A 144,179-nucleotide genomic window follows, 5' to 3' on the forward strand; every position below is an offset into this window, starting at 1 on the left:
TGTATGACTAGACCTAAAAGAAAAACACATGACTGAATTTGGTTCTCATTTTTCAAACTAGACATGTCTGTCTTTTCCCCAATACCTTCACTTACTACATACTTGAACAAAACCATACATCTTGGGAGTGAATTGTTAGGCAATATTATAAGAATTTCCATGGTTTCTGTAAGTGGATGTTCTAAATATGGAACAAATAGTTCTTTGCTTTATAGAGAGAAAAAGTCAAAACAACTGCAACTCCATAATGCTGCACTATTACAATCACTTTTAAAAGACTGCAATTTCCTGTATCACGCTATCTGAAATACTTCAAGAATTTAGAATAAGAAGCAACTCCATCATGATACCTCTGTGCAATAACTGCAGTGAGATACAGGCTTGAATAGTAACCACTAAGTTAACCTCAAGACAGTTCAGATGTGAGCTATATATAATTGAAGCCAGTGCTGCAGAAAGACTTCCTTTATATCTCTTCCTGTATTTTTTTTTTCCCAGAGTTGGGAAGCATATCCTCCCTTCAGAACAGTCCTTTACAAACACTATGCCTGAACAGCGCCAAAATGATCCGTCCTCTACCTATAGTTTCAGTACAACACTAGCAGAAATCACAGGTACAAGGTCAAAAATTCTTGTACTCCATCTCTTTTTCTGTATAAATAACAGTTTTGGAAATAACCCTGGATTGAAAGTAACTGAAAGATCTAGTTTGAAACTAGAATTGCAACTGCTCAACCCAGTTGCTTAAATGTGGCTTTAACATCTGCCCCCAGATGACAGAGTTTCTCCTGAATGAAATTAAGGCTCCTATGGTTCAAATGCCCTAGCAGTGTGGCAGGTGCCAGAACGCATGCACTCAGGGGACTGACGATAGTACAAACACAGATGATCTACAGCAGCCGGTCTAGAGGTCTGTAACACTGCACAAGAGCAAGGAAGAACCATTATGCAGTCCCTAGGCTACTGAGGTACACCAGTGGTTCTGAAGTGATTCTGAAGTGGTTCAAAATGGTTCTCTGACTTTTAATTTGACCTCAGCTGCTTCCACTCTAAGACACAGAGCCTGATGGGAATTTTTGAAGTTTATTTCTCCTGACATCTGGAAAAATACTGGTCATGGTTCATTTTTATCTAACAAATTAATTCTGCAATAAAGGTGCTATAATCCAGCAGCAGGCCAATGTTGAAGTGTCTGTTTTTTCTGCAGCACTTAAGTAATGCTTGTTAGGGAATTAAAAAAAAAAATGCTGATGTGTGAAGACAGAGAATTCTGGGTAATTCTCAGCAGCTCCTGATCTTACTGCTGAATAAAACTATTTCTGTTTGAACACTTCCAGTACCTAATGTAAAACTGGAATGAGAGACCAGATGACTTCAGTACTGAGCTGTGCAAAAATGTTTAAAATTTTATCTGCGCTCACAAAAACAGATGGCTTCCTAAAAACATTTTTGTTCCCTTTATTTTGCAGATGTTATTTTTAAAAAGGATGATATTCATAGAATGCCTTGATTATTATGTTGGCAAGTTTATATTACTCCCTGTAAGCAGATAAACATATTATCTTTCTGTAGGGATCTACACATGTCTGCTCACCCAGAACACATACTGGAGAAAAATATCTGCAACACAATATATGACATAATTTAAGGTGTACAACAGCATGTAACATTAAAAGGAAATACTGTTGTGTGCAGAATACAGGAGTTAGCTCTGCAACATAAGAAACAGAATAACCTGTGTGCATTACACCATTGCAGAACGTGGAATTTCAACTGGCAAGATGGGGCTTTAAAATAAGAGTAAGGAGAAGAATGCAGTATTTCTAAACCACAGAAAGCCTAAGTAAAATGAATTGTTCCAAAATAAAATTAAGCTCACAGCTTGGAAATGTTAATCATGGTATATCTGTTAAAGTAATATTTCTAGGATCTAAGTTAGGATGCATAAGTTCAAGCAGTTTACCTTGTTGTCTGGTTTTAGACATAAATCAGACCGCGGTCATTATTTTCCAGTCCAATAAGGTGGATCAAATCATTCCAGAATAATAAACTGTTTAATGAAAATGGATGCAAAGTCAGTCAAGGATTCATATTTAGCACTGAAACAAGAAGATAATAATAGTGAAGCATGAATTAACACTTGAGGCATTTTGCTGAACAGAACATCTAAAATTAGAATGTTTGTACTGTTAAAACCTGATGGCAGAGGAAGTGAAAACAGAAATACAATGAAGGAGATGTAGCAAAAGAAACAGTCAAAATCTGCTTTTAGCTTGAATCAAAATACTGATTTATCATCTCATTTTAACTGAAGAAGAACAAAGTATACCATCTCATATTTGCTGAAAAGAAGGAAACTGCTGTTTTGCCTAAAAAGATTTGAGAAGAAACAATCACAGTAGATGACCGAGGAATTCCTGGATGAGGCACCGCTGAGCTTTTCTTCTAGTCTCAGCAATATTCAAAGGGAGTTCTGAAATTATAAAAGAGGGATTAGAAACCAAGTGTCAATTTAACAGTTACTTAACAGAATTCAAAAAGAATTCTTTTTTATTATTATTATTATTTTTATTAAGCATGGATAGGAAAAGATAAATTTATTTTCAAAAGGCAACACAATTGTACAGGTAACAGGAACTGGGATACATAGTAAAATTACATAGTAAAATTACCAAAGCAGTTTATCAAGCAGTTAACGGACATTTGCTTAAACGCTGTACAACTTAGATTTTTATAGCCCTGGGAGGGAGGAGAATGTCTCCAAGATTTAAACAAAATTAAGGCGGCTTTGTAGATGCTGTGCACAAAGTTCTCTTCTACCAGTTTCTTTTGGACAGATATGCTGTGACCATATCACCATTCTGTGATATTGATCTAAATCTAATGCAAAAGAGTACATGTCTCTTTTCTGGGTATTCTCAGATGACTACTCCAGTCAGACATTTGTGTTTGCACTGCTTTTGTCTCAATACATATTTCCTGCATTTGAGCACCTGTATTTATAGAGGGAGGGGGAATTTCTTCCCTGTGAGAGTGACATTGACACAGGTTGCCCAGAGAGGTTGTGGAGTCTCCTTCTCTGGAGACCTTCAAGGCCTGCCTGCATGCAACCCTGCCTAACATGCTGTAGATGACCCTGCTGAGCAGGGAGGTTGGACTAGATGATCTCCAGGTCCCTTCCAACCTTACTGATTCCATGATTCCTGCCAGTATTCACCCAACAACCAGCACTGTAGCATCCTCTCTTTAAGATATTTCTGAGCTGGTAAAATTGTAAGGACATTTGTAGTGACAATTACATTCTCAGTTATTTAGCTGCTAACTTTCTCTTTATATAAGGCAATAAATCTTATTAAGTGTTCCTTGAGCAATCAATTGATTCATTAACTGGGAATAAATGCTTTTAAAATGTAAATTAAATACCAATCTAAAACATCTATTTAAAATGCTACCAATATTTTACATGTAGTAGTGTACATGACTGGTATTTCTGTGCTATTTGCAAGCCCAGTTTTTAGTTTCAAAATTGCAACAGAAACACTTTGGAAGAACAATTGTTCAGTCCCTTCACCTTTGGGCTCACATGTAGAGAATGGCTGAGTACAGCCCTAGACCCTTTCCTACGCAAATAAAACAACAGACTGCTGCAAATGAAGCTTTCTATACTTTGAAAGCTGCAGCATGACCAGGTTTTCTGCAGTCACATCACATGGACTAAATTCTGCTCCCATTTATTAGAGTGTCATTTGCAGAAGCTGACTGTCACTTGCCCTGGGGGCAGGGCACTTTTAAATAAAGGTCTAGAGCCTGAATGTTAGCAGGAAACTACAAAGTGAGTTATGCCTACCCTCTACTAGACCAGGCCTCCCAAGCAAATTTGGCTTTACAGCAGCTGGGTTCATGAAAGTGAATTGTTTCCCCAAGAAACGATCCTTCTATATGAAATTTATTATAACTGGCCTTAAACTTACCTGAGAATTAGGCAAGACATTTTATGGTTGTATGGTAGTATAAGGGGTGAAGATAAATAAAGACTAATTAGCATGTGTTAAGAGAGGATAGGGATCTCACCTGTAAGCATCAAGAATATTTACTCAATACATTTCTTGAAATTGTCAAGATATTGGTCATCTATTACACTTTGCAATAACCCCCAAAAAACGGACTGTATTTCAATGCAGCCCATGAAAAAGAGTAAATGGAAGGTAGATCCAAACTGCAATTCCACAAGTTAAAACATCTTGATCGCCCCTTTCTCCAACTCGAAGGTTCATGGCATATAGAATTAAGGTTGTCTTAAAAATGACACACTGAAGTCCAGAGCAATGCAGTATCTTCATTTTTGGGATGCTAGTTTTGCAGTTAACATTCACCTATTTTAACTTTGCCTTAGTCATAATTCAGAGTTGAAAGCTCTAAGCTCTTCAGAGTATTTTCCACCTTCTAAGAATGGAAATCTATGAAGAGATCAGGCCTAAAAGACTTCTGTGGATTAACTTCTGTAATTCGATGCTTGTGGAACTAAAACAAGAGCAATGAATCATAAATATAAGTATTGCAACTCATTCATACCCCACCACAAAGGATTTGCGCATTTCCTGGCCTGAAATTGGGCGTTAAAGGTTATTAAATTAGTGCAACCATTGAAAAGCTTAGGACAACCCGATTTAGAACTACTGAGTCACATAGGGTTTGTATTAATAATTTCTTACCCACTAGGGATGTCAATTTTTTTCCACAAGAATGCTTTCATGCTACTTTGGTACTGCTTAACAGTTCAAATATGAATAATTTTTGCAATTAAATTACTAGCTTAGAACAATAATTAATTTACTCTGTGTAGTATGAATTGATCCACTCCATTCTGAATGAAGATTCTCCATGTTCTGCGCCTACAGATGATTTTTCTAGCTTTGGGAGCTAGAAATTTCTAGACCTGGGAGGGGCTTATTTGGAGAATGACACCGCTTGTGCATAATTACTACCAAGAGTTGTCTGTCTTGGAGCCCTGTGATTTTGTTATTTTCTTTAAATAGATTACTGGCTGCTTTTGCCCTGGTATCACAAAATCCAACTGAATTCTTGATGCAGAGGAAAAAAAACAAAAAACAAACAAACAAACAAACAAAACACCACAAACTCACGCATCATTCCCTGAATGAAATGCTGGGTTCGTTAGGCCCATCACTACATCATTTCCTGACTTTGAGGGCAAAGGCAGACAAGGAATGTCAGAGTAATCCATTTCAAATAAGAAGCACATTATCTACAGGAGGATTCAATAATCCACTGCTTGATATGGTCAAGCCATGCCTATGAATATTCAGAAAATAATTCATTCAGCACAAAATTGGGGGAAAAAAAAAAGAACAGACTCACGGTACTTTAAAAAAATCTGTTCTTATTTTTCAGTAGCTCAGAAGCAGGTGCAAAGCACTGCTATGTAACATTGATGCAGACAAATGCTGGCAAACTCCCAGTTCATGAATTATCCGAATTAGTCTGAATGGTTTTAGCACACATGGAACATTTAGAGTTCACCCTGGAAGTTACACTTTCATACCTAGATCATGTTAGTGTGTTTATTAGGTATACCTAACGTGCTTCAACTAGAGTCAAGTGCTACAGTACAGCATTTAAAGGTCAAGCTGAACAAGAAAAGGACTACCCATTCAGAACAAAGCTGATTTTACATTCAGAGTTAGTAAAGCATCACTGTTATTTTAATACTTATCACTGAATAAAGTTAGGTATAGATTATGGAAGCTCTGTGCCCAATAGATATCCATCCTTTAAAATAATACTAAGTACCACTGACACTAGCAGGAAGGAGCAGCAGTCTTTGATCCTCATGCTTTTGTTTTTCTGTTTTTCTCCATCTATTGCTCTGAATCTACCACATACACTTCAAGGCACCAGATGTACACCTCTGTCCTTTCTTCCGTGTGTTATAAAGATAGAAATATTAAACAACTCAATCCTTAATTAACAGTCATTTCACGCTACAGTAAAAAGGCATGAAACTGAAACAGCGTCCCCTCAGTATCAATGGGATTGGGTTAGAGTAGTTCCTTTCCTTTATTCACCATCTGTAAATTGAATGGAAAGCGTAACCTGGAGTGTCTGTAATCAAAAACTCGGCTGCTATAGTTTTCAGTGAGGACAGGCTGGTCACAGACTGGTAAATGCAAAGGAATATTTAAGAACATCACCAAATTCCTCAGAAGAATAGACAAACATTAACTACGCAAGATGAAATTATAAAAGACTCTCTACATCAACACAGTGAGAAAACCAGGATTAGTAATTGCAGGGCAACAACAGAAGGGTACAGATACCAGCAGATTTGAGAAAATCACTTATTTCACTAAGTTTACATTGTTTTCCTAAACTCTTTTACTAACATCACATAGTGAGTTTCTAGTCTGTAGATCAAAGAAGTCATATTCAATCCTGGACACATCATCTGAAATAAAACAACCCCACAAGGAGCAGTAGATTCCAAGAGCTACAAGTGTTGTTTGTCATGAAGCAAACACTTATCAGCAAGTTATTTTGTTTAGCTTTTCTGGAGTAAATTTTGTTGTAAAAGCCAATTAATGTGTTTGCCATTATTCACATTAAACAACCAACTTTATTTGCCAAGACAGATTAATGCTGATCTCTGCTACAGGACTAAAGAGGGAGCTATTGACTAAGAATGGCTTGAGTATGTCAGGGTGGATAAAGATATTCTCAGCAGTCAGGAGAAACCTCTTATCTGTTAACAGTCTACGATATGATTGACATGTGATGAAATAATTATCCTGTAGTTCTATTAGATCTGGTGTTACTGATTCTACTCTGGTATTTATTGAGTTGTATGCCTTACCTTATTTATAAGGATTGTTGACAAAGCTATGCTCAGACAGGTCAAAATACTGTTTTATGATAGGTTTAAGCCATTTGGTCCTGTTTAGCATAGGCACTGGCAAATGTAATTTGTGCAAATGCTCAAGTAAAATAGAGGAGCTGTTAAACTTCAAGGTATATTTCCACCTATTTAAAACACACATGCTTTGAGAAGGCAGTAGTCCTCCCAGCATTTACTAAATAACAACAAATCCTGAAACAGTTGTTTGTTGCTCTTCAGAGCCGTATAGTTTTTGATATGAAGCGTGGGAGGATGTGGTTGTTACTGTTTTAGTGATTCATCAGTATCTGCAGCATCTGTGAAGTGTTTTCATTATGGCTCATCATCCGATGAGGTTTATTTGAGAGACTTTTACATGCTGCAGCTGTAAGACATGGTAATAGTGAACAGCAAGCAGTTACAGAACTCCTGAAATCACTTCACAGGACCTTACCTGGGACAGTACTCTTTCCCTATTATTCTCCTATATTCCATCTCCCAGCCAAAACTGTAACTCATTTCATCTGCCTATTTAATAACAGATCAATATTCCTAACAGGATTGCTGCTCTATCGTGTTATTGACATTCATACAAGCTACCAGACATTTTTCTGTTAGCATAATTTTAAACTGCTCATATGAAATCTCAAGAAAGTTGTTTTCTGTTCCTTCTTTTTTAGTAGTATGTTTTAAAACAAGGAAAGGTTGTACATGTATTATGCACATTCACAAGGTAAGAGTTTGAATTAAATTCTGTGTAGCAGAAAGCAACTATCATTGTACTCTTCCATTAAAGCGTAAGAAAAATATTGCACAGGTCATCCATTCAGTCTTCGCTCTAATATTTTCCTCTTTATTCAGTGGGATTCTTCACACTGAATACCTGAGATTAATTATGTTCTTTTTCTCTGCTTAACATCTCCATTAGGTGTGCTTGCTGCATGCTCAGTCAATTAGCAGCACACGTTCTCAGAAAGCAGGAAAGAGTCAGTGGAGAGAGAGGGTGAGCTGACTAATACTAATTGGTTGTGGCTGCAAAGGACGAGTGTGGACTAGGCCAGGAGCATCTTGCACAACAACTGGAAACTTTATGGGAAAACACAGGAGAGAAGCTGCCACAGAACCGCACACTACTGGGAGATAGAGCAAGAGTGGAGGAAGAGTTTGCCAATCTGTCAACAACTAGTTCAGGGAATAGTTGTGGTTTTAATCATTAGCTTTAAGCGATAGCACCAGGCATTTGAGAGGAGAGGGCACAGGGAAGGTTGGCATTTTATGGGAATTGTACCTTTACAGTGGCCAGTGACAAAGCATTTCTTCTTGTTTCTATATAAAAACTGGAAAAATCTTATGGAGGTTTCCTTCCTCATCTCCTTAAAAATGAGATTTTTCTTATAGCTGGGTGAGGTTATGAACTTGAATACAGAGTAGAGAAGCCAATTTCCTTCTATTTACAGTGGTTTGACTAGTGATTTTGTTCATATTAAAACTGAATTTGCAAATGCTATGTTTATCACGGGACTAGAAGAAAAAATAATGTAAAACTCATGGCTAAGTACACAACCCTTGATAAAAAAACCCTCCTTAAAAACACCATACTGTTGGACTGACATGAAAGACTCCAGAAGTATTGCTTTTACCACCAGAGGGAGTTCATATTACTCTGCTAACATACCAACACCACTGAGAAAGAGAAAGTTGGGAAAACTAATTATTTGAAAAATTATTAAAAAAAAAAAAAAAAAAAAAAGAGGAATAAAGAATTCCAAGTCCTATCAGGAAATTATAATTCATGGAAGGGAGAGAAGAAAAAGCCCAAACAGATAAAACAATTACATTTTTCATTTTGAAGCTGTGATTATGAACTTCCCTACTGATTTACAGGAGCATTTCTTTGTACATAAAGCAGGTATTTATCTGAATTTTGTTAGAAGTTTGCATTGTGGTCTGATCCTATCTAGTACTTATCTTTCTGAGCCTTATCTTTAACCAGTATGTTCATGCTAGCACATACAGTTTCAATGGAACTTAAATTTTCCTCTTCTAAGCTTCTGGATTTATCTTTGGGGGCTGGTCCCTGTCAGACTTCAATGCACTTTATTTACGTGGGAGTCCCAGTGGATTCAAAGACATACTCTTTAAACAGAGTTCTACATCAATATGTATTCCATGAGACTTAAGACCAAATACGGCAGGGTAGAAGCAGGGGATAAAAGAATTAGAGCATGTGAAACACTGGGTAGGCATTAATTCCTACTTTTCTTGTTATCTATGGTAAAGCCCATTTTCTTCAGTGGGCACAGGAGTGCGTTCTGCCTTTTAAAAATATGGTAACATGCCGGAAAATAATACAGAAATAGAGCTCTGTTAGATAATTATGCCTTAAAGAGTAAGTAACCCAGATGATCCAAACTGAAAACCAATTAAAATCTTTATTCCACAGTACACTATCATGTCTGATATATACACACTGTATATTTAACTGAAAAGTGATTTCAGAAATGGTTTTAAAAGTTTAGGAAATATCACCAGTATGAATAACTCAGCACACAAAGCTTTATGGGTATATTAATAAAAGATAATTCCTTTATACACAGAAAGATCAAGCCTTCTGAAAATTTGTATTAAAGAAACTAGTATTAAGATATGGGAATTTCCTGGGGTATCTCAAAGGGAGAAGTTTTCTGATCTAATATCTTCTTTTTTAATTTTGGTATCTTTTTTTGAGCTCCCCCTTAAAGTGTTAATGATCTTTAGGATACTAAATAAATATTCACTAACTCCTGAATCACAGAAATAAAAAATCACTTCTTTATAACTATTTGTAATTTGTAATTCACTGTTAGTGGAAGATTATAGAAAATATAGAAATAAGTTTTTTGTTATAAACATTTCTACAGTCAGACAGAATTTAAGATGCTATCTACAATTTCTCTATCCTCTAAAAAACTAATCCTGGGCAAAGGCAATTAATGCTTTCCTTTGATTCACTACACTTTTTAAATGTAGGTCCATGCAATATTTTTTTAAATTCAATCATTATCCTGTGCAACGATTAAATGTTTCCATAATCACTTTCATTATATTAAAACAAAAATAGTGTTAAATTTATGAATCTTTGTGTATTCTGTTTATTTCTTGGCATGCATCTGTGAGAACGTGAATGGTTCTCTTATTATTAGGGTTTTAGATCTGAGGTTTTTCTGTTTTTTCAGTCTGTAAAATAGTTGTGAACATCTCTGACATCTGATTGACTATTGACTCCAAAAATACTGATGTAGACAGCAGATTTTCTTAACATTTTTTGTGAAGGCTTTAAAATGGCTAAGGGCTTACTACTATCCACCACCATTTCTATGACCTGAATTTAACATATTTTACTGTACAAGCAAATTTTATTTAAATATAGTACAATTCATATCCTTTTTCTTGTTCCTACAGAGAAGCTACCAGAGGCAGAGCAGCACAGAATTACTCAGTCATAGCAATTGCTTCTTAAAGACCCATAGCACAGAGGGCTCCTTCATGTTTCTATAGCCAACACTTCCAGCCACATGATTCATGAAAACCTGGAAGATAACTCACAATCCCAACACTGTTTGTGCTCAGAACTGGGAGATGAATAATTTCAAATTCTGTATTGAGAGTGAAAAAAGGAAATACTTCAAGCCTTCAAAAATAGTATATTACAGCAGGTTGAGGCTTTTCAGAGATCTGAAATGGCAGTGAGGATAGACGAGTGAGTGGGTGAATTGTTAACACATGAAATGCCATTCCAAACTCAGACAGGTACTTACAGCATATTAGAATATTATCTCTAGACACACACACATCCTGCGATGTTTTTAAATGCCTGTATTAAATATTTGTGCACATCTGCCAGTTTACTGACAACTTTAAAACAGTTTTCTCAGTTTCCAAAGTCTGTATTCCCAAGAAATCTTCAAGAACAGGCTTTAGGATAGAATTTCTGAGAAGTTGACTTAAGCCCTAATTTGTTTGTGGCTTTCTAATAGTAACCTTTCTTCTGAATCTTAGTTTAAATTCATTTTGCTAAGTTATCAAAAGACGTAAGGAAAGAATTTGCATAGCAATAGGTCAAATGCCTTATAATGCCTCATGCTTTGAGACTTTAATCATAGCATTGATCAATGCAATGGTTACACACTGCTACTGTCCTCAATGACACAGATGCTGACCACATGAAAAATTCAATGCGAGTAATGACTCACTTCTGAACTGCCAATTTGATTCACAAAAAAGAAAATGCAATTAGTTCTTCTATAATAACACACCACAAACTACTAGTAAAATAATGTTTCTGGCAAGTTTAACAGGGTTCAAGAAAGCCTCTATTGCGCAACATAATTACTCTGTAAAAAAACTCACCGTTTTTTCCACTTTTACTAGTTCAACAGTAGTACACTAGTGCACACTAATAAAATAAAGACAATATATTACTACCATCACTTCAATACCAAGACAACATTCAGTGCTGCACGGAATAGAATGAAGTTAACACGTTCCCCACAGCAAAGTTGCTTAAGTCAACCAACAAGAAATGACAGTGTAATTTGCCTACTTGTCCACAGTCTTGTGGACTTGTCCACAGTCTCCCAACCACATATTGTTTCTTCTGTTGTCAAACAGGATTAAAAGTACAGGAGCTGTAAGAATTAAACTATGACATTCTAAGCCATCAGTATATCATGCAGATTGTTCCTACATTTTTACACACTGGGCTTTACTCACCTAAGCAGCCTAAAAACCTTCTACATCAAGAAGTTATTTTTCTATAAACATTTGAATAATGCCTTTTTCCACAATTATGTCTTGCTTCAAAGCAGACGTTTTGAAGACGTTAAAGGCAACTCTAAGGAGGAGAAGGGAGGCTAGCTTCACACTGCTACAAAACCCAGTATTTATACCTTTATCAAACTAAACCCAGAGAGTCAACATAAAGCCTCAAGTATTCATCCCTCTAGCCTCTAACACAGAGGTCTTGGTCCTATGCACAGGGATTTTGGTGAGTGTGTAAGTAACAGCTTTAATTAAGCAGTCACATGAGAAGACTGTCAAGGTACTGCCTTTTATTATGTTTTAATGAAACAGAATGTAACAGTGGAACAGTGCATAAATGCGAAAGTAGCTGTGCCAGAAGCATTTGGGTAAGCTGTAGCTAATTACAGATTACAACAGATATATGTAAATGAGCTGCTAAGTTGAATTTTGCATTAATGTTTCTTCTGTTCACTCTGAAAGCTTGATCATTCTAACATAAAATAACCCAAAGAGTGAAATGTAGACCAGAAAGATGTGAGGAACACATAACTGCACAAACTATGCTTTAGTTGACATCCACTGGGTCTTCCTACCACAGCAATAAATCCTACAGGAAGATCTGTTGATCATTAGCATGCACTACAAACTGATAAACATAAATAAGAAAACTGTGCTGTTGTGACTGCATTTGGATATTGATATTAGTGCTATCAGTTGTACACACAAAGGAACAATCCTCTCAGCTTCATGAGACATATTTCTTAGCTATAATGACAGAACCCCCCCAAAAAAGCTAATACTAACATTTAAGTCATAAAATATCAAAATAACTTCCATAAGTTTTAATTTTTATATGTAGGAATGAATGCAGTGGACTTTCCACATGATACAGCTGCCATACAATTGACAGTGGTCAGGAATAAGAACACAAGTCTCTTGTGCTGGCAGGGTCAGAGCTACTATTCTGTGCAGCCGCAAGTGAGGACAGAGCACAATCTCTGCTTTGGGTCCACCAAGATGACAATATCCTGCCCTAGGAGCGCTCCTATCATGGAGATAATGACCTGCGTCTCTTCTGGGGGGCCAAAACAATACTTGGAGCAAGCTGTTTTTTCACCCTGTGTGTGCTTTCTTCAGCACTGCAAGAACCATGCAGGAACTGAGAGCACGAGCTTTTCTGAGTCTACTGGCTGCTGAATCAGAAATGATCTTAAAGGAATCCCATAAGTAACAGACGATGAACTATCCCACTGAGAACCCAGTGGTTCCACTGGGTGCTATATAGTATCAGCTAGAATATTTTCTCCTATTTTCTACTGGGGATCCCAGCTGTAGCATAGGCCCTGAAAGCCTGCATAGATGGAAACACAGACCCTCTACAGAGGTACATGTATTTTGCCATGTGACTTCTTTATGAAGTTCTTAGTCACTTAGACAAAACCTTGCAAAAATAGCTGATGGATTGCCTGTTCCCTAAATACAAAAGATTTGCTCAAATGTCTTATCTTGCAATATGAATGGAGACATCTGGTCATCAGATGTTCTTATTTAAATTTCTGCTGATAAATACATGCTGAGTGGGTGGCTGTTACCAGCTGTTTAAAAAAATTAAGTAGTGGACAAACTTTCTGCAAACACGTAATAGAGTATTAACGGAAGATTAGAACTGGCAACTTTCTTCCAGAAAAATACTGTTAACCTGAAAAATGTGTCTTTCAAGTTAATAAAACTGCATATTGTTGGGTTACATTTTCTATGTATAATTTCAATTGAGAAACAGGTCTCAATTGAGAAACAGGTCTCAGCTGAGAAAAAATTTCTTTAGCTTGCATATGCTGAAAATGAATCTTTTCATCTTATTTTTGAAATTATTTAATTTGAATATTTTATCTTTAAAGCAGAAAGCAAGAGCATTTCTCTGTAATCCAAACTAAAATTTTCATGCTCAAATTTCTGATATTCTTAAGGGAAGGAATAGAGCCAATATCCTTTCCAGAGAGATAAAAGGCCAAGCCAAGAGATCTCAATGAATCATCTAGGACAGGATAATATTCAAGCACCATTTGAACATAGAACACAGTATCAGTGAATAAATTATGCCTGCCCCCCACAGAAAGGGGCATTTGGCTAAAAACACAGCCATTAAGATCCTGAATTGCTATTTCCAGAAGTTTATTAGAGTTTACTAGATCTGACAAAAAGTTTACAATCAAGAACAGGACTGTGAAGAAAATCATCTACAGAGGGCCCTGCATGTCAAGGTCCAACGCAGAGCAGATTTTTATAGCTAAGTAGAACTTATAAATAAATCTATTAAAGACAACTTATACTGGCAACACCAATGAACTCATCACTATAACTGAGCTAGTGGTCAGAGCTGTTAAAAGGTGGTGACGTTAGTTTAGAAAGAGGATATTGCCTCGAATCTAAAATTTGATAACTGGTGTCTCTAGTGCAGCACCTTCTTATGATGTCAGCACTGCGCATATATACAGCTGCTGGTAAATGCATTTCTAGTCCTTTCTCTTGCCCTAAGATACAATTTCAACTAATCAAGGGTAATAAAATAACAATAGTGCTACTCCGCTATACGGCACGACAGCTGCAGTTAATGCTCACATTAGATACCACATCCTGGCGCTTCGGAACCCAGCTACTTCAGTGCCCATTAGACAGACACTTGGCATTCAGACACTACTCCCTCTTCTTCTCCATGCTCCGCACGATGGCTGAAAATGCAGCCTATCCCATCTGTCCAACTCCATCCCTTCCCTCCCTTTATTTCTTCCTTGGACCTTAAGAAAACTGTGTGTGTGTGCTGGGGGGGGTGTTTGGCTTTTCTTGTTTTTTCTTTCTAATAATGCAGATGTCTGAATAAATCTCTTGGTAACAGCCCTCCTCTCCTTTAACATGGAAGTGCTGTTTTTATCACACTGAGTAACTGCAACAGGCAGAAGGTTATCTGCAGCAGTTAGTCAAGTACATGCAAGTTAGGGAATACGTTTACATGGCTGCTTCTCCTTTCTGTTGCATATTGGTCAACTTCCTTACATTCCTTTAGCCCGACTTTCAGTATGCCAACCCTATGATAAAAAACAAAAAGAATTAACCTTAATACTGACTGTTTTATGTGTAGACATACCACTGGACTCAGGAATAGGTTATGGTCTGGGAAGCTGAAGTACTCCTGAATTTTAAAATTCCCAACTTTAATATTTTAACCATATCCAAGGGACCAATAACATCAGTGAATAGTGATATATCTTACTCTACTTGTTCCCAGGCACCAGGCCCCTAGTCATTCACACTTTCAATCATTAATTCATGCCCAGGCCTCTGCAGGAGCAAGCCATCTTGCTCCCTTTACAAGCAAATCAGGGCACTGACTCCTACATCTTTTCCAGGCAAACAGTACCAATGCAGATGATCCCAGGTTGTGCTCCCTGCATCTTTGATGCTGCTCACCTGCTAAATCCTATTCTGCCAGATGCTAAGCATGCAATCTGGGAACTGAACTAATAAACAGCAGTCTGAGGTACAACTTCCTGATTATTGCAAGGAAAAGCACGCAAAAATAATCACATCATCTCACCGGCAATCTGTGGAATACAGAGGCAGCCTGGTACGCGTGGACATAGTCAGATTGCTCCTCAGAGCAGCAACACGAGGATCACTGGCAGGAGCCAGCCCTGACTTAGGCCATGGTTCTCTCCCCCAGCTGCTAGAGACAGTATAGATTAAGCTTGTTATTTGAACACTGCAAACATTCTCAAACCAGTGCTCACCAGCCTCTTAAAAACCCACACAATTTTACTAATAGATATGTGCAAAACAGCTCAAATACCAACAAGACCTAAAGGTCACTTTGTACCCTGATCTTTAGTTGAAACTGAAGTTCAGGATGTTCTTGTGCAGAACTTTTAAAGAGGACACCATTCAAGCTTAAGTATTCCATGCAAATGGAAGCATTTATTAGGTCAGACATAGGCAATTATCTTCGGTTAGACAGCTGATGAAGCACATCAATGCTGCATTTCATTCCTACCCAACTTAGCTGCTCATCTGATTTCTGGACATCTTCCCTTCAGCCTTGTAACTCTTTGCATGCAAGTCCAGGTTCAAGGATTACTGTCACGGGAAATGACTACAGAAACAAATTGTTGCTGTATTTGACAATTAAATAACTCTACAATTCAAATAAACATGTTTAAATTATTCTGATTAACTGATCCTCTGCAAACAATGCATAAGCAAAACCAGGGAGGCCAGTATGTTTCTCCTGGGCAGGATTCAAAAACTGTTTAAATACATCTAGAAAATATCCATTTTATTTATATATCCTCATTAAATGTTGTTTGAGAAATTCTCTCAGCAAGCTTTATAAATTTTTACATTAATATGCATATACTTCCTTTCATCCATTTAAGCATGTGATAAACAAGCTGTGTTTCTCATCGATGAAGAACTGAACACTGGTTTGAAACACCACTTACTGAAATTCATAAATTAATCTTAGCATAACTCATTCTCCTGTTCCCACCCTTCACCCCCACCTCTGCTGCCAGTCAGAAAGCAACAACCAGCCAATAATGTACTAAGTGGCACTCTGTGCTCATTCACGTATTGCTCCACAACAGTTGAGAGTTGACTCTTCCATAAGTCAAAATATCTTCTGTTAATAGGATCTGCCAAGACATTAAACATGCATCTCTATACTTCCATTTAATACAACTGTTAATTTCTTATTAACAAACTGACATATTCTCAAAGCATGCAACAACCTTGTCTTCCAAATTTAAATTTCTTTTTCATATTTATGTTTGTATATAAAGGGAAGGGGAAAACCATATAAGGAATCATGCATTTCTCTGTCACTGAAATAGTTATCTCATTCCAGATGGACTCATTGCAAGATTAAGTTTTGCAAATTTAGCCCACAAAGCATATATATCCAGTACTGTCTATGTACCACATTAGTAACAGTATTACCATCATCCACATCACATATACAGTCCAAGTCCTTTGCACAGACCAGATATGCAATGACTTCAGCACGCCACTTTCTCCTTCTCGTACACAATCCTGAGAATACAACATCAACACACCCACAGACTTAGCAACAAAGCTGTTGCCTAATGCCACATCCAGATAAATTTGATCATAAAATCTAAGACATTAAGTACCAATAACCTGTGATTTTGACTCCATTATCTCTTGATGTGTGTTTGATAAAAATTTCCAGGTTCCTGAAGTTTTCTTTAGTGTAGACAACATGAAATTCAGCTTCTACTAAACTTCTAATTAAAATAAGCAGTACATTTCTGTGCAGACAACAGAAAGCTAACTAAAGTTCATTTCTGGTATGTGAAGTAGTAGTATTGTGCAGCTATTCAGACAGCCTGCTGTTCATAGCCTGTGAAACAAAACTAATCATTTCTTCCCACAAATGAAGTCATGGCTTGACTGACACCTGAAATGCTCAGAAGACATCAAATTTCAGGTAAAACATATCTAAAACAAAAACAGCTGCAGTTGCTTTTTAGCATTCTCTGAACATGCACACTACAGCTTCTAGCTAGTTTCAACATATACTTTGATAGAAAAGCTTTCAGATTCATTTCCACAGAGATTTGGAATCACGGTAGCAATCAAAACTGAGTTAAAATAAATCTGTCATTTACAGATGGAACACCAAAATATGATACATTTGGCCTCTCAGTGCATCTTCTATCCTAATTTCTTCCCCAACCCACTCATCATTCAAATACAGGAGAGAATTAGTTTACTTCACATTAACAGAGCAGACTGCCTCAATCAGTGCTGTTTCGTGAAGTCTGTGTCACAGTTGCGTGCTTCTACCAGTTCTGACAGAGCAGCTTTTCCGAGGTTTATATGCTTTTCCCACCACGCACACACAATTTCAAGTTTCCACTTATTAAAACCAGAGTATTCATTTCCTTCTATTCTCTCATTTTTCCAGAGGAGGAGAACATACTGATTAATCTGAGAAACAGACTGATCTATCTTAAATGATTCTACGGTATGTTAACCACGAGATGAGTCAGGTAACTTGCACGCTTTCTCCTTTTTCACCCAGACTGGACCACATCATCTAGGATGCAGTGCCTTCTTATATGTTGCTAAAGTTATGAGGTTCATTAACTCCTATAAAAACTAAGAGATACAGCACAGCCATGAAGCAGAAGAGGAACACAGGCTTGCAGACTAAAACTCCCCTGAAGTATCACAGAGCATCTTGGATTAATTTTTAAGGAAATATTCCAAGCACTTTTCTCAAATGAAATTCAATCAAATTGACAGGCAAAATATCTATAAACCTTAAAAATCAACTATTATATAAACTGAAGAAACGTATGGGATTACCAGAGCTTCTACATCATCTGTAGTATTACTGAAGAGACTTCTCAATTTTTAAATGCATTTAAGAATGGAAGGGTATGTTTAATATCCACAAAAGCATGACAAAAACCAAGCAGCCGAGCTCAAACAATTTAAGAAAAAAGACCTACAAAGAAGGGCAAAACTGTTAGCTTAGTGAACTTGATAACAGCACTGATTCAATGTACAGCGAGGAAAAAAGTGCTAATATACCTTGAAAAAAAAATCTGTAAATAATATACTTCAGTGTCAGAACATAACATACGTATCATCGAATCACAGAATCATAGAATCAGTAAGGTTCAAAGAGACCTCTGGAGATCATCCAGTCCAACCTCCCCGCTCAGCAGGGTCACCTACAGCGTGTTAGACAGGCCTTGAATATCTCCAGAGAAGGAGACTCCACAACCTCTCTGGGCAACCTGGTCCAGCGCTCCGTCACTCTCACAGGGAAGAAATTCCCCCTCACGGTCAGGCGGAACTTCCTGTGCTTCAGTTTTTGCCCACTGCCTCTTGTCCTGTCGCATGGGACAACCGAAAAGAGTTTGGCCCCGTCCCCTTGACACCCTCCCTTCACGTACTTAGACACATTGGTAAGATCCCCCCTCACTCTTCTCTTCCCCAGGCTGAAGCGGCCCAGCTCTCGCAGCTGTTCCTCATAGGGCAGGTGCTCCAGCCCTCTCATCATCTTTGTAGCCCTGTGCTGGACTCTCTCCAGTAGCTCCATGCCTCTCTTGGACTGGGGAGCCCAGAACTGGACACAGGACTCGAGATGAGGCCTCACCAGGGCTGAGGAGAGGCGCAGGATCACCTGCCTCCACCTGCTGGCAACACTCTTCCCAATGCACCCCAGGAGACCATTGGCCTTCCTGGCCACAGGGGCACATTGCTGGCTCATGGTCAACCTGTCATCCACCAGCACTCCCAGGTCCTTCTCTGCAGAGCTGCTCTCCAGAAGGTCAGTCCCCAGCTTGTACTGGTGCCTAGGGTTATTTCTCCCTAGGTGCAGGACTCTGCACTTGCCCTTGTGGAACTTCATGAGGTTCCTCTCCGCCCAACTCTCCAGTTGGTCCAGGTCTCTCTGAAAGGTAGCAGAGGCCCCCTCTAGTGGGCCAGCCACTCCTCCCAGCTTGGTATCATCAGCAAACTTGCTGAGGAGGCACTCCATCCCCTCATCCAGGTTATTGATGAAGAAGCTGAACAGGATGGGACCCAGTCCTGAGCCCTGGGGGACTCCACTAGCCACAGGTATCATATGTATGATACCAGGGAGACTCAAAGTAAGGATCAGTACTATAAGGAAAGCAAACGAGTATCATGTTATCCTAATAGCAACAGCGTGCAATCAGAACCAGTGAATGCAGAGGGACAAGATTAATTTCATTTACTGTAAATGCAAGTGTAAAGAAAAAACATCAGCATCTATATATTTTACAGAATTCCTGCAGAAGCAGAATAAACGAAAATAGTAAGAGTAACTTAAAAATTAATATTCCCACACAGTGAATGTACAACATGTAATTGTTTACAGTGTTTCTAGGGTTTCCTCTAACCTACAAAACAGGAAAACAAGCAAACAACCAACACATTGCACTCCCCAAACCCAGCCCAAGCATAACCAAGAGACTCCCTGTCACTTCAGCAGCAGCCAGTCCTTGCTGCTGACACTTTATAATTTTTCATTTGATTTCAAGCTACTAGGAAAAAAAAAAAAAGCCTTCGAAGGGCTGTACAGAAAAAGAAGAAGAAAAAGAAGAAGAAGAAGAAGAAGAAGAAAAAGAAGAAGAAAAAGAAAAAGAAAAAGAAAAAGAAGAAGAAGAAGAAAAAGAAAAAGAAAAAGAAAAAGAAAAAGAAAAAGAAAAAGAAAAAGAAAAAGAAAAAGAAAAAGAAAAAGAAAAAGAAAAAGAAAAAGAAAAAAAAAGAAAAAAGAAAAAAACTAGGAAAACCCAGAAATCTAGATTCCTATCTCCTTCTCAACTTTGATACCTGTTGTGGCAGTGTAATGCATGGTCGTGACGTTACTGTATCACAAAGTACAAGTAAATGAATTCACTACTAGTCTTATGTCAACATATCCTAATGAAAGCTTTATGAGTTTTTCCTTTTAAGTATGTGCAGAATAATGGATAGACTCCAGTGAAATATGTCCCTCACACTCTTTGATGGAAATCAGACTGACTACATAGCTGCAGTGATTTACAGTACTTCCAAAATGCAAAGCAGAATCCACTCAGCTCAAGAGACTGTAGCTCATTTGTTTTTCCTTTAAAATACAATATATAGATTCATATATTTTACACACATGGAATTATACCCACACTCACACACACAAATATTTATTTTATGTATATAAATGAAATAAGAGGGCGGAGCAGAAGCATTTCACCTGGTCAGGCAATTATGCAAAAGAAAATGTTAATATTTTATCAATGGCATTCATACTACCTTAATGAAAACTCTATTCCCTTAAGCAGGAGCATTAATAATTTTGGATGTGAAGAGCATTAGTTTAAGTATTTAAAAGGATTTATTTCTTGTAAAAATCTGCTCATCCAAACTAATCACGGACAAAAGTTGAGCACCTTGAGTATTATTTACATTTTTGGCAAACACTTAATGAACACACATAAATTAATTTTTCTAAGTTAGAGACTAAGACCATTTTCTGAACTGCTATCAAGTAGTCAGTGAGAACTGTATTAAGGAAAATTCATGTTATTCCAACAGGACATTCAAGAACAAAAGAGGCTTAGAACAGCCTTTAGCAATTGAAAGCCTAGAAATCTTTCAATATTGTCAAGTTACCTGAATTTCACAAGTTAACATTCCATAAAAATGAAATAGTTCTTTGGTAGCCCTTGTTATATAATCATATAATCTTGCAAAACAACTAAAAAAAAAGTATGTGCACTAGGGGTCTGTAAAAGCACTTCTATCAAAAAAACAAAACAAAAAACAAAAACAAACTCACACACCTGTCTAATGTGTTCCTACTTATGCTTATTTATCTTGCTCTACAAAGCACATCTACAAGAATTACAGTATGGATGAGGGCATCTGCTTTCATGACTAAGTATTTTTTATTTTAATTTCACATACAATCAAAGAGGAAGGAAGGTGAAGAATAAAGAGGGATAGGTAAAGGAAGCAAAGAGCATAAGGAACCTGAAAGGGAAAGATATAAGCTAAATAAATGAATATTTAAGATGCCTGATCCAACTCTCTGAAAAGCACGTAAAGGCTTCAGTTTTCAGTAAGCTTTAAGTTGATACTTCGGTTGATTTTTAGTAGTTAAGACAAATAGAAGCTTCTTGGAAATATAGCATGTGTTTCACAAAAAGTGGTCTTATAAAAGATCTGAATCAGAAACAGCAATCCTAGGAAACCACTTTACATGAATACACACGTTAACAAACTTCTTTTCAGACTTAAGAAATACTCAGGCAATTTTACAGGCCAGTTGCACTGCAAAATTAGCATGCAAGCAGTACCACGCTTGACTTCTAAATACACTTTAACTTATGTAACCACAGTTACTGTAAGTCTACATATACACACAGTTTCTGTTATCTTCTGAGAAAATTTCTTCCAAGATACTATAGGAGCTGGTTGAAATAAATTAAAAAAGAGGCACAGCACTGAAAGCAAGATCTCATTTTGGTTATCATTGCCAAGTTAATGTTGCTTGCGACATTTGTCTCTTCTACACTTTACTGATTTATGAAATCTTGTTTCTTATGGCAACCACAGCTGATGGCTGTTGAATCATTATTCACACTTCAGTTGAATCCTATGGGGGGTTATTTTTAAATGGACTATAATTTATTTGATTTTATGCAGAACAACACTTCAGACAGCATGAGGTAAATTTTCAAGGTAGTGAGTAGGAGGTACAATGAAAGCACAAATCCTGTTATTTGTTAATAGGATTTGTCTGCAACCTTCTGTCTATTGCTTTGAAAAAGCTTAACCGTGTCTCATTTATGGAGTAATCCAACTGGCAATATCATCAACCTCAAAGAGATCTGGTCATGTGTATGGCTTCTACATATGGCATCGTGCTGTAGAAGCTCCTGCACTGGACATGACTTTGGGATTAAGCTTACAACGAACTGGTAAAATTCCTTTATTTCTTATTCAGTCAAGTGATCCCACCCTTACTGCTCTTCATCAGTTAAGTAAAATGCAGCATAGGTGGCAAAGGGGGTGACTAAAGTTTTCCTTCTAGAGAACAGTTCTCTATCATTACTACTCTAACTGTATTCTTATTAGCCAGGGAGGGGGGTGGCACTGAGGAGGTGTGAAAAAATATATATTTTAATGCTGCATCAAGACAAGCATGTCCTCTACAATGTATCAACTATGTAAGTGCATAGACCATCAAAATATACATATATAACATACAAAAAACAAGCTTTTTCTCTACTATAATAGCTAAAAACAGTGAAAACGTTTATTCATCTTTAAATGCAACCTCTTACAACGCTGAACAGTTTATGCTGAAGTGTGAGAATACTATGAACACAACAGAAAGGGAAAAAAATCTGTAGCAAATGTAAAGCACCTGTTACACCTTTGGTGAGATGATAGTTAAGTTTCATAATCCCATGATGAGAATCAATCTGTAGCCAAGCAAAAAAATCTCTGACTTTTTTTGACAAAAAAAAAAAAAAAAAAAAAAGACAAGTGAGGAAAACAGATTTTCAGTGTTCTTACACTATGAATGCTGTTTTATATTCTTGCACCCTCACTTTGTAAATACTAGAACAGACCTGACCTGTAATGTCAAAGATCACTTTTCTTAGTAATATTGGCAGGATAATTAATGGGCATAGGATCTCCCTTCATATCTTTCAAATTGCAGAAAGGCAGAAAAAAAATTAAGAAAAAAATCCCAAACACTAACTGCAGCTCAGTTAGCACTCTTATTTTTATCCCCTCCTGTAGATGCTGGGCTAGAAAGGAATATTTCTCTTTTCCTGCTCTTGTGGCCAGGATCACCATCCTCAAAGGAAGGCAGATGATGGTCTAGCTACTTCCTTGCATTTCTAACACCCTCAAAAAGCAATTAGATATCCCCCTTGTTAAAGGAGGGAACAGGTTCACAAAACTGATGCGCATGAGCAAGGAAAATAAAATGGAGAGAACATGAACACAAAAAAGTGTATATTCGTACACTTGTACAATGGAGTCTAGGTTCCTACTCAACAAATCTGAGCTGAGGAGAAAGGTCCTCACCACCTGTAGTACTGATGGCAAAACTGACAGTTGACAATGCCTATGATATTATTTCAGTAAATTATATGTCAAGCTTCGAAGGTTCTTTTTTTTTAAAAAAAAAAGTCTCATTCCATGAAATGATTGATGACTTATAACAAAATCTCATCTTACTTAAAAAAAAAAAAAAAAAAATCTATTTCTAACCTTTATGATGGGAGAGGAGAAAGAAAAACCTAAAAAGCAGCTTAAAAAATAAACAGAACCTAAACAACAAACCTATCATCTCTGAAAGTCTGGTAACGTTATGTTAACTACATGAACAACATCAAATATTAACTATTCACAGTTGAGATTAATTACTGGGATGCTTGTTTCATGATACTGAATTAATCTGTTAAAAGTGACTGAGATTATGTAGCCTCATTTTTGCTAATTAGTTTTTTGAACCTTTACCATTTTCTCAATAAAAGATAAGGAAAGCAAAAAAGAGCCTTTTGATGTTCTGATAGAATCTTTACTTGCTTGTCAGCTTGGCTAACCTCAGCTTGCTAGAGCAGCAGTGAATTGCTAAGCGCAATGTAACATACCTGGCATTTCAAGACTGCCACAAATTAAATTATTTCATTGGAAACCAAATTATTTTGGATACATTTCTATGAAACTGCTCACTCACCTACGAAGTAGAGTGTTACTTATGGAGGGGGTTGTTAAAGAGCTGCAAGCTTATCTACAATAGCCACTACATTTGGGAGGTTCCCTCCTCACCCCTTTCAGCAGCATGGTATTGGTTTTCCACCATATTGCTTAGAGTAAGAGCACCACCACCCATAAATGAACCTAACTGTGAGGCTTTTCCAAGTCTGATGACACTGTGTGGTCCATGACTGGAAATCATGGAGCAATACGCATTTTTTGTCAGCTTAAAGACCTTTCCTGTATCTTTCCTGCGCTTCCTTATAATCATACACTATAAAAACAAAAATACCCTTTTCTATGTCTTCTGAGGATAAAAGGATGCGATTTTTACATTAAATGGAGATTCACAAATGTATGTTTCCTGATACTTTTCTCCTGCCCAGGATGGCATTGCTGTTTTTTTCCAAGTTAATATACATATATATTTTTCAATGTTCAATTCTGATTCTGTAGGTTACCATCTTCTTGTACTTTTGAAAAAAAGGAAATCTCATACCTTGGTGCCTCACTGCAAAAAAAGTCATATTTAAGTCAAGTTAATGACTCACTCTTCTCATTTTGTGTATTTTCTTCCATTACTCCTGGTCCATTGGTTCATCCATTTCTAAAAGGTTTAATTTCCTGTTGGATCATTGACTGAATTTTTAAGAGGCTCTTTCTATTGTCAACTTATGAGGCAAATAGTATTAGGTTTGCAAGCACAGAAAACTGTTTGCAAGAAAGGCAAGAACTTTTTTTTTTATTGAAAATGCAGTAGTAAATCATTTTCATATGCAGGTAAAATGAAATAACATTATTTTGTATGGTTAAGTTATATCAAAATTTTTCATACCATCTCTCCTCCCTCCTGCTACAAACTGCCCATATGGTACCACAGACGATAGTATTACACCAGTTGACAGCCAAGTATACAGGAAGTATGTTGACTTTCTGTATGTTAAAGGTTTTAAGTCTTGTTCATAACCACTGCCACATGCTACTATTTAGTGACTAATTTAAAAGTGCATGCTCACAGAATGAGCTTGGCCTTCAAGGAGAGGGGGAAAAAATTACAACAACACTGATTTCCCTTTTCAATATTTTTGTCACCAACCTTCTCCCCGTTTTATCCCAAATACTTCAAGAATTATAACCAAGCCTCCACCCCCCCCTTTTTTTTAAACTGACCAATGACTACCAAATTTTCAGACCAGAACAAGGCCTATTTATCAAGGACACTCACTGTAGTAAGTCAGAAGAGATCATAATACCTGATATTCTGCTAGGTACAGGCTTTACAAAGAATGTATCTCAGACAGAAATACACCAAGTGAAGAGAGGAAAATAAAGAATTGCTCTGGACCACACATTACCTGAACAATGATTGTTATTTACTGGAGATAGTCAGAGCTTCCACTCAAAAGTGTGATGAGTTACAAACTTGCATTCTGAGAACAGGTCTAAGCCTGAGGTAAACAACCATTTACTCTGCAAGGACTGGACCAAGCTAAGCAGGGAAACAGCTTGTACAAGCCACCTTAGTCTGGCAAAGGTCAGAACAGTTAAGTCGGGCAGTGGAACACTTCCTAGGGCACGTCCTGCCTGGTTTGTACTGACTCACTTTGGACACTGAACTGATCATGGCCTCATAAAAGGACTTTCCTTATGAAGAACACAAGCAAATGATGCAACAGCCTTTGTTAAAAAGATGACAAAAGCTCTTGATAGAAAGTGGACAGAAACAGTTTTTCCAGTGATGATTTTGAGACAAAAATTGAGAGAAACTAAGGCAGCTGTGTTAGTTTTAAACATTATTAGTTATTCAGTACTGTTTACTCTTTTTGAAGACATTCAGAGCTACTGACAGCCTGTGTTTCACAAGACTAAGAATCCCACAGGCTTCTGCTTTACAAAAGGCCACAAAATTAATCCAAGATCATAGATTACTGCAAATATAAACAAGTAACTTAGACTTAATATGGTAAATAAAGCTAAACTCAAAGCACAGATGACGCAAATATCACTATATACATAGTGTTTACATAATTTCTATATATGTGGGTTTTATATGTGATAAATATATATATATATATATAAAAATCTAGCTCATTTTAGCAGTTCACAGACTATTCTTGACCAGCCTAAGTCTGGAATGCAGGAAAACTAGGTAACATGCAACTTGCAGCATTTCCAATCATCATTTAACACAAGAATATACACACAGAAAAGGTTCATAGAGTACCTCTTTATTCTACAACAAACAATAATAATATTTTGGAAATAACAGCCTTTATCATGGAATTACAGCATGTGTCAGGCACCATGCACTGAGCTCACAGGAAGTATGAGGTAAATGACATATGGATGGTTAGTAACATCTCAGAGAGGACAGTCACAGTTAGCAGATTAACACTTTAACAAGAAGCTGTTCCCAGTGGGACTGAAAACATTTCTATTCCTCATTTTCCTCTTCCTTGTCATAGCTAGAAAGCTCTTATCCTAGAGTTTAATACCAACACCCACTGAACTTTAGTGGTCTGTAATGTTTGTTTTAAGCATGAAAAAGATGTAATGTTTACCTAAGTACCCTAAAAGTGAATCTTTCCACCAACCAGTTTGATTCTTGGAAAAACTCACATTCTGGGATCTATAGCACTTGCCTTCTGAAAGATTTCCAATGTAGCTCCTATGTTACACAGTTCATAGGCTACTGAAGTAAACAGAAGGATGAAGATGCAGAGGCTGTTGAGTATTCCATTTCTTCATCCGTGGCAGAAAACAAGCCAACAAAAAGTTGTTGATGCTAACATGAACACATTCTCTGAAAGCCAGCTGCAAACACTGCTGATTCCATGATAGTGTTAGTCTGTCCATTATTTCCCACAGTCTATCCTGAACAACCTTCCTAGTAGCCCAGCAAATGTACCTCTGGCTCCCAGGAATATAAAAGTTTGGGATTTTGGGTAGGGAGGTGCACTTCAACAGCATTCAGAGTACACTAGGCACTCCCACCTGCACCAAAACCATTGAGGAAAGCTCAGCCTCCTTCAGCAGACGTATCAATCTAATAGTAAAGCCTGTGACAACATTTATTTTAAAGATGAACAGAATCCTCCAAAGTGACAATTCCCTGTATTTCAGACACAAGAAGAAGAAGCTATTGCTGCTGGATCACTTCATCATAGTTGGATTTTAAATAACAAAGACAGCCAAGATTACAGACACCCTGCATCTCTTTCCTCAAAGACTAAAGCCACTAGCATCCAGACACTAAAGATTCATATTTATGCATATACAAAAAATATTATGCAAATACCTCTTTTTCCTTAAGATAGACTGTCCTGAAATCTGAAGTTATTTTTCATTGTATTTGGAAAAGAAATGAGAATGTTATGACAAGTGTTTTTTTTAACATTTGATCAGATATCCTTTCACTTATTTGAACACTGACCACAAAACAGTGATAGAGATTTGTTTAAAGTCTAATAGTCTTACAGTAGAAGAATCTCAACTCCATGGTCTTTATTAGATGACTTTATATAAGCACAGAAAAACTAAAAAAGATACTTTGATAAAATTAGGGTAAAACGAGGAACCCATTTAAAACTTATTTTACACCCAGGAGAGAACAAGTCGTAGGTATTCTATGTTAATCACAAGTCTTTACAATTACTCAAAGTTTATGTACACAAAATGAGAAGTTACGTGAGAGTGAGAAGTTATGAGAAGTTACGTGAAAGTGAGAAGTTACATGAAAGTGCACCTCATGCATTAGAAAACAGAAAGCATATAGACTAATTTTTAAGAAAATCTGTATTTTGAGATAAGATCTTTATAGCTTAACTTACGATAACATCAAAGTCCAAGTAAAAACAGTTTTGAATATAAAACTGTTTCTTCTCCAAATAATTTATCTGCTCTTTCATGAGTAATGCTTGACTTTCAAACAGCTGTAATGTGAATAACATTCACATTGAATCTTCCTTCTTATTTTTTAAGTAAGATTTTAAAATCTGCATATTTTCTTAAAGTTTTTAACTACAGTAGGCTCTTTTAGTACCTTATGAACAAAAAAGCTGATTCTTAAGAAACTGTTCAACTCTTCTTTTTGCAACTCTTTTAACCTTTCCTTCAAGGTTTGTTTTGGTTTGACTTACAACAACCATACTTTCTCATAAAGTATAGTATATGCAAATATAGCAGGTATTAAATTCACACATTTTTGGGCAGGGAGTATAAACTAACTCTCCAGCATTTTTAAAAAATATTGAGAATAACTAGCACCACTGTCTTGATGCACACTGTGTTGAGTTCTATTGCTACATATAAATAACATCAGAAAATTCATTAGGGTGTTACTCAACTATTTTGCTTTTCTCAGACCCTCTCCTTATTTGAGGCATTACAGCCTAAGCAAGTTGATCTGATGATCTGGAAAGACAGCACTTAGTTTTACTGCTGCCCCAGTAAAAATAATTTATCCTTTAACCTGTTAACGATCCAAAGAGGATTGCTGGTGGAACTTGAACTCAACCAAGGCAAGTGAAGGCCAGCTAAACTTCTGCTCCATGAACTGCCACATCCTTGATGTCTGTGAGGCATGGGAATCAGCAACAGACACTGAAGTTGTTCCACCCTCTCCCTTCCTTGGGGCATCCATTAATGGGATACACTTACCAAAACTGGAAGCTAGAAAAAGCCTATGAAAATCAATGTCTTCCCACAAAAGGAAGAGGAGATAAAGACACACTGATGAGCCACTTCCAGGCCCTAGCTTGCCAGCTATAGTAAGGGCCTCAGAGGGGGCCAGCAAGGTCAGCTCTGCCACAGGGACCTGCAGAGCCCAGGGTGGTCTCAGGCTGGAGTATATGAGTGGCCCCTACTCCAAAGGGGCATCCCTGTATGAGGGGCTCTTCATACCCACCACCTGCCAGATGAGCAGTCTAAATACTGCATATACTCACTAAGTGCAGAGCACTCTCACAAGCCATCAAGGGTCAAAAAAATAAAAAAATAGAATACCAGACTGCCTACCAAAAGCCTGCTTTGTCATCAAATTACTAGCCATCTCTCCCATGCAGTTCCCCCACCACCACCACCACCACTCTAAGCCTTTGGTATTTAATGACTGTAGTTTTAGAAGTGCCTGCGCTGTAGTTGGTGTTCTCTCCTTTGCTGCACTGCACTGCAGTGGGGCATCAGGGCTGGCAGCCCTGTGCCAGCACAAGCAGGCCGGGAGGCAGCAGACAGCCCTAGCTGCCACACCCAGAGGACTCAGGCGAGGCTACCGCCAAGATTAGGATCTCCACTTACCACATCCTCCTCACAAGGCACCTCCTCGCCTTCCCCCAGCACACCTCAACACATACCCTGCCTGCTCCCGCAGACACCATTTTGTCCCTGTTTCCCGGGGTCCAACGCCCTCCCCCACCTTGGGCCACCCCTCCCCTCCCCTCTCCCACCCGCTGCCTTCTGGAAACTTCCCCCACAGGCAGCTACCTCGGGGGGGGGGGGGGGGGTCTCTTACTCATGTCCTGAGGGGCTGAGTTAGTGGCTGGGAAACTCGATCTGTGCTAAAGTACGGCCTGAACGGTTACAGACCAAATTACACATGGGTGCAACGGGCCGCGGCATGGTCAAGGAGATGCCGGGCTAGGCCACCTTGCCTCTACGCCTTTCCCTATGCTGAAGGAAGGCCGCCATGTTCCTTCACCCTAGGCCGCCATTTTGGGGCAGGTGCAGAGCACCTGAGAGAGTGTGTGGCAGAGCAATCACCTTCACGGACTGCGTATCAGGTGATCATACATGTTTCACAGAATGTATTAGTGGTGGAAAAAGAAAAGGCTGTATTTTCAACTTCAAAAGGGTTTTTTCCAGATTGGGAATGCTTGCTTTCCCCTTGGGACAGTAATTGTGGCAGTTAATCATTGTCTTTTCATGATGTTGCAACTGGTCATTCTGCAAACCATCTTTCTCTGTTATATTGCTGTTGTACAGTAATTCTAGTTCTTCTCCTGTTTCCTAACAACATACTTGCACAGTATCCTTGGAGGGTCTGGAGTCCGCGTTGTGGTTTGGCCTGGTTTCTGGTCTCCTCAGACTGAGTGCCTGCTGCATCTTCAGGGGTATTGTAGGGCAGGAAAGCAGGGGAGCCTGAACACGCAATTTTAAAAATTCTTGGGCTCTTTTCCTCACTATGAATTTAAAATCAGTGGAATTGAGGATGCTTAGTAGTTCATAAGAGTTACTCAATGGTGTATAGTGTTTGCATTAGCTTTGACATTGATCTCGTCAAGGTACAACTTTTGACTTCTATCTTACCATGGGAAACCATATGTAACTATGGTGGTGCAGAGTTTTTTGTTTGTTTGTTTTGTTTTGTTTTGTTTTTATGGTATTAAGCTTTTTCTTACATTGTATGAGTTGATATTTATCCAGCTGTTTGTGATTGCTCTGCTTATATGACGTCCCATCATCAGGCCAACTCCTTTTAACTTAGTGCTTGAGTTATGTCTAGATTGAAATGACACAGCTTCCACATAGTTTTTCTTGGGTGATGATCAAGCTGTCATTCATTTCATTATTTTTTCATGTATCATTGCTATGCAGAGTTTGTGCTAAGTCTCTTCAGTGGTGTGTAGTAGCTGAGAAACATAAATTCCTGAAAAGGATGGGATTCATGTTTATTTAGGAGCAGTGTGAGTTCTTTTCCACTGTAGCTACAATTTTGAAGACTTTAATTTCAAACAAGGGATTTTTATTGTACTCCTCGTCTACTTGGCTTGAATTTAACCTTAGATGGCTACTTAATTTAATCCATTTTATCTTTATTTTCAGAACTCAAAGACATCCTAAACTAGGATTTTTGTAGACAGAGCAGATGGTGCTGTGTTTTACAAATGTTTTTTCCTTCAAGGACAAAAAAAAATCAGTCAAACCTGGGCTCCTTGAGTTAAGTGTGTGGGGCTTCCATGTACAATGGTATACCATAACTACTTACTGAATAGCTGTTGGAAATATATTCATTTTGAATTCCAATGATAATGAAGGATTACAGTGCTTACTTTTGCATCTTGCTGAAAGAAAAGTCACAGCTTGTTAAAAGGATAAAATGAGTTCACTTTGAGTACAAAGCAGAAGAAGACAAATGCAAAAAAGATTTCAAAAAAGGGATGGAAAAGCACTCTTAATTTGCAGACAAGTCAAAACTGTTCTGCAGAAACCGTAGTGGTCGAAAAATAGAAGGAAACCTACACTCAAAGTGGATTAAACAAGTGAGAACATAACTTGGTGGATTTCCTTGTAAGTATAAATGGATGCCTGTAAGCCTATACTGAGATTAATACAGGAATCCTATGTCATGTAGGATGCAGAACTTGCGGAATTGTTCTGTTTTTTTCTTTACTTTCCTCACTGCATCAATGAAGTTATGTTATGCTTGTCATCTTAGTTTCTAGAACATGAAGACCAAGACCTTTTCCAGTAGCTACTTATTCTAACCTTCTACATATTTTAAGCACTTTTTTTTTGAAATTTCATTATCTCTTTTTTTATTCTGCAATTCACACATGCAAATACTAAGTTTAGCAAAATATTTTAAAAATTTTCTTGTGATTTTTATTTTTTAATAGAAGAACATATATTCAGGGGTTCATTTTGTAAGTGAGCATAGAAAGCTCAACCTTGAAAATTCTGTATTTGGAGGGGAAGAGGAAGTTAGTGTCTCAGCCTGAAATTTGCAGTGTCATAAAAATCTCCCTGATTTCCAATATAATTTGAACACCTGACATTCATAGACTTTTGTTGATAGTCAAAGTATGTGTTAAGACAAAAAAGTGACAATTTGAAATACTAAGTTACTACATGAGACATCTTTAATGAGATATGGATATTCTACACAGTGAAAGTTTGGTAGAACAGAGTTTCTGACAGGGCAGTGTTTTCAAGATTGGATAATTGGTATGGTTTTTGTAAATAATAGCCCCAGTTGCTTGCTAGAAGTAAACTTTGTACGTATGGCTCTTGAAAGAGATCTTAAAATGATGGCGTCAGTAAAAAGAAAGAAATTTATAAGAACATCTAAAATGCGTCATGTTAGTCTGACTTTTTTTCCCTGAAAAGATTCACTTTTTAACAGATTGATAATTATCAGAACACTTTGTGATTTCTTAAATGGCTTGCATTAAAACTCAACTGGACTTGATAGTTTGCCATTATCCAGTTTTCATGCTGGCAGATATTTAGTAAGAATGGCTATCTTAAGAGGAAACTCACTCTAAGTCAGTGTATCTTCATGCAGTTTGAAACTGCTCATGATTCACTGTGAACACTTGTCTCATTGATTTGTCCTTACTTATGCCCCAATGAAAAAGCATAGATCTTTCAGAAAAAATATACAGAGCTGCAAGAAGTATTGAGACTACACTAGCACAAAACACATATTTTTGTAGCTAAGTAATCATGAAACTTTTTAAACAACCTTTTATCTGAAAAAATCACTTTTTATTGAATAAGCTGCTTATTTATATTTATAGTATTGTACTTTTCACACAAAAAAATGTCATATGTGTTTTGATCCTCTTATCTTCTGTGATGGATTTAGGACTGGAGTATTTCCTGATAAGGACAAGCACAATGAAGATCAGATGTAAGCATAGTCTCCCATTTTCTTCCTTAGTTTGAAACATTTCCTTGTGGATTTCAAGCTTTGCATAAATAGAAATAGTAAAAATTAGAGGAGCAGTTTGGGATTTAAATAGAGGTTGAAATCCAAGACTAGCTGATGTATATTTTTCTGATTTCTGAGATGAAGGGTGCTGTCTGAACAGTTTCTGGTTCTTGGATATTGACTCTCAACTGATAATATCATCAAAACAACTTTAGTTAAAAATAACCATGGTGTAACGGGCTACTGGCCACATCCTATTTGGCTTTGCAGTGCCCAGTGGCATTCATTTTGATGAGAGCAGAAGACAAAACACCATAAATACACTTGATTAATTTCAGCTGAAGATTTCCTCAATACCAAGGAATGAGGCAAATGCATTAGGTTTTGATTCCTTTGTATCACTTTGTTTCTCTGAAAGAGTTGTCTTCAGACCAGAGACCTCTCAGGGCATCCCAGGTGACTTCTTAAACTCTGCCTAAGGACATGCAGATTCACAAGCTCTAAATGTAAGATAGCAAGTGCCTTAAATGCGTGACAAGTGAATCTGATCTTAAGAGTAAGTCCGGAGATGCAGTTAGTAGTTATGTGTATGTCCACAGTGTCATAAATGTACCAGTATTAAGTCCTTGTACCGTAAAACATGAGGGGTGGTTCCAGTATGGAAATGTATTAACACAATACATCAGAATCTCTAAGAGTAGAAATATAGTGCAGGATTCAAAATGTTCAAATATAAAATGTTAAAATCAATTTACTGAATTTGGTAATAAAAAATAAATGTTTGGGGGATATTTTGTATTTTGAGGAAAATATTTAGGACAATTCTGCTTCTCCACTGAAAAGAGCAAAATCAAGCTTTTAAGGCTTAATCCAGTCTTACTTAAATTAGAAATGTATATAGACCTTAACTGGCAGGGAATTAAAAGATATTTGAAAACATTTGTCAAGTTTTCCATCTGAAGTTCAAGAACAGTCTTTTATATGTAGGAACAATATTACGGCCTTCTCATGAATAAAAAACTACCCTTCAAATGAAGTAGTTTTGCTGTTAGTGTCAGTAAATGCAAGATCAGACTCCAGTCCTGGAAAAGTTAATCAGTTGAGCTGAATATTCTAACAAGGGTAAGAGAAAATGTATAGAATTTACTTTAACATGTTTCAAAATCTTTTCCAATGACAACTATGCTACAACATCTCACCTGTGACATTACCAAAGGTGACTCAGTTTCATTCCAATGATAAAAAAAAAAAAAAAAAAAAAAAAAGGAGGATGTATTTATGTATTTCTTTTTGTATACTTTGTTTCTGTGTATACTTGCTCATGGTTTGAAAAGCTTTTAGTAAATACAAAGCCTAAGGTACGTTGGTTCTTTTTGATCTATTTAACATTTGAAAGGAAGGACACCTTCTTTCATGAGGTAAGAGCAAGTGGTTTTTTATTTTTCCTTGAACCTTACTGAAATCCTAGGAAAGGAGGAAGCACTTTTTTAAAAATGTTTTTCAAGTAGCCTTGCAAAAAAACTGCTTGGTTTCCTGTCTAGCTAGGATTGCCTCTTGAATGGCACTATCAACAGTGACTGAGGGCACTGAGAGATGAGAAGCTTAAATTTAGAAAAAGAAAATTCCCTTTTCTAAGCCTTGCAAATCATTATTGGGTGGAATGAGAAGTGTGCCGCACAGTTCAAATGAGAGCTTAGAAGACTGACTAAGAGTATTGTATGTAATGAATTGCGACACTTTCTTCAGAAGTTAAGAGTGAAAAAATCTTACCAACTAATCTTTCAATCTCAGATTTCTATCCCTCAGATTTCTATCCTAACATTTTAACCAAGATTGAATTTGGATGTGGTATTTTATCATTACCACCTAATTAGCATGGTATAATATTGCAATATTTTAAGTCATGAACCATTCAGTATGATGTATATTTTAAATTAAGGAATATTTTATTCCTTTTGTGAAGTCAGAGTCTAGGTCAACAAAGAATCTTATAGGGTGACTAATGATTCTTCTTGGCATCTAGTATCATCCCAGATCTTCTACATAGGTAGAAGCCAAACATGACAGAACCGCTGGTGGTTTTCCACTGCCAAGCGGTCTGAGCCCTGCATAATTTCCCCTAAATTATTTTTTGCCAGTGCTGCTCTAAAGCAGGGATAAATAGATCCTGCAGGGAAACCAGAGGCAAGAAAGTGGGTACAGGGAATCAAGAAGTCAAGAACAAGAAGTCAGTGACAAGCAAATGAAAGAAAACAGCGCTGTTGACAGTAGAATTATGTTCCTTCTACAGGAGTCTTTATCTGTTAGAAAATTAGGAAGTGACTATAAAATTTAAAAGTTTTAAACCACTGAACTGGAGAAAGTTTTTCAGAATAATGTCTGATTTGATTTAAAATAATCAGTTGAGAAGACTGTCATAGGCTTTTCTTATTTGTGTCTTTAAATCTTCACACTCTCTAGAACAATGTTTGAATTTTGTGAATTCAGCCTCTACCAAACAACACAAGAAACTCCACAGCTGTAAATAATCCCACTGAGATTCTTGACATGCCTATAGTTACTTACAGTTGTTCAGTATCCCTGACAAGGGGGCTGTGATTTTTATTAGGATTGCTGATGCTGCTATAATAACAAATCTAAAAATACAAGAGTATCTATCTTCTTGTGCATTTACAAATAATATAATGTCATGCAGGACTTCCTAAGGCATTAGATGTCTAAGAGCATCTCACAAATTTATGATATGCACTGAGCTTCCTAAAACTTGGTACCTCACCTTTTTCCTCTCTGGGTGCACTTTTTTTGGGGGGCAGAAGTAGTGAAAAAATTAAAATTCATGCTGAAAAGTTTGCTTGTGAAAAATTTAATTTTAAAATATAGCTTATTTAATAATTTTTATTAGAAAAAAAAAAAGATTATTTCATTCTAACAGCACTTTAAAAAGACCTTTCAGTTCTGTATCAAAACTATGTTTGCTTAAAATCTACCTCTGCATTTAGGGAGCTGTTAGCTTGTTCACTAAGAGCTGACTGATTCCTCAACATCGATTTATCCCATGTATGTTTCAGAACATCACTGAATTTCTCCTTTCAGCATTTCCTTTGCTTATTTCTGTGGAACCTCCTCCCTAAAAGACATAAAGTGGTTGCAGATTGTGTGCTTGTGCAAAGCACAAGACTCTTCTGAAGCCAAGGGAGGTCTTAGAATAACTGCAGAAGGTCCTACTTCCTTTTTTCTAAGTCTTTTCTGCGTATGTGTGGAGCTTATCGTAAACACAGAGGAAAAACAGCAGCCTTGGATTGTGCTTTTATCCAAATTTCATTGCTAGGAGTGGCAGGAGGGAACAGTGCCATAGAAAGTGGTAGGTCTCAAACAGCTTCTTGATTCTACCTGTAATAGCTTCCTGAGTTTGAGTGTCTTCTATAGCACCTAACACTAATCTGTGCCTGTTTTCACCTTCCTTCTTTGCTAAATTTGTGGACAGCAGATGGGCTATGTTTATTTTAGGGATAACCTCATCTGGTGTTTATATTGGGGGAAGGAAAAGAAGTGCTTACTGATGACTTCCTTCTGACGCTTCCAGCTGAGGCTGACATTTGTTTTTTAGCTGTTACTGGTTTCTAATTATGCCTAGATGTTCAGTGGATCAGCTAATTTGCTCCCTAATTTTTGGAGGCAATTTTTAATTCCCTTTCCTCCCTTTCAAACTCTCTGCTAATTTCTTGAAATTATTAAATATGCAAATGTGGGGAGGCTAAGCACTTTGGGACTCCCCTGTGATTCACCCCAGATACCTCTATAGAACTGCCCTCTGCATCATGACTACAGACTACCCAGAATGTATACATGGGATGGTCAGAAAACCCGAGGAGTCTTCGCTTCATTTCTGCTATTCCACTTGCTGCAATGAATCAGCATGGGTCTGATCTTGCTGCGGCGCAAGGTAACTTTGGGTAAGGACAGAGCAGTGCGGAACCTTGAGCAGAGGTATGTGTAGGGAGTTGGATTGCATGAAGAGACTTTTGCACTAACGAGTTCATATGAGAGACTACTGTTAGCAACATGGAAGAATTAGGCAGAGTCCTAAGTTGTTTCACTTTCCATCTCATTCTGCTCTAAGAGCCTGTCCTAGGGCCAAATTTTTTTCACTAAAATTCAAAATTTATTGGTGAATTACGGATGATTTCAAAGGAATGGAGGATTTCAAAGGAATGGAGGAAGAGAATGAAGTGATTTTGCACTTCTTACTGAAAATATTTCCAACGTTGCTTCCAGAATATTTCAAATAAATGTTTGGAAGTATCCCACAGGGATATCACTGTATAGAAATATTCTAGTTATAGATTTTATCAGTTGCTATTACATGCACGAACAAAAATTCAGTGTAACATTTAATCAGTCTTCTGTATATTCCTGATTTGCAAAGCTGTGCCACTTCAAACATCTAGGAATGCTTGAAGTAAGCTTGAGGCAGTTTAACAAAGTGGAGTTAAGACCTATGCCAATTAACTAAGGCCCCATTATGTGCTTTGCAATTTTCTTCATAGCAGCACTGAAGTATATACACATATTCATGTAACTCCTAGAAATCGTTAGATTTACGTTATCATTCCAGGCACCATGCACAATGTATTCATTTTCTTCTCTAGTTTGTTTAAAGAGGTGTATTATCTTTCATAGTCTGTAAGTAAAGGCACCCTTCCTCTGAGCACTCGAATCATAGCAAGATCCTACAGTGAAAGTGAATTGAAATAGATATTCCACTCTTAAGAGAAAACTAAAAGAAAATAACTTCTTGACTTTCATAGAATTTGAGCTAAATGATGACAGCTAGCTCTCAGAACCCATCACCCCAATTGCTTACACTTCTTTTTCCTGCTTTCCTTAGTCACCTGCCTTCCTTAGATAAGCTGTTTTTATATTGGAGGTTTTCACTTGTTTTATTCACATTTCATGTATTATCTACATCTGGAAAAGAAATTCTGCTTTAAAGAATAAAATACAATATCAGAGCATTAAAGAAACATCTGGTGCTAGGTGAGACTCCTAATTTTAAAACTCCCTGTTTTTAAATCTTAAAGTTATTCTTTGACTCTTTCAGATGTTTAGGGCCTGGCAAATTATGCAGTATTTTCTAGAGACAGCTATCATTCTGCTTGGCCTTGATGGTGAATACCTTTTGGCCAACAGGTAGCTCATAATTTTGCACTACAGGTACATTTTTTTCTATTTTCTGTTCTGTTTGTTCCTCCTGTTGTCATCACTGCAACCATAGAGCTTCCAGCTGCAGAGTCCAGTTCTGGTTTCATTACATGGGCTATATCAACAGTTCCAAAACAGAAATAGTGAATTAAAATGAAACCCAATTGTCCATGATTGAAAACATCAACCTGTTCCTAGGGAAATACTGAAGGTTTAACAAAGGTGAGAATTGACAAGTATTTGTGTAAAACACAAAGGTGGAAGAACACTTTCCAGTGAAGGTTATGCCCTTGAGATTACCTGAACTCTCACAAAACCTGCGGGAAGGTCGGTATCTAAATTATATACGTCTGTGTATATACTAAATAACTCCCTGCTAGGTATGTGTTACACATCTTCTGAGCCAAAAACAGCACAAGTCTCATAAAATTCACCAGTTCAAATTGTGGAAACTCATTATTTTAGCTGTGTATTGGCTACCAGCCCTTTGAAAACCCCAGCAACAGCAACAGTTGGTGATCTATACATACAAAGACAGTTATAAGACTTTAGAGTCTAAATAAAACAAGCAGATAAAGGTATGAGTCACTGAAGCCTGACAGCTTTCCTGAAACTTGGAATAAATAATTATATTACATTTTATTAATACTGATTTTTTTTTTGTTAAGCTATGGCAATAAGTAAGGAAGTTTATTCTGTGTTTTAATCTTATGTCATTGGATTCAGCTTATAATGTATAGTTGATCCTTATTTTTAGCAAATAATTGTGAGAATGCCTGCATTACAATTATGGCAGCCCTCCCTTACAGAGTTGGTAATTATGCATTAATAGAGGAGGCTGTGATACGTATGTAGTAAATTTCTTCCACCTTCTTTCCTCCTCTTCCCCTTCTCCCTTCCCCCCCCCCCAAAAAAAGGAATGTTCTCATTCTTAATGAAAAGTGAGCAAGTAGCTTACTCCAGTTCAAGTCTGTAGTGAAGCTAAAGAAATGAGTCCCAATTTAATATTGAGAGGTGTATCTTTCTGTTCTAAAAATAATATTTTCCTTAATAACAAACAATAGCAGCAGAATTTGCTGGATTATAACTGTAGTTTAAAGAAATAACAATTCTGTAATTGTTAGTAGCTATCAGTTCAGTAAGAAAAAAAAATAGGCCATGGGGTCTGCTTAGTATTTAGACCTGTTGCTTTAAAATATATCTAGCTTCCACTGAGAACAGCAGAGACAGACATTTCCTGCCACCAGCAAAGGGCAGCTGAAAAGAGTTTCCAAGAGTTTAACTATTTGAAGAACAATAGGTAGTACTGGAGTACTCAGGAATCAGTTTTTATTTCCTCAAGTCAAAAGCTTTCCTCTTTGGAAAAATGCTGGAGTGCATGTAATGGGATGTCAGACAGCAGGTGTGATTAAAGTAATAGTATAATTAAAAAGAGCTAGATGTGCGCATAAAAAGTGATTTTTTTTCAGAGGCTAGTTAGGCTCAGTAGTGAACTGCTTCTTGCAGATCTGCTGCTGCTTTCATGATGGAGTCAGTTTTGCTTGCTTCTGCTGTCTTTTTTTTTTTGAAGGTGATTTTCATCATGAAGGAGAAACTTTTATTTTGTCACAGGCAACACGGGAGATATTTAACAAGTAATAGAACTCTGTCCCGTGTCCAATTGATGTACTGCAGAATGAATGTCGATCTTTGAAACCAGAGGAGTGAATCTAGACCTGGCTGATATGTGAAGCTATTCACACTTAGCTTTATGCAGTCTGGGAACGATAAAAGTGATCTGTGGAACAATGTGTTTACTTTCAATAGTAGAAATACAAATAGAAAAACTTTTTAAGCCTCTATATTAAATTTGACAAATATTTTCAGATGATTTTTGAATATTAAATAAACTTCTGATGAGTATTTTAAAATTATACGGAATATTTTGTATGACTTCTACCATAATGAGATAACAAGATCTTGTCACCATAATCTAACTTCTAAAAACTGTGTGTAAATAGACATATACCAACCCCTGAGATCCAAGACAAAGTCTGGAAGAAATTTGCTCAGGAATTTTTTGGTTTCATTTTATCTGATAATGTCTGGTTTTACCTATTGTCTATGTTAATGTCACTTTGGATGTAATTTTGCCTTATGACATTCTTTTGCGCCTTGCATAGGCAGTATGCATGTGTTTGCATCTAGATGATTTATTTTACTCAAGTGGCTACTAATAGCTGTCTTTATATGGGCATTTTTTTTGTTGATAAGTATGTTTACACCCTTAAGAATTTACTTCATATGGAGATTTCTTTTGAGAAACTTAGCTTTAAGCTCATGGTTTGAGGCTAGGTATATCTCTGCCTACCTCCTTGTCTTTAAGTAGATTTTCGTGGTGTCATGCCTCTTGGCCAGAGTTCTCTGCATCTTACCCTCCTAAACCAGAACACTGCTGACCTGTGTATTTACTGCATTTATAGGTAGTTCTGATGGAAATCAGTAAGGGTATATTTCTCTTTGTGAATCTGTTACCATTGGGAAATATGATGGCTTGAATACCTCCTTTAACCCAGAGTTATTTGTTTCTGTGAGGGGAATAAAGCATTTAAATGGAAATGATTTTAAAACTAAAAAGTCTACCTGCATAACTTGGTAAGTTAAATCCTTCCATTTTGTGATGGCAGCCTTTGACAGGACTACCTTTCTCAAATACCCCAACATGTCTTAGTTCCTCAACTATTACTTCATTTAGAGAGATAAAACATAGTGGAGCATAGAGTTCCAGACATTTCTGCTTGGTCTTTTATCTTGAATTATTCTTTTTATCTTTCTTATCGTTACAATTCTTGACTGAAACTACCTAGTGTACTCATACAGAAAGCATTCACGTTGTCAGATCACTGTACAGTATCCATAAACTGCCCATTGTATTGACAAAGAGACTCTTTTCTGTCACATCCAGCTTAACTGAAGAAAACAAAACTCATTGTATATGAAAGACAATAATACTCCTGAGTACACTATGACATTTTTGAAGATTCAAGCCACTGATAACCATATAATATGTGAGAAAGCCACAGTGTCTTCCGCAGGCTTCATGACAGATCAGAATGGTTTTTCTTTTTTAGGTGAAAGACTCCAGTTAGAATGAAACAATAGAGATTATCTTATTTCCTATACCAAATTGTAACAGTGTTTACAAATTTTTAAGTTAGAAAAATTTTAATAGACATAAAATCTATTTTTTTTCTTCTTTTCCTTTTTTTTTTTTTTTTTTTCTTTTGCCAGCTTAGGTCAGGAAACAAGGACAGAAGTAAGCAGAGCAATAGGAGGAGAGTGTAAGGCCTAACACTGTACTGAGTCAAAGGGAATAAAAAGGATGGGGGAAGGAGAAGCAACATCATAGGTATGTACCTGACATGAACTCAGTAAACTCAATATTCTCTTTCCTATTGTTCTTATTTTCCTTCCTCTCCCCCTGGACAAAAGTTCTGCTCAGAAAGTTAGTTAACTAAGTTACTTGCAAAGAAGGATTTTTTAAATGGCACCATCCATTTTTTACTGACAGAAAATAAACACTCTAGAAATTTCTCACAGTTTCAGTAACTGCAAAAACAGCTTTGAATTTTCCAGTTTAATGCATAGAGTCTATTTGTTGTTAAATATTTATGTAACTAGGGTATTATTACAAGTGACATAAATGTCAGTGTGTAGAATAATAAGCAACATAGTTACATTATATTTTCTAGTATGTCAAACTTGGTGTGCAAAATGCATTCTAAATACTTACATTCAGAATGATGCAGAAACTGGAAGCCGTATTTAACATAAATTCTAATGGACTTAGTTCTCGTGTTCATCTCTCTAACAATCAATCCAAGGAGATGGTGTTTCCTCATCATTTATCTAGTATGCAACTTCAAACATCCAGACCAACACACTCTGCTTCTATGGAAGGGGAGGTTCCGGAGTTTGTGACATTATACTGGATTTGAGAGAGAATTCAGGTGCTGCAGTAACATTTTTTCCTAACTTCAAAAACAATCATTACCAGACAACTGGCTGCCAAAACAAAAAGCAGACTGGAAAGCTGGGGGGGAGGGGGAGGGGAGAGAGGGTTTTTTATTTTGTTTTGTTTTTTGCTGCATTGTTTACTTGCAGCAAACTCCTCTCATTCCAAAATCTAGGCATTCCTGTAAACTTTTGCAATCACTGCACTGAATGGGAAAACTGTGTTTTTAGTAGCACAGTACAAAATACCGTAAGATCTCGAAGCTTGCAGCAGAGCTGAGGAACAAATAGAATTGTCTCCATTATCCCATTCAAAAGCATTACAGAAAAATCAGCAGTGACAAACAAACTTGGAAGCTTGTTTTAGAGCTGATGAGCAAGTAGTACATAATCTTCCTGTACAGAAGGCCTATAGAACCTTGCCAGTCTATTGGGATGGCAACCAGATGGTTTGAAGAATGCAGTGACAGCTTGAGAAGGCTGTGCAGCTATCTGTAGATGGAATTCTAGTACTAACTTTAACCCAAAGGTTGTTAGGAAAATAAGAAGCAATGATCTGTCTTGCAAACTCTGAAAACATTAGAAAAGCAAAATGCAGACATATTTATATGAGATGAAAGAACAGTGTTACTTCTTATCTACTAAGGGCAGATTTAATTATATTCTACAGAGGACAGTGAAAGGAAGGTGATACAAAAAAAAGCTCAGATTTTGCCTGAGAGCTTTATTATTTGCTCTTTTATTTAATCTGTTGTAGATTGGACAAAGGAAAAATGAGTAATTATTTTTGTCTTTACTCAGTCTGTTTCTCCGCTGCTAACAGTACCAGCTGGCAAAACTATTAACTCAAAATAGAAGCTAAAAAGGAAAGCAGAATATTGTAGTAAACACAATAGATACCATTTTCAGAATCTAAATTCTTTTATTTTAGAAGAATACTTGGAGATTTCTTCATTGATAAAACCCTTTCTAAGCAATCTCTTTCCACTCCTCTTTTCTTTCTATTCCTAGCTTTTCTCCCACCTTTTTAAAAAAACACTGCATATCTTTATGCAAGCAGGTAAACTTGCCTCAGAATTCCACCACCACCCCCAAGCAACCAGTAACTTAGCCACAGACTTCTTCAGGACTAGAATTTTGCCCAAATCAGCAAAAGTTGGGATTACCATTTTAAAAGTGGATCCTTTTGCATTGATATAGAAAAGGTATTCCCAGGGCTTTCTAAATTAATTTAAGATACTGATTTAAGGCTAGAAAGTCTGCATTTTGACAGGATGTAAGCACAGCCATATCAGTTGTAATGTGCCTTATTTCAGCAAAGGAGCAGCGTAGAGCTTGACCAGGTCTTAGATAAGAAACATGGTACCTGAATGATTACTAAAGACCAGTCAGATGTTAGACCATGGAAATCAACTAAATAAAGGCTAAGCTTAGTACTGGTGGATGACACAAGAGCTGTGTTACAATGGTATTGCCTTCCCAGAAGACAATGGTGTGGCCTCTTGCAGTACCAATGGTGTAGTGAGAAATTTGCCACAGATCAGTTCAGTGCTCCCACAGAAGAAATAATGTCAAAGACCTTTCCTGTTTCCACAAACAAAACTGGCTTGAACATATTATTGTTTGTTGTAAGAATGATGATGAGAAGTGATAAGACTAACAGTTCAAAACACATGTATTATCACCCTCTGTGCAAGCCACAGGGAAGAAAATGAAAAAAAAAATGAAAAAAAAGAAAAAGAAAAAAAGCAGCCAGTGTTTTATTATAATGGTACCAAATCCTGAATATGAGATATAGCATCCGAAGACACTGCAATGTTTTTGTTCAGCTGTCCTCTTTGGTACATAAAATGGCTAAATATAGCAGATGAAACAAATACCCTTTTCTAGGCAAGTAGGTAGGAGTTTACAGTAGGATGTAACTTAAAGATACTATTACAGTCGTGAAGATGTGATCAAAAAAGAGAGAAGCAATGTGGTTGATGCAGCTTCAGGTGTTCCGCTGAAGCTGCCACATAAGGTGATGAGAAAGTGGTACAGAAAACTCTGCAAAACTTTGTTTACCACCATACAGAGCTCTAACACATGCTTTGTAACCAATGTGGAATCACAGCCAAAGGGCCCTTATCACAAATTGTTGCCAACTTGACTGCAGGTTATTATGCTTGCCAGCGTAAACAGTGGAAGCCCGCACAGAAATATCAACCTAAAATGATAGAAAATGGCCTAAAAACATAGGCCCATCTATCTGTGGCCTTGATGTCAGTTCTGATATATTTGCTACTAATGTTTGAAGACAAAAATGCTACAATGTTGGTTTTCATTTCTTGGGTTAAGTTGCTGAATATAGTGTTCCATACACAAATGTAAAGCACTTCTAAGGCATTCACAGCCTTTTTTTTTCCTTTACACAACACAGCCAGCTGAGAGCTGTCATGAGCTTCTGTTTGTATGAGCCAACATTTCCTTATTTATATGCTTTATTACTTTTCTTACCACTTGCTTTTCTAGAGAAAATGCTCCTAGTCTGCTTTCACTTCTTTCTACCTTCAACTCAACTTCAACAATTTCACTTGGAGTTAGAACGTGGTAGCATTAGACTTTTTAAAGATGAGCCTGTTTTCAAGTCAGGGAGCCATTAGAGTCCACAATGTAGACCAAGAGGTTAAGTGGTGTCAGAAACACATGCCATACTGCTGAATGCTACTGTATAGATAAGGCCATATTATTCTCCCTGGTGTGAAATATGTACATTAATCTCTGGGTTTAGATTCACAGCTGCAAGGATCCCAGCATGCAGACTTAGACATAACTATTTCTGTGTACTGCATTGATGAGCAGAGCAAGTGCAGAACCCTTGGATTGACAGATGGGATGAGCAAATGCACAGACATTCAGGAATACGCAACAGGATAATAAATCACCTAGAAAAACTGATAGCAGAGATATAATTTCCTGTGAAAATAATCATAAAAATCAAAAACCTTGACTGATTTGGCCTAGCTAATGTAGCTACACCATGCACAGATAGTAAAGGGAGAAATGTATCCTACCAAAACTTCTTAAATATGCAGAGCTTACACAGGGAATCCCATGCCACGTTCAGAGATCTGTTACTTTCAGAACTTGACTTGCAGATGTCATTTTGAAGTTACTTCTCTTTTTGGTAACTAGTCTGGCCCAGCTAGAGTACAAGCCTTGTTTGTTACCGTATGACCCATCTAACTCTGTCATGTTGATTTATTCTGCTTAATATGGTGAGTACAATGGGGAAAAATAATTGCAGAAGTAGCTGAATTCACTCTCGGCAAGAGACTGTTTTGTTTTACAGTAAACCAACTGCGCATGCTTCTCTTTAAGAGATGAAGTAGTGTATATATTAGTTTGTAATCAACACAATAACTAGAGATGCTGAAAGAAGAAAAACTGCATAGTGTAGTAATAGAGACACCTCCACTGACTGCTCATTATCTTTTTCTACAAAGCTAGAATCTATAGCAGTCACAATTTATCAGCGAGAATCTCCTTGGCTCTATCTACAATGTTCTGGGCAGTGCAGGCCAGGAAGCATGTGAAATTTTACCTGGCTTACAGTCTTATGCATATCCACACTGCAGAAATAGCTTCAGTGCCTGGAATTCTCTGGAACTCTGATCCTTTCTCTTTGGAAGGAGCTAGTTAGCTTAGTTTGCCTTGCACTGACCATGTGAAAAATTGCTAAGCAGGATGGACTATGCCATGAGGGCACAGGATGTCCAGTCTTAGCTCTGTCTACATTTAGATTATAGTACTTGGCTGATTTTATCCCAGAGCTCTTTGCATAGCCACCACTTCTCAGAGAGCAATCTCTGGTCTGTACTTGCAGGAAGCATAAACTGAAGCTCCACTACCTACATGCACGATCAGAGGCCACATCAAAAAGTGTAGACTTGAAGCGAGTTTGGGTGAGTTATAGGCTCATGTTTCGCATCTAATATAGATGTAGCCATGAGGTATGCAGTAACCTATTACATTTTAAATGAAATTTCATCTCAGAAATAAAAGTTTGTTTGTCGGAAGGGACAGGAAATTCCTCTTTCTCCCTGCAGACTGGCCTATTTCTGGGACAGGGGAAAAAATGCATTTTATACACAGATCCGTAGAGTTACAATGACATTCATGAGCTCTTATGTTATTAGACATACCTTGTTTAATTTTTGGTTGTAGGAAGATAAATTAAAGCTTTATCTGCATGTTTGAACATACTCTTTCTGACATGTATCATCTCTTTTAACTAACACATAATCAGAAACTAAGTTCTCACTACCAGTTGTAGAAATGCAGCTCAGGAAAAACTGAAGTTTTAATTTCCCAATGCCCCTATCATGCTGCAGCTGTATGAGTCCTGTGTCTTTGTTAAGGACCACAATTTTCTTGCATTTTTTTTTTTAACATTTAATTCTAGGATGTTGTCATAGCAGTGCATCCACAGGGAGAAGAGCTTAAAGGCACCACTGCAAAAAATTCTTACTCTTACAGGTCTCTATTCTAAAATATTTCAAGCAGAAAAGAAATATCTATTTAAATATACTTGTTTATATCTATCTAAGTCTGTGGACTTCTCTATATGTTAATATCATATATTACTCTGGAATTAGAAACAAAAGGAAAATATCTATTGCATTTATACTCAAAGTAGTTCACACAAATATAAAAAAATATAGCCCATAAAAATGATATCATTTATAAAAAACTTATTTATAAAGGTATCGTTATAATTTTCATATCAGTAGGAGAAGCTACTTAGTTTTAAAAGCTCACTATAACTGCAATTGTAAACATCCAATTGAAGACCATAAAGATAACTTGTTTATTTGCATTTTTATCTGTGTTGTCTTACAACTATTAATTGTGGAAATGAAACACAGGAATGTGTATTAAACCCCAGGCTACTAGAAATAAATATACATGGGGAATAGAACTATCTGGAAGTTAGAGATGACCTCCCTGTTTCACAGAAGAGGAGTCATCATGGCACAAGTTACAGTTCTAATTTACTGTAAAATAACATATTCTATTTCATAATAACCATACAAACAGAATATAACAGTTTCAGCAGTACGCTTAGATTATCTTATGAACAAATAACTAAGTGCCAGTGTTTCAGTTTTCGGGGCATGAATCATTGCACATGAAAGCTAGGATTGTATGTTTGGTTCATTGCAGAGAGTTTTAATCATAGGGTATCAGGTGGCATATACATAGACACTTTAATATACACCTTCTGCAAAACTGTCATTTGCATTCATTTGCAAGCCATTCAGAACTCAATAGGGCAGATCCAAGCTGATGTGAATTGTTATGCCTGCATGAAAGGCAATGAGGCCAGTGCAAATTTTCACCAGCTGACAATGGGCCCTACTGTTTGGCTAGTTAAAGAATCAGTCTTAGAAGGCTTACTCAGATGAGCTCACTGACGTAGAGCTGATCATGGTTAGGTACATTAGCAAGGGCTGGATGAAATTCCAAGGAGTTGTACCAGAATAGAATTTCTAAGCAGAATTTGACTTAATTTTATCTCGGAATGTTCTTCCTGGAAAGAATATACTAATTGGAAATGTAACAAACTTAAGCTCACTCTCGTTAAATAAGCAAGTGAATTTTCCAAAGCTATATGAAGCTACAGTCCCTGTGGAACATTAGTTTTAATTTAGCATTCTTCTGTTAGTAACTAGGAAATGCCATGGCATTGAAACTGCAGGACTCCATTGTATCCAACTTCTCTATGAAAGTTGAAGCTACTTGCTACCACCATCTCAGGCATGCAGCTCAGATGGGGGAAGCAGAAGGTAAAGATGGCCAGATGTGACTTACAGTAAAAGCCTGCATTTCTGTGCAGACATGGGAACTCAAGACTACAGTTTGACTATGGGCAAAAAATATACAGGATGCAGAATACTTATCTAAGGGAAGATGATACAGTCGGATGTAATTAATACTGAGCCTTCTCAAGAGTAGAGGTAGGGTATCTTTTAACTCATAATGTATGGAAGACAGTATATGACATTTTGCCTATCACTTGAGTCCAGAAATGCTTTCAAACTCTCGTGTAACACTCTGCCAGCAACTGCTAAAATGCAGGATTAAGAGCACAATAATCTGTAAGGAAATAGAAGAGTTCAGTTGGATAGCCTCATCACCTGTGAATTCAACTGAGGAGTCTTTAACAATTCTGTTATATCTGTCATGTAATTTATTATTGTTATTACTTATTTAGTAGATGTGGGCAGCCTTTTACATTTCAGGATATGTGAAAATCTGTAATGCAGCAAATCTGTGTTTATTGAGAAGTAGAAAGGAAAGAGGAAAACAATCTCTTCTTCATGAGGCAGACCAAGCAAATTAAGAAATTTGTCCAGTGAACCCCTTTACAGTAATTTTCTCAAGTCCCCTCCTACCCCTATTACATCTATTTACTCTAGTCTCGCAACTGATCTCAGACAAAGACTGCATCTGCAAAGATGCAAGGTCACTGAAAAAGCCAAGACCCAGGTCAGTTTTGCAAATCATAGGTATCTCTTTGAATTTCATAAGATAAAAAAAAGAGAGGGCTGCTCCTTCTTTTTACTTCTTTTCAAAATTATATACAGAGACACGTAAATAACCAAATTTCTAGTTTCTGTTAATTTTCAGTGAGGCTAGTCTCTTACATACCTAGTACAGCTGGTTTGAAATTTTTCCTTGAGTCTCCCTTTCCATTCTCTCCAAAAATACTGATTCCTAGAACTCAAAGCTTCTTAAAGGCAGGAGTCACTTTCAATGAATTCCTTAACTCCAGACTTCAGAGTTTCAGAATTATCAAAAATGTTTAATGTATTTTTGATATATTAATTTTAATAAAAGTAAAACACTACCACAGTTGCAGTGACAAATTTCACAGCTATTGAAAATAAATATTTTGTTCATAACACTCAATACCTGCCCAGCTGTAATGCCTGTACAATTCTACATCAGGGCTTAGGTCTCCAAGTCACACTGATAGATCTGAAAAATTGCTCATCTTTGCTAGTATTATCAGATAAGCAAACATCAGTGAACTGTTCTTCGCAATGTGTGAGTTAACCAGCCATTCTTCAAATAGGAGCTGCTTGTGGCTGGAAACAGAGAAAGCAGATGGTTTTCAGATGCTTTTCTGTATATCAGAGACGTACAGCTAGATACAATTTAATTTTCACAGTATTTCATAAAAATGTTGAACAATGTGAAGAAGACACCTTAGCTTTGTGAGAGTCTGCAGGGTAGCCCTTTCAATGGAAAGTGTAGCAGCCCTTAGGGGAACATTTTAGAGAAGAGAGATCAGAGCCATTTTAGGGCATTGTATTTAGCGAATGCTTTTTTCCTGCAAGAACCATTTCATTCAGTGCATGTACAGGGCCTAGCACATCAGATTCTTGCGTCTCACTGGAACACCTGCGTGCCATTGCAGAGGAAATGAGTATTAATCATAATAATGAGACCATTTTTAACTAATCAGTTACTGTGTTCCTGCCTCCTGCAATTGAATATTTAAGCTTTTCCTATATAAAAAGCAAATTAGTCAAAACATTACTTGTGTCCATACCGGCTAATAATCATGATTCACCTTGTTGCTAAACAGAGTTGGCAAACACTGATCTTGGGTTTAAAACTCTTTTGATTAGATACTTGATTTTATCTAAAAGCTCTGTCTTTTAGATTTAGCCTCTTTTCTTCCTCCAAGGAACAGTTAAAGAAAAAAGTCTGTCGGATTCAGAGATGAGTGTATCTCTGAGTATGTGTTCTATATAAATAGTGTTCCATTTTCCATTTCATTCTTATATGTTGCTCGCAACATAAAGATGAGGAACAAACAAGAACTGTATAATGATAGATTATATACATTGAAGAAGGTCATGTCCTTTTTAGGTAGAAAAATACTTCTTCTATTTCTCAAAGAAGTAACATTAGGACAGTGTCTGCCTTCAGCAAAACACCTTCCTAAGCAGCTGTAGGATTTCACATCAGCAGTATCATCAGCCAATTCACTGTTGGATAAAAGCCTTCTCATATTAAATACTCTGACTTACGTTAAACTTCACCCACCAATGCTAGTCATTTAATTCAATGTTTAATTTCCCCCTCTGTATTTATCTAGCTTTTTTAAAAAACTCCTGAATTTTTATCTAAGTCTCGTTTCCTTTTTTAGCACAAAAGCTATGTTTAACCTTAGTGTACTTCAGCTCCTTGACTCCATACAATAGTTAATGCCATTTTCCACTGAGCTTTAGAAATACAGGAAAAACCCTATGTTGATGAGGACTGCATTGAAAAGCTAACTTCTCCATTATACCGGAGAAGTCCATTATAATGGAGTATAGAGATTACCTTTGGATTAATAAAATGAATGAAAATAGGATCCAAAGCAGGATTTCAGCTCGCATAATAAGATTAGACTTACAGCATGCTTCACCTTAGGTTCTCTACTGATGTTTACTAAGACTTTTAAATATCCTGATTCCCATGAGAAGACTAAGACATAAGGAAGTTAAATAACATTTATTATTTAGAACATTTGATAACATTGTTTAGAAATAACAATTTCCTGGTAAATCAGATGCCAGTCTACCTAGAACACAGATAAAATGGCTGTAATTATTGTTTGGAGGGATCTGTGCTCTCACTTCGTGTGACACATCTACAAGGTTGTGATCCTCTCCCTTTTTGTATCTCCTTCCGTCTTAGATTAGATCTGTGTCCGCTATCATCTCCTCCTTGGGCTACGTCATCAGAATTTCTAATTAAAAATTCTCAGGCAAGGACACAGATGAAGATTTGCACTACATTATCATGAATGTGCCTCAACAAATACTTAAAATTAGTTATTTATATTGTAGTAAGCAAGATTCCTCTCAGCCAAGAGTCAGAATCCTGTTGTGCCGCACTCAGTAAATACATAGCATTCTGAGAGAGCCCCTTCTCTGAAGATACAATATTTGCATATGATTCCAATTGAATTCACCACAGCACTGTGGTGATTTTGTGGTGCTTCAATGGGACCTTGTCATCACTGGGCTTTTGACAATATTTGGGATAAAAGATCCTTTCAGGTCAGTAATTTCTATAGCTCTCTATAAAAAGAAAATGAACCTAAAAGAACAATGTGGAAAAATAAGTACTGCAAGGCCTTATGCCTTACATTCTTCTTTTTCTAAGTGACCTCTAAGATCTAAAGCAGAAGGTAAAGATCCAGGACCAGGAGTTAGGAGTCAATGTGACCTTTTCTCTAAGCCAGACAATAAACAGTAAAGGGTATTGTTAATGCGGTGCACAGGCATTTAGCCACATATCTCATTAACTTTAATGGGAGTCTCACCTAAATATCTGAACATCACTTTGAAAGTATACCCTAAAGTGTGATGTCTGGGGAACAGAGAACATATAAAAGAAGAGAAATATGAAAGAGCAAATCAGATACAAAAGTACATGTGTAGGTGGAAATACATAAGGGTTATTTGTGTGTTCGTGGTGAAAAGAGGTAGCTAACCTCCCAACCAGACACGAAGGGTGATTCGAGCAGTCATTAGAGTGGTAAAGTGTAGCTAGAAGGGAAAAGGTATCAAAGGACTAGTTCCATTAACAGCAGCAAGAAAAGGTAAAGAAAAACATAAGGGGAATCTGTAGGGAATATCAGTCTACCAACCCCAGTGTGACAGTTTTATGTTTCACCATAATTTAATATAATAGATGCAGGCACTAAAGCATTCAGGTTAAAATATTCATGAATAATAAAATCATATTCATTTTATCTGGTCACATTCTATTCAAATTATTTTACTACCTTCCAAAGGGTAAATCTGGCAAGGTTTTTGAACATGTTAAGATAATTTAAAAGTAACTGCTTAAGTTGTTTAAACCCTTAATGATGTCTTCCATTTCAGTCTTTGTGAAAACTATGAATGGAAGAGAGAGGAGGGGGAAAATACAATGTTCGTATAGGACAAAAGACCACAGGCTGTAAACAGCAGGACTGGAAAACTTAAATTTGCCTACAAATAACTTTACACATAAACACTGAAGGTTTTTTTTGTTGTTCAAAAATAACTTGGAAACTAAAAAATGGCATGAACAGGGCCATTTTTTTCACATACTGTTATCATTGCTGGCTTCACTAATAAAAGAGTTTTAAGACCCTACTATTAAAGTCAGCGTGGTTTAGCATGGTCATCCCAAAGTATTTTTATTTCTTTCTAAGCCTTTTGACTAAAATGGCAGAATGCCAATGACACTCTCCTGTCAGGAGTCCTATTCCCACTCCACATTAACCCAGAAACGCTGCCGCTTCTTCAGCCTTGTCCCACAGCTGTCACTGCTTCCTCCCACCAACTCTGCTGCTGGCTCAGCTAGTTCTGCAGCCCAACTAGGAAATGTGGCAGATTTGGTTGACACTGCATCATCCCCTTCAATGCTTTTTGTTCTGATTGCACATTGCAGGACACCTCAGTTGCTCTCACAAGCCAACATAGCTTTGCAAAAAATGATTAACTTCGGCCATTCCCATACCACAGAGGTTCATTTAATTGTCACAGGATATATTAGCCTGGGTAGAGTGCTGATCTGATTCCACTAGCTAGCCTGGCTCTCTGTAGATGGCAATGAATTGTGCCATGTATGCATACTCTCAGCAGTTCTTTAAGTTTCTGAACCCTGCAAATCATGCGGAGTATGAATAAAAGATGGTATTTCATGAGCTTTATTCACCTATAAGCTTTGGGCCTGATCCAGAAAGCTTTTGGGCATGTGCTGGAAACACCTGAATAACCCAATGACTTCGAACTGCTTGGTTTTTCCTTTTCACCCTGGATTTTGATATTCTTTTCCTAGAGCCAGGTAAACAAAACAGCAAACCATTAACTAAATAATCTTTGCCCATGACAAAATACTTTGATCAAAATGTTGGTATTTGTGTTCCAGTGGGGCATTTAAACCATCATCTATTCATTCTCTCCAGTATAACCCAAATTCACTTCTGCTGAACAACATTCAGATTTCCTTCCTAAAGTACAACAGTATCTGAAATAATTTTAGATCATGCAACAGCTTCCATTAAGAAACACATACAGTGTTTATGAGATTGAGCAATAGAAAAAAAAATCAGTTGTAAAAGTCAGTGTTGTGTCAGGCAAATAGAAACAAATATTCATGATTTGAACACATGCAGCCTCCCACCTGGACAAACCTTTTTTAATAAAAAATAGCCAATCTTTTGTTCTCAGCTGTGCATACCTGATTGTTAAAATCCCATGGGCCATGATACCCCCTACCTCTCATTTCTCAACAACTCAAACATTTCAATTTTAAATCCTTCAAGAGCAAGTCTTCTACTGTGCACAAAATGTAAATTCAGCAAGCAAAAAAATCCCAGAACAAAACAACTCACATCCCTTTCAAGCCTGTATCACCATGCATTTATTCTCCTCACAAATGTTGTCATAAGCTACACAAAACACAGAAAATCTAGAAATTCTGTTACATTACAGAAATTATCCCACAATTGGCAACAAGGCTGTTTTTTCTCTCCCGAGAGAGAAGGAAACAAATGCTGAGAAACAACTTTCCAGGAAATATTTTGTTTTGCTGATAATAATTTTTTTTGTTAAGAAACTAAAGAAGAATGCAAATGGAGCTGATACTTTAATGTGAATCCCTGCTGTAACATATAATTGTGGTATTGAATATGCCTTTCATGTGCAAAAAGCTAATAATCAGTAATTCTGAGGAGATGATATAAGACCTTGAAAAAATAAGCTGTACAAGTAGTTTTATGTAGTAAATGATGTAATTATTATAGTTTTAATGTAAGTCTTTTTTTGTTTTGATGTATCATTTTATCATCTCTGAGTATTCCTCTAAAAAGAGGGTAAAATGACTGGCAGTGTGTCTTGACAGGGGTCTGCAGGCAGACTGTATCAGGTAGTCTTAATATAGTGATTCAGCCAACAAGAAGAGGCTTCCTGAAAAAACAGTCAGAACTCAGAGTGTAACAGAGTTCTCTTTTAAACTAAAACTTTGTCATTAAAGCGTAATTCTGATGTAATTCAATTGACTTTAGAATAGCTGAGAGAACTCCACTTCTTGACTGGCTGGAGTCAAAGGACTCCTTAGAGAACCTTCCCTTCCACTTTATCACCTGTAATAGGAACAATAAAGTCTTAATGAGGATACTTGCTTGTCTCCTGTGTGCATCATAGCTTCGCACAGAGCAGGTCTTATTCTATAACCTACTTACTACTTTCATAGGTAACAACTTGTAATAGTTTCATCTCTTTAATAATAGTGGGAAAAGATTTTACATTAATGGGAGGAATGTGTAAATATGAACAATTTTTATATATTTTTTGATTGAAAAATAGTTGCTTTTCTCAGTTAGTGCATTGCTGTTTTATGAGACATTTTATGAGCTGTGTTGCCATATATTATTGTTCATGCCCTAAAGCCTGAGTCCCACACTCATGGCTCTTCTCTAGGCCAGTCCACTTCTGTGTCAAACAGAGCATAAATATAGCTATGTAGCTGCAAACAGAAAATAAATAATTAGAGGAGTTCTGTAAAATAAGGAAGTGTGGAACTGGTAAGTGAAAGAAGACAGCAGTTCCCTAACTCTTCTGAAACTAGGCAGTCAGAGGGTAGAAACATATTTTTCTTCCATTCATTATTGTCAGCTCCCTTAAAATCATCTGTCACTAGCTTTTTGTTCTTGATTTTTTTTCTTCTTCTTCCTACGTATAAGCACTATGACTCATGTATTCTATCATGTACTCTGGGCAGGACAACAGAACATGGGTCATCTTTATGTCTAGACCTAATTCTGTCAATTATTTTAAGTCTTCTACATCATATGCTATAGTCACCATGGTAGAATGTAGAAGTTCAGCCGGAATCTGCGTCAAGCAATACCTTTAAACTTTATTTCACATGCTACTTTCAACACACACCTATCTGTTCAAAGCTTGGACACCAATACTACATACCACGTTCAATTTGTTTAATATCTTAACTGACCTCAGCTTTAATCTAAACTTAAGACTAACAAAATCCTTGAGTGGACCAGTTAGTAATATTTTTTTCTATCATTTTGTATTCTTAGCAATTCAATCTTTTGTTATTCAAATTGGGTGATAAAATTGTTGAATGCAAACTTCACTAGTAAACATGTGTGGGTACCTTGTGATCACAATACTGTTCATTCTGGGCTGCACCTTGTTTTGGTATGGAATTTTGTAGCTAGGGGTGCAGAAATGCATATAAATGATAGTATATGTTTTTGTAACAAGTAGCCCTAGTCTCTGGGATGTTCCTAACCACAGACAATAAATGGCAAATAAAATATGACAGGAAGATGGAAAAAGGAGAAGAAGAGATACTTTTAACCTTTACTGTTTCACCAATGAAATTTAAAGTGCAGCACTGTGAATGACTCTACCAGGGCAACTGTTGGGGCAATGAAGAGAATAAGGAGGAAGAAGAAGCCAGATAGTAACAGAATCTGTTAGTTTGGTTTTTTTGGTTGGTAAAAGGTATATCAGCCCTGCATAGAGAGGTTAACAGTGATGTGTGAAAAAGAATAAAGTGTTATTGTTTTGGAGATGGAGAAGGGTTTTTTGCAAATAATTCATGCACTGAGCGATGCAGTTGAGTAATAGTCACTTAACAAAAAACAGAGAAATATAACTCCAAACTTTTATTCTAAGATTTCAAAAAGTTCTGATTTTTCAATTGAATCCAGAGATTCATAAATGAAAATAAAAATTTTAATGAAGTTTTAAATGGATTTAGAAACTGAAAATGAACCAATATTTTGATTTGTAACAAAGAAAATATCTTGATTTATTTTAAATTTAAAAAAAATCTTCACTGTGGGCAGAGAACCAAGAAATCAATTCTTCATTCTGTTTTAATTTCTGTCAACTTCCTTTTGACTGTATACCCAAGAGCTTGATGAGGGCTATGCTCTGGGCTCCCTCATCTGCAGTATGTAACAATACCCTACTAGAGATGTTCCTTATGCCTGCAGGCGCTAGTCCAGTGGAAAAAATCTGCTAGATAATTATTGCTAGATTTTAAACATAAAATCTCAACAATCCACATACATAGACTCTACTGTAATAGGAACCAGAATAATGAGTTCTGGCTCGTTGAGGGCAGTGCTGGTACAGCTAATAGAGCAGGGTAGCAGTGATGAATGGCAGGGGTTGGGAATGCAAAGCTATGGCTTGTAGATTAAGCTCAGAGTTTAGGGAATTTGCTGAATGTTCAGTTGGCAGTGAGAGCAAAGAGAACTCTCATTTGTGTTTGCTGGGCCAGGCTGTTTTGGCTGAGAAATCAGTTAAAATTCCTCCCAGGATGGAGGGGAATTCCTCCCAAAATTCCTCCTTCAGATTGCTGTAGCAAAGCATAGTTAGGGCTATCCGTGGAGGCTGTTCGGATGGCGAGTCAGTGGCTGCCAGCCTGGTGGACAGAACTTTGTTTGGAGTATGTTCCATGGCTGCTGTCAGAGGAGCTGGCTGCCTTTTGGCTTTTAGGTGGGACTCGAGCTGTTGTTGTTGACCTTTAAAGCAAGAACCAAGCCTACCAGAGAGAAACTCTGCCCTTTCCTCCTTCCTTCTTGCCATCCCGCAGCAACTAATCCCAGATTAGATGCTACCCAGATAGATGTAGCTGTGAATAGAGCAGAGGGGATAAAGGTGGACTTTCTGTCAGGTGCTCTACTCCACTAATTTAGAACATACAACTTTACAACTACTTCTCCATATCCCCTGAAAATCTATTTCTGGAATGTGTTTCCTTTCCATCCTGCCTCAGATCTCACTTACTAAGGCTAGGAACACATAGGGGGGATTGCAAGAGCCACAGTAAAAGGAATAAAAAAAATACAGATTGGGTCCCTGCAGCAAAATACATTCATGAGGCTAGAAGTGGATATTAACATTTTAGTTGTTCTAGAAAGGAGCATATTTTAAGCCTGCAATGGATGCTTCTGCTATGTACAGACATTCTTTAAGTGAAGCTAATCCAAAAATATTTATCAAAGGTCATCAACTTATTATTAGCTGTGTAATAATACCATTACCATTTTGGCTTGCAGCTTGCTAAAATTCTGTTCATTTACTGGAACTAGATTGTGTCAGGTAATGTTCTAATAAAACAAAAGGACAGTTCTAGCCCTAAACAGTTTACCTGAACAATAGCATATATTGCTTTTGCTATTGCCTCTTCATTTCTACTTGTCATAACACAAAGAGAATGTCACTGGGATGTTGCTTTAAAATATACTGGGATCATATCTATTGGATCTTAAATTCTTAAATGGAATAGTACATTCTGCTGATCTCCTTTGATTTAGATAGGAAGGTTATATATACTTCTCTTCTAGCTCTCCCGTCCCTCCCCCGGATCAGATTCTTCATGCAGAGCATTGGGAAAAATGAAGTTGAGTTTATGTTAGGACAAGGGTGTTCTACTTCAGTTATTTATTGCAGTAATCACCCCATGGAACTGTGCTTTTCTCCAATTGCACATATAAATTATCAGCTATTACTCCCTCCTACAAAGGTTGATGCAACCTTTTGTTTTACACATATAGTGAAATGTAGAGGTTAGAACATGCTTATGACTTGATTTTTCTCCCTGCTTCAGTAGCTGCAAGGAAATAGCAAAAGAAGCCAACATATTACCATATGAGCAGCTTATATGCTAACTGGAATTATATATAAGCTTTGTGAAGCATTCTGAAATACTGTAGATGAGCTTTGAGAGATCTAGCTTCTTACTGCTATTCATTTTTCAATTTTCAGCTTCAAAGCTCTTGGACATTCTCCTCTAGGCTCATCTACAAACAGGAATCCAAGGTCTAGTCACATTGAATGATTTTCTCAGACAGAGGATTTGTTGCAGCAGTCTGGAGACAAACTGGGAGAACAAAAAAGGAATAAAGTTTATGCAGTATTAGAGTTGCTTTCATTTTTTGCATATGCCATGAAAATTCTATTGTCCTTCAGAGATGAAAGTAAATTTACCTTATGGAATATGACTAAGATGACTAGGTTCTTTTTTGTACTTTGTAATCTACCTTTCACTAAGTCTTCTGCACACTTTCATGCAAAACTGTATTCTGCATGGTTCAGTGTTAGCTATTGTTTGAAATACAAGAGGCCCACTGACTGCTGGCAAACAGCAGCTAATAGAACAAGACTATTCTCCAACAAGGAGTTTAGTAAGAGAAGCATGAGGGATGCCATGCCTTCAGGTGAAGCCAATCACAAGTAGAATAAGAAGATGTCAAACAAAGCTAATGTAAAGTGCTCTCTGTCATGGAAGAAAGCCTTCCAGAGATAAAGCTGCTGTCAGCAGGAAGGTGGATGGAGTATAACTATATACCCCATATAGGTATAACTAACCTTTCCAGCAACCTTCAGGGTGTTGGAAAGAGGATCTTCTTAAGTCATAGTTCAGTAACAAAAGAAGATACGACCAATTGGTAGCACCTGTGTAATTTCATCTGTATAGCTTTGAATATATAGGTATAATATACCCTAAAGTATAGGTAAAGTACAGGTAAAATATAGGTATAGTATACTCTAAATAAGTGGGCACATGGCTATGGATCTGAAACAGGGATCTGTAACAGCTACTCGCTACTTCTTCTTATTTTCCAGGGCAGTGGTTATCAAGCCTTTTTTTCTTTCTTGTCCCCATAGGATACATACTGTGGTCTCTTAGATCAGTGGTCCTCAGACTTGTAAGGCCCATTTCCTTTACAGCCCTATAGGCAGTGCAGATATACAGTAGCAAGGAAGAAAGGCTTCAGAGTCTGCTGCTAGCCAGTATCTTGCTTTTCATAAGTCTGTTCTCATCCTCTCTGCTCCCATCAGTGTTGGAAAAAAAGAGATCCCTCTATCTGCTAGGTACAAGATTTTTACCCAGATCTCTTCCACAGCTATTGTGGCCTCCACTGGAATGTAGAATGGGCAGGACAGCAGGAAAGTGGCATATCCTTTAGCTGCTCTCTCCTCTGCAATAAGCAGTTCAGAGTCCTTGGATACAGGGTTCCTCCACAACATCCCATACACCTTGGCAATGCTTTCCAACCCACGTTGGGGTTTTTCCCCTACACTCTGGTAACAGTTACTTCCTGTTGGGGAGCCAGACATGATGAGACAGGTGATAGGGCAGGGCACTCACCAGCCAGGGCCCTGCCCCATACTACCTGAGTGCAGCAAGCAACATAGGCCTGGAGAGGGTAGCCAGGTTCAGCCAAACATCCAGATCATCAGATAGTTTATGGTAACAAGGCAGGTCTGAGGTCAAACAAGGAGATCAATCTGCAGATCAAAATCAGGCCCAGTGATGGTGACCAGGGTCAGACATAGGTCACTGGACCACCAGACCATCCATAGTGACAAGGTAGTCTGTGGTCAAACCAGGAAGTCAGTCTGCAGGCTGGGGTCTAGATCAACAGGTTCAATGGCCAGATAGCAGTATGGCTGCAGCTGAGCTAGAGACCCTTCCAGCATAGCTTAGGGAAGGACCGAAGGCCATGGGGTGAGCTTAAATGGAGACTGTGAGCCTACAGGCAGGGGTGTGGATGGGGGCCCCAGGTGAGGCCAGGCAGGGCTGTTAAGAGTGCCCACAGGGCCCTGAAACTCCTTTACTCTCGCATGTTCCCTAGTCACAGTGGAATTAAACTGGCTGCTCCCTTAAAAGCTACTATACTTTGCTGAACTAATCTCTCAATAGCTTAGCTTCCTTCTATTAACTGGGGACTAGTAATACTTACTACATCTCTTTCCAAAATCCTTGGTTGCTGACCAGTCGTTTTAGTCTGAGATATTAAAAAATCATCTGGTGAGGAGGTACGATTGAGATACAAATGTGTTTTGTCATGCCTCTATTCAATTCATTATAAAGACTGGGGCTGCACCCTCAGTTTCTATTTATCACTAGGAGCTGTATTGGTTAACAGGAGTGGAGGATTTGGGACATGATTTTTTTCCTGTAACCCATCACAATGACCAGTCCTTATTTTAATCTGAGCATTTAAATGAGCTCTAACCAGAAAAAAATAGCTAGACCTGCAAAAAAAGGAACAAGGTAAGGCAAGGACAAATACATAATTATCTCAAATGTGAAGAAAAATGGTGCAGCAGAAGTTCATGTTCCTTTGTGTGGAACATAGCCCAGTTAATGTACAATTTAGATGCAGTAGTTTTCTCTGGCTGGGAAATCAGTTTGATTTTTTTTTCCCCAGCTTATCCTTTTAACATTTTTGTGGAGAATAAAATGATGATAGAACTGAACTGCTGCAGCAGGCTGTACAAATCTATTAATGACATTAGCAAAATAATGATTTCAAACATATGCGTCAGCACAGGAAGCAACACTATATTTTTATAGAGAATCTTCCAGCATTCCACTTTTGCCATAATGTGAATACAAAGTTTTGTCATTTGCAGTGCAAGAAATGAAAGGGCTTTAAAAAGCTATATTTGCCATGCTCCTGCACGCTTCTGTCGCATTTTCAGATATCGAGGCCAAATCTGGCAATCAACCACAGTTGCCATTGCCCTCCAGAAGTTTTAAGTAGAAACAATCTTCTGAGGTTACTCACTAATCTCTCAGAAATCAGCTATAGAAATGAGCAAGCCAGATGTTTCTTCACCCTTTAATTAGACAGCCTGAGTGAGGTTCGCTACCCCAATGCCCTGCTCAGCACAGCTCCAAAGCGTGGTATAAGGTGCAAGTGGCTCTGCACCACTTCTCCTTCTCTGGCATCTGGCGCATCTGATCTGTCACTCTTCTTTCCCTTTCCTGCCCACTCCCCTCTCTAGCAGACGCACCTGCCTTCCTCGTTTACTGCCTAGGAGAATCCCAGCTCGCCTGTTTGAGTCATTTCAGTGCCTGTTCTGGAGCACTAAAGCAGCACAGTGGGCATTTCTGTGCACAGGACTCCAGCCCCATATGTGTAATTTGGACAGAGAGCGCTGGCTGGGTCTAAATGTTGGATGTTATTTGCCCACTAACAGCCTGAAATTTGGAACATCTTAAAAAAAAAAAAAAAAAAAAAAAAAAGGTAGGAACTGCTAAATTGATTCGGGAGAAGGCAAACTGAAAGGGTACTAGTGTTGCTGGGGGCAGCAGTAGCAGGAAGTGATTTAAGGTGGTATTGTTGCCCTTGGGGAATGAGTTATTTATCAAATGGGACCTATCTAAGACCTTTATGCAGCCTTTGGATTGAATATTTTCTTTCATTGAATATTTTCTCATATAAACCGGCTGACTGCTTGCAACAACCTTCCCCTCTGTCCTTCTTCTAGCTTTGTGAGTGGTTAACTCCTGCTAGAGTAATGTCTTGCAACCTATAGAAAGGATTGAAATTATAAACAAAAGCACAGGAATAACAGGACATCTGCAGCTATCACATTGTTCTTTCTGTATGCCTTTCCCTGTCCCCAGCCTGGGCCTTGTTTGTCTAGTTAATTTTAGATTTTTCTGCTGCCAGCTATTCCCAGCTTGTTCCCATGCTACAGGTCTCTTATTCATGGTTTTTTATTCACAGTGCTGGAAATAATCAGTCCTGTTCTCAGCCAGTACTGTTGTTATATACATGATTTATTTATTATAATGAATTTAATGATGCGAGGTTACAAGGGAGGAGATACTGTGAAAGTCCAGGGAAGGAGCAAAACTTTATAGCAGTATCAAACTGCCCACTAAACCTTCAGACAAAATCATGGAATAAGCTTTCCAGTGTGCTGGAGCTAACAGAGAAGTGGATAACATTGAAACATTGAATATATAAATACTAATCATGAATAATGCTTTCAGTTTTAGAGCTTTTTTCCGAAGTTCTGCTGATGCATTAAGAAAGTTTATAAAGCTCAATGGGAAATCATAATAAGATAATAAAAGCACTTTCATCCACTGAAAGAACCTGATTTTGACCTATTTTATAATAGGGTCATTCAAAATAACTCCACAGACCTGCAGCATTGGGGCAAAAAAATAGAATCAAGCCCTTGGTATTCGTAAAATAATCTGACGGGGGTACACAAAAGAAGCATGAGGAGAAACCTAAACAAATATCCTTATGATTAAAGGAATACTCAAGCAGTGAATTTTTTACTAAACTGGAAGCTGCTTTGATGACTGGAAAAACTTAGTAGCTGGAGGATCTGTCACAGCTAAAATAGAACTATAGATTGAAGATGCAATGATAATCTACATATTTCATTGTAGCATTCATTGCTTCAATAAAGGAAGAAATAATGGTGATAAAACAAAGCTCTTTTGTCTCTTGCAGAAGTAAATGGTCCTGTAGACTTGAGGAATCAGGCAGGATTATTGCAGTCTGAGACAAAGTCATGCGGAAAATGGATTAGACTGTTAGCAACCTAACTAAAAGGAGGATTTTTATTACATGGGCATATTCTCACAAGGCACACCCTGCTCATTTTAGAACAGAGAATTTAAGAACAGAGGGAAAGAATTTGTACGTAGAGGATTGAGCCTAAGCATAGGTGTGAGGCGGTAGGTATGTTACATATGTGTATGTTATATGTGTGCAATACAGACCATTTTATAAGGACTTAAGCAGTATGCTGGTTTTAGCATTTGGGTGTCTCCACTGAAGTGCTGCAGGGTGTGGAGCTTTCAGGCTGCCACAGATGAGTACCAAAGACAGAGACCCTGGGATGCTTCATATCCACGAAGAGGCTGATATCACACTTGGGTATGGATAACCTCTCAAGTAATGCGGTCTGTAAGTTCTCACAGAAGAGAGCTTTGGACAATTTATAGGGTTGTATGTAGTTAACATCTTGTGTTTGAAACATGCGGAGTGCCACCATTCACTGTGAGGAAGGGGAACTGTTGAAAGCATTCTTTCTGACAGTAATAGAAATAGATTAATGGCATCTTTTCTAAGGTCAGTTAGACACTATTGGCTATATGTGCATTTTATCTCTGTTTTTCTCCAAAACTGTAGATTATTTTTCTAAATTATAGCTTGCCTTTCCTCCTATTAGATATGTAGACTCCCTTTAAGTTCTACAGAGCCCTGGGAAAAAGGTGTTTTCTCCACCCTCAGAAAAGTAACATGAGATACAGGAAAAGGAAATAAAACTATTGCCTGACAGCAATATGTTTACATCCTTGGCAGGGGGGGTGTAGAGAGAAGAGAATGAGTCAGGAGGACTGGAGGCCATCTGAGTATTGGAGAGGGTAAGGCAGAAGAAGCTGGAGATGTTCGCTTAATTCACTTCATCTTGGCTAGTTACACTGAGCACACATACTCAGAAGATGGTGGAAGCCAAGGCAAACAGATGTCTAATTCTGCCCTTATTGTTGAGAAATATTAAAATCAAAGAGATCAAAGTTATGTTGAGGCACGACTGAAGCATTGATATATTTGAGCTAGATTTAGCTAGCTCCTGAAAATGAGAAGTTTCAGCTAATGAGTCCTGCGCAAGTGATCTTCACTACTGCTATTACCTGAAGAAGCTGGGTTAAACTTTGCTGTGGTAGACTTTTATCTTCTGTTTGTAACCTGGAGCATACCTGGAGCATACCTGTTGACTTTTAAGTAGGAAAATGCTGTGAGAATTCATTAGCTCACGAAATCACATTTTCCATGGAGAACTAGTTCTGGAGTAGTGGTGTTATTCGCCTCCCAGGAGGCAGGTTCTGGTACCAAGAATCGCTTTTGCCACTCTCTTCTACTCACACATATTGCTAAGCATTACCGCAGTGAAGTGACTGACATCTTTTCTTCTTCAAACCTTTCTTCTTCCTTCGATCTGTCAAAATGCTTTTGTCAAGAAACATGAATAGGTCCTGCCATTACTTCTATTAAAGAACAAAACAAAAATTCTCTTCAGGCTCACAAGAAGAGAAAGGAAGGAGGAAAACTTGTTTTTCAAAAAAAAAAAAAAAAAAAAAAAAAAAAAAACTTTAACCATTTAAATTACATTAAGTCTTCTTTCATGTTCTAATCTTCAGATTTTCCTGATTTTGAGTGCCATTTCTTTCATTAAGAGTCTTTAAATCTTTAGTTACTTTTTTTCAAATTATTTCATTCTAAAAGACATTCCCTTCATATATTTCCTACTCTAGATACAGTAATGTCATGAGGAGAAGAAGAAAAGAATCATCTTTTTTCTTTTCTTCTATTCATAACAATTTTATTAGATGGACTAAAAATAAATATTTTTAAAAAAGAAAAACATCTTCTGAGACAAATTTCAGCAAGTACTTGAATCCAGATTGATCTAATAAAGGTTTAAATTGAGGTTTGAAGTTGTAGGAGGTGGTAAAAATGAGCTGCCTACAAGGATTTTCCTCTGCTTCTTCCTCAGAAATGAATTTGCTTATATTTCCCCTTTTTGCAGCTCTCTGACCTCACGTTTTATTTACTCACCCTTTTTGCTGTCTCAGTGCCTTCAACCTTCTGAGCCGCTCTCTTCTGACTTACCTCTCAGAAGTTGCAGGGTCTCTATTTCTCTTCCTCCCTCCACCACTATCTATTCGTATGCCAATGTGGTGAACAATTTCCCCAAACACTCTAGATAAATCTTCATGCCAGTTGACCTCCTATTTCATGGAGTGAAGCTGTAATATGCCTTTGTCAGCTCATAGCTGAATATACGGTGGTATCTTAGTTTTGAATAATTTCCTTAATCTCCATTAGGAGGTAGAGAATACCTGTACTTAGAGAAGCTCTTCTTTTATCTTTGGTACCTGAGCCAAACTCCTTGGAATCATTCAGTGTTTCCTAAATGACTGTGGGTGTAGTCTCTTGGAATAAACACCTTTCTGTTTTGTTCTTGCTCTCGTTCGTTCTGGAAGTTTGCTTTGTAGCATGGTACACTGTTTCTTACCTTTGTGTAGAGAAGCTAAAAGTCCAGCTTCCTATGCAAATCTGATTTGGTGCCTCTGTGACGGGGTGATCCTGCTTTTTGTCTTTCCCATCTGATAGTTATCTGCTTTGCAAAATAATTGCATTTTCCATGATTTCTCCAGACCACTTTGTTAGTGGGATTGTGGTCATCAGCTGTTATGAGAGTGTGATTCAATGGAGGTAGAAGAGAGAAAAGGTAAGAGAGATGACTAAGAAATTCTCCCAATGACCTGGGCTATTTTGTCATGGACTTGCCTTTGGAGCAGTAACACAGCCACTTTCTGCAGTGGTTGTCTCTTCAGAAGGATAAAGGAAGTAATCCTAGACCACAGATTGTAATAATAGCTCTGTTCCCTTACCAACTCTTATTCTGACCTGAAGAGTGCATAGTCTCACCATCATGGCCAATTTTATCTTAATTTTTTTTTTATAGCTCTTGTCACAATATACATCTCATATCTGTTTATCTTAAACAGTAATCTGAGTTAGCTGGATAAAAGAGTCATTCCACTTTGGCTGCTAGATACCTGCCAACATACCTGAATCTGGGGCTGGCTTGTGCTTGGGGGATCGGTGGACTTATTCCAGCCAACAGAATTGAAGAGAAGAGATTCAGGCTATGATTTTTGAAGTCTATTACTTTAAGGGGTGCCTGCAATTTTCGGGTTTTTCATAATCACTTTCTTTTTTTATTGCGTAAGTAAATTATGGTGGTGTATAGACATTCCTTTATGCTTAATGTTTAATTGTGCTTAGGTGAAGACTACTGCAGGAATACTCAGATTTAATATTGAATAATGTCAAAAGCACAGCCTTTATACTGAAAATTGTTTTTTAATGGAAAGTACTCATACCTTAGGCAGCTCTTGTGTCCCTTTCACATCCCTTTATTAGCCAAAGTGAAACAGAAATTACTAAGTTTTTATACACAAAGAACATCTAAAACAGGCTCCCTTTCAAATAAAGAGAAATATCAATAAACACCTTGATCTACTTTACAGTTGTAAAGCAGAAGCAGAAGTTACCAGTAAAATTTGATGGCCTCCTTGTATAAAAGAGGCACAAACTGAAACAGAATCAGAAACATTTTCCTTAAATGATGTTTTCGGTCATTTAATTAATGTATTAGGAAAACAGGCCCCAGAAGAACTCCTACTGAAGTGAACAGATTTTTTTTGTTTTCTGTGATTAACCTGGAATAGAGTGGATTTAAGATGTGCCAAATCCTAGAGTCCTTACTCAGGCAAAACTGCCAGAAGCTACATTAATTATTTTAGAAGGACATGATAAAAATATCAAAATGCAAAATATAATCCACTCAATAGTACAGTGCGAAGCAACTCATGTCCCATCTAAAACGATGTTTATCCTAGCTAGCTTCAGAGCTGATGTTTTTTGTCAAAGTAAATAACTGTCTGTTTTGCTGGTAGGGCAGGAGGGTAGGGCATGAGCAGCCAGCTATTGGACAAATGATAGGAAAAGGAAGAATCGCGAACCTATGAACATCTTTGGTTTTGGGTCTTGCAGATTAGACCTCAAGAAATACCTGATATGAGTCTTGCTTTCTAATAAGCACTTCAAAAAATCTGAAGAGGTGATTTAAGAGGACAATGGCATGGAAGTGAATAATGAATCTAGACCTGTGCTGCTGCATTTATATAGGCTTTCCAGCAGTAAAGTGGGTTAAAAGACAAATTAATTGTATGCTTCCTCTTCAAGAGAAGTAGACCAATGGTAGTTACTATGGCAACTACTTGCAGTTCGTCCTTTTAACTTTCTTATTGCAGGAACAATCAATAATGATACAGATCGCTTTAGAATAAAATATACATGAAGGCTTTTAAAAATATATTGCTTGCTCTACTTTCAAATAAAATCTGATAGGCTCTTGAAAAAACAAAGACAGTATTAGACTGAAGCCAAACTTGGTTTTGCCTGGAGGAAGAAAAATGGTGAGTCAAGTTGTACCAGAATCAATCTTCTCCTCTTAGCAACTTCAGAAAAGTGTTCATACTATTTTTTTCTGAAATGTTTTAACATGTGTGTTCACTCTGATGGTGAAGGCATAATACTGTGCGCTGATATCTCTAGTCACATGTATTTATACCCTTTAAAAGGACTAGGTAGCTACTCCAAAAAACACCTGGAAATGCAGTACTGTCAGCAAGCATTATGACTGATACTTTGAGCTGCTTAAAGAGCTACCCCAAATCTCATCATCTCCATTTCACATAATTTTCCTGACATGGAATGCAAGAGGGACTTGGTCAGATACCTCCTGATTCCCATGTCCCACATGTAAATGCTGTGTGAGGTTTGCATCTCATCCATTGCATTTGCTTGCACTTTGTTCTGGAGACTCCATTGACTTCAGAGGAGCTCAGCCATTAGTGGAAAGCTGTCCCATATATGAAAGAATCTAATATACCAGTGTACCTAAGAAGTAGGAAACCTTAAAAACAATTTTAGACTGCGTGATTTGTCAATGAAAACTGGCCATGCAGGGTCTTGACTAGGCAATGAATGTGATGTGAGTAATAGTGATTAGTACACTGGCTTGGGTGAAAAATATTTATTTCCTAACTCAGCTGAGACTTTCCTGTCAGGTTTACGTTATAACTTACCTTGTGTCTTTTTCTTGTCTCTCATGTGCAAATGATACTTTGCTCCCTTGCAAATACTGAGGAAAATGGTATAGTCATGACCCCAAAGTACATGAATATGAGGTTGATGAAGGCATATAATACAGAAGTTGTGTTCATTCAGGGATTTCAGCATTGCAAATATTAGCCTCAGATTGCTTTAAGCTTTTTTCTGTCTATAGGAGTGCATCAATCAGACCAACTGCCTGCAGACTATATGAACGGAGAAGATCCTTTCTGGCCCCCAATGTTTTTCCATCCAAGTCACTGTTCGAGGTCTCTTGTCATTGAAGATGGCCCTGTTATATCAGGAGTGGATGACTCAAGCTCAGTTTATGTGCATATGATTGTAAATATGTATGTTAAAATGTAAAACTTTAACATTACCTAGTTTATAATGCTTGCAAAGCTAGATCTGCTTTACTGCTATTTCACTTACAGGTGTGAATCATAATATAGTACAGCAAATTTAATGCAGTAGCGCTGTGTAGATTGCTGAAGGCATTGTCTCTGAGGCAGTCTTCATTCTCATGAATGTGTCAATCTTCTAACATCTCAGAATTTTCTAAAGATGTATGACTATTTTACTAGATTGAGTACATAAATCTGAGCCTTCTGGAAAGGGAAAATACTGGAACAGGGATATTTCTTGGTGTTACTGAGAAGTTTACATATCCTAACTTCACACATCTGTTGTTGTTGTATAATGAACAATTCTACTTGTGTTTCTTCTGACTATCAGAAGTTGATGCTTTCTATAAAAACTCCAAATTGCATTCCTATTCAGAGGAGGAATACGAGATATTTTTAAATAGAAAAGTGAAAATACTGCACAGGTTGTTGATAATCTACTGTAGTGTGAAGCTGCTCATGTACTTTTTTTAGATGACTTCATTGTGCTTCTGTAGTATAAACATGACCAACACAGTTACCTTGACCTCCTACTCCATATCTCCCCTACAACTGGCAGTCATTTTATTTTATTCCTTATCGCTTGGATTCTTGACCTACAGCTCATCTTTCTCTCTTTCTTTTATTGCTTCAAGCTGTGTATATATTACATATTTCTCTACCAAAAAGCCACCTTTTCCTCAGTGCTGGCCCTCTAAAAAACAAAAGAAAAAATCCACATTTTACCTCCTTAAGTATTTCTCCTTGCCTTTCTGTAACCCTTTCCCAGGCCATATAAAAGCTACTTCTGGATCATGAGGCTTCTCAAAAGATCATCTCAGTTGTGATCATACAGACATAGAGATATTTAACCATATTTGCTGTATATTCTGCTTATTCCTCTTTCTTGGCCATATCAAAGTCAATCATCTACATAAATGTGTTTTTATTTATCTGATTAATCCATTGTTTTTTTTCCCAGCTCCACCTCCTCTTTAAAAACATATGTAAGCTTAATAAGAATCCATATTGTTAAACAATAGTCAAATTCTGCCTTCATTTAATTAGACAGGTGTTATTGAGAAGAAAATGTGGCTTACTGTATTTACCAAAACAATTTTTTAAAAAAAAATCTGAGTACCTCTGGCCGTTCTTTTATCAGCCCAATAAAAGAATTGACAATCAATATGTCAGGTTAGCTTTTTATAGAAAAAGATAAGCAGCAGTTCCCAGAGGATCCAGTTAAAAGCTCTATATAACTGATCTCCAATTTGTGACTTTGTCTCTCCTGCCATTTCAGTTTTTTTCCTTGCTCTTAAGATTTAAAAATCTTAAGAGAAAACTGTCACAACATATTTGTAAAGTACACAATCAAATACAAAGACTCTTTCAATACCAGTAATACCATGTGTACTGGGAGTCTTCATCCAAAGAGTTTAGTTACATAATACACCAAATCAAGATGCTCTGAATCAAAATAAAATCATAATAAATTGGATTTTGAGGCTGCTCAGAGTATGAAAGCAATTACTGAGACTTCATAGGGAGGGATTCTCTGTTAGAGAAACCTGTGCAATATGTCTGGGAAAAAAAAGTGCGGTGGGGTTCTTTGTAGCAGGTGGCACTGAAAGCTGAGAGTACAGTGCCAGCAGAGATTAATAAAGAAAACAAGACTTGGCAAGAAAAGCCAGAGCAACATGATCATCAATCTAGGTTTTTACTGCCTCAGTTGCTATAGCCTGTGTTCATGGATGAGAGTTATGACTGAATGACATGAAAGAAAACACAGAAGATGGACTAGTCACTTGGAAAATAACTGAACATTCTCAATGATTGTTGCAAATGGTATTTTAAAGAAGAATTTAGAGTCTTGAACTTTTTAACTACCTGAGGATTGGTGCAAGATTTAGTAAATTCACTCCATCTGAGATCACAAAGGTTAAAAAAAACCCACAGAGTCTCACTTGTAAAATCCATGCTTAGACATCCACAGAACTGCTGTTTGCTTTTGTAGTTTTTCAAAGTACGATGAGTAGGTGCAACACAAAGCAGCACCCTAGCAAGTTTACTTAAACCTGTCTGTGAGTGTGGCCATACGAATAGATGTCCCCTTATTTACTAATTCAATGGGTATAACATTACTGCATGCTGTAGGAGACCTCAGCATGCTCTTCTCGGGTAAGGAGGACATTCATGTAACGACATTGGCTTCTCCATTTAGTGGTGTAACTACTAGGCATTTAAAAAGAAGAAGAGATGCTACCACTGAAAATCCTGCCTCTTTGGCAGAGGTGTGGAAGAACAGAGGAAATAAACAGAAGAAATAAATAGAAGAAAGGAGTGTGTGTGAGAAAGAGTTTTACAAGGCAGGAGCTAGAGCTGATTCAGCTTCTTGAATCTTGAAACTCTACCATGCCCCCTATTGCTAGTGCAGGCACCTCCTCTCTGCACATGCTAGCTCTTGGGAATACCATTTGGGATATTAGGATACAATTTGGGATGCTGAATTTGAGACTGTACATTTACTTTTGGATACCAGGACCCTAAAAATTAAATTTGGCATTGCAAAGCCTCTTGTGCATTTTACATGTGGATGGATAAATCTGCAGTCCTTGTGTTGCTTTTCAGCCTTATTAGCGCCTCAAAATATTCCTGGTTTGTGACTTCCCCTGGCAGTAATAATACAAGAAAACCACATGAGCAGAGCAGAGACAAAATACTGTTAATGCATGGTTATTTACTTCCCAATGATTAGTGAACATCTAAACTTGGGAAGTGTAAAGCCAGTATTACTTATAATATGCTGCAGTTATAGCACGTGTCTTAAATGTTTCAGACAGTGGTTGTGCCAGTTCAGGGCACTCCATGGTCTATCTTTGAAAGATCACTATACAAATATAGTTAGTCAAGTCTGGTTAAATTGAAAAGCTTTTCAGCTTTATTTTTTCCTCTCATATTACCATAGTTTTATGAAGGCAAAATAAAAATAATAAGAGAAACTGAAAACTACAAAAATTTATCATATTTGATAGTAGGGTTCCATGAATAAATAGCTCAGAGATTAAGAAAAAAAATAGGAATCATAGAAGCTTCTAGAAACTGGCTTATTTTTTATTATGGATTACAACATGATCCAATAATTCTTAATTTTCTTTTAGGTACTTAAAAGCTTTGAACGATGTTCATGAAGCTAGCTGTAACAAGTTGCAGTTATGAGTAGTATATATCATCTGCTGAATATTTCTTATGTTTTGTAAAGAATTTCTTGCTTAATGTTGGTAGGACCCTGGTACTTCTAATGTTCATTGATGGTTCATAACATACAGAAAGGGGTAATACAAAGGGGTCAAAGTTTGGACAGTGAAAGATGCATCACCATGAAAATTGCTGTTTAGGATTCTCTCATGGTAAGATATCCATATAAGTGGTGCAGGATGCTGCACTGAAGCCAAGGTTAAAAAATCCAAAAAACTGTAACAGCAAGGGGAAAATAAAATACCTTCTTCTGTATCAAGTTTGCATTTCAGTTTCAGCCCTCTTGGGAAGTATGGCTTCTTTTTCTCTGTAAAGCTGCTGACCTTAAGAAATTAAGTTCAATAATTTTGTATTTTTTCCTTTTTTTTCTTTAAAACTAAATTCACATGGCATTGAATGTAGTGTAAGTTTGCAATTTTTGGAGTGCTGTTATGCCTCAAAACAGGTGGATCTGCCTATGAAGACACATTAAACAATTTATGAAAAAAAAACATTTTTGAAAAACCAACAAAGTAAATAAGCATTCAGATCTCTTTTACTGAAGATCATGCTTTGCTTGTTATTTATTCAGTTGGAATAATTGCCTTTCGGTCATTAGTTGCTCTGCCAATCCCTCTACTATCTTATAATTCTTTGTCAGTCACTATTCCATTTTTTTTTCAGTTAGAAATGTGAAGAAATGTTAGAAGTGCCCAAATTGGATATGTGCTCATTCAAATTCTGTAACATGTCAGCGGAAGTACAACTCATGACTTCAGTAGACTTTGCATTAGACCCACACTCTGGGACGTTATTTGTCACAGTATTGTGCATCTAGTGTTTCTCTGCTTGAACTGAATTAAGGTTTTGTACCTGTCTTTCTTCTTTAGTAAAATGCTGCAATCCCTAAGGCATCTGAGATGCACCCAATCTCTCTTTTATTTCCCCAAAGTTACCTCTCTTGTGTTTAAATAGTGTCAACTTTAATTGGATTTCAGATGAAAGTGGAGGAGAACTGAGAGATTGTTTCTCTAGTCTCATGGTTAATGCACTCCGATTTGGGATGAGGAGAGGTGTCAGGTTCAATTCTCCGCTTCAGATAAGGAGGATGGATTTGAGCTTAAGTCACCAATATCCCAGCTGGCTAACCCTGGGCAGCTGAATGAAGGGCTTTGTTTCTCACTTCCTCCTCTCAGTTGTGCTTTCATTTGATCGGGAAAGAGTTCAGATCTATAAATAGTGAATGGCATATAGCATGTCCCTTCTACGAGGGGATAAGCACTTACATCTCCCAAAAAGCAAGACTGAACCTATAACATATTCCTCAGTGTTTTCTTCTGGCAGACTTAGATGGTATCTTTGTAAGTAGGCTGCCTTTTCTTGGTGCTGTATGATCACTGAATACCTTTAAGAGCATTGGTATCTGAGAATACCACCAAGAGGCTAGTTCCAGGGTTAGGAAAGCAGAACTAGGCTGACATCCATGTTGTGGATCTAAACCTATATGTCTTTGCTGATTTATGTGTGAGGTGAGGATTATTTCATTTCCTATGTACTGGAAACTTATGTCTCCACTGGTGCTTTAGATGTAAAGCACACTGAAAACTTAAAAGGAACATAACATTAAGGTGCATGTTTTTCTTTTACTTGAAGATATCAGGAGTAGAACTCCTGCTGACAACAATAGTAGCATCCAGCCTTCTGCTAGTGCAAGAAGTAAGTCTATTTTGTAAGAGACTAACAACCCTTTGGAAATCTCTGAGTGCATACCTTATAAAGAGTGAAGTCAGTATGTATTGAGAACACACCACAGATTTTGAGTGAGGTGTAGCCTGCCTGCTGAAGTGCTACTCAACTCCTGTTAATGAACATCGACCTTAATTTGCTCTGAATAATTTTCAGAGAGAGCTTGACTTCTTTCCAACTAAATCACTGTGACCAGAGGAAGAAGACAAAACATACAAGGGTTAAAAATGAAGCTGGATAAATAAATTTAGTATCGTTGATAGGATAATGATCTGAGAGCAGCTGTTGCTGAACAAATATTTATTATTATAAATCATCAGAGGCCTAATGAAATATAGACTTACCAGAATAATACCAAGCAAAAAGGCTTATGTAATAATTAAAAATGCAAAATTCATCGCTCCCTATTTCACTTGCAGGCAAGTCACTCTCAGACAGCAGTGCTGGAAGTCCTGTGCCTTTTCCTAAGATTTATTTACTCATTTAAAGCGTGATTTATGTTGAGAGAATGAAGATATAATTGTGAAATAGCACTGTTTATGACATACCAGTGCTAGAGAATTTGAAATAAATGCTCACATTCTGGTCTTCTTGCTAGTGGGGGAAATGTAGGACATATTAAATATGCTAGATGTGACAAGCTGTACTAATGAGTGCTTGAGTAAACTTTAGATTCCCTTCTATGATTTATTTCAAACAGCTATATGCCGATATTACTGTGGAGTTCCTTGCAAAGTAGCTAAATTTGGAAAAACACAAAAAGCTACACGGGAGAAACAACACTGGCTAAGAAGCTCAGCAGTAGGAAAAGAGCAGTGGTTATGCAACCTGCCTTCGCTGACAAAGTGTGTGTGAACGTGTACGTTCTCTTATGGTAGAAGAGGGATGCTGAGTTTCTATTTGTCTTCTATTTTTAGAGCTATAACCAAAATGCGTTAGCTCTCTTGATGCAAGATCCCGTAAGACTTTAAGGCGTAAGTACATCTTGTGCATTTAAGCAATATCAATGTATTCTTCCCAGGCAGGACTGAGAGAAAAACAACTTGGATTTTGTGGGAAGGGGAGAGCTAAACATTAGGTATTTTCTTTTAAAAGAGGAAAGAAAAAAGAAAAATTACCTCTTTAGCTAGTCACAACAGCTGAAGAAGCTGAGGTTGATGGGGAGGTCGTGAATACTTCAGCCTTCCCAGAACAGATGTCTGAACTTTCATACTGAAAGTCCATTTGCTGCAGTGCAAATGGTACTATTTTGCTCTTACAACTCCCATTGACTCTGAATGAGACTGAATCTACTTTGACCCAGCTCTTTAAAACCTCAGCCTCAATGAAATAGTGAGCAAACCTTTAAAGATGCTGTCAAAAAGTTGAAGGGCAGTGTAACTGTGAGCAATAAACAGCCCTGGTGTAGCTCAGGTGGTAGGGATGTGTTCCTGTACATGTTACACACCAGCATTTGTGTTCGTGCTATTTTGAATCTCTTCCCTTGAATTCTGCGCAGATAAGACTCCCTGAGCACTATCAGCCTGCCAATGCTTTTGTGTCACCACAATATCACTCCCAAAAGGGATGCTTTTCCAAGGCATGGCTTTTGACAGTGGCATCCAAAATGACATCCCCTGTTCTGCTTGGAAGTATCAGCAGTCTTTTGGTATCTATTCCTGCTAGTCTGGGTGCTCACCATCTGTGTTGGGTAGAAAGCAATAGGTGACGTCAAGCTGCAGAGTAAAGTAATAATTTTTTTCCCCCCTTTTACTTAGTAACAAGATTTTTGACTGGCTCAGGGGTCAAGCTGAACTGTTAGTAAGTGGCTTTAGAAAAGAAGTTGAAGATACCACAAGTTCACAAAATGACATTTTAATCAGGCTTTGAGCAGTTTGCTAATTACATTGAACTGCACTTAAAGGGAAACAGGAGGTGTCAGGATTTTATAGAGACAAGCAGAAAATTGTTCTTGGTACACCACTGATTATTATGAATATGTCAGTGTCAAATTATGCGAAAAAATACAGTGGCAAATCCTACTAAGAGTCATATTTTCAATTTTCTTTCCAACTTCATTTTGCAGTAAACTTAGTCTCCAGTTTATTGAGAAGCTGACTTCTTTTTTGCACTACATCTTTTCTGTATTTAAGTATGTATAATGGATCTGCTAAAAACATCAGAGACCATTAAGCCAGAGAAGCATGAAATCAAGTAGAAATTGTTATTTTAATTCTACGCACTTGTGCGTAACAGTATGAGCATGATGCCAAATAAACATTCATCAGTACTCCAGCTAGTACTCTAGCTAATCTGATACTAATCTGATTTTTGGTTTGGAAGTGGGAGGTACATGCACAGATATATTTAAAGAGAAACTTAGCTGCAAAAGACAGCTTGTCTTTACTTGGAGAGGCAAAAGGAAATGTCAGTTACTCAATAGTAGTTTTATTGTTTTATAGCTGTTACAAAGAGCTCTTAAAATGGTGGCATTGGGGCTTGGAAGACAAATACCAATCTGTAAACTTTGTTAATCATGCATACAATATATAAATATAAGCACAGTGTTTATCAATTTTTCATGATACTGCCTCACCACGAACAGGTTCAGAGTCTGTTTCGCATATAAATTCTAAGAGGAATCTCCCATCTGAATCAGTCTGGTTTCTGGAAGATAGGAAAATGAATGTCCTGATACATAGCATGTTTTACACAAGATGTTCTGCTTTGCCATAAGTTTGGCAAAGAATGGGATAGGCTACATGACGGTTTTCAGTTCTGTCTCAGAATTGAAATCTGAAGACTCAGAAAACGACTAAAGCAAAGAAGATTCTTTTACTCCAGAGCTGGTCAAATTTTAAAATTTTCCATTTCAGGATAACACAAATATTGGAAACTCTCTATTACAAGTCAGAATATTGTTTTGATGCTTATTAGTTCATAATACATAATATTTGTCATAATATTTGTGTATTGATAGTCACAATGATGACTGGAATTTTCTCAATCTGGAAAGACATAAACAGGCTAAGACCAAGAATCTCAATCCTTTTTTCACATAATGCAATAGCAGTTTTGATTTAAACGATGCCACAGATCTACATATTTACAGATAAAATTATATCTTCCCCCTTCTCTTGTGGAAGTTATAAACTCTTGCTATCTTCCATAGCATTTTGTATCCCTATGCAAAGTTCACCTGGCTGTGAAACATTGATATTATCTAAAAAAGTGATATAATATTATTTCTCTCTTTTGTAACAAGTTTATTTCTAAGCTGCAGTATTAAATTCATTCCAGGTAAATTATATAGTAGAGTTTGGTCAAGAAAGTTTCAGTATCTTGATAAGTTTCTCAATCAACAGTTCTGATTTGTCAGTCTGATTCTACTCTTGTCCTGGTTAGGCACAGAGCTGAATTACCTTGTATCATCTAATTACCGGGAGGGTTGATGGGCATACCCTAGGATAGCCCCAGCATAGTGCAGGGTAATTCAAGTTCATATAACTTTTCTGTGTAAGGGGCTAAGCTAACTTGAAATACCTCATTTGTCAGAAGCTAAGAGTAGGCGCATGGACATTTGCCGCAGGTCAGCTGCACTTGCTATTTGTGTGCATTGATCCTAAGAAATGTACTTGTTTAATACCTTCCCTCTTTCCGAAGAAAAAGAAAATACTTAAAACTTGGGTTCGCTAGCTTTATAATACAGCCAGTGGAACCACTGGCTGCTGTAAATCACAGCAACACCCAATAGCCCTGTTTTGCAAGGCAGTATGTAAGCACCTTGTCAGAGACACTTCCTGCCTGTAGGCTATGAAGTCCACCAAGATACTACAAAGTACTGATTTGTTTTAAGATTTAGATATATGCCTGACTTCTCATACTGTATGCATTGTGTCCAACCACGGTAATTTTGCTCTGTGGGTAAAATGGAGTGCGTTCGTAAATCTTTATAGAGAGACTGATATTTACAGCAGTGATCGTAAGATGAGGGGAAGAAGCAAAAAATGCTAGATGCTACCATTATATAAAGAGATGAGGTCTTGTATTCAGTGTCACGGTGAAATAGGAATTGAAATCAGTTTGCCATCTCCCAGTTCCTTCTTTAAAAGCCTGGTCTGTTAGCTTGGTAATACCAATTAACTTCTCAAAAGATACTTGTGAAGCTTATACAATAGTAAGAAGTAAAGTATTTTCTTCTTACTGATTTGCCAAGTACCCAGGAACAGGAGTTTATTTACAGTGTAAACATTCAAATAATTTTCAAGCTTACCTTTTTTTTTTAACCAGCAGATACCTCAGTTATCCTAAAACTGTTCAAATATGTGATCTGTAAAATGAGTCCTTGCCTCCTGAGAGAAGCTTCTTGTACATTAAGAATACACAAACATGCCCATATGCTTTCTTAGACCTGTCATACTATGTTTTCAAGACATATTGGTGAATAATAATTTTCACAGTTGAAATGGAAGATACAGGTCACAGTTAATCTTTTATATAACTGCTGCTTCCTTGTCTCCACAGCCCCATTTTTCACTCTTACTTTCTTTTATGGAGTAGCTTACATAGCAAGGTAGTGATTCTCTGTGAGAATTATTGGATTTTAAACATAAATAATTGTAGCACTTACATAGAGCTGAAGCCAAAGGAATGAAGGGATCCAAGGATCTTAAGAAGACTGCTGAGGAGGGGGGAATCTAGTCTAGGTTCTCTGAATCCTAAATTAGTATTTAATGCACCTAACAATCTTGCTTCATTAGTCTCACTGCATCTTAAAATTGCTCTGGGCGCACAGGTAGATCCTGAGCATGTCAGCAACCATTTATAGCTGTTATTAAATTTAGTAGACAAAAGGTGGGGGAAGGTGGGAAAATAGAGTAGGCCATCAAAGTTAAAGCTTAGGGAGTAAGAAGATACTTAAGGGAAGCAATTGAAAAGGAAAAAGCCCTCTCAGGTATTTTATGTACCTTAAGTATGATCTTGATGAGCATCCTTGAAAAGAGAAACTAGTCTAAGAGGAAGAAGGCTACGGCCTCCGAAAGGCAAGAGACAGAACGTTGCAGGCGCCTCAGCACTTCTGCAAGTGCTGGCCACCTTAGAGCCACGCAGCGGCACACCAGGATATAATTTGTTTTCTGATCTCAGATTTTTGTCACACTGTGCCATGTGGTTATGAGAAGTCTGATGAAAATCTGGATTCAGAATGTATTTTTGACTTCCTTTCTGTCTTCCAGTCCTTTGCTGCATAAATTTAAATACCCCAATGTACTGAGGTGTATAGGAGATACCAGCAGAAGAGGATCTCTTGAGCTGATGATTCTCTGTGAAGTACTCTTCTTTGCCAAAGGAACAGAACAGCCCCACAGAGTAAAGGTCATAAGGTAAAGTGATAGTTGTATAAATAATCTGATGTAGTAGATAACTTATAATAGAAAGCTGAAGCTTTCAGTGGCTCTTCTCCTCACTTTCCAGTGGTAGGTTGGCTTAATGGTCATGGTTTAGTGTTATGAGGCTGAAACTGCACTAGGCCATTCCCCTTCAGTAATAATAAGTCAAGTGGAAAAGAGTTCCCCATAGCTGCTGTGTAGACTGCCAAGTAAAACAGCTCAGCCCACGTGCTGTCTTTGAGCATGGAAATAAGTGGCTGTAACAAAAGGATGAAACAAAATGTTTCCCAACTTCCATTGCTCTTCTGGCTTCTTGATGTTTTCTGTGTTGCCCTTTACTCTGTCATCTCTCTCACCGGCTCTCGGAAAAAGAAGGCTACAGTAGCATACTAAAAGAGCTGAAGGCAGTTAATGAATAACAACATGGAGACTGCACTTTCACAGACTCGTAATTTCCGAAAATGCCTTAGCGGAGGGGAAGGCTTTTCAAATCCCCAAAGTTTTGGTGGGGAAAAGAGGCATATCTTTTCTCAGTTCACACAGTGTGAAAAGGGACTGTGAACTCAGGAGGGTTTCCTGTTGAAATTACAGAGGTGAAATCTTCCCTATCCCTCAGAGTAAAAACTAAAATCTGTTCTCTTTCACTCTTAAGAGTGCTTATATACTTTGGGCCAGTTCCAGCCTGGGCACCACAGCCTCTGCGGCTCAGGAGCCTGATCCCAAGAGGAATCAATAGGCCAGACTCGTGCCCCTAAACTCTTTACATGGCACACAGGAAGGTCAAAGTGCTTCAGCAAAATAAACCAGAAAATCCATAGCTCTGTGGAAAACCACCTCAAACTACTTCCTAGAGCTTTGTATTCCCACGTCACTAAGGCTCTTTTTGTGATTCTGTCCGCTCTGCCTGGGACTACCAGTGCCAGTATAGCAGCTGACCTCCCTTCTTGTGCCATTTTAGATGAGCTGACTTAAGAGAACTTTTGTCTCTAAACGAATACACAACAATACTATAAATATAGAATAAACTGTTGCATTTGCTGTGGAAATTTGTTTATTCTGTATGTGTTTTGTTGATTGCATGAATCAAATTTGCTTTGCAACAGTGAATCTGCAAAATTCACAATACCAACTCTTACTCTAAGTCATAGAGGAGATAAGCATGGCTGTGATCAACAACACACTAGCTGGGAAAAGGAATAAGGACTATGAATAGTATCTTTAAAAATGCTACAAGATTTCTGGGGCTTAAGAAGAATAAACTATGTGGAGGGCTTATTGGGAACAAGATAAGGAAAGAAATGTACAGTGTTGCCTTTAGTAATTTTTGTAAGACTCTTAAGGATTTTTTTTTCTCAGTGTTATTCTCCTAGATAATGTATTATGTCACTCATTTGATACATGCTGGCAGTGCTATGTTGAAACCTTTCCACTAAGACAAGTCTTGATGCTGCAGATCTTCTTTGAGATGCCCTTACTGCTTTTGCCCATGAGTACCTCAACCAGAGAGGCAGAGTCTAGCAAAAGGATTGTTCAGCTGATCAGATGGGACCACACATATATGCAGGAACCCATGCTAGAGCCAGAGAGGCGTGTCTCTGAAGTTAACCCTGAAAGACTGAAGCAAGCAACTCTATGGATTTACTTAAAACCTCTCATGCAGGAAACACTTGTAAAGAGATTTCCCTATAGCTTTGGCTGAAAACTTTCCCCAGTTAACTCACCTGCAAGTTAGTCCTAGCAAAAAAAAAGGAGAGGGGTCTGCAGCAACACTGGTACCTACAGTGCTGCTTAAAAAATAGAAATGGGAAAGAGTAATGTTTTGCAATTTTGAAAGCCTCATGTGGCAGGGAATAATCCTGTTCACTAGAAGACCCAGCAACATGCTCAGCTCCACTCTTTCTCCTCCTTCATCACACTTTTTAGCTGTTTGAATACCCTCAAATAGGTTGGCTTGTATACACGTCATATTCTGCACACACACTACAAAACTTGCATTTAGCTTATCAGGTAAGAAGCATTAGGCTGGTCATAGGACAAGAGTGTAGCTAATATTCTATTCTCTAATTCCAGCAGCTTTTTCCATGTAACATTAGCATAGATTTAGAAAAGAACTGACGGTGCATGAATTAATATCTTCCCATGTCTGGAATATATTATCTTCCCTGCATGAGTTTCCTGTGACTTACAGAAGAGGATGGCAGCAAAGAGAGGAAAAATAAAGCAATCAAGATTTTCAAATTGCATAATTTATTTGGAGCTTTTCATGCAGTTTCAAACAATAGTGAGCCTCTAGTTCCTTCTGGGTTGCCATGGATTATGAGTTTCTTAGTACTCCCTTTTTAATCCTGATGCTTATTAACACTTAGCTGACCAGGAAAGAATGGTGGAAGAGATGTTTCTGGATGGTTGCTAAGATTTAAGATCTTTGGGGCTGACTATAAACACCATTTTAGTCCTAATGTGGCAGAGCTATTCAAGTGAAGTATTGATCAAATTGCAACACCAGGCAGGCTGGCAAATTCAGTTTCAAAGGAAACCTCAGACTGTTTTTCACACAAAATATGACCTTCCCAACAGCACTTTACTTCCCTGGGCACATGCCTCAACCCTTGCTGAGGAAATCGTATGGGCTGGCAGCAGTGTGTGAGCCAATGGTAGCTGGGAAGCAGGCTGCGAGCTATCTGCTGAATGTTGTTGGCTTAATTACAATTAATGTCCACGTTCATTCATACGCCAAGACTTTGTGCTGCTTTTCTCTTCTCTTTCACATTGCTGGCACTGGCTCCGCTTCACTTCTAAGTGCCTTTCTCAGTGCCAGTCTCTTTTTTTTGCTAGAGTTTTCCTTTTCTAGGGGATCTCTTAATTTCCTGAGTTTTTGATACCTTCATTTCATGTTGGAATGTCTAATAAAATAATGCAAAAGAGAAAATGACAAAGATGATCACGCTAAAACTGAACTTGCTTGGTGGTCTTCCTCCTTAGACCCTAGTGCTCTTTGCAAAGGAGGCTATTACTTTCCCACTTGATGTATTCCCCCTAACAAATTTTTCTATCTGTGTTTCTCTTCTATGACCTTGGAATTGATCTCAGCCAACACTTAGCAGCCAGTACTCTAAGAATAATAGATTGCCTAACAAAAACCTCTTCTGCCTAACGAGCTATTAGAGGAGTACTCTCTGCAGAATATCATCACAGACTTTAAATATTTTGGGCCTTTTTTTTTTTTTTTTTTTGTATCCTTAATAGCCATTGAAATTAAATTGAAAGTGTGTGTGAGGGGGTCTGAAGATTTTTCCTTCAATCTTTTTTTCTTTCTCTTTATAGAAAAAAAGCTAGTTTAGTTTTTCTAAATGCAGAATGCATAGCTTGTATAAGAATAAGAATCTACAGCTAGGAGTTGGGCACAGAAGTAATGAGTTCCACCATGCTCCTTTGAAAATCCCAGCTGCAGTGCTCAACTCAGTACTGTATGATTTATCTTTACAAGGATTTTTGAAGTTCGAATCTAAAGACATTAGAGTAGATAAGAAAGGTGATTAATTGCAACATTATTACTTATAATATTTTATGTTAAATTATACTTTTTTATCTGCCCTATGTCATTGTATGCCACTGTTCATAAATTTTAAACACACGTTTATATTTCATGGAGAATTTTAAATAATCTGATTCAGTAGTAAAATCTATTGAACAAAATTTATGGTGATCTTTCAGGCATAACATGCTAAAAATTGGTTAAAGTGATAACAAGGCTGTGAATCAAGAAAAGTAAAAGGAACAGAAGTAGCACCATCTTTATTAATATTGATGACTTTAATACCTAATTAGCACATTTCTAATTCAAATGTATTTTTATATCTTTACTTTTTCCCTACTGATGTTACAAATGCTACATTCTTATCTTACCTAGTTTTTCTAATTTAATATGGATTTGTTCTTAAGCAGTTCTTACATGATATCTGATTTCAAATTCTACTTGAGAAAGGCACATAAACAGACCTTATGAAACACACCTAATGTTGTGAGACACCAGTGAAAACTGTAATGGTGAAAACATAAATTGTATCTAATTTTATTGTAATTCTACAAGAATACTTTTTTTCAAAACATTTCAGCAGTTTCCAAATCCATTTGTTATTCATTGTATCAGAGAATAATGAAACCATTTAATACCCTATAGCCTGTCATATGTACTTCTCTTGGTGTTTCATTTTAATTTAGCAATACTTAGCAGATGCTTAACTGACTGTCATTCTTAAATTTAATAGGTAAAATCTATCTTTATCTTGTTCTCTTCCACAGATTAATGTTAATCTTATTTTAAGATAAGTTTCTACCATCAAACCAGAAAAGATTATTTGAAAAAAATATTGTCTATCTGTCTTACCTAGATCATAAGTTTCCTTGTTAGAAGGGGTTGAAAATTTTAAAAATCTTACGGTGCACTGGAGTGATATACCTTGATAAAAGGCAAAATGAGATGGAAAAAAATAACCCAAAGAAATGGGGCTAGCCATACCACCCTAAGACTGCCTTAAGATCGAACTTGAGGAGAAAAGGCAAAAAAAGAGTCAGAAAGAGTGTGCTGGGCACAGCCAGAACTGGCCCCGAGGAAACAGCGCAGACCTGTACCGTAAAAGCAGCCTTGTGCTCGGGAGGTTTCCATCCGGGCAGAACCTGTAGGTCTGTTACGCAGAGGGCCTAACGGCTGCAAGAAAGGAAGAGCTTTGTGCTTAGGATCCTACATGAGCGTTGAAAATAGAGGTGTTAATCTCGAGTGCGTCTCCGACATCAGAGGGAAAGCCTGGCTAGAGGATAGTGTGTGAAGAGGGAACACACTGCTATTGCCACTGTCCTATCTCACGCGTATAATGTGAAAGAAGAAACAGCCTGAACTGCCTTTTGAAAACTTCAGCATTTTTAAGGTACATTAAAAATCTTCAAGGAAGCAGAGGTCTTGCATAGAGGAATGATTTACTTCCAGGCTCTGGTTAGGCCAAAGCATGGTACAAATCTACGTAGCCTTATGAGGATGAAAGCAGTTCGGGGTTAGAGCTGAGGTGAAACTCTAGGCCCATCTTGATTTGCTAACAAGGAGGAGGCATTTAGATGAAAACTCCATCAGGCTCAGGACCTGAGCAAGCTTTGGGGATCACAAAATTAGAAGGAGGCACCAGCAATTTGTTCTCAGGCCTTAGCGAAGCCATATGATTCCTCACCCTGGTCCTCAGTGGGGTCAGAGAGAGGAGCTACAGAGGGGGCTGGAGCAGACACTCTCAACAGGAAATGAAATATGATGTGTGGGTTTTGCTGTGAGCTCTGCTTCATATGTCCTTTTCTTTCTCTGTCTTACTTCTTTCTCATTTCTTTACCTTCTGTTTAATAAGAGTCTGGCTCAACCAACCAAGGCCACATCTCTTGCAAGACCGCTGTGAGCTTGTGACCAATGAGACAGCTAAAAGCAATACCCTAAACAGCCCAGTGCTACTACAAGTTTGCCAAATCTTGCAGTGGCTGATAAGAGTGCGCTGCGCTTGACTTACTCCAGCTGCTATTGTGAATTTTTAAATGATTTTAGGAACAGTGGAGATGTTCCAGGAGACAGGGAAAAGCAAATGTTGTTCCAGTATTTAAAAGAGTAAAATGAGATGACCCTGGTAATTACCAGTTTGTCAGATTGATACTGGTCTTGGAATGGATGATTAATAATGGAGTAATGGTAGAAATCTAATTAATGCCAATCAACATGGATTTATAGAAAGCAGATCCTGTCAAAATTACTTTTTCATGAATGAGATTGCAAATTTTGTTGATAACCATAATAATGTTTGTATAATAGCCTTCTGTAAAGCATCTGACTTGGTTCTACATGACACTGATTAAAAAGCTAGAGTGAAGTAAACAGGTCATACAAAATATAGATTAAAAATTTGCTGACAGGACACATACTAGCTGTAATAAGTGATCTTCACTGGGCATGTTTGTTTTTTTTTTTTTTTTTTTTTTTCTTGGTGAACACTGAATTTCTAATCCCTTTGTTATTTTAACCTTTTTATTTATGACTTCAAAGAAAAAATAGTTGTTACCGAGCAAGTCCCCAGATTACTTTGAGTTTGGAGGAATGCTTTAAAAAGAGGAGAACTAGTTACCGATATGAAACCATATGGACCACCTGTTGGCATCCAGGTTAAAAAACAGGCATTTTGGTACAACCAAATGTAAAATCGTATCTAGGAACAAGGGGTCTTCACTGGTGATGGACTCAATTCTGGGAAGCAGTTACTCTGAGAAAGCCCTTAGGGGTCATGGTGGCTAGTCATGCTGAACATGAGCTTCCAATATAGTGATCAAACAGATGATACTGTACAGAGTATACATATCTTTTATTGGGTTAGTATAAATGACTAAACCATATCACTAATATAAACCACATTAAAAAACAGTAGAGAAAACCAGCAGCACTCCATTCCACACAAATTTCAGAATCTCAGCAGAGTTTCAGTTCAGGTTACATTTTCATACTACACTTACTCTGATCTAACTGTGGGTTCTGCCTCAATCTCACACATTCCTGATGGCTCCCTTGCACCACACTGCGTCATTACATGAATGCTGGGGGAATTGTGTGGCCTAATGTTTTGGGGGAAAGGGACAGGGATTTTGGGGAGAAAGAATTTTCCAGGAGATCACTGATGTATAGACTGAGAAAAATGAAGTGGAAATTAAGGCATTACACCTACTTCCTATGCAGTGGGCAGTAAAACAGCTATTAGCATCATATTTTGTCTACTTCTTGGTGAAGAAGGATGTGAAGGATAGGAGTAGCGAAAGGATCTCAAGAATAACTTGTTAAAAGATTTGGAATAATTTCTCTTTATTAAATTAAACTCATGCAATCCCAGAGTCAAAGAAGTTCAGCTGTTAGCCCAAATCCAGCCTGTGAATCAATTCTATCTAGTCTATGATTTATTGTGTCTGTAAATTCCTTGGTCTCAATTCTGCAAGCTGTTGCCAGCCCTTGCAGGAAGAATGGGTTGCCAGCATTTTAACTTGGTATTTGGCCAGTGGAAGTTCAGTAAAAGAAACATGTACTACTTAAAACAGAAAAAATTGGACTATCATGCAAGAAATCATTAAAGATTTGATTGCTCATTGTAAGTAAGAAAAGTAAGAAACACAGAATAAAATGTACATTCTACTTTAGTAGTGGTTGGGAGTTTAAGTCGGTCTAGAAATAATGTCAGAGCTTGTAGCAGTTAAGGTGACTGACTGCTAGAGGATAGGTTGTGGTTGATTCTCTGTCAAAATCAAGACTGGATGTCTTGCCAGATGATCTGCTTTAGTCCTTGCAAGAATTAATTCAGGAGAGCTTTGTGCTCTATGTTAGGCAAAGCACTGTAAATGCAGTCTAGCCTTGAAAATCCGGTTCTGAAGTGAGGTTGCAGAGGAAAGTCCATACCGATTCTAGAAGCTACATTACTATGTTTTCTGTTTATTGGTTTCACTGAGGTTTAAGGTGGTTGGGGGTTTATTTGCTACATTTGTATTTGGTGTTCTAGTTTGTAGCCTAAATTCTTTAACTTGCAAGATTTAGATTCAGTAGTAAACGGTTTCAGATCGTCTTAAATATACTCTTCTTTCCTCTAACATATTAATTGTTAGCCTGAAAAAAAGCCAAATTGGAAGTTGTCTTTATAATCCCTCCTGAGCCTAGGATAAAGGAGGTAAGGCTGTTATTGCAACTGATGTGTAGACCAGTTAACCAGTACTTTGATATCCATTTGTTCTAATGCAACATTTCTTTAGCATCTTTAATAATCTTTAGGCATACGTTTGAGGTGGTTATTGCAATGAGAGTAAAGCCAAGGTCCTTGAAACCTCCTATGATCTTTTATTTTTTATTTAACAGTATTTTGCTCTAATAATGTTAAAACTTTTTTAATTCAGTGAAATAAATTTATTCAGAAATTAATCCAACAGAACTGTCACTTATCCTTTACCTGGAGGAGAGGAAATTAAAGGCTGAATTTCCAGAGAAACTTACACTATCTGATCCTGCAGGTCTTTTGAAACTTTGGTCAAGAATATCGTAATAACAGCTTAACTTTCTGTCAAGCATTTAACTCTGGGGTTACATTGAATTATTCCATAGTAAAATGCATGAACAAAAAATAATATAGCATGAAATTCTAGCCTTGTTAAAGTAAATAGGAGCTTCAGTATGCTCAGAATTGCATGACTTGCCAAATGACACAGCACGGTCTGCCTGTAGTGCGTATCATTTGTGATATGCCACATCCACTGGTGATGCCATTGTGCCCACAGCTGTGCAAACATCAAGCACAGTGATCTAGGACCTCTGAGGGAGGTGTGGCTGGCTGTGCAGTGAGAAATTAGGAAATAAGGAGGTAAATGCTGGCATGCTGGCATGCTGGCATCTTCTTTCTTCATGGACCTGTGTCAGAGTCCATCCGGTGCATGAAGAGCAAGATGCACCTAGGAAGCACTGGAGCTTGCAGAGCTGCTTCGGGGTACATTAAATACAAAATTTCTGCAAAAAAAAATGAAGTTTGGGTGAAGTTGTTTCATAGTTCAAGGGATCAGTTAGAAAAGTTCTAGTATAAGATCAGTGACAAATTATACAGGAAATGGCAGTGAACAATGAATTGAACAATGACCTTGGAAACAATGTATCGCTCCTGAGGGCGTCTGGCGTTGAAAGAAAGTTCATTCAGGGCTTGTGAACCTTAGGAACTTTTTAAACAAAAAAAAATAGAAAGATTGTTTTGCAGGACTGATTCTCTCAGGTATTTCGAACTCCAGTAATAAACTCCACAAGTCCATCTGCAGCAAAAGTTAATTTAGCCTGAGCCCAGGATAAACACTAAGCCTGTCAGAAGTTTGCTATAAAAATTGACAGTTGACTGAAACTAAAGTTGAACTCCCCTTTGTAAACATCCAGTGTGTGAGAATCAACGCACCTTCAAACAGGAGTGTCTGATGGGACATAAGGAATATGCTGTAATACTGTAAGGATATTGTTTGGAATCTTTTACAGCTGCAGATAATAGAGTGGTCATCATCCCTTCCTGTTAGTACCCCCCAGCTGCGTTGGAACCGAATCATGCAATCCCCATTGATTTCAGTAAAAGTTGCATGGCTTAAATTAATGTCAGTAGGGGATATGCATAGGCATCAAGGGGAGAACAGACTTTATAGTGTGCTGATTAAAAAATATTCCCCTATTGTATGTTTCTCTCATACCCTACTCTTACAACCAATTTACTCTGCAGAGCTGATTAGCATGCTAATAGCATTCCCTCAGCTCACAAATAGGACTCTAGTTGAGAATATCCATTAAATGTAGTTAGATAACCTGTGAGGTGCAATACAGGAAGTAAAACTTGTTAAAGGTTTCCTTTAGCATAAATACTTTGCTAAAGTACAGCTTTCTGCTTTTCAACTTTATTTTTAAATACTTACATAATTGGCAGGTGTACAGCACGGATTTCAACAACTGAAGAGATATGCCAAAGAGGTCTTCCATCACACTTTTCTTTTGAATTAATTTTAAGGGGTTTTTTTTAGACTTTGCTGTGTCTTTTTATCTGATTCTCCTTTACTCTTTCTTGTTTTCATTTTGAAGTCTTTCTTCCTCTTCCCATGCCATTATATTGTGAGCCTTACTGTTGCTATTTTGTCAGGATGTAAGTGTCTGTGTCATCCTTCATCCTTTCCAATGTTCTCCGAAGCAGTTTCATGGATCTCAGTAGGCACTCAGACCTGGAAGTGCTCTCAGCAAAGTGCTGAGAAATAAAAGAAAAAATATCTAGGGCTCTGTGAATCTTTACCATCACTGCCATCTGCCAGAGAACCCCTGCATTTTTTATTTGTTTTCTCCACAAAATCAGTATTGTTCATGAAACATCAACTTACATTTAAAAGAAAAATAGAACATTGTTAACAAGTCTGACATAATCTGGCTCCAAATAATAAATATTTTGATGTAGATTTACTCCAATAATTTACAGACTACAATTTTGTCTGTTGCTTTGTTGAGATTTCAGTGGAGTTAGAATTTCACTCTGGATTTCTTGTGCAATTCCCCCCCTGAGAAAATGGGCAAATGGGCATCTCTCTTGGATGTTGCAGGTGAAGCGCTCAGTCATGCTCTAATTTTGGTTACCTTTCTGTGCAGCGCTGACCCTTTTGACTAGCCTTCTCTCAAGTAGTTTAAACACTCAACGCGCTCAGCTCTGCAGCAGGTCAGGCCTTCCTGCCCTTGACAGCTGATTTCCAAGGCTCTCGATATCAGCAAGGCATTGGCACGCATAGCTGGAAAAGCAAAAATTGTTAGTTCAAGGTGATATATGTATCTAGAGGGAGCATGATGATCTCTGTGAACAAAAGAGAGTAGTACGGTGTGAATAATGTCTCTGTAATAAGCTTCTAAAATCCTGGTCAAAGAATGATACTGTCTTTTTCCAAGAGTTACTGTGATAGTTTTCAGTAGCAAAATGGTTGCTGTGAGACTGATTAAGCAGGAGATCTGGACTTAAGGAAGCCAGATTCAACAAGAAAACCTCTTGCCTTCTTTCATATGAAAGCTAGGAAGATAAGACGGGTCTGTCCCAGAAGGTATGACAAGCTAAGGGATTGTTTTCAGGCCAAGCTGCAAGGAATACGTATGGGGCGATTAAAAGCCTAACATTGAGAAAGGCAACACTTCCTTCCTTTAGGAATGAGGTAAAGGGAATCTGATATATTTAAAAATACATATATGAACAGACATTTTGTTAAAATGGTTTTAAATTGTTCTAATTGATGTGAGGGCTGCAGCTTCTTTTAACAAGAGCAGTAAAGACTTGTCAAACTAAGGCTGAAATGTTTGTAGGGCCCCTCTGATAATCAGCTCAGTGATGCGATGACAGTATTTTGTTACTTATATTGAATAACAGTATCAATGTATCTACTAGCTGAATAACATAAACACCATGGACATAAATAGGACGGAGATATAAAATTCAAAACAGACTCAAGTTTGAAAATCCTTTTTTTTTCTGCCAAGGTTTGAAACTCTCAGAATCCCTTTCTCTTGGTGCAACACTGCTCTGATAAAACCTACGTGGTGCTGACATTTGTCATGAAGTCTAATAGAGTAATAAGCTACCTGTAATTAAAAAAGATAGATATCTTCCAGCCCAAAGATTACTGGCTCATTACTTTCTTTGGTCTCATGTGAAAAGTAGTCTCATCTATCTTGTCAAAAAATGTAATCCAAAAATCTTCCCCATTTGAAAAACATAAAGATTTTACAGAAGGACACTCAATGGGAAGAAGTACTTGTATTGATACAGTGAAAGAGGGAGAGAAAAGTATGGCCTTCCATAAACTAACATTATGAGAGACTGGCAATGCCTCAAATTGATTACAAGGAAGTGGGTGGTTGTGATTGTTTGGTCTTTTTTTCAATCCATGTTCTGCAGAATATTTTAACGAATGGATACAATCTATTAAGACTTTAATGCAAGCAGAAGTAGCATTTGGAAGATACTTTAGAATTACATGTTCGAATAGCTGCTATATTATTTGTTACTCTGAACTTGATCAAAATACCTTGTGGAGGGAAGATACAGGAAGGATCTCTACAGAAAACAAGTGGCACAACACCACGTGTTTACTGTACTATAAGTGGAAAGTGGAAACAACATCTTATTTTGCTGAGAAAGCCCAGAATATCTCACAGTACACATTTTGTGTTTTAGGGATGTTATAGTGAATAACCCAGATTGCATTAGTATCTCATGAAATTGTGTCTTACTGAAATTACTAGCAAGAAACACAGGCAGTTTTTTTCTGCAAGAAATCAAGTTACCTAACACTTCCAGTGAGTATAATACTCTCACTGATGGATTGCTGAGAAGTTTAAAATATGAAATGGCTCCAATCCCAGCCTGGAGAATGGCTAATGAACATTTAAATGTGCACTTTATCTTAGAATCTATGACTTAACTATGGTTTCAAAACTGAACATCTACAAGTTACTGAATGTATATGCTGAATATATATTCATCTGTTGTGCGTAGCCCCATTAAAAAAAACAAAACTCACACACACACATACACGAACCTAGATAGAAAAATGATCTTCAGGGAAAAAGTCCTCTCGATCATGCTCCCCTGAGATCAGGAGAGCCACTGTTCACTTACTGACAGTATTATAAGTAAACACTTAAACGGCATAACTTCTTAGGTGAGGTAAAGGCAAAAAAGGCAAATACTTTGATGGCAAAGGACTGGAATCCATGCATGAAATTGTGATAATGTAAAAGAAAGTAGTGAAATAAAAAAGGAGAGTCAGACTGAAAGATGAGATCAGTTGATGGGAAAGACATGTCTCTGAAGAAGTCTGGGAAGTGCAAATACAAATCTTTCACTAGAATACAGCAGGATAGGGTGGAAAATTAAGAGAAATTGTCTGTTCTTGTGCATGCTGAGGCATCTGTCAACTTTTTTTTGATTAGATTATAAAGCTCTGGTCTGTTACTCCTATGTAGCAGTCGTCCACTTGCCCTTACTGTGCTCTACTGGCATATGACATTGTGCTTTGCATAACTGGATCTATTTGAGCCTCTTTTGAGGATCTTTAGTGATGTAGAATATATGGCAAAATAAAGCAAGAAGTGTTAAGGGAAAAACAGTTTCATATGAGATGCTCAAGAATTACAACCCTGTTAAGATCTTGTATAAGCTAGGGCAAAAGGTTTTGGTAGAGTATGTAAAGTAAACCTACTGAAAATGTCTCCTGGGCACAAGGTACTTTAATGTGAACAATTTAACACACATAAAAAGCTGTATGCTCTTAAAGGCTCCTTAAAACGTTACCAGTCTTTAAATCCTGGGCTAGACTGGGCATGAGTGTTCGGTTGTTTCGCATACAGCTTGTTGGCCTCTGATGTGGGAGTGTAGGAAGCGTGTTGAAAATGCAGATCCTCCCGCTTCCAGTGAGGAATGTGGCAGAGTCTTTCTTTTAATTTCAGATCCCAGCAGCAGGTTTTCTCCATGCAGCAGAATGTCTGGGGCTGTGTTTTAGAAGGAATTACAAAAATGAAATACTTACTAGGAAAACAGATCAGTTCTTAAAGTCTGTTGGTGAGTGACAGAAACACACCGTTCACCATTCTTAAAAATCATCCAGATGTTTAGTGGCAATAGTGAAGGTGGGCCAGATGTGAGGCGTATGAACAGCAGTGAGAACAAGGCATCTTTTCTGTTCAGGAAAAATGAGGGTTTAGTTAATTTTTGTTTGTTGTTCAATATTACATGCTATGATACATTAACTAAACTTGTACCTTAGTAATCAAGCTTAATTTGGGGCCTCTGTCAAACCATTATTTTTCATACTATTGAATGACACTTAACTTGAGTTGTTACATACCTTCCACTCTTATCTTCTTATACTCCTTTGAGGTTAACCCACATTACTGTGACAATGTTAGCAGTTAGTATGCAGATAGCAAGGCTTCTGCCATAAGCAGAAATGGGGATAAAGGGACCCAGACACTGAGTGAGTGGCATGGCTGAACTATAGATGTTAAATGAATTTCCACAAGAATCATGGTGAATCTCCTTGAAATACACTATGTAAGGATAAAAAAAATGATAGTACTTCATGCAGAGACTTTCTGAGCAAGAAAAATGTACCTATTACCTATTAACTGTATAAAGAAATGTTCCACAAGACAAAGTAAAAAATTGAAGTGCTTGAATCTCCCTATTTTTTAGCCCAAATTTTAATAATTAGTTATATCTCCAACAATTTTGGTGTTTTCAACTTCAGTTTCATATTAGATAAAATTGTGAATGTGTAAAACCGAAGTTATTCATAACTTTATTCTTTGTGGTGGAAAATATGCTATAACTCGATAATGAAATGTAACTGACATAATATTTCTAAAATCATAGAAATTGAAGCTGGTACATAGTGAGAAATGACAGTGGAAATTTCACAACTCTTTTTTTGTTTTTGTTTCGTGTAATGATGAAATATCAAAAAAAGAAGATTCTTTCCTGGTGTGAGCCCATGAAGTGGTAATGAGATCAGTTTTTTTGATGTTAATAATTCCTAACCAAAGATCTGATGCAAAATGTTTTAATTCAGTACAAGGCTTTCCATCAGCATTAACTTTCAATTTAGAATGAATAGGCTCAAGATCAGTTTGAAATGCAGCCAGTCAGACTTCATAATTTGTTTTCATGCCAAGTTGAAGAATATTTTTAGGAAAGAATAAAGGCTGAATGCTGTTTTCAAATTTGTTTTATCCTTTATACTTTACAATGTTCAATTACATGTCCATTAGGGTAGCAAATAATATGTGCTTTTATATATTTAGAAGTTGACATATTTCATATGTCATCTTCTGCCATAATCAAAGTAATTTAATGTATTTATTTGTTCATCAATTGTTTTAGAAACTAACATAACATAATTGGTACAGCTTCTTAGTACTGAGTATAACAATTTATTTTCTGTATTAAAGTATTTCTGATTTGCACTGTAATTAAAGAAATCTTGATGTTTTTAGACTCGAACAAAAGATAAGCAGTTAATATAGTAAATAGAGTGAGCAGCTGTTACCAATACTTTCTGTTTTCAAATAGATGGGAAAGCACAAGATACCAGTGCGATGGTTACGATAAATGATTGCAAAGGTGTATAATCTTCTGAATTTGGTTCATAGTTTGGGAAATGAGAGCTTTTGGGAAGATCTAGTGCAGTTCTGTGGGTATTTACATGGAGATCCTTCCAGGGATGGCAGAGATCCGTGGAGAAAGCACGGTGATTTTTGCTGGGAAACACAATGCCTTGGCAACCCCTTTCCTCTGTAGTCCTTGTGTGTGAATTAAAAATAGGGGCTTTGAGGGGAAAAGATAACTGGATCCTGAAGCAACAATTGAAAATAATTTGAAAGTACTGTTACTGTTGCATATAACATTTCTAGTAACGTTTTCCCTTCTGCATGGTTTGGAGTATGTGTGACTTACCAATATGGCAGCAAGCATGGCAAAACAGGATTGGGGTTTTCCAAAAGTAGTTGTCAAGACTCAGCTGAGGATAGGAAATGAAATGAGGTTTTGAGGTCTTCTAACTAAAAACTAATTCCTCTACTCATTACAAATACACTATCTGAAAGTGTACATTATGATTCTTGTATAACACTATGCCTAAACTCCACACATTTCTAGTTTGCAAATCTGTGGAAATAGTGAAGAATAATGCAGAGACTGTTGCCTGCTCTCCCATAAAGGGGGTGATAGATGTGATCTTGAAAATATTAGTATAATGTACACCTGCCGTAACACTGTGAAACAAACCAAAGAGGAACTTAAGGTCTTGAAATTATTTTGTCTTTTTAAGATTTTTAAAGATTTTAATTAAATGTGAAAAAAAAAAGAAATCAGCCATGTGATGGACTAGCATAACCATTTCTGTAGGATGGACATAGGTACCCAGCAGTGAGCGGCTGGAACACCAGGGGGTCACCTGCATGGAGCTTCCTGCGGGGCCATGGCTTCACATTCCCGCAGTGAATGTTTACCTCTTCATCTCCATATGTCAGTCACAAGAAATAATCAGCAAAGACCTGGTGGACAGGCAGCCCACGTGCTCGCTGCAGGCCCACCGAGAGCCATGCTGACCGCTGAGGTCTCTTTCTGTAAGCCCCTGTTCTCTGCATCAACCCGGAGTTCCTCATTTTACACCTGCTTTGTAAACCTCTCGGGAGGAGTCTTTCCTTTGTACGAACACACTGGGCAGGACTCCTGTCACTAGGCCTTTGAAGGACTACTGTAGTGCAATAATAAGTGCACTTTTCTAAATTACAGTTTCTTCCAGAGGTGATACGTTTCCAGAAGAGGTTATGTGCATTTGAACATTGTCACAGAATGTAACAGCTTCTCTGCCTTTCTGTAAACTGACTTCTTTTACTTTTTTTCTCCTTGTATTTTTTTTTTTTTTTTTTTTTTTTTGGAATCCCTGCCAAATCCATTCTCTTTCTCACCTTTACATTTGAAAATAAGATTTTCATATGTACTCATAAATAAATACATTTGAACAAAACAATTTTTATAGTTGCTTCAGATTTCCCATCTCTCTCTGTCTTTTTCTGTTCCGAATTTGATTTTTGCTGATCAGACAGGTAGAATGCAGACTGAGCAACAAAAAGCTTTTCTGTTTTTCTTTTTTGTGGATACCCTAAGGAAGGTAAAAATCTTTGAAATTTTATGTTTTGTTTTTTAAGGGGAAAAGTGAGTGAGTTGTCTGGATAGGTTGAATAGATACGGCTTGTTTCTTTTTTGTTTGCATTTTCACAATGGGCAAATCCTTTGTAAAATGTATGAAAATGAGAAGATGTGGTGATTATTTCAAATGTGCACTGAGTCCAAACCTAACAAATTAATAAAACAGTTGTGGCAGTAACCAGGTATTCAAAGCTGAAGATCTTCATGTAAATCCTCAATACAGCCTAACCTGCTGATGATGCTTTCAGATGATAGTTTAGTTAGAAAAGCTATTGTATTAACCAGTTCAAATATTTATCCTGGACTAATATATAGATTTTTATGTAATTATAGATAAAAAAAACTAACTGTTGTTAAAAGCCATTGAAGTATGCCAGCTTAGGTACATGGCAATCCTAGCAGGACATTAGATATGAAAGATGTGAAAGACGTTAGATTCTGAGAAATACAGAAATTCTATTAACGACATCTGACATCAACATAATTGAATGTATGATCTGTATTAGAGCATATGGTATTATTTTTAAAGATGCAATTAATAGTTCACTATTTTTTGTATAGACAGAGAAGACTGTATTCTCTCAGAGATTTACTTAATTTCATTTTTCTCTTGTGTCTGTTTTTTCTTGAATTTGAGTGCTTTCATACCTCAGTGTACATTTTTGAGGCAAACAAACAATATCTATAAACTGGATATGGAAATAGTGATAAAAAATAAGCGTGCTGTTTGCAGAGAGTAATCCCTGCTGAATTATCACTATATACCTTCGATTAGAAAGGCAGACTCTGCTGGCCTGAAATACATGAAAAGTAATGTAGTATTGCATGGAGGGATGGGGATACGTGTGAAGCCTTTGAGACTTCTCTACCAGTTAAGCTTAAATATGCTTAAGTGCAAGATTTTATCACTGCAGCTGAAAATAGCAGATCTTAATATGACGAGCACAGAGTCAGTGATTAGTAATGATTTTGGACCAGGCAATGCCCTGGTCTTGCATGGTGATGCTAGGATTTAGGAATCCGTAACTCCACTCTCCTGTTGTAAGCTGTAGCAGGGCTACAAGTAAAAGGGGCTCTGGCCAAGATGTGTATCCGTGAACACGACGTGGTGCACTAAAAGGAACCAGGCTATGTTCTCTCTGCAGCACTGGCAGATAATGAAAAAGAGGAGTATTCTGCACTCCATGCAAGTTGTTTTCTTCTACCCTGAACCCAGGAACTGCAACGTCTTGTCCTTGCGGTTTTAAGTGAGCTAACTTCCTTCTGTTAATGTAACTTCTTCAGCTAATTCAAATACAGTATTTGCCCTCTCAGATGGTATTCAGATTAGTGTTCTTAGCTTCTCGGAGTAGACTCATTTAGTCATCACTGTGCTTCACTAATAATTGATCAGGAATTCCTATTAATGGGCCAACACACAGCTGGCCTGAGGTGCCAGGTTGCCATTCTGTTAATTCCTTGGACGAGGGAAAAAGAAGCAGTGACTTAAGCACCTTTTACTCTCTTTCCTCTTTCCTCTTCCCTACCCCCTCTTCTCCCTCACTCCTGATTTCTCTCCTGATTCTATTCCAAAATATGATTGTTAATACTAATTAAAAAGAAAACCCTCAATTTTTTAAAGTATCCAAGCAATCTGCAAATTGTTTGTTTGGGGTTGAATCAAAAAAATTTTTTTTGGTACAGTTGCCAAACTGGAAAAAAAGTCTATCGTCATTTGGAGATTTAGCCAGAAACAGGCACCACATCAGCAAGGCAAGAAGGATTTTTTTTCTTTTTCTTTTTCTTTTTCTTTTTCTTTTTCTTTTTCTTTTTCTTTTTCTTTTTCTTTTTCTTTTTTTTCTTTTTTTTCTTTTCTTTTCTTTTCTTTTTTTTTTTTTTTTTGATTCATGAATCTTGTCTCTGACTGCACAAGCCCAGAATGCAAATTTATTTTATTGGCCATTTCACAGCTGTTGATTAAAATTGTTCATTACAAAACTGCAAATGCATTTATTTGGAGATATTTAACACAAAAGAATAGTTCAGTTCTCCCCCAAGTCAAATCCTGACAATAGAGAGGGAATTAAATGTCTCAGCGGTCAATTAAAATAATACATATGCAAACTTTTTTCCAGTGTACAGACAAGGGGGAGGAAGCAAAAGAAAAGATGTTTAAAAAGTTAATTAAAGGTCAAGTCATATGTCTCATGAAACATCAGGCACCAGAGACATCAGAAGAAGCAAGAAAAAGCTTACAGAATAAAAGAATAGCATAAAATTGATGATAAAAACAAAGGTAGAAAAAGAAAGGAAGCTTGCAGTAGATATTAAGATGAATAATAAAACGTTTCAAATGTGTGTGGAAGAAGAACCTAATAAAGCAGAAAGCCAGGCCTCTAGGAGACAGCGAAATGAATTTATTGACTGAGGAAGCAGCTCTTGATAAATAATTAAAGAAATTATTTGCTTCATTGTTCTCTGGGGAGCTCAAGGGACAGATGCTGGCAGCTGATATATATCTTCATGGATGCTGAAGGCAGCATGTCACTAAGGACTTACAGTATCCATAGGATGGAGGTGACAGAGTTGCAGCCAGGCACAATTCTTAGCATTGTTTGTGCAGGCATGAAAAAAGTACAGAGAAAAAAAAGATGGAATGGGAAATATATGTGCTTAGACTAAGGCTTTTTCTAGACTTCAGGCTGTGGCATTAGAACATGGATATTTTCTAAGTAAAACAGTACAAGCCATTAAGTTACAAAAGTCAACTGAGACGTTTCAAAGAAAAAAAAAAACATTTCTTGCTTTGTGTGAGCTAACAAGCGGCAACAGGAAAAATAAAATCCTTGAGGACTGAAGCAGCTAGTAGTTTTTATCCAAATTAATAACTAGGGGTAGAAATGAGGATCCTTCTTAGCCTTCCTTGACCTGCTAACTTTGAATAAAACTACATTTTGCTGTCACCGTAATTTAACGTCCCCCTTAGTACCTTCATGATTTAAGAATACAGCTTTTTTCCTGGTGAAGATACAGCTTGTGAGAGAAACTGAGGTTTCACCTCAATTGCTTAGCACGTTAATAGCAAAATCTGCGCTGTACTGACTTTTTTCACTTTTTAGAGTGTGTTTGTTAAAAGATAATCTATTGTATTCTAGTTTAAAAAGCCTTTGAAAGACAGGAAATAATGTACTGCTAGGAGAGCTGTTTTTGAGATGTATTGAATTTGCTGTGTAAATGCACAGCCTTATTAGCTCCAAAAGAGAAATAGAAGGCCAGATATTTTCATTGACAAATGATATCTTAGGTCATGAGTCAAGGGTGCCTTTAAGAATGTATCTAACCTGAAGTGCATGAGTGGTTCTTGGGAAGGAATATTATACTTTTCTGAAAAGAAACCTTATTGTCTGCGTATGGAACTAGCACAGGAGGAAGAGAAAAATTCAGGGAAAGTGTGAAGATTATTTTCCCCTGGTATGAAAATATTAGTTTCTCCCTTTCATATACAGCCCTCTCTCCTGGATCTCCTTTCTCTCAAAATCCATTTGCATTATTGCGGTTATGCGTGATGGGGCTAACCATGGTATTAGATCAGTCAGTCAGATTCAGCTGTACTAAAACATTAATGGAGACGACATATAATGGTTTATATGTCTCTCAGTATCTCTTCTTTGCTGTCCACACTTATATATAGACAGACTATACAAACTCAGTGTGGACTAAATAAATAGCTTTCGCTACTGATGGGTGAGCCTAGAGCTCATGAGTGGTGGAGCAGAGCATTGAGATGAACTAGGCGTGATCATCTTCAACAGTGGAAAATAAAATGATTCTGAACCCTTCACTGTGTTTGGTATATTTTACACTCCATCTGTCTGACTGTTTATATTTCATCTAACAATAGGAATTTTCACCTCTCTAGGACTGTGCAACATGCCTAGAGCTTTGTATCGTGTGAAAATATGGTCACCAGTAATCAAACCCGTCTTCTTCCTCAGATGTTGCTCCAGTGACAGGAAATATCCCCAGTAGATTTTTGGTCTCTACTCTCCTAGCCAATATACAGTCTGTGTTTTTGGGAAGTCTCCTGGCTTATGAAACCAGCCAGAGGTAAGTTGGCTAGCAAAGGCTGTGAAGCACCACTAGTGGCAAAGGGAGCTGTTATAATCTAAAAAGAAATGTGATAGACTGAAATAGGAGATGTTTATTACTGCTAATGTACTTTGCAATGCTGGAGACCTAGTGGGTTAGGGCGCCAGGACTACTAGAAATATAATTCGTAGCATAGAAGAGTCCCCTGCCTGAGTACTCTGCGCTGTCTTGAATAGTATCAGTGATACTGGAAATATGCCATTAATCCCACTGAAGACCAACTAGGAAACAAGTTATTGTTTTGTCTTTAAAAAATGTGATGTTTCATCATTTGCTTTTAATTCAGTGTGGGATAAAAGACATTTCCAGCTTTTTTGGAAATTTCCTCTGTCAGAGGAAACCAAAGATGCCAAAGCAGAGAGGAGAGTGAAACCCTGGGTGTTTCAGATGGAGCAAACAAGATGCAACAGCTAGGACAAAAGCCCACCAGGAACACCTGACAGAAAAGGCTTGAGATGACAGAGAAGGAAAAATACTGTTTTTGGAAAAAAGAGTCTAATGGGAATTCTTGGAGCCTTGTAAGAATTGTCAACGCTAAGATCCCCCTGAGATGGAGAAAGGAAGATTTTCAATTAAAAAGAGTAGAGGAGCAGGAGATGGGAAGTTTCCACCTAACTTCAGTGTCTCACTTAAGGTCCCTCTATAATCAAGGAAAAAAGAAACTCTCCAGGAGCCTAATGATCCTTGAGGAGCCTTTCTCCCTCTCATTGACTTCTAGCCAATGAAGCTGGGTGAATTAAATATCCACCCTCCCTACAGTGTTTCATTTCATTTTCTTTTCTCTCATGTCTAACTCAGTGTCTAATGTTTAATTTTAACAGCCTCAAAGACCATATAATGGTTCTTTTAAAAAAAAGTTTTCTTGCTCAGGGCTTTATTACGACCTCTGAATAAATGAGCCTTTCCTTTTGTCCCTTTTCCTTTGTTTTTGCCTCTGCAGAGATACTAGAGAATAAAAAACATACAAAGCATGCAGATATTTAAACAGAAACACTTCAATTTGTGTTTAACTCGGGGCACCTCAGCTTTTCATTTCTGCTCCTATGAAGTGTCCTCATGTCACTTTAATAAACAAACGTATGGATAAAAAGCTGTACAGCTACATTTGAAGCATTTTTGAAATCTCTGAGTTGTGGGCCCTGAAAAACTGTAAACATCTGCACTGAAACTTGTAATTCACCAGGTTTGCTTTAAAATTTGTGAAAGGAGGATTTTTTTCTGTACTGTAGATAATCGGGAGAATTTTCCACTCTGTCACTGAGCTGTTCAGTTACTCCAGTGATGAGCTCAGTAGAAAAGCAGTTGTGCAACTAGATAAATGAGATAGAAATGTTGGCATCAACGTACTGTGTTAAACAAGCTCTATGATTACTCTCGCCACAGTTCCTCTCTGAATTTAATGGAAAACTTTATACTGAGAGAATGCCTGATTAACAGGGGTTCCTAATAGAAGCTCTGTTAAAAAGGCAAACCTATATGAGTATATATGTATGTATGTGTGTAGATATATATTTATATATATATATGTATGTATAGCTGTATCTTTACAAACTTACTTTCACTTGCTTCAGGTTTTAACTCTAGAAGGATGCAACTTTTGTGAACAGAAAGCCAGTGATCAGACAAAGAAGTCAATATTGTGATTTGCAATTTCTTAAAATAGTTGCTTAAAAACTGTTCAGGTGAATTGCAGCTGCAGGAAAAATCATACTAAAATGTTTTTTTTTCCAATTTGTTGGATGTCTTCAGATTTAGCTTCCCTAACAGGTTATGGTGATAAAGGGTTCTTCTTCCTGACATTAATGCAGTACCTTGTTTCAACAAGAGTCTCTCAAGATGTGATACAATGTAAGTTTTTCAAATCCTTAAGTCTTTTTGCACTTCTTTTTTCCCAGTTTTTGCTGTTTTAGAGCCTTATATGGGTTCACTCTGTCATAAAACTGATATAAGAGCATAGAAAATCAGACCTTTATGTGGTATCTGGAATCCTTCAGTTTTGCATTTTCTCCCCTGCTGACCAGAAGAACAGCACGCTGGGGACAGCAGTAGGCTGGAGCAGCAGTGGGAGCAGGACAAAGACTGCTGCTGCTGCTGGAAGACATCACAAGGCACAAACTGTCCAAGAAATCCGTGGTTGCATAGTACCATTTCTTTATCCATAAACTTGGGGTAGATATAGTTGGTATACATATGGTAAAGTAAATTCACTAGAAAGTATACATATCAACTGTTTCATTTTCCAATTATTTCTACCTTCTAGATCTTAAAATCAGTCTCCTTTTATAGGACTTTTTGGAGCTTCTCTGCTTTATGTCAGATGAGGGCCTGTATTTGAAAATCTGGCTGATAATGAAATCTAATGAAAAAAATCAAATAGAAATTGATTATGTTTTCAGTTTTCAATTAATTACATATTTTATGGATAAGAACAGAAGGAAGTCACATTCATAAGCTTTTCAGTCTGGCATTTTGAGGTATTGATCAAAGTTGCTCAGAGAAATGGTTGCCTTTGTGGGAGATAGCCTGAATAAAGATTTCAGTTCTGGGCTCTCTAGCACTTAAAATGTTTCATTACACAAGATTCTGGAGTACGAAGATTCTTTCAGTGGATGTGGTTTGCACTGAAATGTAATTGCAACATATATCCTGGACAAGAGATGCCTTAAACTGTGCTAAAATAAATACATTATGTGGTAGACAGAGTTCATATTGAAATAGGTAAATGGCTTGCCTATTAAAACGTGACGTATTAAATCAGGTACATCACTCTGTGAACTCAGAGTTCTAGGCCTTGCATTGCCATAGATTTCCTCAGAAAAGACATTTTGCACTAAAAAATTAAAGCTAAAGTCTTACTTACATCGGATATAATATTTGGGGCATTGTAAGCTATCGCTGTCAAAGTGGGATCCTAAGTGAAATATTCCTTGATTAGAATTTGGTTATATGTTACTTTTCTAGTCAGACTGTTTTGCATGTGAGCCACATAAGCATAGTCACAATGTAAGAGGAAAAAGATATGACGTGGAAAAGGAAGAAGGAGGGAAATGAACTCTTGACCGTGAACTGAGTTTCATTTGTGAAAATATCCATAAACTGAATTTTACCATTTTAGGACAGTTCTTAGAAGCTTTAATTTAGTCTGTTTTTCTGTATTTGCCCATTTGTTCCTAAAAAAAAGTATAGGATAATTACTCCAAATTTGAGTGCTTTTATAATTAGCATAAGCACAAAAGAGAAGGTGCTATTTTAAAAATTCAGCTTTCATCTTTATCTCAGATTGTCATATCTTTAAGTCGTCCTGTACAAATCCACATTCATTTTCCTTGTTCTAGTTTTAAAGAGTGTGAAGAAGTATCTAAATTACTATCCATTATTTCTTGTAAGTACTACTTAAGCAAAGTTGAGAGCAGTTTAAGGCAAACACTTGATTAAAATGAGTGTCTCCATGTCAGTCAAAGTTAGTGTGTTTGCAAAGAGATGAAGCAGCAGCATGCTGATTTATTCACATATATATCACAACAATCTTTTTTTTTCTTTTCTTTTCCATTACTAGATAGTAGTACAATGCAATACTTTTTATGTCAAAATAAGAAAATGTTCTATCTGCATTCCCTTCCCTAGGGTTTGAGTTTGCCTGTCAACAGACTAGAAGACAGAGCTGATAATGGCAAAGACACAGCAGATTTCCCTTCTCTGAAAGTAACTGCATATGAATTCTTCATAGGAATAGTACTCAAAATACCTGCAGGCTGGGATCGCAGTCCAGCAAAGTACTTAAAAGCATGTGTTTGACTTAAAGGTCCACCTTTGTTTGAATAGTCTCACCCTCTTAAAAGATAAAAGTAGTTTTCTTTCCTTTCTAAAATGCGTTGAAATGCAGCCTCTGAAATTTCAAGCACAGATGATTTTTATCTGTACTGGTGGAGACAGAAAGCAGTGTTGTTTTTTCTTTGTGGCTATTTTTTCTCCTCTTTGGCTTTTCAAAGCAAATGATGTCCCAGCTGGATGAGCAAGCCTGTAAGGGTCAGTTAAACCACCGATCCCTGCTCACCCAGGCTGGACTACGTGATTTGCACCACTACCTCGGTATCTGCCAGCATGCTCTGCAAAGGAGGTTTTTGTGCTGTAGGCATATAGAAGGCCTAGTATTACTTCTCTGCAATCATGGACAAGAACTTTTTAATTCAAAATCTTATTTGAATAAGAGCCTTATATTTTTGCTGGTTAAAATCACTTCAGAGCCACAGTATCTTGAAAGGGATGGTAGACCAAAGTAAGGTATTTGGAGACCCTCACTGAGAAAGACAGTGTAGTGCTTTTGTGTCTCTTCCCTTGTGACAGTGAATCACAGGAACTGAAACCTGGATGTGTGGGCATAACATTGTGTGTTTGACCCAAAGTTTAGTGATTGGCATCTCCCAGCTGTTTCCTTGGGTGCTGAATGATTAGGCAGATGCTCGTTGTTGTGGAGGGAAATTCATGGTACTCAAAGCAGGAGTATGAACCATGAAAGCGTCCGTTATTTAAATCCTCCAGTGGGAGCTCTTTCCCATGGAGGTTTGCAGGTAAGTCTCACTCATAAGGTGAATTTGGGATGGTGCAGTATTTTGACTTGTTCTGTAGTCTCTTGTTCATCCGGACAGAGCAAAAGATAAATGCTAGTGGAGTACAAAGGCAAATGGGAATGCAATTACTAAAGGCTGCACAGTCTATCCAAGTTATTGCAGATAGTTCCCAAAGAACTGTCATTAATAAAGGTGACCAGTCAGCATGGACCCTTTATATCTTACCTTTCTTTTCACATGCCCACAAAAATGACATAATGCACCATTAAATAATACCCATATCCCAGGACAGATTTGCTATTGGGACACATTATCATAGCTCCACTGTAAACAATGGCTCTGTGTCAGCACAAGCTTCTTACAGACTCATATTTCTTACGGTCATCTAAGAACTGGCTCTATTTCAGTGATGAATTAAGAAATTCTGATGGTAAATAACTCTCTGACCTAGCAGAATAAAAAGATACTAAAAAGATCGTGATGAAGTGCGCCTAATGCAAATTTGAAATGAACACTTTTAGCTATTAAAATAACTTACCTTGGAATTAAATGGACTTTCTGCTCTGTGATACCCTTAAATCAAAAGTAGTTGTCTTTTGGAAACTACAGCCAAACAGTATAAGCTTGATGAACAAATTACTGAGTGAGGCTCTTTGGCCCACATAATCCAATATGTCAGACACTGATTATAGTGGTTTAATCTAAAAATCAGAGAGGTTCATTATTCTCGTACATATTCTGTGATTTGACAATTAGTTTTGGAGATGTTAAAAAAGGAAGATACCATAAGTATTTGGATATTGTTTTGTTCTGTATAGGCAGCCACTGGTTACTCCTATGCTGAAAAGGGGGTAAGGGAGAATAAATGTTTTTTTAATGTCATCTTCAGTATCTGGAGAGGAGTGTATGCCAGTTAGGAAGAAAATAGTGGCCTAAGAAAATGATGGAAGCTTTCTCCTGGGATGCAGAATAGATGAAAATAAAGAAGTTGAAAAAGAAACTGTAATATCTAGCCCAATAGCACAAGAGAATTTTCTGATGCCTTTAATGTTTTATAAATTCAGTGTGGTTTCACACCTGAGAGGTCTTTCTGAGTTTGCTGTATTTGCCATAGAGGAGAAGAAGGATATTACCCAGAATTAGACTTTATTATCCCCAAAAGTATAGAACAGGAAGAAATCTGGTCAGCAACCAGATCCTACATGGAAAACTATCAAGAAAAACAAAATATCTTTACCAAGATGGAGACTCTCTGGTACCTCACTTGAGTGTTTTTTTCCTTCTGTTATAACTTAGTAAATGAGATGCAGTGGTATTTATATAATTTGTGCAGTCTAGTGTTATTCAAATGTCAGCTTTCAAAGATAGGCACTTGGTGTATACTTAGAAAGGGCTTGTACCTTTTGGGGAATTGTGGTCTAATTTGCTACAGCAGCAGCTGATGAGGAAGAAACTGCAGTCACCCGGCATCTCAGAAAAAAGGCAGAATTCTGCAGATTCCTTTTTCAAAGACAATAAAACCATTATGAACCTCCCATTTTCACCAAAAGACCATTTTCTCAGCATATTAACAGGAATCTTACCTTACTGCTCTTTCTTCCTTATGGTTAGTGAAATGGTATGAATAGTAATAGGAAGCAACTGAATATCCTGGAATTTGATAGCTAAGACTGGGTTAACAAAGTTCATTTCCTAATTTAAAAACAAATCAAAAGGACCAAAATATGCAATACTGAAGTCCAAGCTAAAAGAAAAGAACAAATATCCTTGATCTAGAGGCCTGTAAAGTCAATTCCTGATTTGTTGAAATTGTGAATAAGATGGAATAGAAGTTTGTTATGTGGACTATACATAAAAACGCATTTCTTAAGTTCTTGGCTTCAAAAATAGACACTAGGAGTGTGCTTTAAAAGGGATCAGGCCCCTGGTGCAAAGACATGTTTTCTGTAAGTATGAAGCCTCCATTTTTCTTACAATTTGCCTTATTTGTGTATGTTTGCAAAAAGCCTTGTGGATGTATCTGAGAGTGTCTTTTGTGAGGCATGAACTCAGCTTAAGTAATGGATCATGTTTTCAGCTTGATTGAACCATTATGAGGAAAAGCTGTAGCTCACATAAATGAGATTCTGTACTTCCTGCACAAGTTGGTAATCCAAGTTAAAGATACCTTCACTCCTAAAATACACTGAGGTGAATGTAAGGAAAAGGAAAAAAAGGAGAGAAGAAGACAGAGAAGGATTTTCTTGAATATCTAAAGGACTAAGTCAGGTTGGTCTGACCAATATTTGAAGACTGTGCAGAGTATCATAGTATTAACTGTTGGATTGCTAATTCAGGGCAAAAATTACCTGCATACTACCTTTACTAGTTTTATGTGAGTCAGCTATCTAGCTGGTAAAACATGTTTTCTTTGTCACTGAAAACAAGATGTGAATTGTTGCAACCATCTCTGAGCTCTGACCAGCATGTTAAATGTTTTGCTGCTGAATTCAACTTTACATTTGGTCATTAATACTGAAACATAATTCCTCTGTCTTTACTTTGCAGAGACAAGAAAAACTCTTTAGCTGTTGCTGGCTGGAAATCAATGACAGTTTTACCACTGATTTCACTGGAAGCAAGATCAAAGTTTATAATAATTTTTTTGCTTTTATTATTAATAATTATTATTTATTGCTGCAGCAGCACTGCAGTGTAAGAGAGGACAGGTAACATTGCCCTGCTACCCCTAAAAAGTTGTAATCACAAGAGCCAGAGAGGAGGGGCAGGAATGTAAAGCAGGATTTTGATGTGTGTAACCGTAATGGTGATGATTATGAAGAGGAAAACAGATAGCCCTTGTTTGTGCATTGCTGCCAGTGCCTAATATTTCAGAGGTAACGTTCAAAAAAAGAGCAATCCGTAAGAGCAAAAATATATAGACATTGTGATGTAGTGTAGTAAGACTTAAATAATCTGCTGTGGTCTGTAAGTTAAAACTACTGCCTGCTTTAACTTGAACATTGAATTTTTTTTCCCTCTGGGCTTGCTGAAAGCATTATACATGCAACTCATGTCACTGGTCTGGCTCTGGGTTTTTCTCTTCCTTCTATTGCATCACCCCTCGTATTCTAGGCAAGATTATTTTGAGATCCAGAATACATGATGGAAATCATCTTCATTTCTTCTAGTCAGAATAAGCTCCATCCTCTAGCACTCACATATATCCAATGTTTAAACTTGTTTTTTTTTCACTCTGCAAACTGGGAGAAATACCTGGGGGAGATAGAGCAGTTCTGTAATAATCACGTATGCTCTGATCAGCTAGCCAGTGTTCCCTTCTGGGCTGCCACTCTACTGCTTTTAATGTGCCCAGACAGAAAAAACACTTTCTGTCTCTTTCTTCTTGTTATTCCTTAGGCATTTCTTCAGGTACAAAATGCGAAGGGAAAACTACTTAAAGTTTTAACTGATTTGGGGACCAAAATAACTGTTTTTAACCAAATATCTGCAAGACCCATACATGTTTATGTGTATGAGCTATGCAGATGCTAGATATTTTACTACCTCTAATGCATTTTTAAAATTTTCTATTAAACTCCTAGCCAGTGGGACAGACTATTAACATCTGAACTGTTAGAACTTCCCGCTTTCACTGAAGCGTCTCTTAAGTTTGGGTTAGCTTCGTTTTAGTTCATTGTGATTTAACAGTTCTTTGCTAACCCAAATATACTCTTTTAAATGGCAAGTTGTGGTTCTTTAAAGTGTTTGGAAATTACTTATGCTTGATAGCTGGGATTTCCTAAGAAATGTACAGAAGTTAGGTATTAAAATCCAATCATACTTTAATGGGAACCAGGTACATCAATACAATGAATAAGTTCAAATTTACAGAAAATCCTATGGATTACGAACTAGGCTAACAGCCACAAAATTTGTGCATGGTGTTTTGCATCCTTCTGCAGATGCCATTGAGAAGATTGAGGTTGTTTTCCGAAATACACAGTGGAGGCAAACAAGTATATAAACATAATAATGGCAGTCTATGAAAAATATCACAAGGGAAATTTCTTTTCAGCTTTATTCTCAACAAATGGGGAGAGTGTCAGTAGCTTTTTCCTGAACCCTCTGAGATTGAATTTTGCAGGGCTCTTTCAAAATGTTCTGTTATTTAGTCCTAAAGGAGTCCTTAATCAAGCAAAAATGACACCTGGATTTAGAGCTTCTTTCCCCCTCTCCTGCCCCACTTGCTCTTCCACCTTTTTGTTAATGTTGAATTTATTCTGTGAAGCCGCAGAGACAGAACTATATCTGGTATTGAGCTTTCTGTGTTTTTTTCGTAGAGCATCCATTATCTGAAAGTGTTAAGGAAGCACTGGCAAATTCTTTGGCATCCACATCGAAGACATAAAATGAATCAAAATGGAAGGCATGAGACATGCTAATGTAGATGGCAACCGTTTTTAATAGAAAGCTAAGGTCACTGAAGTCATTCAGCAGAATGGCTGTAATTTTTGATTACTCTTACATTAAGGTATCATCTTAATTCCAAATGTGAAAGAACATATAGCAGTTAATGGAAAGGGTCTAATTCTTCCTTCATTAGTTTTACTTCACTGAGTTAACAGAAATCAGCTGATAATTTAGCTTGGGGAGTCAGAGGAAATATTCAGATTTATATTAATGTGAATGAGAGGAGAATCAGGCTCAAAGTCTATTTTTGCAGTAAATTATTTCTAGAACTGTTATATAGATTTTCATTAATTGTGTTTGGAAGAAGAGCTTGTGTGATAAAACATTCCTGTGAAGCTTTATGTACCTGTTCATCTTTTCCGGGTTTGAAAAATAGCCCACTTCTATTTACTAACAATATATAGTAGTTCAATGTCAAAGATGAATGCATGCTGCAATATTTAGACCTAAATTATACCATTGTGGAGTTCTAGATGGGGGGAACATGCAACATGTTTCTGATTCATTTGAGCTATAATCTGTATCTATCCTGAATTTCAGCTGAATCTATACCCCTTCCAGTACACACATCTTTACTGTAGGTTGGATTATGCCTTCAAAAAAATTTTGTGTAAATCCATTTCCAATAATGGAAATTTTGATACCCAGTTAAGTGCTCCTGAAGATAAAATTGATGCTTTGGAGCTCTGTAGTCTGAAACTAAAGAAATTATAGTGCCAAATTTTCATCTGGTATAAATCAGTATAGTTCCATATAGGTGTCATGATTTGTGCCAGCTCAAGACCCATCTTTCTATTTTGAAATACTAAGAGGAAGACCCTCATGTGGTCACAAGGCTGCAGACCTTGGCTGCCTAAATACACAGAGAAGTTTGACACCTGTGGCCATGACATCTTAGCTGCTAGGCTCTGCAGCAAGACACACTACAAACCTGAGGGAGCCGACCTACATTGCCCCTCCAAATACAGCTACTGCCGCTGAACCATCGGAGAGACCTCAAATTTGGTTGCCTGGAGGTGGGGATCCTGTTCCCTTTGCCTCTGCCACAGTTCTGGCTGCATCAGCCACCAACTTACACTTCTGCCACTACCGTGGCTACTCTGATGAGCCAGCTGTGCCATCTTCTCAACTCTGATTTCTTGGTATCCTTTTTCTGCTTTTAAATCGATGGCTCATTTTATACTTCCTTCCTGAGGATTAGGAAAGTATCCTTTTTCTTACATGCAAAACATTCTGAGTACTCCCTTAAAATCCTTTTAAGAGCACACCCCCAAAGCCGGCACTTGTGAACGCAGCATGAGACTGCATTCATACTCATGAGAAGGAAGATGGAAAGTGTGGAGGAAAATACTGAAAATGAATAGTTTGCATTTGGCCAGATTTGGTGGGTATACACCCATGTGTAATCCATCTTTTCATTTCTTTTCATCAATTATAGTGGGTCTAATATTGCAATTGCTGAAACATACCTAAATTAGAATCCACTAATTGCTCTCCAAAATGACCAATGAAATACTTTTAAAAAAATTAAAGGCAACAGCAACTTGTATAGGGTTCATAATTGCTAAAGCCGAATACACCAACTTACTGAAAAATCAGAATTATATATATTCATTGCATAATCCTTAAATGCTGCTTCCAATTTCATTCTAAATGTGTATCTTCAAGTGCAATATTCAGTTTACATAGAGCAAATACACAATATCACAAAATCATGTTTATTTCCATAGTCCCTGGTCTGCAAACACAAATACCTTCAAGTTCAGATATATGACTGCTCCCATAGGTTTGTAAAATTAAGCACATGCATAAATGCTAGTAATGCTAGTAACATCAGAGCCTTAATTTGTGTTTCCTTGAACTGGCAAGGGGCCCGTATTCTATGTAACTTTAATTCCACAAGACAGTCTCTGTGCTCAGAGAAACACATTTTAAAAATGGAGTGTCTGTATTAACACACACTTCTCTGAGCAATGAAACTAATGAAGTCTGCTTTCTTGTGGTTCTGTGTCTTGTAGTTGGATTCTCTAGTGCCTAATAAAATGAGAACTCCATCTGAAATTCTTCACACAAAGGAGGTATTCATAACATCTCCTTCCTGTAAAGGAGGAAAGGGACAGGAGAAATGAAGGTCTTTTGCCTTTTTAATTTTCTTAATACCAAATCAGTGTGTGTTCCTACTACAGTCTTTTCTTTATTCTTATTTTTGTGGAACTTGGAGTAGTATCTTGAGTTTTAGATGGATACACAATGACTCAAATTGGTCATGGAGCTCAAAAGTTATATGAGGGAGAAGATAATGAGATGAGGTGGATTCAGTAGACCTTGTTTTTTAGGCAAACAGGTTTATAATTTTTACATTGTTGTCCCATGAACAGGAGATGTGCTCAAAGTCAATGACTAAAGGCCTTTACAAAGTACCTTATCTAGATATTCTATAATTAGCAAGTATCCTTTGGCTTATACAAAACTAGACTCTGTTGTCTGTTCTGTGGACCACCTGGGCTTCTTGGTCCCTTATTTTGTTTAGTCTTAAGGGGAGAAGTATATATTATGAAAGCTTGTAATTATAGCGAGCTGGGTAAGTGTTTTCTAATGTAGACTGTATCCATATCAGTTGAGATTTCTGTTTCAAAATGCTCAGCAGTAAGCCAAGACTGTTTGAGTTTGAAAAATGCTATTAGGTATGTTCAATATTAACATCCTAGGCTCCAGCTAGGAAACCTGCAATTGATAAATAGACACTTCATTTGAACTTGGCACAACCTTCAGTCAGCTTTGCATAACTGTGGATGATATTATAGATTGTGAACAGAGCAGAATACATTAGAGACAGACCAGGTGATATAAATTCAACAACCTGGTAATTTCAACATAAAATATTTCCCCAAGTATATGGGAGTATGTTTACTTCAGGGATGAGCAGAATACTTAGTGGTTCTGTTATGTTTGGAGAGGCAATCAAACTGTAACCAAAGAGCTCACAGAAATAAATTTGGAACTTGTTTCCTCCCTTTTCTTAATATCTACTAATACTATGTTTTTCAAAATCTATCATTTCTTAGATTCTTTATTTGCAAGGAGCCAGATCTCCCAGAAGATGTCCGCTCCCTGTATGATTTAAAATACGTTAATTATTTTTAATGATATAAATCAATTAGGGCTTAACCCAAAGGCCACTGAAATCTTCCAAGCTGTGTTTTAAAATTTATATTATTATGTAATATGCATATTTTAGTAGTAGTGCAAATGCATCTGAGAGAAACTAATATGAACTAATACTTTGAATATAATTTCTAAACCCTGGATTTAGGTATTCTCTTAAATCAGATTCTTAACTTTAAGCTGTAATTTTTGTGTTAAACTGGAATTCAGTAGCCACAGTACACCGTGATTCTGTGATTCTTTTTGTATTGAGAGGGCATCCCTCCCAGCCCAGCAATTTCTTCTTGTGTGTGGAAAAATACTTTTATCTGGATCTTGCCAGCCTCCTTGTTGTTAAGATACTACCCATTTGAAAAGCTAGGTTCATATCAAGTTATAGTATATGAAAAAATGAAGGGGAAGCAGAGGAATATACACACCAGTTAATAGATGTAGAGAGGAGAGGTTATAAAAGGTGATGCTATCTATTAGAAGAACAAAGGAGGAGTGATATCCCTGAAACTGCTGATGGAAAATCAATTCCATAACATGCCATTAGTCTGTAAATATCAGACAATTTCAGCCTGGAATCTTTGCTGTGGAGATAATGCAATATTCAACATTTGGAATATGACCTACACAGAAAGTAAATCAGCTGCCGATTTTTAAGCAAGTGAATTGCTATAGGGAATTGGCTACCCTGAAATACAACCCCTGTGTCAGCTGGGTTTCTCTGTGGCAAGCTGCGCAATTCTTTCCCTTGTTCTTAGAAGCAAGGTACATCAAGGCAGAAGGAAGACTTTGTTTTTGCTTTTGAATTCATATAGTGCCTGTTTCAAACAAGCATGTGTGGGGTAGAGCAAAGATTTCATAACAGAAATCTTCATCTATCAGCAGATATTCAGCTCAAAATAGAGTTTACTGGTGTGAAAAAAGAAAATCTTCAGGTGTTAGTGAAAACCTTTCATATAGAAGGAAATAAATCCTTCCAGACCTCCATAAACCATGCAAAAGAGAATTCTACTGCCAGAGATCTGATGCTGAATATTCAGTTTTAACAGTTCAATATAATGTATGGATGATGGTGGTTATAACAGCAAAATAAGTCAGTTTGTTAGCGGTTCCCCAAAAGGGCTATGACATACTCTGCAGGGATGGGCTTTAGGCACTTGCTGGGCAGTGAGATGGAAGTTTCTGCTGGCTCTGTGCTACACTGGAGGAGATGCTACCAAGCAACCACTGCAGAGTGGCAACTGCTGCTGCAAAATGGTCCATGAAACTGAGAATCTGAAACTGCAGGTAAGTCAAGAATTTAAATCACTCTGCCTATATACTGTATAGCATGAACTGAAAGTGTTTGGGGTGGGGTAGCAGGAGGGGGAAAAAAAATAGGAAAGCCTGGGCTTTAGGAGTGCTGATGAAGTCCTTGGGTGACCAACCCATACCTTGATCATTCTGCAGTCATTCAGGACACTTACCTGTTGGAGCTCCACTCCAGCCCCTCTCCGCACACTGTGCTAGGGGTACAGATGAATCCCTCCCCACAAAGATGTCCCAGGAGGGTCATAGCACTAAAAATGTGTTCAGGAACAAGCTCCTCCCCAGACACCAGGGCAGCGAGCCTGGCGAGGTAGCTGGGAGCTGCACATGTCCTAGAGTGCACATTTGTCCTATACCAATGTGTTTCTATCAGGAGGGAAAGAGATTAAGAATAAAATGATGCATACACCCAGAACTTCACACTGTCCCAGGGTAATATTGTGATTTTACCTGCTCCCATGGGGCTCTCAGTGATCTGCTTGATTTCTTCTAGTGCTACTACCCCCAACCTCTTGGTGCATTGCAATAACTTGAATTTTCCTGTCCTTCTCCATGTCTCCCTAGAAAAGCAATTTATTTTTTATGAGCTAGTAATGGCTCTCAGACTCCCAGGGCCTGCTAGATGCTTACAAAAATAGTCAAAATCTTGGGAAGTGATCACCAAAAGGAGTGAAAGGTGATGCACCTTCTTTATGACAGAGATTAATATTCCATGGATCGTATACATGCATATATATATGCAATATATTTAATTTATGCAGTCTCTCCATATGACCCTTTAATGCTTTTGCATGAAACTCAACAGTATGCATGGGTTTTCCTGGTTGCAAGCTAATCTTAAGTGCATATAAAACAACACAATCTTAACTTACCTTGCTGCATGCCTGGAAAAACAGGGAGCTTCTTAAGTTCCTACAATTTTGCTAGAACGGTAAGTTCTTCATCCAGCAATTGCAACATCAGATGGGGATTTACCCACTAGCTTCTCTTCTTTTTTCTAATAATATTTTAATGGTTGAAAAGAATTTCTTTTTCATAGGTATTATAGCTTCATGGAGGCTCTTTGACAGGAGTGGGATAGAGTGCGTGTGAAAGGTCTGTCAGAAGCCCACAGGGAGTCTATCAGGGTCTGTTTTTATTAAGCTTAACACCAACTATATTTCTTATAGAGTTATTTTCTTCTTCAAGGATAATTTGTCAGAATCAGACAGGCTATTCATTTCTCCCTACTTGTAAATACCCAATGTGTGCTCCATCACCAGCACTCTGTTCTGAAGTGCAGTGGCACTGATAAAAACAAGCAAAGGTCTCATTAATAACCAAGGAATACTAGACTTTTTTTCTACTATTTATATTTAGAAATAAATCATTGGTTCCCTCTTTATTTACCATGCAAGGCATTTTAATGCTTAGTCATCCTCTTTGTATGACCTAATACTCTAATTTTGCATTACAGAATTAGGCTATTAGGCAATACACACTCTTTAAATCAACAACCTCCAGCATCTGGATCCTCAGTGACACCAAAAAAGCCCAGCAACTGGCTTTCATTTTCTGTATCTTGATGAGATTTTTACTTACCAAGGGGTTTAGGCAACACATTCTGTGGATACCAAATGCTCCTTGCCCTCCAAGCAGGGATTTAATTTGCTCTTTAATAAAACACACAAATAAGATGCACATCTACCACTATGGTATTTTACCACTCATACTAGTGTCTGTCAGCATCTCCTATTTAAAAGTAATGTGCATTCTCTGCTGATGTAAGATCATTGAGTTTCATGTTTTAATAGACTCCTACCTATCTGTATTAGTCCCAGCTGTGGCTGAACAAATTAATTGGTCCTAAGTTTAATGTTATACGTGAGGTAAAATGTTGGTTTTCGATGAACAGGAACATCAGTGAACTGTAGATTAAAAAAAATATATATATCAGTCAACATAATGTTTTTCTTTTCATAAAAGGGTACGTTAGTCTTCATCTACAGAAAACAAAGTTTAATAAAAATCCTTTTCCTCCACTTTCACAGTCAGCTTTGCTGTGGGATATAACTAGGCCGCTATAATTCAACTTGCAACACGGAACAACATTTTCCAAGACTTCAATCCTGAAAAAATTTATGTCCTTTCTTAACCTTATATGATGAATAACAATTAATTCCCCAGGAATTAAATGCTTGTCCCCATCAAATAAAAGGCAAAATTCCCTCTGCTTACACTTGGACTAAATTTCACCCCAATCTGCAGAGGAATGCTAAAAGTGTGTGTGTGTTTGTCTTTGAGATATCAGTCTTAATTGAGTGCACGTAGAATCTAGATCTGCAGACCATTGCTCTTTTTGATTATAATTCCTCATGTGAACAACAGTTTTTAAGACCAAGGCCGTTGTTAGATTGGACTAGCTCTGTCTGAACATAAATGCAAATTTATAGGATGACTAACTCCAATTTTTGTCCAAGACTTGCGTTTTATTTCCCACCATGTCAACCCAAGCAGTTGTGGATACTGCAGTGTTAACACATACACGACCTGTTCTGTCTCCACTGGAAACTGGGGACAGTTTTCCAGACAATGTTTTGAAAGTAAAAATCACTTAAATATTACATGTACATCCTTAAAATACTGGTGGGTGCAGCAGTGTGAGTCAGCTCGGAACCCAGGAATCTGGAATAGCTAATCATAGTCATATGCTGGAATGATAGGAATAAAGTTGATCAGAGAACCTTACCTGGCTACTATCATGATTATGGGGAAGATTTGCCACTGACTTGAGTGTCTTTTGGGTTCTTCCCTAACTGTATGATAAAATGTTAGCTATAAAGGATACAAAACTTAAATGTCAGAACGTAAATTTGATTTGAATGCCCTGATCCTTTTATTTGCCTATAAAGCTCTAGGTAAACTGTTGCACTGTGGAAATAAATAATAAATTAGGACAATTAATAATTGATTATATTTCTTGATCTCAGCATTTCACATTCAGTGACCTACCTGGCCTCCTCTAAGACTACAAAGATTACCCGTCAGCAAATAGTTTTTAACAGCTGCTTTTAGCTCTTGTTTACCAGTATTGTTGACCTCATTCACATTCTATAATGTAATTTTAATGGTGACTTTGTAATCAAGGAGGATGTGTGAGTCCGAGAACTATAACTAAGATTCAGAACAGCTCTAAAGCTTACAAAGCAGATTTACCTGAATGCATTCTTTTCCCTTACATCAGAAGTTCAAGTAGATTTAATATTAGTTAAAAGTGGTAAAGGTGTTAAGCATTCAGCTGCCAATGATTACAGTGAAATTCACAGAGATTCCCTAGAAGTTTACCCAAACACGCCCAGTATCAGTTTTCACTGATACTTAATGAATTTATCTGGTCGGAGAAAATGAGAAACAATGAGAAGGAGGGAGCAGGGGGCAAATTATCCAAAGCTGTGCAGTAGCATCAAGAAAGAAATAATAAAGCTGGCAAAAAGGAGCAGGACTAATTTTCAAATCCAGATGACAACTTAGGACTTGCAGAGCACGGCTCAGGTTAAGGTATGCAGGGGTTTCCAGGCTAATCATCTTGATATAACCTTCAATGTCTGTTTTTGAAGTTGTGCAGACAGTTTTATGGGAAATAGTACTGGTATTTTAGGAAGTGAGAAAATATCCTTGCTATTTAACCCTTGAAAGCAGCAGCAAGGGTGAAATAGGAAGATGTTGAACTCTGGAAGCTCTGAGTTCTCTCTTAGCATGAGAGTATCTGAAATGTAGACCTAACTCACCAGATAAAATGATTGCAGCATCGTTTTCTGCAGTGCCTTGTAGACTTTGTTGCAGATCTTTTAATGCAAACTTTTGCAATTAAGCTATTGAACCACTGGCAATTAAAGTGAATCAAAATGAAAAAGATCATTTCCTTCTGCTACTTATCATGCTGACCATTTCCGTCTTGCACTTCTGTAGTAAATTTGTCTGAAGCCATCCCTGGATTTGCCTATTTTGAACTATTTTCCATTTTCTAGCACAATGAAAATGGACAACAGGGAATAAAATTGAGTAGCTGGAGCATCACCATCTCTGGTAAGAAAGGAAGAAGAAACCTTGCCTTTATGCTTGCTTAGCAGTTATCAGGATAAAATTGCCATGTTCACTTGGGAGTTCAGCTAGTGGTAACTTCTAGAGCTTTCCAGCACAGCCTGCTCAAATGTGATGAAATGAGCAATGAACCCCTCAGGAGAAAAGCTCCAGGAGGCAGCAAACTTCTTAGATGCTGTAGTCTGCTTTTGGAGGCCTGCTCTGGTCCCTTAGTGATGTGATCTAGCATACTGTGACAAGCAGTTGAGAATGCTGTGCACACAATCTCAGCAATTTAATTACAATCAAATTAGTTATTTAATCAGGATATCAGCTTGAAACAGAAAAAAAGCCTGTTTTTTACCTCTTCCTCCCCATACCTCGCAAATCATCTGATGAATACCTAAAGCAGTGAGGTGATAATAGCTGTTAGCTCCTGCTGTGCAAAAGCTTCATTAAGTTTTTGCTGAACTCTGTTGGTATACCCCTTCATGCCATCCATCAAAAGATAGCTTGAGTCTGCTCTAGCTATCGATCAACCTGTTACTCTGCTACCTTAGCTAGCCAAAATCCCATATATTCATTCTCACCATACCCTATCTCCATATCACCATACCTCACCTATATCTTTTTCAAAAATGCTGAAACTTAGAGGCATGTTAGCTTCAGAATCTGAACTAGTTACCTGAATAATACTGGAGTTACAGGTCAAAACAATTGTCTAAATTCATATAGGAAGTTTACGATGGAACAAGAAAAGAAACAAGATCTTTCTAGTTCCAGGCCTCTATCCTAACCGACAACCTATTCTTCCTTCCAACTCAAAAGAATACAGTTTTACAAAACACAGGAATTGAGTTTCTTTAACTTTAGTCTTAGGGTCATAAATTGCTGAGGCATTTAGGGATGAACCCCTACAACCCAAATAAAATTCAGCATCTTATTTTTGAGAATAACAACTTATTTGGTAACTTTATGGCAAAAGAGGCAGAACTGTAACTCAGATGTAGAATGAACTCCTCCTGACTTGTGCAGTGATACTATTCAGGTAACGTCTGTCCTCTATTTGCCTTCAGAGTCCCTAGAGAAAAGTTCTCTTCCTTTTTTCATTAATCGCCTCCAACATCCATTTGGGCAAGTGAGCTGCACAACCACATCAGGTGTGGTCTGAGGTAGCCTCTTCAACACAGGAGGAAAAGCCAATACCTTGCTGGTCTGAACAGTAGGTTATCATTTGTATCTGTGCTCAGCATATAAAAAATACTACAAATCCAAGGCAGGTGTATTGTTCAACACAATTTTCACAGGTGCAAATGATTCTACAAGATGCAAAGTGGCACCTGGGCTTGCAGCTGAATCTGCTCATTTGCTGCAGCACAAAGAAGGTGGAGGGAATACTTGTTTTCTGTTTGACTTTATTACCTAAATTACTTTAGCAGGTGAACCAAGGGGGACAAAACTAGATCAGGTCAAATTGTTTTATATTTTCTTCACTCTTTCCCATCAAAATGAAACACCCAAATGAATTCACTTGTATGATATGCATTGGAGGGCTAATATCCACGATACTGCCTCAGGAAGAATAGCCAGCTGCTCGTTCTTTCTCTCCCTTGTCTCTCACTTAAGTAATAGCATAGTAGTTGCTTATGCAGAAAAAGGAGACACAAATTTTCAATTTCTTTTCCTTCCTGAAGCGATTTATACACAATCTCATCTCTGAGGAGATTGTCCTAATCACTGTAATCTGTGTGTCCCTAATGCTCTGTACTCTGTTGCTCCTCCTGATGGTTAGGTAAATAGAGACCACAAAAGCAGTAGGAAGCAGGTGTTTCTCTCTTCACTGGGAAATCGGTTGTTTTTACAGTGATGAAGAGACTGTGGCCCAGCCTGCTGAGCGTTTCTGCTTGACTGCTGTTTTTATACCTGGCCCTTTCCCAGCACACAGGTGGGCTGCTGCTCCCCCGTAACCTCAGTAATAGCGTCTGCAACTTCTCTTTCCTGACGATGGAAGTCACCACCCTTTCTTCTTCTGTCTTCCTTGTTCTCCTTCTGCTCACCTGTTCCCATCCTTTTAAGGTAGCATCCTAGTCCAGCATGGAGGGTGAGTGTATTTCGTTGGAGGCTGTGGACACAGAAGCTGGTAGCTGCCTGCATGGCAGGCAGGGCAGATAGGCGTTATGGCCAAAATGCAGGCCTCTAAGCAAATACAGACAAAATGTAGAACTCCAAGGCACGTGGCAGCTACTAAAATATCTGGGAAGGAACAATCATGTGAGCCTGCTCAGATGTCCTAGGATTAAGGACACCTACCTGAGAAATGGTAAGGCAGGAATTAGGTAAGGAACAGAACTGAGTTGGAGACTGCTGTTTTTAATGTGAGTAAGCTAACTGGTGAGCCACATGGTATACTGTATAGAGGTCCTTCGGTTCCTCTTTTTGTTCCTTGGTGCACAAGTTGTTGAGACAGAACAGGAGAACTGACTAAACAAAAACCTTGATTTACGCACCATACCTTTGAGGTATTGTCTGTCAATGATGCACTTGCACAACTTCACATATCCAGCAAAACATGGAGCAGATTGTAGCATCGTGAGTGTGACTGCTGCAGTCTGGGTCTTCCCTGTGTTTGTGGCTTTGGCCTTGTTTCAGTACTTAACTGTGCTGTGTGCTCCATCAATCTCAGAAACTCTCTGCAAGCACACTAAATCTCTGCTAATGTAATTGGTATAAAGTCAGGCATGGTGTAGTCTACATTGAAGGGAATGTACTTAGTACTGCTTCACAGCAGTTATTTTTGACTCAGGGAAAGCTCTGCAGCTGTGAGCAATGTTCTAGGTAGATGGAGGTAGGAGCTAATGTTGCCATGTCTGACTTGCCTCTGACTCTTTCCCCTACCCACAGTAAGGTGAAAATTTTTCTATTCCATGTTTCCTTCTCTTACAGCTGTTTCATTATTATGCCTTTTCATTCATTTATCTCCTTTATGCCCACCTTGAGCATACTGAAAGGTTTTGAACAATTGTTAGTGTATGAAGGACTTCCAGAAGCACACGTGGATGATTTTGGCCTGAGAATTTTAATTACCATTTCTTTTTGATATTTCTGGTATTCTGTATGTAAATGTCTGATGAATTACACTGAGATCTCTCTATGGTGATGGTGAACTCTGATCTTATGAGCACAAGGCATAAACAGAGACATGGCTAGGCAAAAATCTGTTTATTATCAGAGATTTTCTTCCAGCACTCAGTTAAGAGGAGGACGACTTTGCAGAGTCACAGTGTGGTAGGAAGCAATGGTCACAGAAAGCAAAAGAAGCTGTGCTGCGTCTGTCCAGGAAGCATGTGGCCTGTGCATCATTTGGATGATGTCACCGGGGAGTAGAATTAATCATGTAGTGAAAAACAGCTTGTTACATTATCAGATATTAGCTTCGAAATTCAAAATTTTTTTTTAAGTCTAGTTCTGATATATAGAGCTACTTAGTAAATTCTGTCTTCTTGCCTGATTTTCCTGTACTAGGAAAATAGCCTAGGAAGTAGGCTTTAAATGTAATGAAAGTTTTACACTGTCTCTATGACTGGATCACAGCAGAAAGCATGCAAGATCTTGGCTCACAAATATGAACTGCAGTACTCGGGGACGCAAGCGATGTATCTGAACGTGGCAGAACTACACTACTCCCTTCCTCTCTTTTTTCTGTCCTCCCCACTTTCCCTTCGGTCTGCAGATCTCCTTCGCATGAGAAGTGGCCCACACCCACAATAATCTCCAAACTCAGCAGCAGTGTGATAGTTGTCCTGGCTTCTCAGCTGCGCACAAAAATACACAGGCAGCTGGACATGAACTGGTATAACCGAGTTTGCTTATGGAGTTTGCATTTGTTCCTAACGGCAAGTCTAGCAGTTCTCCATTGTGATTCTTTGAGGCTTTCACCTGCTTTCTTTTTAAATTTGACTATCTACACTGACTAATAATTTTGCTTATTACTAACGTGATCATGGTTGTTTTTTCTTTTATTTAATCTATTTCTATCCCCTAGATGTCTTTCAGCATAGATCACAATGAAGGAAAAAGCTTTGCTCATGTTATAATCTCCTGTACAAACAGAGCATTTCCAGTGCAGAGATGGTCTGACTCTGCTCTCCAGCTCTGTGCTTGTGTGCACTACCAGAGGACTTGCTATGAAACACTTAAGTCTAATTGACAAGACTAATCCTCTGCTTCAATCTACCATTACATTTAGTTTTAAAAATATTACCCAGATTTTGATGTTACGCAGAAAACCTTTGCCTGCAGAAACTAGACTGTATGTGTATTTTTCTAAATATATTGACTATATGTATAAACTAGTAGTAATGCTAACAGCAGATCATTTTTCTATGGTAACCTGTAGCATATTTGTTTTGCTTGAGTAGCAATGCAAATAAGTATAGCGATGAGTAAAATCGATATGTTATGAAGAGTTTATGAAGTCACCTGGAAATTCTTTGTGGTGGCAATGGGACAAAAAGAGCAGATCACCTATCTTAAAAACATGACAATTTAATAGAAAATCTTGTTGGTAATCCCTGTCACACAGTGAGACCCTTCGCAGTTGGCGCTCTATGTGCTGTTACAAGGCAGGTAATACAGTTACTGAACTGAGAATTCAAGGCCAATTGGTCCAATGTTACTAGGCCTATACTGGATCTAAATCAGTGCGGGTCTTCCCCTAACTTGTACGTGTTGCCAAGACACTGTTCTGAAAGCCTCACTTCACCCAAAGCCAGGAAACGTTACGTAGGGATTGAAAATAGCTGTGGAGCATCTTGGCTGTACTATGGGGACATAAAGAAACTCTGCAGGAGCCTTTCACAGCCGATTGCCCAGGGACTGCAGCAAGGAGACTGTTTTTCCTCATTCTAAGAGGGAAGTGAAGGCCTGTGGGCATTTTTATAGGAAAATAAGCTTTGTAGAGCTAAAGCTAAAATACCCAACAAGCCTTGGGTATTTCATACACACATTACAGACTGCAGAAGTTTCAAACTTGACTGGCAAATTAGAACATCTTTTTTGGTCAGTACAAGTTGTCTCCTTCTGCAGCTGCCTTTCAGTGAATTAGAGTCTGATATCTAAAGTACCTGTATCTTTAGTTCAACCAAAACTTTAGCTCTGGAAATCCATGCTTCAGTTTTCCACATGCTGGTCATCTAGATGATAGCAGCCATACATAGGCCTTGCTCTTGTCTATTATCTTAAATGATACATCAAATATTTGCTGCAATGTATTTGTTATTTGTTACAAATTTTTCCATATGTCTTACAACTCAGCATTTCCATTGGCTGGGTGTTCACAGTAAACACATTGATCATCTTGAATTCTACAGTGTTCAATTGCAGAGTATACGCTATTCTGTAGGATTAATGCCTATTCAGATATGGAGGTGAAAAAAATGTAAAAACATTTAACTTTGATTAATTAAACTGTATTAATTTAACAGATGGTGTGTTCTGACATCTGCCAGGCTTAGATTTAGATTTGTGATACTTTAACAGGGATCTCTGCTGCTATTTTGATATAAATTTTGAATCTCTACAAAGTTCACAGATGTTCAACTCAGACTTTTATATATAATATATATATATATGTATATACACACACACACACATATATATATAACTTATCATAAGGACTGATTCAGTGCTCTGTCTTGCAGGTTTTATACTGAGGTTGTATACTACTGCCATATAAATCTGCATCCTTGGTGTGGAACCACTATTTCCTTGTATTCGAACAGATCTTGATTTTTAAGTACTTGTGCAGAAGGTTTTAATAATGAATCTCCTTTCTGTTAGTAAAGCTAATTTGCATAGTGAATCCTTGCTATACTTTGACTATTTTGAGAGAAGCCTTTTGCAATTTCAGAGAGACTTATTCTTACAAAATTAATTTAGAAAGAAGCAAGATTTACCTTTACAGTCTTTCTGGAGTGAATTTGATAACAGATGTTTTCCTCTTGCTGTTTACTTTGATCAACACCTATGCTAGCGTCCTGAAATACTACAGGGTAAATCAGATCTTACATTTAGGCATGTACTTTTAATTGTCTGATATAGCAACAACCTGTGTTGGACTTCAGGGGTGCACTAATGCCACTTACTTCTGATGACATGTGTGGAATTATTGAAAAGGAGCATATCCCCAGATTTTACTGTTTTCTTTCTTTCTTTCTTTTGTTATTAATGTTAGTAATGAGTTGCATGGACTAGATCTTGTTAGTGATACTTTTCTTCCTGTACAGACCAGATGATTCTAGGGGATTTTTACAGCTTTGATTTCTTCAGAGAATCTGGACTAGCGCTAGCTTTGAATCATCAGGTTAGCTTGCAGGTCACTGAGTCTCACGCTTTCCCCCACAGTTTTGCTGTTTGTCAAAAAAGGTATCTCCAAAATCAAACAGTTTCTATTGCCAGCTATAATTGCTATTATCTTAGACACTCTTGGGAGTCCAGGGGTTATAAGATAGCAGGTTCCTTACACACTTGCCAATCCACCCTTGAATAACAAATTCATTAGATTTGTGTATATGTGATACAAAAAAGAAAGAAGTCGTTTTTATCGCTAGAGAGAATTTAAGGATAAAGTAATACATTTGCTTAAAACCATGGTTTTGTAGTAGAGAACAATGTTATGTGAAGCAAAAACACATCACGAAACCTCTTAAGCTGGTATTTTTAAGCCTCTAACTCTTGCCCAGGATTACTATGTCCTGATCCTGGAGCTCATTTTCACACCTCTGTTAGAAAGGGCCAGTGTGACTTGCTCCTTCCATTGCCTGGGATGGCGTGATGCAGCCTTGCTCATCTGCTGCCTGGCTCTTACCCTTCTCATTTCTTGTGGCTAGGGCACCGCATGACAGTCCACAAACATGATCTGCGCTTAAAGAAGGGTATCTATTATACCCTTTAATTAGTCCTTTTCTGGTTTTAGGCTCCAGGCTGCTTCCCCTTGTTTTCAGCCTCTTAAAGCTCAGTGGCATGCCTCTATATTTCTCATGATGTAGAAATTATGAGCAGTACTAGTTTCTTTCAAGTTTTATGATATTTAGCTTGCTTTGAGCTCTTAACAGAATTTACAAATGACATAAACACAACAGAAGACTGATTTGTGAACTGGGCTGTGCAATGCTCTACACAGGCTTCTTTATATTTAGGAGACCCCTTCAGGGCCTCTTTCTATAAGCTGGTCTTACAGGGTATATAGATGCTGTTGCAGACAGGAAAGCTGCTGAAACTTAAACTAACCCCTTATCTCAGAGTTGCTTAGTAACTGCGAGTGGTTTCACAGATACTGCTTCCAAGTACCAACCTCTAAGTCAAGAATAGCCAAACTGTAACTCTTAAGCAACATACAGCTTGCAAATAGCTTGGATTCAGTAGATATAACAAAGGTGTAGCAGATGGTTGTTACTTTTTAAATATGAATTTAAAACAATATTTATTTTGTAATTTATGTATTCAATTATTTGGTTTAGCTTATGTTACTTTGGAAGGCGTGTCACAGTACTAAAAATACTACCTTTGTAAGCCAGAATTATAGTGGTATGTGAAAATGGGGGGAAAATGCAGCAATGCTGGTGGGAGTAGAAGAAAAAGCTACAAGGAAGGAAAGACAGAACAGAAAATGGATAGAGTTTGGCTTTTATCAGAACTAGAATTTGCATCTGAGGCAGAGCTGAAATGAGTGAGAAATAGATATTTCTATAGGGCTTCTTAAAATTACTAGGATTAGTTATCTGAAATGAATAAGAAATTGCTGTGTAATGAAAATCCAGAGTTTTGTATTTAGAGGCTTAAAATTTTAGCTGGGTGAGGCAATGAGACCTTTGAAGGCAGTTAGTCAGAAAGACCAAAACTGAAATCACTTCAATTTTTCATGCATTTTTCTCTTAGCAGAAAACAAGAGCAACAACTTAGACAACTCTATCAGATAAGCTTGGGAATTGTGTCATTCGTTAGCTCTAATTCATTCCATTCAGATGGCTAAATCATGCCATGTGAATGCCAAGCTCCTACAGTACCGTGTTGCTATTCCTATTTTAAAAAGCATGCCTCCCAAGATGCTAGACTCACACGGATGTTATGAAGGGCCTGCGAGGGGAAGAAGAGAGACTATAGAACTGAAGACAAAATACAACTCTTGCAGTATGTTATCTTGCTTTATAGACTTGTTCGAGCTAAAAAACTAAGCATGTTTGAAACAGGTCAGTGATTTTGCAAGGAGCAAAAGGGGGAAAAAAAAAAAAAAAAAAAAAAAAAAAAAAAAACATAGATTTTGTAAGAACCGAGCTGCTGATTTAGTATGTGTCCATTGTGCCAAGAGACACCAGTTAGCACAAGCAATGCAAGACAGGACTTAGAATTCCTAGTCATTTGTAGGTGTTTCTCTTGTTAGTATTCTCAGGTCACCCTGCTCAGAGCAGCCCTAGGAGAAAGTTGGGAGCTCCCGAAAGCAGCTGAACCACAGGTCTGGGCTGACTGTGGTAACTGTAGCACTGTAAATTGTTATGTTGCTTTGGATTTGTAAAGAACACCTACTGTGTCCTCTAGAAATGTATGCACCTCTCTAACGAGGACACTAAGGGTCTGCAGTTATACCTCAATTTAATACTAGCTAGATACATCAGATCTTGATAAATGTGAATTGTCTGTGCATTCTTTTTTTCTTTTAAGGCAGCAAAAAGCACTGAATATTGCAGTCTGTGTGTACAATTTTAAACTAGGGAGATTTCATCATTATGTGGCTACATAAAAGTACAGTTTTCAGCAGCCCTCTTAGTACTGGCTATTTTATTTTTGGTATTTCCATGGCATAGCTATGTAAGCCTATAAAACTTTCAAAATACAGATATAAAACCCTCAATTGCTGGATGCCCTAGCCAAGTTCCTATTTGGCTAATTGCATTCTGTCTGTTTAAAATTCACACTTCAATTTTGAGTTTGATATTGATTGGATGACTCTTTGTAAAAGCATACAGATGGTTTAGTACAAGAAAGCAAAGTCACTGCACTTCCATCTTCCAGGTAGCTGCATTTCAGTCTCTGACATGAGGAATAGCCTAGAGATGCCCAGGCTGGTTCAGTGTCATCAGCTGTTAAAGCTGCTCCTGCGCTGCTGATACTGCTTCCCACTGGCAACCTCTGCTCCTCCCACTGCTGGCATCCGGATCGGCTGCCTGTGCTCCTCCATCCTCCCTGGCCCTGGCTCAGCCTGGGAGGTCACCACCACCACCACAAAATGACCTGATCTCTGCCAGTTCCACCCCAGGAAATGGCTGAGACTTTTTGGCAGCACATTCCTTTAGAAATCTGGCCTGGAAGGAGTCCTGGGCTATTAAGTTAAACTCTGTGCCCTGCTATCTTGGGAAACCACAGGCTATAAAATTATTCTGTCTCATCCTAAACCACGATAGGTTGTATTGTTCCCATGACTGCTATTGAAAAGCTGTTCCAGACTTGCTGTTTTAGTGGTGCAAACTGACCTCTGAAGGCCTGAATTGGTAACCAGTTTGTTTGCTTTTGGACTGCATCCACATCTGTATTTTGACATTCCAGAGAATACACCTAACACGAATATGAACTTTGCTGCAAAAGCAACCACTACTTAAAGGTCCCAGACAGCATGGTTGAAAGGTCTCTGAATAGTTTGTTGGGGAGAGAGGAATAAAGATATATTTTCCTCTTATCCTGAAATTTCCGTGAAGCAATCCAGTAAATACTTTATGCCAGGTCCAGATATTTAATTACATGAAAGAGAAAAATAAAATGTAACACCTATTTTTCATTGAATGTATTATTGAACAGTGTTTTTTGTTTCTTCTTTTCAAAAAGCTCCAGTGTATGATTACAGGGAGACAGTCCTGGAGCTAATTTAACTGCAATTACTGTTCTATTGACAATGTGATAAATCCTAACCCACTACATAGTATTTTTTTTTATTTCATTTGCATGCCAGTAATGCCTAATGGGAATGGAGCTGGAATCCTCCCATATAAGCAAAGAAATTCTTCTGTATTTTCTTTCTTTTTTTTCATTAGTGTGAGTCAACAATAATTGTAAGAACTAATTCAAGCCACTCAGTGCATGCTTAACTTCATGTTGTCATGGTTTGGAGTCCTTTTTAAATAAAAGATAATTATCAAGAAAATAAATACCACTATAAGCTAATGTGCTGTCTCCTGGTTAGAGTCATGGGTACCAGAGCCCACCTGACTAGCAGGCTCTAGAGCATGGCATCATCTAGAGCTGTGTTCATCTCTCCTACGTTTGGCTGTCTGAAAGTTGTGTCTGTGTGTGTCTAACTCTCAGGTTTCTGCTTTGAAATGGCCACCTCCCAATTCTGCCCCTTGGAGAGTTTGCGTAAGATTGAATGAGTTGCGCTTGACTGATGTAATTTACTGTTTTTAAATTGCAGTTCTTTAAGGCGTAGACCAGGGATAGAAAAATCAGGAGTGCTGTTGAGTCAGATAAGAAACCTAGAAATGTAGTCTCGAAAGTGCATCACATACATTTCTTTGATAATAACAAGTATGACATCTACAGTTCCTTCTTCTCTATACTAGTTTACCTCACAAGAAATCTTGGTTCTTAAATATTAACAACAGGGTAAATACTGAAAATTTGGAGGCAATGAAATACCTGCAAAAGCAAGATATCTAGTGATATTCAGAGCAGACCCTCAAATCCCTCTTATCCTGTTACTTTCAGGACAGTATTTGTTACCTGCTATTACAGCATTTCTTTTTTTTTTTTTTTTTTTTTTTTTTTGCGTGTGTGTGTGTGTGTGTGTGTGTATATATATATATAAACAAATGTAATGTAAGAAATATGCTGTAAGATGGGGCAGGGGAAGTCAGAAGCAAAAAATGGAAGATGGAACACAGGAGGCAGTTCAGAAAACTTTGCTAGTGCCAGATTGAACAACCTGCTTATTTCTGACGGAAGATTTTACTCTGTGCTCTCAAAGGCAGATAACGTGCCTCAGAACAGCACGCTGTGTACACCTAAGCAGGTCAAGCGTGTGAAGAATTAAGCCCAGATTACTCTGTTAGAGTAATCAAGATAGCTTTATTTGTATTTCTTTAACTCTGGGATTACTCCTGATATATACCAAAAAAGTAATGTTTCAATGTAACAAAAAGAAGCTATTCAAAGGTTGCCTGTAATAGAATCATAGAATCATAGAGTCAGTAAGGTTGGAAGGGATCTCTGGAGATCATCTAGTCCAACCTCTCTGCTTGGCAAGGTCACCTAGGGCATGTTAGACAGGGTCGCATCCAGGCGGGCCTTGAAGATCTCCAGAGAAGGAGACTCCACAACCTCTCTGGGCAACCTGATCCATTGCTCCGTCACTCTCACAGTGAAGAAATTCCTCCTCACATTCAGGCGGAACTCCAGTGGTTCAATTTCTGCCCATTGCATCTTGTCCTGTCACAGGGGACAACCGAAAAGAGTTTATCCCCGTCCCCTTGACCCACTCCCTTCAGATACTTGTACACATTGATCAGATCCCCCCTCAGTCTTCTCTTCCCCAGGCTGAAGAGGCCCAGCTTTCGCAGCCATTCCTCATAGGGCAGACAGCTCATGGTCAACCTGTCATCCACCAGCACTCCCAGGTCCTTCCCTGCAGAGCTGCTCTCCAGAAGGTCAGCCCCTAGCTCGTACGGCTTGCCTGGGGTTATTTCTCCCCAGGGGCAGGACTATGCACTTGCCCTTGTTGAACCTCATGAGGTTCCTCTCTGCCAAGCTCTCCAGCTTGTCCAGGTCTCTTTGAATGGCAGCAGATCCCTCAGGTGTGTCAGCCACTCTTCCCAGCTTGGTACTATCAGCAAACTTGGTGAGGAGGCACTCCATTCCCTCATCCAGGTCATTGATGAATAAGTTGTACTGTATGGGACCCAGTACTGAGCCCTGGGAGAATGAATTTAGATGAATGTAGGGAATTCTTCTGAGGTTCAGACTAGCATAGAATTATTGAATTGGTAAGGTTGGAAGGGACCTCTGGAGATCGCCTAGTCCAACCCTCAAACAAGTGGCCCATATGGGAATTGAACCCATGACCTTGCTGTTCTTAGCACCACACTCTAACCAACTGAGCTAAATGAAACCCCCCAAATAGCTTGAGGTGCTCCTGTTGGAGGACCTCCATGATGCTGGGGCAGATATTGGGCTGCTGAGAACAGAACTTGAACTGGACAGAAAAATATGACAAGCTTTTTTTCCTGCAGGAAAATACAATTGTAAAAAATGTGAAATTGTCTCTAAACTTCTGTTTTGTTTAGTTGAGGACCTTCAAAAAAGAAAAAGAAAAGTCCAGTTAAATGGTAGATTACAGAATAGCTCATTTAAGCCCCCAAAACAAGCCAAGAAATAAATTGTTGAAGAGAAAATAAAGATTGGATTATTGTAAGAGAATTGCTTTGGAGGAAGGTAAAAGTGTAGCTAATGATGCTTTTACTAAGTATCTAAAGGCTCATTTTGTGCCTCTTGCTTTGAACAAAGCGCTCAAAAGGCTATTCGAAAACCTGATAAGAGACAATAATATCATAATTTCATCTAGGCTCAGTTAATGGCTTGCAATGATTGTATGTGTTTCTACAGTGATGAGAATGTTTGTGTAGGGTACAAAGTTATCAGAAATGCCAGCCTGGAAGTGGACTGATTTCTGGTTCCAAAACCCTAACTTTTGTTTGCTAGGTTGGCAAGAGGGATGTTATGTACAAAGTCTGACCTGTCTTCAGAAATAGTCTGAATATCTGATACATGCTTCTTGGAGCCTGAGTCCTCTAGAAATACATACTGAATGCATTTAGTGTCACTGCCATATTGGATGAAATTGTGTAAAGTTAAAATGTTGTTACCACTTTTTAATGAAATTATTTTTTAGAGAAGAATAAATAAAAAAAACACTTAGGAAAGTTTCAGCACAATTTGAAATATTTAGAAAAAGAGCTAGGAAAAAGAGGAATGATTTATTTTGTAACTGATTTTGGTTAGTTTTGTGTATCCTGAAAACATACAGAAAAATCCATAAAATTAAACAAAAATATGTTGAAAACATAGATATTTCCAATATGCTATATCTAAAAATATTTTGGAGACTGGATGCTTTTAAGTAGATTAAATAATGCAGATTTAGTCCAAGCTGCCTCATAATAAGATAACCTAGTTACTAGCTAGCAGTGATTTTTCAGAGAGACTTGGATTGGAGCAAAAATTGTGTAAATATCTAAAGCATATCAGATGCTTAAGGAAAATCCTAACCTGATGAACATGAATAACTGCGCTGATAGGTAAATAGATATTTTGGAAAAAATCTAGTTTAATGTGCTTATTTTGGGATGTAAAATATACTAAGGTAATAAGTGTGTGCCCAGCTCTTACCTAAAGTTAGGGGTTTGTTAGTTTTTATTTTTATTATTAAAATACGGGATAGGATATCTAACATTACAAATAGGTGTCGTCTTTTCACGCAGCAGTCAGCTCTTTTCCTCCCATCTCATTTTTGCAAAGCTGTTGGAAAGTAAATAACTTTCTTCTTGAATTATCCCCCTTTCAGCATCAGAGTAGAAGCAATGAAATATGTCAAAAAGATGACTGAAGCCCAGCAGGTCCTAACATATTGCTGTAACAGAGCTACAGAACTTATAACTTAAATACTGAAGGAACTTTTCTTTATAAAAATGATCTATTTTTTTTAAGAGGAGGTTTAGAGGGTGAGAAATCCCTTGAGATTCACAGCATTCAATCCCACTGAATAGACCCTACAGATTCCTCTAATTATTCACAGAACATTTTGAGCAGATGTCCACAAAATGAATTATTTGCTGCCTGCCAAAAGCTACTTCTGGCAGGCAATTTAGCAGGTAAATAAGAAAGAGAGGTTGAAAACATGAATAAAACATGAATAGAACAGCTTAAGGCATTTTGATCCTCATACATTCAAAATCACCATTTGAATCTAGAAAGGTACAGAAGGTAGGATAGGCTGTTGTATGAAAATATGTTGAAAGGAGTCAGCTTTGAAGGAAGCATGCTTAACAAGTGTTTCCTCAGGTTAGTGGCAGTATTACTGCGCCAGAGGAATAGACAACACTGCGGAGTGTGGGACAGCAATGTTTTTCAGTGGAAAAATACGGAACACCAGATTGTGACTTCCAGCCTCAGTCTGAGGTCTACAGGTCATGTAAGTGAGCGTCTTCAATTCTTGAATTCAGCAGAAGTGAACAGTTGTCACTTTAGCTGTCCTGCCGTTGGTTAGGTATCCCTTTATAATTGAGCATTAGTTTGAATGTACAATAAAAAATGTTTCATCTCCTTCTATTCTTCCTAGCATGTTTTCTTGCATGAGAGGGGCTGTTCTATTAATACGATGAAAACTTAGTGTCTGCCCTATGAAAGGGCTGAACACTGCAGTTAGTAAACTTGCAAATAAACTCATTGTTCCAGATGGGTATTTTAGATTTTAAAACAATATCAACTTCATCTTAACATATATATTTCTAAGATCACAATTTAAAAACAATCTATGTGACAGCATTACAGGCAGCTTTATACAAAATCAAACCAAAGAAAATACCAATTCTTTGTGAGGAAGGGGGTTCCTGAAGACACTGTACTAAGTTAAAGTGGATCCTCTGCACTCCTTCTCTGAAAAAATAAAAAATCTTAGGAGAAGGTATTATTCTGCATCCATACCAAAATTTTACCAGGTCAGACAAAATGCATTAGTTTGCTAGAGAGAAAGAACCAATAAAGGGGAACCAATAGCAAGGATGGAACATCTAAATACCAATAAATATGCATTAATAATTTTGATATATGGAAAGGTTACTACCTTTCTCCTAAAGGAGAAAAAAATGTTCAAAGGAAATGAACGATAGGCAGGTAACTTTATAAATAATGGACCAGATTTATTCATAGTGGTTTCATTAAAAGCAATGTTAACTTAATGGCAAGAAGTCATCTATTTCCTTGCAATACTTTTGACCTATTCAGTGGAACCGTTGTAGTTACTAATTCATACAGGATTATACATAATTGGGGTGCCCAATTATAACAGTTGAGGTTCAGAAATGACAACATTCTCTTTTCTTTGGGGATCTGTAATTTATTCCATCACCTTGAACTTGCATTATACAATGTGACAAAATAAAATTTCCAAATGTTCTCCTAAATCCTAACTTTGGTTCATACTGTATATGCGAAGGAAACATGTTGAGAGGATTAAAAATACGAGAGAGAATTACCATTTTAATATATTTGATTCAACCAGGAGGAGACAATAGAAGGTTTTCAGCCTCAGTAAATCCACTTTAATATATGTAAATAGTTCAGACAAGCTGGTTCTATCCCATTGTCTTCATGAAAGCAGTAACACCGGGATCTAAGTTTGATAGGCCAAGTTTACTTTATTTACCAAAGAGCAATGTGGTATAGGTCAAGGCAGACAGTAAGGAGAAAGGGAGTGGTTTTTGTTTTGGAAGGAAAGCTTTCCTTTCAAAATTTTAATTCCACCAAAGTATTTTCTTACAGGATTAATTCATGTGATACATAAACTGCTAGCAGTGTTATCTGTAGTCTCAGATGTGTGCCTCATAGCCTGTTTCCCTGAGCTTCGAAATTTCCAACATAGAAGCTAATCTTAAATTTGACAATTTTTTTTTCATGTATTGTTTCTTAAAATTGCTATGAAAATTTTGCTGGAGACACAAAATAGAGTAAGTAGTTTGAACAATTTTCCACTGGGAGTATATGACTTAAGTGCTGGCACTAGTTCCTGACTCCTACAACAGTGAATCAACAGCTCAAAAATCCCCAGAGAAAGTAGTGAAAAAGCTCCACCCCAAACCACTTGACAAAGCAGGTTGTAATGTACTGAGAAAGCTTCTCTTGTAACCCGGCAGTGGTATGTAGATTAGCTATGTTTAAAAGGAAGATTAGGTCTGTATCTAAAAAAGAAGAAAAGAATAATCTATTTATATAGAAGCAATATCACAAAGGTCTCAGAAGGTTTCCTAGAATAGAGGATTTTCTGAGGGAGAAAATGGCTCATACACGTTTGGTTATTTTTGTCACTGTGTCATTGCCTTCATGCATGCAACCCTACCTGGTTCAAGGGAGTAATTCTTCTCACAGAGATATCAAGCAGCAGAAACTGGAAAATGACTTGCTAGGATGTCCCACAAGTGTTACAGAGGTTGGATGAAATAGAGAGCTGTGTGAGCAACAATGCTGGAACCTAATTTATGGAAAAAGACCTATAGAATTAGGCTGTCTGTGGAGGATCTTCAGGTATGCTAGAGAATTTTATATGAGGATATTCTAGCTACAAGGGGCATACAGATAGCTTAAAGGGGAGAAATGATGATATGATTAGCTTACTGGAACTCAGAAGAGAAATACTTGGTTTTTCTCATGGTTTTGTTTTCAGTATAAGATTAGTCAAGTTATTTTATGTTTGTGCTTGGATGGTGACAACTGCAGAATGTGCAAGTATATTTATACGATCTTCCAGGGTTTGGGGAGGGTATTAATACATCTAGCCCGTGACATTATAGTCCTCTATGCTACAGTGAACAGTAGCCAATCAACCTCTAAATAACGGCTGATGGTATGCTATAGCACTTTCCTGTTAAATCATGTGGGATTTTTCGTATGCGGCCAGCCAGCCTTTAACCACGTAACGCATACAGTAAGTAGGTTTGTTCTAACAAATTGTGTCTTCCTACAAAGACAATTTAGCTATGTTGTAGCCCATTGCAAGGACATAGTTCATGATACCATGTGTAATATGAACTAAGGGTGTCAATTTTGTTTCATTGGTTTGATGCTTTTTTACTATCCCTGAATTCACTTTACAATGAAATGATTTGGAAGAAAGCCAAAGATAACATTGAATGCTAGAAATGGTATCTTTACGGTGATGCTGGATGCACAAGCAGCTGAAGTAGCTCAGCCTCTCTTCAAAGTTGTGATGCAAGTATTCTAATGCAGATTACATCGATTTGCTACCAGTTACTGACAGCTAGCAGGAATCTTCTAAAGATTCTGCACAATATCTAGACAATAGGAAGCTCTCGGCATTAAAAGAAATGGCGTTTTTGTATTTTTCATGCAGATGATCAAAAGTTCATCCTAAAAATAGTGTCAATGTTGTTATCAGATGTGTAAAGCAAAATTCAATTTTGTATAATGTATTTTATGACTACAACCAGATTCAGCTTATGGCATAAGCAGTGTCTACATTTAAGTGCGTAAGTAATGCCACTGACTCTAATGCTTGCTTCAGGACTTGCTGGGTTAAGATTTAGTAATTAATCTATTGCAGAGAGGCAATAGAAATGCTGACTTGCCACATCCTGACAGTCGGTCTACTGTGATTCCGAATTACCCTTGTGTAGGGCTGGTATACAGGTGTGTGATGAATGAGAGTTGACAAGCTTCTACAATAAATACTAGAAATACCAAAGCAAAGACCACTGAAGCATAAAAGAAATATTGTACTAGGCCATAATTCAAACCAGCATTCCGTTTACAAATGTAATAAGAGTAATAGAAAAGATTAACTTTCATAGGAAATTGCAGTTTGTGTGCATAAGTGCACGTTTTTATGAAGTTCAGTTTCCTAAAGGCTTTATGTTTCTGCATCAGCATTACCACAATAATTTTAGATTGCAGTTCCAATGCAATTTTAGATTGCATACAGAACACAGTTACAGTATTCTGTATACAATACTTACAAGAACTGCTTCCCTATTGGGGACTCAATTTTGAAAAGATGTCAGTGCTTTTCAGAGTCAGTTGAATTACAAACACTATAAACTGCAGTGTGTGCTCATACCTTTTATTTGTATGTAAACGTATGCACAAGCCTTGGGACTGCGCCTAGACAATGTGGAGTTGGGAACCCAAATGTGTGGGTTTGCATATGAGAACAATTTCTCAAAAATCTGGTTCTGTATGGAAGTGTTTCAGATGCAATTCATTGCTTGTCCCATACCATAAAACATATCCTCTCTTTTCTTAAAAAAAAAAAAAAAGAAAAAGAAAAGAAAAAAAAGAAAGAAAAGAAAAATTCTTAAAAGAATTGCTTACACAGCAAAAGATGCTTCAATTTCTCAAGCTGCAAAGGCTGATGAATGCTCACCATTAGGATCCACTTCCTGTTACAGTTGGAAAACCTTGGATACAAGTTGAAGAGATTTGCCAGCGATCAGGATAAGGACTAAAACTTGTGTCTCCCAAGCCCCTGGACAGCACTCTGACACTTGTGGCATTTCTTCCTGCTGATAAAATCTCACAGCCTATTAACTCTATGTCAAAATACACACAAAAAAAAGAAAAAAATCCAAAACAAGGTAAGAACAGTAAAGAAGTCACATTACTCAATGTTTCATCAGAAGTAAAAAATAAAGTGTGATTATGAGAAGAAAGAGAACTGAATCACTGTTCTACTTCTTCCTTTCTCTGAGCTTCTACCCAACGCCTAAGTTCTGCACAGTTGTTTAGAATAACCATCATTAAAAAGTTGGTATCATAACTCTGACATCCTTATTTTTTGCATTCATATCTAAGTTGGAGCAGAACGCTGAGAAATCCCCTTTGCTTGCTGGTGCAGATCCAGGCACAGAATGTACAGCTTGTTGGGGCTGCAGTTCCTGCCTTGGATTTCAACTGGACAGCTTTATTGTGTTGTGAGATCTGTTTATTAACCATCATGAAAGGCTTGGTAGCAGGGAGACATCCCTAAAACTAAACATGGAGAACCTGACATCTAGAAGATGACATAGTTCTCCTGCTCAAATATCACAGCTGTTTATAGTGCCACTGTGGCCATCTCTGGTCCCAGAAACATTAAGAGATGTCAGAGACTCAACTGGCTGCTGAAATGGAGGAATATGGCACTAATGTGTATGTACTGGCAAAGTGAAAGAGTGTGTTTTCTCTGAGGAGGTTTACATAGTTTTTGGCAGAAGAAATGTTTTGGTTTCATTTTATGTCAGATTACAGTATATGGAATAAAAGGAAGCTCTGGGGGAAGGCTGTTTATGAAGCATATCTATAGTATTACGCATTGTCGACCTTCATTAGTGATGAGGATTATTCTACTTTATACCATGTAGTCCAGTTAGAACAATAAAAATTGTCAGTACTTCCAATGAAAACAGCTTGGTGTTCTCAGATTTTCAAAATATTGTGTTCAGATCTTGCATTTTATAATTTTTCATGTTGCATGAAGCCATTGACTATCCATGATCTCAATATTTTGAATTTTTTTATGTAAAAACCTGAAAATTGTGGATTTTTTTCTTTAAATGCATCTAATTTCAAAAATTACATACAAAGCTGGTATTTTTAATTTGGCTTATTTCCACTGGAAAGAACAGGCACAAGCAAACTTTTCCACGACCAGCCAACAGCTGTCTGGTCTGCACGGAGGACTTTCTTCGATGTTTGTTCCCCGCACCAGTCTTCTCCTCCTCCCCCCACCACCATGAGTCCCGGGAAGATAACTCAGAGATCAGTTTTCAACTTTTTGAGTGACAAAGGCATTGCAGCAGGATTGGCTTGTCTAGCTTGCCCTAATTGAAAGAGTGTCTGTTCTGTTTTCTTCTGTATTTTGCTCTGCTTTAAACTATTCTGTGTACTCTAGATAAGCTTCATATAGTTAATCTGTTTTTCAAGAAATTTAGGTCTGAGTGTGTAAGGCTTCTGGCTCTGGAATTCTATTGACTTTAGATATGCTTCTGTATTCATAGGACTTGCATGACTTAAGATCCAAACTTGAGGTCCTTAACGTGATGGACCACAATCTACAATTCTAATAGAGCTGTTCACTGTAATAGATTGGGGGAAACGAGGTGAAACACTATCACTAATCTTTGTGCTAACTACATTAACTCTCAGGATATGTTTATAAAGGCAAGGAAGGGTATGATCAAAAACATTTACCCAAGTGTGGAGTTTTTTTTTCATTAACTGACTTTTAAGTTTCAAAGTTCTTGCAGTTTAATTGGGAGTAGTGGAATTTAACAAAAATAATTCTAATTCCTACTTTTTTGAGAAAAATTCAACAAATGATTTAGGCCAGTAATTTAATACCAGTAAAAAATAGTTGAAATTCTGATAAAATTCACTTTCATTGACAAGTGTGTAAAAGGTAATAACGAAATTTTGAACATGCTATCACAGGCTTGATTTTTATTTTAAGAAGAGTATAAATAAATGAGGCAAGAACAGATCATCAGCTGAAACTGAATAGCCTTATATAGGATTTGGGGTTGTTTTCTTTGAGGAAAAGAAATAATTTAATGTCTGAAGTCAAAGTTAGGCTCAATCAATACCTTTAGGACTCTTGAGAAATTTTGAAAATAGTTTGCAGTGATTTAGGGCAGTCAGGCATGTAAAAAGATCGAATCGGTTATGTGAAATCAATGACTTCCCCCAAGATTCCCACTGAAATGAAAACTTGCCAATTACACTGCGAGTTTTGGGAAAGCCAGCAGGAGGAGGAAGTTCAAGCCCTGAAGAAACAGCATGTGAAATGTAGTATCTATTATTTTTTGTGTCATTAGGGTGTGAGACAGAGGCATGGAACAATATTCTGAACATCTTACCTTAAAGCTCCACAATATGGTTCCTACAACAGACCAGCAGTGGTGATAGCAAGCAAATGAGTGCAGCTTCTGCGTGCGTGTCGTCATCAGTCTCCAGCACTTACTTCTCTGCACAGCAGGGAGCTACAAAGCTACTTTGAAACCTTTCTTTAAAACTCCCTTTGGCATTAATGCCACAAAAGTGGCAATAGATAAGTCTGCCAATGTTCCGAAACCACCGTTTTCCATGAGGTTTGGCATTTTCTTAGTCATGTCTTTTGTTTCCCTTATAATATCTTTGAGGCTTGAAACCTTCCTTGTTGGTCTCTACAGAGACGAAAAGGCACTGTAGCGCTGGTCCATGTGGCTGTGCCTACACCAGCCGGCAGGGCAGATCTGTAGAGCAAAGGGCTGGTGTGGGGGACCTGACGACTGCTTTGCAGATTTTGGGCACCTTTTACTTTGAACAAGGGCTAGCGTCCCATGGACTGAATGTTTATTTAGCATGGCATTAGGCATGTTCCTAGGGTGCATCTTCCCTTTTCTTTTTGTCTGAGAGGAACCAGTTGATGCACTCCAAGACTGCCCCACAGTGTGCAACAAAGCATGATACGGGGGGAAATGGGGAGATTCACTTCAAAAGTGCAATCCTCAGCTAAACCAAAACACTAACATTGACACAGAATGGGTCTCCTAGGTTTGTTATAGTACAAGCAATGCTATGAAGTTCTTCAGATAGTAATGCAGTAAGACCAACTTTTGATGTACATGGTGTTGGTCCATAGAGCGTGGATTAGGGAAGGACAACAAGTATAGCAGCCAGAGAAGAGCCGTGGGGCAGTACAAAAGACAAGGAGCTGGCCAGTCAGCATGGGAGTAGGTACTGTTTTACTGAGTGGAAAGCATCAGGCCTGTTCTAGCACAAACAACAAGGAATGTGGGTTACCATAACACCGCACAACCCTTTTGCTAACCCTCTCCTCCTTGTTCTTTCACTTCCCCCTCCTTTTCAATTCTGAATTTTCAGTTTGGGGCTGCATTCTTTCTTGGCAAGTGGCATGTAGCAACAAGCCAAAATATCTGCTGTAAGGATCTGAAGTGTAACTGGGTTGTGGCAAAGCTAGTGACAAAGTAATGGGACCTTAGCCTAAGTGTCACAGAGGAAGCGTGGAGTGCCTGGGGATGGAAGACCCCCATAAAAGCTGACTGCTTTGGCTTTACACAAGCACTGAGTGATTTGTCCCAAAGGGTGTACGGGCTTCTTTCCTTTGCCTACCAAGAGTGGTGTTTCAGAGGAAAGCCAAACAGCTGCACTTACAGAACCACCCAGAGATTCCTAAAAGCTGGTAATAAGGTTTGACAGTCGTGTCATAATTGTTAACAGTGGCGTGGAGATGTGCCAGCAACCCAGCGCTCTCCCTGCTCCTCTCCATGGGAGTAACTGCTCTATGGCTCTACGTCTGCAAACAAAATTTGACACAAAGGGACATTCTTTGCAAGAGGAAAGGCAAAGCAATGTATTGTATTGTGCCAAATTAGACAATAGCCTCAAAGGATGAAGTAGTGAAAAAGAAAATAGTACAGTGACGCTGCACTAATATTTGCTATTTCTGTTCTCCATACATTAAAATATATTAAATAGTTAAATACGAGCATGATGGAACAGCCTGATACAAAGGTTTGGTAGCAGGCATTTGGTATGGTCTGCTTATTTACAACTGGTAAAAGCCAAGAGTGACTGATACAGGTTTGCTGATGAAATGTTACCCTATGAAAAGCCATTGTTCTTTCTCTATTACTAGGAGACCACATAGAGAAGAGTTTTTGGAAGTAGAATTTGGATCTGTGTATTCCTCTCCTTTAAAGTCACGTGTCCTGATTAACATTCACCCAATAACGTAAGTGTCAGAATAAATCATAGCAAATGATAGTTTCCTGTATGGCTGTCACGAATTTCAGAGCCCGAAGTTCTGGGATTTTTTCAGGCCAAAGAAAAGGCTAGTTCTTTCCAAAATTTGTTGACCCCCAGACAGCCATAATTCTTGGCAACCTTCACTGTAGAAAGAGTCAAAATAAAAATCAACATTGTAAAAAAGTGAGATAAGAGAACTATGTCCTTTTTGCCTGTATTTACAATTGCTTTTAAATGGCTCTATTAAACTCCTATAAGCAAACCAGTGCAGATTTCTGCATGATCTAGTAATATAAACTGTTGTTTACCTTAACATGGAAACCATCAATAGACCTAGTTAATGATTTTTTTTCTTGTGAATTTTAATTAACAGTTTATTAAGTCACAATCCAAATCTTCTGGGGTCTTAGGTATATGCCTTAGGAAGGCATATTATGCATATGCTCATGCTTTGTCCTAGCTTTAGATAACTTTTGGTCAAGAATTATTGTACCATTTTCCCACAGTGCTGCAGATACAGTCCTGACCACTCCAATTATCTGTCTACTCCAGAATATAGCAGCAGTAACTTCAAGCCATCATAAAAAAAGTTTATTAATTTAGCTCCACTGAGTGCCAGCCATTTTACTGCAGTGCAATAGAAAGTTATCCACCATGTAAGAAATCTTCAGCTATTTTTCTCTACGCTTGGCTCTCTAAAAGGACTTCTGAAATTTGCAAGCATGAATAGTGGGGCCAATTCTGAGTTTGCATGGAAGCTTTCCTAAATCCCTGCAAGAAAAAAACAAGTGTTCAAGGCAAGAAGCTGATATTTTCTGAGCTTAAGAGAAATGAGGGTTGGCTAGGGAATGCAGCAGAGTTAGAGCTCTCTTTTCTTAAAATTTCTAAGAGCAGTGAGTTTGTATATTTACACATTTATTGTGTGTACTCTCTGCCCCTCCACAGGTTTTTTCTGATAACTGATAGCAATAGCTGAATAGAAACTTGTATGTTCCCTCTTAAGCATATTTTTCCTAAGATTTCTCAGTCTTAATATCCTTACCATTGGAGTCATCTGATTTTCAGGGAAAAGCCAGCACTGATGTTGGTTGGACTTGGTGACCGTTGTTCCTGTTGTCACCCAGCCCAAAGGATGGGAGGCTGTGCTGGAGCATGAAGCAGGTCTGGGCAGAGCCGGGAAGCACCGATAGGAGATGGTGCAGGTCCCAGCCTGAGCAGGGGGAAGAAGAGTGGAAGCCACCCACCCAGCCCAACCCAGGCCGCCACCTCCCAGGAGTGTGAGCAACAAGGGCAGCGGGAGGTCTCCCCGGGGTCCAGCAGGTCTGTATTTGAACACCTGATTCTGGCTGACTAGACCAAGCTGCCTCCGATGTAGTTCTCATTCTGCATCTTTCGTAAGCCAGAAAATCCCATAGGATTTCCTTCGGCAGAAAGGATTAGGTTTGCAATGCAAATATCCTCTTGTGAGAGGATTGCTTTGTCTACAGCAAGAATGTTGTTTTTCTGTGTTTGGAATATATTTATGAAATTGTTCTGGTAAAACAAAATGTCCTGAGATAATGGTAAGTCTGGCTGCTGCAAAAAAATGCTATTAAAACAAACCATGCTTTGTAGCTTTGAGGCCCACTAGTTATTACAGATGTAAAGCTTCTGATGTGCTTTTTAAAATTTTCAGTTGTCATGAGCATCATCATACAATTATACTGATAGTTTGTCATTTCATATTCCTGTTGGTCAAATGTCTGAAGCCCCAGAATACAAAGTCTGTTTTTGAATTACAGAAGACTTCTGGCAAAATTGGCAGCTTAAATCTCATAAATCCATTAGCTGTGCATCAAACTACAGCAGTTGCCAGGACTGTAGGAAAGACCTCAGAGAGTCGCTCATGAACACTGCACCGAGGGCTTGTGCTTTTGTGAGCTGTGGATCTCCTAAAAATGCCCTATTGGAGGTGTTGATTCCTGTGTAGTGAACATTATCTGACTGTCAGGTTTGGTCTTCTGTGCTGTCTTTATAAGTCATCTACAGACCCCCAACAGTCAATGGAACAGAAGTTGAAAATCGTTGACCTAGATTATCTCAATGCCTGCTAAATGGGTGGAGCAGAAAAAAAGGCAAGTCCCGTATATCAGCCCCAGCTCAGGCAAAAATGACTTAGAAGAGAACTGTGCTGGAGCATGTTGCCCAGGGCAAAGGCCACTTCACCATTTCAGAGTAATATCAGGCATGTTTTGAGAAGTCATGTGGCCTTTTTCTGAAATCAGAATGAACTATTGCAGTTCATGGACTATTATTAGTGTAGGTGCTTAAGATGATGAAAGTCTAAAGATAGATTCCCAATCTTTAGGCAAAATACTAGTGATACAGCAGGATGGAAACTGAGGAAAAAATTACAGCTTTTCTCAAATGTAATAATAAACTGATGTGAAGTAACTATTAGAAAACTGCTTCAAAACTACTTACATCAAAGAGAGTTTCCATTTTCCATTCCTTTCAGTAGGCTTTTAATCAGACCAATAGAAGAAAGACAAAAATAGACTGATGGAAATTAGAGAGGTGTAATCAAAGGTTTGGAAAAATCAAATCAGTTTGGAAATGGTACAAAGGATGGAGTGTTACCTTACAAAAAACAATATCCACACTTTCATTCACAGAGAATAATCTAATAATTTTTGCAAACTGCTATAGTATTCTGAGTATAAAACACATCACTTGTAAATTAAGGTTCAAAAGGCAACACAGGCTCAGAATATTAAATAATAACATCTTTCCCTAAGTTGAATTAACTGTTACAGCAAAATTTATTGCCAATCTGGCTATAACATCTGCACAACCAAAGGACTTGTTAAAGAAAAATGAAACTTGTCTTTCTGCCAAAGTTTGGAGAGGCTTAAACAGAAATTAATATCCGTAAGAAATCATGGAACGTTTCTGAAAAATTATCTGACTAACAGTACCTGCTGTTTTTCAGAGAGAAAAATTTATTTTAAAAGACATATATCATGGTGCAACTAAAACTTGCTCCACAAAAATGATGATGCTTTGATACAATTACCTTCAAATTTTGTTATTGTTGTTCAGGTAAATTTATGCTAATCACTCTTATTTCTGACAAAACAAATCAGATATGTACTCTATAGAAACAATCGTAAGCTCTTGTATTGTCACAAAGGGTCTTACATGTTGATGCTAAATAAGGGATATGGCTGATCATGCAAAACCCATCCTTCTGTGCAAGTTCAAGGTGACAATTCAAGATAGCTCTCTCCCGGATCGTAAATTATCTCTCCAAAATGAGTTCTGGAGAAACAGCATGTGTGTCTGAGGAATACTGCAATTGAGATGGTCTGCAAATGCACACATATGGTGCCTAAACACTGATAATTTGAAAAATCAGCCTTGTAAACCTGTAACGAGATACTGAATTACTCGGCCTGCTCTTCTTTTTGCTGTTTATGACGTGCACGTGTTTTTGTATGTGTACATGGCAACTTTGTAATACTGATTTTTGTACAGCTGTTTGTTTTTCACAATACTACTTTCTGTATCCTACCTGAAGATTAGAAGTTTGCTTCAAGTCTCGAAGACTAAGGCATAGCTTTTATGAAGCCTTCTAGAATCTCATTTCAAAATTGACATAAAGGAAAAATTTTAATTGACATTATTCACAGTGGCATCCGTAGCAACCAATCAGTCTAATTGTTTTTAATTGTCAACCCGGTGTGAATTTATTTATATCCCTTAATGTAAAATATTTTCAAATTTTAAAAATCTTCAGATTTTGTGATTGATATTTGTTCACTATGCAAAGCGAACAGCCTAATCCAAAAACTATCAAACTAATGAAAAGATTAATTTGGCTAAACTTCTGTGTATATATAATGTTTTAATTTTTACTTTGCAAATTTTAAACGAGATCACAAAGAAATGGCTCTTTAACCAGCCTGGTGTTTGTTTAATAACGGAGTATGAAGATACCTGGCTGGCACATGCTGAAAAGTTCCATCTTAGCAGTTTACTTGCCATTTTTTTTCAATGAAGAACACATCCAGCTGCTCACAGTTAAATATACTGATGATTCTTGTTTTCAAAATCTAGAATCCTAAAATTCCTTTTATTTACTACATTATAAGAGAAAAATAGTTACAAGATATGTAGTCACCTGATGACTGCATGACTGCACCTGATAACCTGAAGCATGCTGCTTCTCCTTTCATCACTGAAATGTGGTGCCTACAGTTGCTGGTATTTGTGATAACAGACCATGGAAAGGAAAATAATCTATACTGTTAAATTTTTAAATCTGAATTCACTGTTCTCTCAAGGCACCTCACTGAGAATTAGGGCCTCTGTGTTGTTTTTTATTAACCAGCAGGAGGCATGCATTTCACTTGCCAAGCAACATTAGACTGGCTTAGAAAGATGCCAGAATTCTTGACTTGGGGTAGAATGCCTGAATGCATATACTATTCCAAAACTTTAGTTTAAAAATGCAAGAAGCTGAGAAAAGAATGTAAATATAAAGGGAGCTGTCAGTAGTGCCAACTTTGATTTCAACTGACAATACCAGCAATGATTATTTGCTGAAATAACCTAAAGAAATAGCTTATGATTAGCAAATACTTGTTGGAGCTCCAGAAACCAGGAAGCTGAGAATTCTTTTATTCAATGAAATCGTTTAATGGATTATAAAAGATACAGTGAACAGATGACTTGAACTTCTTCAGCAACATACAGACCAATCAAAGGACAAGAAATCCATTCACATAACTCATTGTGAATATTCAGGTCTGTTAACAAAGATTTGAGTACATAACACTTTGGTTGTTTTGACATCTTCTGGCTGTAGATTTGGGGTAATTAACAATAATGACTATTTTAATTTATTCAAGCATCTTTAGCTCTGGAGTGACTTTGCATCTTTGAGGCCAGTGGAGTTGAGATCTCTGAGATCTTTTCTCTTTGACATATTGACACAGAGGGAACTTTGAGGCTTCATGGCTGTGGGATTTCAAACTTACACAGTTCTCCAGTGTCAGTAATTTAACTCCCTCATGCATATTTGATTGCTGCCTTGGGTGGATATATCCCTGCCTTTAATGTATGTGCACATTGCAGTTGAGTTACAGTTGCTGTGGGAACCATAACTTTGAGGTTTCATGATTTAAAACAGAAAGAATGTATTTATAGACTCTGTTTATTTTGCTTATGAATCAACATGTTAATATTGATGCAACAGAAGAAGAAAGGAAAACAAACTTATAAACAGAAAGCCCAACATCAAACACTGATCTGTTTGTTTTCTTTTCCACAAAGTTCCCCAAACAGGCAAAACTGCAGCAATAGAAAAAAAATTATGAAACAAGAACAAGAGAAAGAGGGAGAAAGCAAGCAGCAGGTAGCTAAGTTTAATTACATTGTTGAGAAATCAAGTTTTAGTAGTCACAGATTAAAACATACTAGAAAACTTTGTGCAAAACTAACTAATAACTTGTAGAC

General features: G+C 37.6%; 1 non-coding gene across 1 annotated transcript; it reads right to left on the reverse strand.

Annotated features, from left to right (window-relative positions):
* Window positions 1–128,203: 128,203 nt before the first annotated feature.
* TRNAL-AAG (transfer RNA leucine (anticodon AAG)) lies at window positions 128,204–128,279 on the reverse strand. Its single transcript has one exon. It is a non-coding gene; the product is annotated as a tRNA-Leu (tRNA).
* Between the last annotated feature and the right edge of the window lie 15,900 nt (window positions 128,280–144,179).

This window comes from Rhea pennata, chromosome 12 (genome assembly GCF_028389875.1).
Source record: "Rhea pennata isolate bPtePen1 chromosome 12, bPtePen1.pri, whole genome shotgun sequence".
In the NCBI taxonomy this organism is placed as follows: Eukaryota; Metazoa; Chordata; class Aves; order Rheiformes; family Rheidae; genus Rhea; species Rhea pennata.